Source organism: Bos grunniens, chromosome 24 (assembly GCF_055505025.1).
Source record: "Bos grunniens cultivar Pamir isolate PY7600 chromosome 24, Bosgru_T2T1.0, whole genome shotgun sequence".
NCBI lineage: Eukaryota > Metazoa > Chordata > Mammalia > Artiodactyla > Bovidae > Bos > Bos grunniens.
In genome coordinates this window covers 50840618-50951762 of record NC_141188.1, presented here as the reverse complement: position 1 = coordinate 50951762, position 111145 = coordinate 50840618, and the positions used below count along the sequence as shown (strand labels likewise).

At 44.2% G+C, this 111145-nt stretch overlaps 2 long non-coding RNA genes and 1 pseudogene across 6 annotated transcripts; 1 reads left to right on the top strand and 2 right to left on the bottom strand.

The window, feature by feature from the left end:
* Positions 1-13054: 13054 nt before the first annotated feature.
* LOC147346261 (ferritin light chain pseudogene) lies at positions 13055-80523 on the bottom strand (annotated as a pseudogene).
* Positions 80524-85679: 5156 nt separating this feature from the next.
* Positions 85680-89316, top strand: LOC147346260 (uncharacterized). The gene is made up of 3 exons (XR_015153506.1): positions 85680-85825; positions 86649-86772; positions 88347-89316. It is a non-coding gene; the product is annotated as an uncharacterized LOC147346260 (long non-coding RNA).
* Positions 89317-106819: 17503 nt separating this feature from the next.
* LOC147346259 (uncharacterized) lies at positions 106820-109948 on the bottom strand. Of its 5 annotated transcripts, none has more exons than XR_015153503.1 (4): positions 109563-109948; positions 108912-109068; positions 108397-108514; positions 106820-107507 (listed from the first exon to the last, which is right to left on the bottom strand). It is a non-coding gene; the product is annotated as an uncharacterized LOC147346259 (long non-coding RNA). The 5 variants fall into 5 exon arrangements; XR_015153502.1 differs by having other exon boundaries at positions 106821-107513; positions 108912-108987; positions 109563-109929; XR_015153500.1 differs by having other exon boundaries at positions 106822-107507; positions 108912-108987; positions 109563-109922.
* Positions 109949-111145: the final 1197 nt, after the last annotated feature.

Sequence of the window (111145 nt, the reverse complement as noted above, 5' to 3'; positions counted from 1 at the left end):
CTAGTAGTGTACATATGTCAATCCCAACCTCCCAGTTCATCCCACCCTCTTTTGTCCCCCTTGGTGTCCATACGTTTTTCTCTAGATGTGTGTCCCCTTTTCTGCTTTGTAAGTAGGTTCAGCTGAACTATTTTTCTAGATTCCACATGTATGCATTAACATATGATATTTGTTTTTCTCTTTCTGACTTCATTCTCTATGACAATCTGTAGGTCCATTTGTCTCTGCAAATGGCACAGTTTTGTTCCATTTAATGACTGGGTAATATTCCACTGTATATATGTGTCACATCTTCTTTATTCATTCCTCTGTTGATGGACAATTAGGTTGCTTCTGTGTCCTGGCTATTGTAAGTCATGCTGCAATAAACACTGGGATGCAAGCATCTTTTGAAATTATGGTTTTCTCTGTATATGCCCAGGAATGGATTGCTGGGTCATATGGTAGTTCTATTTGTAGTTTTCTAAGGAACTTCCATACTGTTCTCCCTAGTGGTTGTACCAGTTTGCATTCCCACCAGCCCCGTAAGAGGGTTCCCTTTTCCCCACACCCTCTCCAGCACTTATTGTTTGTAGATTTTTTGGTGATGGCCATTCTGATGGGTGCAAGGTGGTACCTCATGGTAGTTTTGATTTGCATTTCTCTAATAATCAGTGATGATGAGCATCTTTTCATGCCTCTTGGCCATCTTGGAGAAATGTCTATTTAGGTCTTCTACCCATCTTTTTTTACTGCATTGTTTGTTTTTTGATATTGAGCTGCGTGAGCTGTTTGTATGTTTAGGCGATGAATCCCTTATCAGTTGCTTCATTTACAAATATTTTTTCCCATTCTGAAGGTTCTCTTCATCTTGTTTATGGTTTCTTTTGCCATGTAAAACCTTTTAATTTTATCATCAGTTATTTTTAGATAACTATTCCCAGGTGGTGCTCACCAGTAGTAAAGAAGCTGCCTGCTAATGCAAGAGACGCAGAGGCATGGGTTAGGTACCTGGGTAGGAAAGATCTTCTGGAGAAGAAAATGGCAACCCACTCCAGAATTCTTGCCTGGAAAAGTCCATGGACAGTGGAGCCTGGTGGCTACAGTCCACGGACACGACCAAGCAACGGAGCTCACATGCACATTTGTTTCTTCCTTATAGTTTCCTGTATTTTTTATATTTTTATTAAGAAGCATGTGTGGGTTATATTAAAATATGACATGCTGCTGCTGCTAAATCACTTCAGTCGTGTCCAACTCTGTGTGACCCCATAGACGGCACCCCACCAGGCTTCCCTGTCCCTGGGATTCTCCAAGCAAGAACACTGGAGTGGATTGCCATTTCCTTCTCCAATGCATGAAAGTGAAAAGTGAAAGTGAAGTCGCTCAGTCGTGTCCGACTCCTAGCGACCCCATGGACTGCAGCCTACCAGGCTCCTCCATCCATGGGATTTTCCAGGCAAGAGTACTGGAGTGGGGTGCCATTGCCTTACCTAAAGAAAATAAAGGGTTGAACAAAGAGATACCAGAGACATTCAAAAAGAAAGCAGATAGACACAGATACTAACATCAGACAAAGTAGAATTTAAATCAAATCAAAAGTATTCGAGTTATGAGAAACGTTATATGTGGTAAAAGGTACAGTGTGAAGACAAAAAACCAACTATAAGTTGATGTTCCTAACAGTACAGTTGCAAGATACATAAAACAAAAACTACCAGAATATGAGGACTTAATTTAAATCACATACGCACACTATGTGTGCACATTGAAATCCTTGAATACACTTCTTCTGAATTTGACAGATCTAGTAAAACAAAAAAATTACATAATCTGAATATTACAATCAACAAGTCGAACCTGGTATATACATGGACTTCAGTGTCCTACTAATAAACAATAAGTATTATTTTATTTGGCTCTTGGAATCTTTTTAAAAGTTGATCATGCATTTGACTCCAAAGAAAACCTATCAATGAAATATAAAAAGTGGAAATTTACAAGACAAATTTCCTTCCAAAGTCTTCCAAAGTCTTAAGTACTTAGAATTAAGAAGCACTCTTCCTGAATAGGGCTTCCCTTGTTGCTCAGCTGGTAAAGAATCCACCTGCAAAGCAGGAGACCCCGGTTCTATTTCTGGTGGGAAAGATCCCCTGGAGAAGGGATAGGCTACCCACTCTAGTATCCTTGCCTGGGAAATCCCATGGACAGAGGAGCCTGGTGGGCTACGGTCTACGGGGTTGCAAAGAGTCGGACACGACTGAGTGACTAAGCACACACACACACTTCCTGAATGGAAGAATTCAAACTTTAAATTGTCTAGAAAGCAATGGAAAGAAGAAATACTTGGATGAATGAATAAGTACTTGAAAGAACTAGGAAGAAAGGAAGGAGAAAGAGAGAAAAGAAGAGGGGAAGAGAAGAACTCACAGAACTAAATATGTTTGGTTATTTAAAAGAGCCATCAGTTTAATGCCAGTGAATAAAATCACACAGGAGACAGTAGGTCTAGATTCTAGTATCATCCTGGAAAGTCCCTTCTTTCTCTGAACCTCAGGCTTCTAAATCAAGACTCATGGATTCAACACGATGATCTCTAGGGTTTCTCCTGCTCTGTTTCATTTGGCTCGTAAATATGTTTACATACTGGGACTTTGACATGAAAATCCAATTTCTGCCTTTAAAAAAAAAAAAAAGCAGAACCAGAGGACTCGCTGACACTCTGGCTCTGGCTTGAAGCCAACCCTTTAGAAGGGGGCCACTTGGTCCACCAGGTCCCCAGGATCAGCCTTCCCCTCTCGCTTCAGGATTTCCACCCCAGTGCAGAAGGAAGAGCTGCAGATTATCAGTTGTCACCCTCTCCAGAGAAATCCCAAGATGCACATGCTTTTTCCTCTTTCATCTCTCCCTTAGAGTGAATATTGGGCCCGGGGGAAAGCAAAATCTAAAAGTGATTTTCAAAAGTAAATTCACATCTTCAGTCTTTGTAAGAATTTCCATCCAGACATGGTTTACATAAAGCCTGTTTCCAAGAAAACAGGATGAAAAGCTGGAGAAACTCTCCCCGCCCCCAGATGCATAAGTTCTGGTTACAGGCACCCACTTTCTCCTTGCTGGTCTGAGTCACCAGCGGGAAACACCATCTGGAAGGGGGACTTCGTGGTTTGACTGAGCTGCATGTGTAAAACTTTCTGAAGGAAAAAAAAAAAAACAGGGGAGAGGAGTGGGAGGTATAGACAAATGCTCCAAAAAACGATACTGAAAATTCACATAAGCAACTATATGTGGTCTTGTCAGGGCAGTCTCATTCAGAAAGCCTCTTCCAGATTCAAAGCGGGTTGTTCCTCAGTATTTAAATGCCTTACTTTTCCTTTCTTCTCTAGGTAGGCCAAAATTTTCTTGGCATTCCCAACTCCCAAGGCCTCCTTTCCACGTGGCTATGCCCCAGGCATCCAGTTCAGCCAGGGGCCTGGTAGGGGAGCCAAGGACCTGGGGCTATGGCCATAAAGGTATGTGAAGATGGGTTGGGAGCGAGCTGGTCTCTCAGACTTGATAAGTGAGAAAATCCCACCATCCAGAAAACTACCGTGACCATCTTCCTAAAACTTTCTGTCAGCCCATATACTGTAGAGGTAGAACTGTACGCTTTCTGCAATCATCCATCTCCAGGAGGCAGTCTGAGATAAAGGATCTTGCTGCCTTCCACTCAGCAATATCTGGTGACTATGTCTCAATAAAAAGAATATGTAGATAAAGATCTGCCTAAACGGTGGCCCAGAACACGGGCACAATTTAAATAATTGGCTTCCTGTTAAGGTGTATCCGATTAAAATCCCAGGCCTTGCCCGGTGGCTCAGTGGTAAAGTACCTGCCTGCCAATGCAGGAGATGCAGGAGACATGGGTTCAAGCCCAGGGTTGGGAAGATCCCTACAAAAGGAAATGGCAACCCACTCCAGTATTCTTGCCTGGAAAATGCCATCGACAGAGGGGCCCGGCAGGCCACAGTCCCAGGGATCGCAGAGTCGAGCACACACACACAGAATCCTAACAACAGGGTATAAAGTTGCCCAACTTTTCTAAACCTTGACCACACTAGGCTTTATTGTTCTGTTTAATCTTTGCCAACCTAAAACTGACAAAATAAACTGTAAAATTGAAGTTGAAATTAGATTTGCCTTTCTCTGATTAATAGTAACAATTAACTATCATTATCTTTTCATAGTACTAGTCAATTACATCTCTTCTTCCATGATTTACATGACTTAATCCTCTATCAGTTTTCCTAATGGGGTGTTGTGACATTGATTCATAATAAGAAATATAGGTCTTTTCCTGGTGGTCCACTGGTTAAGAATTCGCCTTCCAATACAGGGACTACAGGTTTGATTTCTAATCTGGTAACTAAGATCCCACGTCACCTGGGCAACTAAACCCATGTACTGCAACTAGAGAAAGGCGCTTGCTCCTTGGAAGAAAAGCTTTGACAAATCTAGACACTATATTAAAAAGAAGAGACATTACTTTACAAACAAAGGTCCGTCTAGTCAAAGCTATGGTTTTTCCAGTAGTCATGTATGGATGTGAGAGTTGGACTATAAAGAAAGCTGAGCACTGAAGAATTGATGCTTTTGAACTGTGGTGTTGGAGAAGACTCTTGAGAGTCCCTTGACCTGCAAGGAGATCCAACCAGTCCATCCCAAAGGAAATCAGTCCTGAATATTCATTGGAAGGACTGATACTGAAGCTGAAGCTCCAATACTTTGGCCACCTGATGCAAAGAACTGACATTTGAAAAGCCCCTGATGCTAGGAAAGATTGAAGGCAGGAGGAGAAAGGGACAACAGAGGATAAGATGGTTGGATGGCATCACCAAGTCCATGGACATGAGTTTCAGCAAGCTCTGGGAGTTGGTGATGGACAGGGAAGCCTGGCATGCTGCAGTCCATGGGGTCACAAAGAGTTGGACATGACTAAGGGACTGAACTGAACTGAATTAGTGAGTAAATGCTCTTCCGAATTCTGTAAACTGCTCTAGCAAATTAGTTGAGCCCAAGGAGGGAGTCATTGGAGCTTCCAATCTGTATCAACTTGGTCAGAAGGACAAGGGACAACCTAGACTTATGACTTGCCTCTGAAGTGTGTTGGAGGTGGGGTGGAGAGCCTCTTGTAGAACTGAGCCTTTAACCTGTGGGGTCTGCCACCATCTCCAGGCAGATAGTGTCAGAATCAAGTTAACTTGTAGGATACACGGCTGCAGTTGAAGAACTGCTTGTGGGGACCACATCTATATTCACACATGTCGACACTGGTGACCAGACCTTCAGTTGGTGTCAGAGAAGTAGAATCTGCTAGAATCGCCTTGACTCATGGACATATGTGGTTTGGAAAGTGAAAGGGCAAGGGATGAAGAACTTTTGACTCCTGCGTGGCCACATGGTCACCAGTGGTACGGAGTAGCAGCTGTGCTGCAGTTACTCTAAATTCCTAAATGATACTGAAAGCGCTGAGTCAGACCCTCATGCCAGACCAAGCTCAGATTTCAGTCAGTCTGAGTTTTGGCCACTAACTTTGTCCTCTGAGGTAAAAACTCGGTAGGGACAACAGAAAGGACCTCGAAGACCTCCGGTCTCTAAGAAGGTAGTCAGTGGTGGGGAAGCAGGGGTAAAACCCAAAAAACTGTTGAAACCTGGGGGTGTAGGGCTGTTGATGGAAAAAAAAATTAATCACCTTATTTATCTAAAAAGAAATGGAAATTTTTATTCAGGCCAAACAGAAGTTTATAACCTGGGAGCATCTTCTCAGAAAGCTCCAAGAACTGTTCTGCCTGTTAGAGGTCAAAGCACAGTTACATAAGTTTTTGAGAGAGAGGTTTGAACATTAAATGACTATATATCACCGACAATTTACACAATCTAGATCTAAATGTACAAAGTGAGGAGTGGGTCATGAGTCATCGCAGTCCCTTACAAGATTAAGAAGGAAGATTACCTCCTGGGGAGTTGTGAGGAAGTTTATCTCCTAAGGATGTCTGGTTTAATACAGATGCACAGCACATACTAAAAGGGGAGAGAGAAGGCCCAAATGAGCAAGGAAAATTTTATGTTTAAATATTTCTTGTCTTGCCATAAAACAGGAATTTTATTTCATCAGTGTGAAAGAGTTGAACCATTGATGATCAGTATCATTAGCTTCCTAAAGAATTGTTACTGAAATGATTGTGGGAGTAACTCCTTTGGGGTCTGTGTCTTTGGTTCTAATGCTGCGGAGGGGAGGAGCATGTTTGGGTTGATTCAGGACCCACAGGGCGCTAGAGCAAACCCAGAGAGTGATATGTGATCCAGACAAACAGGAGGTTATCTTCAAGGAAACAGCCAGCCTGGCGGGCTGGATGAAAACCACTGTGAGGTCTGTTTATCCTGAAAAGGTAAGCTATCTGTCTCCCCCTGTGAATACCAAGGTAGGACACATGAGGCAGCTGATATGCAAGCCTCCTCGAACTGGCTTTGTAATGATCGGGATGTTCATTCACTGAACATGCCCTTTACCCAGCTGGAGTTGTGTCAGTTGCTCAGTCGTGTCTGACTCCTTGCAACCCTGTGGACTGTAGCCTGCCAGGCTCCTCTGTCCATGGGATTCTCCAGGCAAGAATACTGGAGTAGGTTGCCATTTCCTCCTCCAGAGGATATTCCTGATCCAGGGATCAAACCAGCATCTCCTGTGTCTCCTGCATTGCAGGTGGATTCTTTACCTTCTGAGCCGAAGAATACGCTCTCTACCCAGCTCATAGTGAAACCATGTAACTCAGATTAGGACTTGAGCCCATGGTCTTTTAAAATCACACACTTGATTTCAAGACTTAATGAAGCTCAGTGTTTTTTTAAAAAATATTTTAATTATTTTTTTTGACATTTTAAAAAAATTTACTTATTTTTTAATTGAAGAATAATTGCATTACAAAATTGTGTTGGTTTCTGCCTAACATCAACATGAGTCAGCCATAGATATAAAAAATTATTTGTTATTTATTCTTTATCTTTTTAAAAAATGTATTTGTTTTAATTGAAGGATAATTGCTTTACAGAATTGTGTTGGTTTCTGCCAAACATCAACATGAATCATCCATAGGTATAAAAATTTTATTTTTAATTGGAGGATATTTGCTTTACAATGTTGTGTTGGTTTCTGCCATACATCAGCATGAAATCAGGCATAGATATACACACATCCCCTCCCTCCCTCCCATCCCTCTAGGTTGTCATAGAGCACCAAGTTGAGGTTGATGTCTCATTGCAGAAAGAATTCAGTGATAGACAAAGTGATAGATAAGAAGTGGATTTATTTAGAGAGAAACACACTCCACAGACAGAGTGTGGGCCATCTGGGAAGACGAGACTGGCCCCGGGGATGGGGTTATCACTTCAGATAGGGGTGGGTAATTTGATAGGCTAATGAGTGGGAGGAGTATTCCAGCTATTTTCGGAAAGGATGTGGAGGTCGACTCATCTGCCATCTTGGACCTATTTGGTTCTAACCAGTTTTTGTCATGTCTTATGCTTATGTCATTCTTTTAAAAGTTGTCCCCTGCCTGCTTCCCTCCTGTTTCAACAGTAAACACTGTTGTGGTTAAGGAGACCCTTCACATGGGCACCCCATTGTAACCTTAGAGTTGCAGAACAGTAACAGTCCAGGAAGCCTTATCAAATTTACTGCCTCAACTTCCTCTCATGGGTCATACAAATGTTATTGAGAACAGCTTAATTAACAAGAGAATGAAGGGGACAGTCAGGAGAATCTTCCCCACAAGGTGGAAACTTTTAAACAGTTATTAAGAAATAAAGAGAATTAAACAACTTCTGATAGGAATGAAACAAAAACAGAGTGTCGTGGGACTCATTCCAGCAGCATGGGAGACTTTGAGTTCGGTTCAGTCGCTCAGTTGTGTCCGACTCTTTGTGACCCCACGAACCGCAGCACACCAGGCCTCCCTGTCCATCACCATCTCCCGGAGTCCACCCAAACCCATGTCTATTGAGTTGGTGAGGCCATCCAACCATCTCATCCTCTGCTGTCCCCTTCTCCTCCTGCCCTCAATCTTTCCCAGCATCAGGGTCTTTTCCAATGAGTCAGCTCTTCGCATCAGGTGGCCAAAGTATTGGAGTTTCAGCTTCAACATCAGTCGCTCCAATGAACACCCAGGACTGGTCTCCTTTAGGATGGACTGGTTGGATCTCCTTGCAGTCCAGGGGACTCTCAAGAGTCTTCTCCAACACCACAGTTCAAAAGCATCAATTCTTCAGCGCTCAGCTTTCTTTATAGTCCAACTCTCACATACATACATGACTACTGGAAAAACCATAGCCTTGACTAGACAGACCTTTGTTGACAAAGTAACGTCTCTGCTTTTTAATATGCTGTCTAGGTTGGTCATAACTTTACTTCCAAGGAGCAAGCGTCTTTTAATTTCATGGCTGCAATCACCATCTACCATGATTTTGGAGCCCCCAAAAATAAAGTCAGCCACTGTTTCCACTGTTTCCCCATCTATTTGCCATGCAGTGATGGGACCGGATGCCATGATCTGTTTTCTGAATGTTGACCTTTAAGCCAACTTTTTCACTCTCCTCTTTCACTTTCATCAAGAGGCTCTTTAGTTCTTCTTCACTTTCTGCATAAGGATGGTGTCATCTGCGTATCTGAGGTTATTACTATTTTCCTGGCAATCTTGATTCCAGCTTGTGCTTCTTTCAGCCCAGTGTTTCTCATGATGTACTTCTGCATATAAGTTAAATAAGCAGGGGGACAATATACAGCCTTGACATACTCCTTTTCCTATTTGGGACCAGTCTGTTGTTCCATGCCCAGTTCTAACTGTTGCTTCCTTGCGGGGGAGCGAGCTCCGCCCCTGGCAAAGGTCATGAGGAAGGAGGCTTGGCATACTAAAGGTGGGATCAAGCCTCAGGAGTCTCCCTGGAAATTCTCGAGCAATCTACCCCCAAAACCAGAGTCTGCCTACTTTCTGCTTTGTGCTTTCACCTACACCTCTGACTTTACGGGGGGCTGTCCCCCACTACCTCTCTCTGAAAAAAGAGTTAGCTTACAGCTCCAGTTAATAATTCCTGGGTGTGACAGTGTTTCAACCTACAAACTCCTTTGGAAGTCCTCTAGCCTGCCTGAATAGGTTTTTTCCAGCAACATATGATTGTTCAGAGTCTCCCAACTGTGAGAGGCAGGAGATGTTCTAAACTGTCTAAACATAGATTCCTTTGAGTAGTTAAAAGATTGATTAGAAATTGTATTGGTGAAGGGTTTTTCACTTTTTGGGCCAATGTTTGCTGCTAAGTCTCCATATCCCTTACCTACTGTGTCCTTGGCGGTGTATTGATTGATATAATGGGTGTATAGAAATGTAAGCAGTTGCCTCAATGTTTGTAATCTTGGACCCTTGAGTTAATTCTTTTCTTGATTGAGCCCACCTCACCTTTGCCCTATAGGAATGCAACTTTCTCCAATGCTTTTTGGAGGCTGGCGCCTGACTTTAGAATAATCACCTTTAGAGAAAAATAAGTTTCTTAAAATGTTAACAGGCTTCCTGGCCAGAAGATGATGTAAATCACCTAAACTTTTGCATATGATAAGTTTGAAAGCCTGGCTTCGATAAGGATCAGGAACTGCTGTCTTTGCATGACTCTACCCCTTCCCCCATTATCCTCTATGCACAACTTAAGGTATAAAACTACTCTGGAAAATAAAGTATGTCCTTTTGTTCACCGAAATTTGGTCTCCCCATGTCGTTCTTTCTTTCACCTTCTAGCTGAACTTTTCCTCTGAGGCAGGGAAGCTCGCCAAGCCTACTAATTTTGCCTGGGCTTCTAAGATCTGACCGGGGAGGCCTTAGTGTCTCCTCTCCTTCGGGAGAACGGGAGGACGCCTGCGGCCATCGTAGGTGACGTAAATTCCCTGCTTTGGAATTTTATTCAGCCTCTTTTCTTCACTGAATTTCTTCGCTGAGCTATCCTTATTTCACCACTCTTTATATCCTTAATAAACGTTTAATTAAGCAGTTGTTTCCTGATCCTCACCAACGTCGTCCCTGCTTCAAATTCCCTGGATCAGCCGGGGTTGGTCCCCGGCACTTCCTGACCTGCATACAGGTTTCTCAAGAGGCAGGTCAGGTGGTCTGGTATTCCCATCTCTTTCAGAATTTTCCACAGTTTATTGTGATCCACACAGTCAAAGGCTTTGGCATAGTCAATAAAGCAGAAATAGATGTTTTTCTGGAGCTCTCTTGCTTTTTCAATGATCTAGCGGATGTTGGCAATTTGGTCTCTTGTTCCTCTGCCTTTTCTAAAACCAATGAGAACATCTGGAAGTTCACAGTTCACATATTGCTGAAGCCTGGCTTGGAGAATTTTGAGCATTACTTTACTAGCGTGTGAGATGAGTGCAATTGTGTGGTAGTTTGAGCATTCTTTGGCATTACCTTTCTTTGGGATGGGAGACTTTATAGGGTTATAAAGAAATGGGAAGAATGAAACAGGCATTAACGGGATTAAAGCAAAGCTTTAATACAGCACTACCAAAGAGATGCCCTTCAGGTCCCCCAATTTTAAAGGGCCCCAAACAATAAATAGTAAATAGTCTGCTCTGTTTACAATGAAATTTGAAAATCCAGAAGGCACAGATTACAGGGAAAAACCTAGCTAGCAATTGCCTGGGGCAGCAGTTAATCCAAGTAATCAAGATACAGATTGATGAGAGGGCCTGGGTCCCTTAACTCAATCCCTCACAGGGGATCCAAAGCCTTTCACACAAAAGTAGGTAAAATGGTCAGTGGATAAAAAAGAGACATTTTCAAGGACTTCTTGATACAGAAACCCCAGACACTATAGTAGCAAAACCCATTGGGGAAGCCCAGGCTCAGCCTACAATTATATTGAAAAAACATAAAAATGTAAGGATAGAAACATAAGAGTTGATGGAATTAAAGTAAAGGGTTGGGAGCTTTGGGAGTGCAGAGTCTTAACCACAGGACCACCAGGGGAGACTGCCACTGGGCATTATTAACTGAAACCACTCCTATGACTGAAGGACAGAAAATGATCTTGACATCTGAGATACCCACAGTGCCTAGGGTGATGCTGGAGAAATGCCCAGATGGGGCTGGCAATGCCCAGAAGAGTTTTGTAATAGTATGTAAATGGTTAATACAAGATCATGCTGTCTAGGGAAGGCAGAGAGGAGATACAATCAAGGAGACTCTTCCTCTAGGACTGACTTTGGAGCCACCTGAGGAGCTGCTGGAACCGACTGCCATGTGGACAGAGCCCTGTGAGTTGCTATGGAGCAAGAGCCAGTGGTTTATGGATAGTTCCAGGGTAATTGGACAACATCCAATTAGATGGCCACGACTCTGGAGAATTCAGCTCAATGGGATGAATGGCAGGCTGTCTTCCCAGCAGTGGTAAGAACCAAACACTGTTAACAACCCCAGTGTTTGGGTTTTTACTGACTCATGGGCAGTGGCCAGTGGCCTGGCCATATGGTCAGGCAGAAGGGCAGTGGAAACCTGGCCTGTTAAAGGGATGTCCATATGCTGCATAGCTCTGTGGCAATCACTAAAGAAATTTGAGGGGTACATTAAAGAAGAGCATGTTGGCCCCCAGATCTGGAAGGGAACTGGAGCCGATGAGAAGAATCTCCCCATGTGCTCACTTAAGGTGGCCACCTGCACCCATGCAAGCAGGTGGTGGGTGCTTCAGCAATGCAGGGATGGGCTGAATCTGGACGCCATCCTCCCTTACCATCTGAGGCACACAATGTCAGTGAGAACCGTTCTGTCTGCCAACAAGAGAGCGCAAGTGAAAGAAGAGAGAATGTTTTGCTCACCATCCAAGTCTACAGAGATTAAGTCACTGACCCGCAGTGCACTCTGTGCTCTAGAGAGAAGAGATTAATGTGATAATGGGATGAAGAGCTCTGTGCTTCAGACAGAGGAAATTAAGGGCAGGATGCTCTGTGCTTTGGACAAACAGGCCCCTTGGAGAGTCATATGTATCTCAGGAAGAATTTTAATGAACCCAGCTTCTTGTAGTTTCCCACACATGCAAAAGCACTGTAGTCATTGTCTTGACTATCTGTTCTTTGTGACTAGCCGTCATCTCTTACCAAGATGTATGCTTGACTGCATGTGCTTTGTAGCCCATCTCCCCCCACTTTTTAAAAAATTGTATATAAGCAACCCCCACAACCTGCCCCAACTTCTTGGGAGCAGTTTCTCAGAGCTACTGAGAGGCCAACCCCAGGCTATGATCCTCAGAAAGACCCGTAATAAAGCTTGACTTTGGCCACCTGATGTGAAGAACTGACTCTCTGGAAAAGACCCTGATGCTGGGCAAGACTGAAGGCAGGAGGAGAAGGGGACGACAGAGGATGAGGTGGTGGGATGGCATCACCGACTCGATGGACATGAGTTTGAGCAAGTTTTGGGAGTCGGCGATGGACAAGGAAGCCTGGTGTGCTGCAGTCCATGGGGTCACAAAGAGTCAGACATGACTGAGTGACTGAACTGAAAGCTTAACTTATGCCTCTCAAATTGTGTTTCCTTTCAGTTGACAAGAGACAGACTGCAAACGGCTACATGGCAGATATCTTTGGTGGGAAGGCTCTGAACGCAGCTGACAAGTGAGACTGATGCTGGCGGCCTGGGTGAGGTGGGATGGGGTAGGGAGTTGAGGGTAGGGGTTGAAATGGGTTCATACAGTAATAGACACCAACTCGAGACTGAGCTTTTCTTACCCAGTGGAGATGCAAACACTCAGGAACCTATAAAAGAAACCAGAACAGGAAATACTGAGTCAAGGTGGACAGCTGAACATCATTTTTTCAGACCAAGGGACACATGTACATTATATTCATATACTTCCATTATATCCATAATATCCAAACATTATATTCCATATTATCCAACAATGAACAGAGAGCCTCCTCTGAGTACTAGTTAGCTAGAAAATTGGAACAGGCAGTTAAACCATTGGTTATCTAAAGTGGGAAGGTTAAAGCACGAAGGGCTGGTTTATACACCTTCACGAGCATGTGCTCACACTCAGTGTGACACGAGTGGGGCTAAAGGAGTGTCTGTTTTCAGGCAGAGTAAGGAGGGATGTGGGTATTCTTTCTCCCCGCTCCCCGCCACCTCAACTTTTTCTTTCCTTTTTTCCTTCTGTGGTGACAGGAACAGGGCTACACCTACAAGGGCCTCAGCAAGAATAAACTGTAAGTATGTTTTCATTTTGTTTTTTCTGCAAAACGCTTTATTGCTTCCATTCGGTCCAAGGCTTGGGAGAGGGCTCCAGGGTGGTTAGAAAGCTGCCTAGTGGCTGCAGAGAGGGGCTTCAGGCAGAAGCTTGGGCATTACGGGAGCTCCTGAAAGGCTCAGCTCCAGAGGCTCCGAGCCATGCTTGAGGGTGAGCCTTTCAAAGAAATATTCTCCCAACCCAGCCCGGGGCCAGCCAGCCTGCAGACGTTGTTGGTCAGGCGGTCTCCCGTCTTCTAGGACGTGGCTGTCTGTGAGTCACAGAGGTGGGGGTCTGTGTGGGCAGAACTCAGAACATCCAGGCCCAAAAGGGCTGGTTCCAGTTCTTCTCCATGAGAAGGGCGGCTTCCAGAGCTTCCTGGATTTTCCCGACTTCTCTTGAGACACTTCCGCCCGTCCTGAAAGAGGGCGTGGCCTCTGCAATGGCTTCGTGTTTACCAGAGGTGCTCCTGCACCCTCGCGCTTCTCCTCGGCCAATTTGCGGCAAAAGTGGCCCACATCCTGCAGAGCCACATGTTTGTGGTAGAAATAGAAGCCCAGAGAGAGGTAATGGTAGGAGGCCAACAGATGTGTGCTGACCAGGCAGTTGACTGCGGCCTCCACCTGGGCGGAATAATTCTGATGAATCTGGGAGCTCACGGTTGATCTGCAATAAGAAGCTAAGCTCAGAAAGTGATGTTGGCTGGTCGTGGGAGCTGAGTATAGCTGAGTGGCTGATTCCAGGGTTGCAACTGGAAAAAATGTTGGAGGGTGGTCGGAGGCTCATGCAAGGGGCATCCCAGGGTCTGTTCCACAGGAACAGAAGCAAGAGACAAATCCGCAGGACCACTGAGCGCACTGCAGTGTGTTCTTAACCTTTATGTCAGACAGAAATCCTGAAGGCCTGATGGGGTGTGAGGTGCAAAATTGGGTTGAACAGTGAAGGCAATTATATTGCCAGATGGTAAAGGGAGCTCCCTGGTTCTGATCCCGTGTAACGGGGTGGGCGGGGGTGAAGGAGAGCGGGAAGGGGCCACTTGCTAAACTAGTATTACTGCCCGCAGTGTAGCTGACAAGGTAGAAATAGAAGCCTGCAAACCTGAGTGGCCTTGCCCTGGGAGACACTTTCGTATGATATGATGACAAACTGCATAGTTATTAACGACTGAAAGAAGTTCTAGTGATGTGCCAATGTCTTTTGACCTGTGTGATTGCTTTGCTATAAGGGAAGAAGGTGTGAAGAGCAGGGAATGGACTGGGATATTGTGATTTATAATAAGAAATATGTATTTGGTCTTCATTCCCATTTCTAGCACAGAACTTCTAAAACCCTTGGAATTGCCTAAGTGGTGAGACAGATCAAGATGTCTTTTATTAATGAATTATATTTTGATTGTCCCCAGGTCACCTAAGGATGGGGCTGGTTGCCAGGGGAACCAACACTGTGATTGGAGGGTTCAAAGTTTCAGTCCCCGCTTAGACCTCATGGGAGGAGAGAAGGGATAGAGGTTGAATCTGTAGCCCATGGCCAGTGATTTGATCACTGCCTATGAACAAACCTCCACAAACCCCCAGAGTGATGGGATTTGGAGATCTGCTGGGTTGGTTAACACATGGAGTTGCTGGGAGAGTCGTGTCCTTGGAGAGGGCAAGGAAGCTCCACATCCCTTCCACATAACTTGTCCTGTGCATTTCTTACTTCTAGCTGTTTCTGAGTTGTATCCTTTTATAATAAACTGGTGATCTAGTAAGTAAAATGTTTCTCTGATTTCTGTGAGTTGCTCTGGAAAAGCAATTGAACCCAAGGAGAAAGTCACTGAAATCCCCAACCTATAGCCTGTTGGTCAGAAGAACAGACGGCAGCCTGGAGTTGCCACTAGCCTCTGCAGTGGGGTGGGGATGAGAGGACAGGGACATTCTTGTAGGACTGAGCCCTTCACCTGTGGGGTCTGATGCTTCTTCTGAGCAGATAGTATCAAAATTAAGTTAAATTGTAGGCTGGAATCCATTAAAAAGAATGAAATAATACCATTTGCAACAACATGGATGGACCTATGCTAAGTCACTTCAGTTGTGTCCGACTCTGTGCAATCCCATAAATGGAAGCCAACCAGGCTCCCCCATCCCTGGGATTCTCCAGGCAAGAACACTGGAGTGGGTTGCCATTTCCTTCACCAATGCATGAAATGAAAAGTGAAAGTGAAGTCACTCAGCCGTGTCTGACTCTTAGCGACCCCATGGACTGCAGCCTACCAGATTCCGCCAGCCATGGGATTTTCCAGGCTAGAGTACTGCAGTGGGGTGCCATTGCCTTCTCCGATGGATGGACCTAGAGGTTGTCAAAATGAGAGAAGTAAGTCAGATAGAGAAAAGGATTTCCTATAACAACCCTTATATGTGGAATCTAAAGAGAAATGATACAAATGAACTGAACAAAACAGAAACTCACAGACTTAGAGAATGAACGTATGGTTGCCTGTACACACTGCTGTATTTAAATGGGTCACCAACAAGGACCTCTGCAGGCCCCTGTGCTATGTATAGCACATAGAACCTTGCTCAGTACTACCTGGCAGCCTGGATGGGATGGGAGTTTGGGAGAGAACGCATACATGTACATGTATGGCTGAGTCCCTTCGCTGTTCACCCCAAAATGTCACAACATTGTTCATCGGCTATACCTCAATACGAAATAAAAAGTTTTTTAAAAAAGGAAAAGAAAATTGTAGGCCGGTTTCAGAGAACTGCTTATTGGCGTGGCACAAAAGACAAAAACTACAAATAGCTTCAGGTAAACAAGCTCTCTTTTTACCATGAAAAAATGTTTTGAAATATCACTGGGCAAAAAGGCCCAAAAAAATCTAATTTGCTATCCTCAATCATCTATTCTTCTAGAAATTTCAGAGGAAGGCATATATTTTGAATGTCAAATGAAAACAGGGAAGGATGACAAATAACCGGAATACCAGGAAACAAGCTTCTCTACTGTGAAGGCCAAAATTGTCTCTAAGTACAATGACTGTGCTCCCAGTGAGGACAGCCAATTTATCTCCAGGTCAATGGAATCTGGAATGAATGCTCCATACAAGGTATTTCTAGAGACTCGAAGACGAATAAAAGGTCATGAAACTCAGCAGAACAGTATGTTTGGAGCTGTTTCATTTTTTGAGTGTTTTTTATGTGGAAGACCTTGTTAGGTTAGGATACATTTACTGGAGGGAAAAGTACCCAAGAAAAGTAGATGGGCCACATGGGAAAACCTTAACTTCATTAGCCCCAGACACCAAGTACCAGAGCCACCTTACAATTTGGAGCCTGTTCTTGGGAGCTGGCCCTTTCCCAGATGTTTTCTTTTGTGGTATAATAATTACCACAAACAGCATTTAAAATGACACTGAGATTTATTATATTACAGTTTCTGTGGGTCATAAATTAGTAGAAGCATATATCAGAGCTATTTGGGATTTGATTCCAGATTACCGCAATAATGCAAGTATCTTGATAAATTGAGTCCCATAAATTTCTTGGTTTCCCAGATCATATAAAAGTTATTTACACTATGCTATAGTCTATTAAGTATGCGATGGTGAAACAGAGTAGGTTCCTATGGTCATTCCCCTCACATCCTCTGCCTGCCTTCTGTCTGTGAAAAACTCAAGTCAAAGACTAAGTTTAATCAGAGACATGAGAACATACGAAAAAAAAAAAAAAGGAAAACCGTCAAGGGAGACCAAATAATAATAATGTAGTCATTAGGCATAGTCAAGGTCCTTAAGTTCCTTTTCAAGAACTATAGATAATATTCTGAGCCAAATCCTGTGAGCTGTCTTATAGACACTGAAACTCCAGGTGGGAGCCGTTAACCACGTGATGACCAGGCTGTACCCACGACATAAGCTGCCACAATTTCAAGAATTGTCCTCAAGGAAATGGGAACAAGTGGACCCTGGAACTGAAGATAACTGCACCTCAGACAACCGAGATGATGCTGGTCAGACCACTGATGACCAGTTTGATGTTGACGGTCACAGCTGATTGTACTGTTTCTGCATGTAACCCCCTCCCTCAGCCTACAAAAGCTCTTGCCCCACGGGTTGCCAGTGGGGGGTGTTTGGGGGGAGTTGGCCTTTGGACTGATGTCTGCCCTCCATCCCCACCTGCTACTTCCCCTTCCACCCCACCGCCCACCCTCATCACCATCATCTGAAATTAAAGCAAACTTTCTTCTCCACCAACCTGGCCTGTTTATTTGGCTGTTGAGTGATGAGCAGCCAGACCCCACACTCCTTTCGGTAACAATAGCATTATATCTAAAAACAAATGTAGGGCTTCCCTGGTGGCTCAGTGGTAAAGAATCTGCCTGACGATGCAGGAGACACAGGTTCCATCCCTGGGCGGGGAAGATCCCAAATGCCATGGGGCAACTAAGCCCATGTGCCTCAACTATTGAGCCTGTGCTCTAGAGCCTGGGAACCGCAACCCCTGAGCACATGCACCGAAGCCCCGAAGCACAGGCACCCTAGAGCCTGTGCCCTGCAACGAGAGGAGCCCCCACAAAGAGAAGACAGCACTCTGCAACTAGAGAGTAGCCCCCGCTCTCTGCAACTAGAGAAAAACCCTCACAGCAACAAAGACCCAGGACAGCCAAAAATAAATAAATACAATTATTTTAAAAAATGAATAAAAACAAATGTACAAGGACTTCCATGATGGTCCAGTGGCTAAGCCTACACGCTCCCAATGCAAGGGTCTGAGGTTCAATCCCTGGTCAGGGAACTAGATCCCACATTCCCCAATTAAGAGTTTGCATGTCGCAACTGAAATATCCCACATGACGCAACTAAGACCTGGTGAAGCCAAATAAATATTTTTTAAAAAGCAAACATTAAAAATAAATTTAAAACAAATATATATATATATAGTTTAATTTAAAAATACTTCAATGCACCAAAATACTAACCATCATCTGATAAAGCAAGGTTGCCATAAATCTTCAATTTGTAAAAAATACAGTATCTGAAAAGCACAGTAAACTGAGGTACAGTCTAGCTCTTCTGCTCAGGATCTCACAAGGCTATAGTAACATTGCCTGAGGCCAGGGGTTCTCTGCCAAGTCCACACGGTTGTTTGCAGACTTCAGTTCCTTGTGGTTGTAGGACTGAGCCCCTTAGCTATCAGAGGCCACTAGAGGTCTTACCTTGTGATCCTCTCCATAGGCAGTTTATTGCATGACAGCTTACTTAAGATCAGCGACAGAATCTACCTATCATCTATCTATTATCTGTCATCTATTTATCTAATTAAAACATAATCTTTGAAGTGATATCCCATCACCTTTGCCATATTCTATTGCTTAGAAGCAAGTCAGAGGTCCTGCCTACACTCAAAGTGAGGAAATTTAGCAGGACATGAACACGGGAGCTATCCTGGGGTCTGTCTGTCATACCAAGTTTGTGATCCCCTAGCTCAGAGTTTCCTAAAGGGTATACCTAAAACACTAGTTCCACAAAAATTGTTTTTTGAAAAAATCATACCTCAGTTTTACAAGTTTAGAATTGCTATATATTTTCTCCCCTTCTTAGAGATTCAAAATACACACAAGCATATTAAATATACTGAGAAGTCTTGGTTATCAGTTATGATGACATTCACCTGCAAAAGCAGAAAACTCAACTTCTTTTTTAAAATAAGGCTTAAAAAAAAAAAAAGACAAGAAGCCTGGAGAAGACTTGATTCAGTGAACTAGTTGTGCCAGAGCAGATGTCACTGCAATTTTCTTCGTCTTCCCTCACAATGATGTGATGGCTGCTGTAGTTCCAGCCATCACATTTGCATTTACAGTGGGTAGGAGGAGGAAGGAAAAATCCCAGGTTGGCCCTCTGTTTTGTTTATTATGAAAATATAAACTTTCTCAGAATCCTCTAACTTCTTCTAACCTCTTGTGTGCTACAGACTATATTCTGCAAGACTTCTCTGTCCATGGGATTCTCCAGGCAAGAATACTGTAGTGGGTTGGTATGCCGTCCTCCAGAGGATCTTCCCAACCTAGGGGTGGAACCCACATCTCTTATGTTTCTTGTGTTGGCAGGCTAGTTCTTTACCACTAGCACTGTTAGGCTTCCCTTTGTATCCCATGAGTTAGAACAGGGTCATATGCTCACCCTATCTGCAAGGAAGACTGTGAAAGTGAAAATGTAAAAAATTTTAGCCTTGATAGTGAGAAATGACAAGGCAGAAGGGGATTCGGAGAGACTCTGGGGGTAGCGAGCTCACAGAGTCTGCCACACGTTGCCTAAAAGAAATGTGCTCAGCTTTTCCACTGGAATTCTAACACCTAACCACAGAAAATGTCTCCAAAAGTACTGCTGAAGCCAAAATCTCTTGGGGTAATGGAACCAGGAAAATTAAACTCCTAAAATTTTTGGCATAGACATCTGACACTGAAATCTTCTCTATTTCTCCCCATTCTGGAGAACAGCTTCTGGTCTCAACCACAGGGTGAAGAGCAGGCTTTCTGAAACTTAGCATGTGTTAGCTGCCACCGCCGTACTCTAAAATCTTCTTTCCAGGGAAGCCAACCTTCTTTTTCCACCAACTGGAAAGTCTTGAAGAAGGTCAGGTGGAAATAGAGGTTCATAACTTCTGCCCCCTTAACATTAAAGCATACGGACCCCAAACCCATAGCCCAGCAGCTCGTTCTCCTCTACTTCAGCTACGCAAGACTTTCCAGCCAAGAGCCATACCCTGTTGCTGGGAATGACGCAAAGCTACAAGCAGGAAATGGCCCCGATCCACTTCTAATAATAACCTCTTTTCAAACTCCTTTCCTTCACTTCATTTCCTAGTTTCTCTCTCACTTCTTCTAACCCAAAATAGGTGCCAACAAGTCTCACCAGTCTCTTTCTTGGTTTTACATTTCCAATGAAATCAGCTCCCCTTTATCTATCCCGCCCCCCAAGTTATGGCCCCAGATTTCAGTTGGCAACTGCAGTCATCTCTCTGGTGTACACTCAGCATATTAAATGTCTACAGCCCTCCAAGCATCATTCGTGGGATGGGACAGTGTGGTCTTGTAGAAAGAGAACTGGACGGGTATCCAACTCTACCCTAACTAGCATGGGATGCTGGGCAAGTTGGCACAAAGAGCCTTTGCATTAAGAAGGAACTGGAGTGGGGGTCCCTGATCCTCCAGGCTGACCAAGGTTCTAATGGGAATCATTAGACCGAAAGAACATTTTAAGAGCTCTTGCAGCAGACTTCACTTGGGGAAACTTGTCCCTCTAAGGAGGTTCGGTGTTCTTAGAATCCACATTTTTGAGCCTGAACACAGGTGTTCATTGTTCTCATATTTCAAGTGAGAAAGAAGAGACTTTCAAAGCCCATAGTTAGAATAATCAGAACTCAGTGGGGTTTTTTAATTTCCAGTCTCCATCCACGGGAAGAGCTCATCCATTCATTTCTGTACTCACTGACTCATTTGACATAAATTTATTGAATATCTTCTGTAAGCCAGGTCATGTGCTAGGTATATTAACGCATATATATGGAATTTAGAAAAATGGTACCAATGAACCAATTTGTAGGGTAGGGATAGAGACAAAGCTGTAGAGAATAGATTTGTGGCTACAGAGAGGGAAGAAGAGGGTGGGATGAACTTAAGGAGTACAATCGAAATATATACAGTGTGTAAAATAGATACCTAGTGGGAAGTTGTTAAACAGCACAGGGAGCTCAGCCTGGTGCTCTGTGATAACCCAGAGGGGTGGGTTGGAAGGTAGGAGAGAGGCTCAAGAGGGAGAGGATATGTGTATATTTACGGCTGGTTCACATTGTACGGCAGTACCAGTACAACATTGCAAGGCAACTGTTGTTCAGTCACTCAGTCATGCCTGACTCTTTGCAACTTCATGGACAGTGGCACGCTAGGCTTCCCTGTCCTTCACTATCCCCCATGAGTTTGCTGAAACTCATGTCCATCAAGTCAGTGATGCCATCCAACCATCTCGTCCTCTGATGCCCCCTTCTCCTCCTGCCCTCAGTCTTTCCCAGCATCAGGGTCTTTTCCAGTGAGTCAGCTCTTCACATCAGGTAGCTAAGGTATTGGAGCTTGAATTTTAGCATCAGTCCTTACAATGAATATTCAGGGTTGATTTCCTTTAGGATTGACTGGTTTGATCTCCTTGCAGTCCAAGGGACTCTCTAGAGTCTTCTCCAGCACCAGAGTTCAAAATCATCAGTTCTTCGGAGCTCAGTCTTTTTTACGGTCCAACTCTCACATGCGTACATGACTACTAGAAAAATCTATACGTACCTTTGTTGGCAAAGTGATGTCTCTGCTTTTTAATATGCTGTCTAGATTTGTAAAACAACTATCTTCCAACTAAAAATTAAAAAAAGGAAATCCACAGCTCCTGTTCTGAAGACTGTCTAACCCAGAGAGAAGACATCTCTGCCACCAATAACAACACGATCCAAGGACAACCGTGCTGTTGAGGGAGCTGGAGGCTTGTGGGTGGTTTTAGCAGTTGGACAGGGGTGGTCCAGCTGGACTAGATTCTTCCAGAAGGGCCTTGATGGCATTTCAGGGCACAGGTGATGTCATTCTAAACAGAACTCCCAGTGGGTAACAGGGCTGACTGCTGTGGACCTGGGCCCTCACTGGCAGCAGAGAAAAGAAAGACCTGTCCGACTGAACGTCACTGGCCTGGGCCCTGCAGAGCTTCCTGTTTCTGTTTCACACTTTGCTGTCTTGAGGTCTCTCACCCTCTTCCCCTCCCTCCACAGAGTGTGTATAAAGGATGTGACAGATGCAGGGAGAAAACAAGGGTCTCCCAGGAACAGGTGGGAAGGTTCTAGGTGAGATGCAGGGGATGGGGAGGCCCTGTGTGGGTGAATAAGAAGCAGGTCTTCCTGGAAGAGGAAGATGTGGAGGGATGAGGATCTGTGTATCCTGGGAACAAGAAGTAGCTCAGTGTTTCTCGAGCTACCTGTGTGTTCCGTACAGGCAGAGGAGAGGAGTGGGTACAGGAATGGCAGGAAGAAAGGCTAGACAGGTCATCCAGGGTCTTAGAGTCTCATAAAGTCTGCCCTGATGCTGGGAAAGACCAAAAGCAAAAGGAGAAGGGAGCGGCGGAAGATGAGATGGTTAGACGGCATCACTGACTCAATGGACATGAATCTGAGCAAACTCTGGGAGACAGTGGAGGACAGAGGAGCCTGGTGTGCTGCAGTCCATGGGGTCCCAAAGAGTTGGACACAACTGAGTGGTCTGAACAACAACAGCAAAGTCTGCCCAGATTGGTCCTATCTCAGTTTTCTAAGACCTCACAAAAATAAATGCAATGCTTCCTTATTCTCCATATATCCCCACGTATATAAACATAAACAGCAAAGTATACATTTGAAAACACTCATCTCTTCTCCAACCTGAGAACCCCAGAGTAGCCCATATGAGCAGAAGGCCCTTAGCTCATCCCCTGAAGAACTTGATCTAAACTTCTGTCCAGAAGGCATCACACATTGCAAAGAATTAGTCTTGGGGGAGGGGTGCCAATGACCCACAACCACCTGAAAGCAGGCCAACTGAGGTTGGGGCAAAGTCGTCCTCACCCAAGAGGCCCTTGCTTCCAAGCCACTCTCACTTTATAACTCAGTGTCCCAGCCTCATCTCCCCACACTGAACTCCTTCTTCCTAGGCACTTTCTGCATCTTACTTAGGATTTGAGCATCCCAAGAGCGCTAGTGGTAAAGAACCTGCCTGCCAGTGCAGGAGACAGAAGAGATGCAGGTTCGATCCCTGGGTTGGGAAGATCCCCTGGAGAAGGAAATGGCCACCCACTCCAGTATCCTTGCCTGGAGAATCCCATGGAGAGAGGAGCCTAGCGGGGCTACAGTCCATGGGGTTGCAAAGAGCCAGACATGACTGAAGTGACTTAATACTCAAGTGTTAAGTGTGTTGTGGTTCATTTAAAAATATGTTCTGAGTCTATAAATTCCTTGAAAGCAGGAACTGTGTCCTAATGATGATCCTTGTTTCTCTCCCAGAGCATAAAACAGGGCCTGGGATACAGCAGAAGTCCAGCAAATGTTTGTCAAATGAAGCTGAGCTTTGAGAGCATCACAAGAGGTAATGGCAGGAGGTGCATCCGTATCAGTGATCCAAAGGACCACAACAGGGGAATGATGGTGGAAAATAACCACAAGGAGATGGCAGGTTTGCCACTCTAGTGTATCCTGCAAATGACAGAAAATCTGATTCAAATTTGTTATGTAGGAAAGGGATATTCCAGGTCTTCCATGACTGAAATGCCCTGGGAGGACTTCAGGTGAGGCTTGACCCAGGAGCTCAAACAGTGTTACCAGGATTCAATCTCTGTCTCCTTTGTTCCCTGAGCTGTCTTCATTCCCAGTCTCTACTTGAGGAAAGGGATCCGTGTCAGATCTAGACCCACACTGCCCAGGGTTCTTTGTAGCTAGACAGGACACATACTGGCTGACAAAGTTCACACACTGAACCAGGCTCTGGCTGGGAAATGAGATACCCTGATTTTACAGCTGTCAGATAAAGTGAACAGCCAGTCTTCAGGTACCCGTTCTCATAGCACATCATGTAAGTAGCTTGCTGGTACAAATTGACCCTGTGCATGTTTAAGTAGGGTATTATGGTTGACAAGTAATGGATTAGGCTACCTAGCTCTGCCAGTAATGAGTATGTGACCAAGAAAGTCACTTCACATAACTTCCCAGGCTTAAAATGTCCTTATCTGTAAAATTAAGTTGTGCTTGATCTCCACCAGAGATCCCTCCATGCTCACTCTTCAGTGATTTCTCCTGGGTAAAATTACCTGCCAAGTTCCAACCTTATGGCAACAGCATCCTGGGACCCTGTCCACCTTGATCCTACCCCAGGTGCAAAGCTGGTGGATTCTGCAGCTGTCCCCACCTCTAGGCACGTGTGTCTGACCACGAGTTACCTTACAAACCTGATACCTGGAGTGCTAGGTTTGGGGTTTGCCCTTCTGTTTCCAGGAGCTGCTACCCCCAACCCAAAGTTTCATGTGGAGAACTTTCAGACTTAGGACGCTTACTGATGTTTGTATCAGCACCTAAGCTGAGCCACTGGGAAAATGTCTGTTTTCTGATTCATGTGGAGGCTGAGTGAGTATGATAAATTCAAGGACTTTAGGGTTGATACCCTGAATATTCAGGGCTTCCCCTCCCGTGGCTCAGCCATAAAGAATCCACCTGCAATGCAGGAGTTGCAGGAGATGCAGGTTTGATCCCTGAGTCAGGAAGATTCCCTGGAGGAGGGCATGGCAACCCAATCCAGTGTTCTTGCCTGGAGAATCCCATGGACAGAGGAGCCTGGGGGGCTACAGTCCAGAGGGTCTCAAGAGACGTGACTGAAGCCACCCAGTGCACACGCACCCCTGAATATACATTGGAAGGACTGATGCCGAAGCTGAAGCTTCAATAATTTGCCCACCTGATGGGAAGAGTTCACTCATTGGAAAAGACCCTCATGCTGGGGAAGATTGAAGGAGAGAGGAGAAGGGGATGACAGAGGATGAATGGTTGGATGGCATCACCAACTCAACGGACATGAGTTTGAGCAAGCTCTGGGAGATGGTGAAGGACAGGAAAGCCTGTTGTGCTGAAGTCCATGGGGTCCCAAAGAGTAGGACATGACTTAGCGACTGAACAGCAACAACAACAAGCATTGATGAAGGAAGAGACAGAACCATGGGGGGCAGTCACACACAAGCTTTATTGGGTGATACTAGGGCAGTAAGTGGCGAAGACCTCCCAGCAAGAGACCTTCCAGATAATCTGGCAAAGGCCACCCCTTGAAGGGGGTTGGGCAAGAGAACTCCAGGATGGGGCAGAGGTGGGGAGCAGAGAGCGTGCTTACATATCTAGGCAGTGTTGCTTAAAGCAAGGTCAGGGTGGGGGAGCTCCTAAAAGCACAGTGATGTGGGATCTTTCATAACTACAGGGTCTGTCTTATCTCTGGTTGGCAGATGTTCAGTGTGGTTTCATGGGGGTATGCACACGCAGGTAGGCTCTAAAGAGCTAAAAATGTTTCTTTGGATGATATTTAAGGTAGCTAGATGTGTAACAATTAGAGTGGCATTGGCAGGCTTTGGGCTGACTGGCCCTAGCCGGCTGTGAATCAATAAACATGGCAACATTTTAGGCCAATACTCTAAAGCCACATTTGGCGGCTTTTCAGAACAGTGAGATCCAGCCGCAATCTCTCCAGGGTGAGCGTTTGGCAGGCTGCGCCAGGTGTGAAAGTCCCACTGGAGGGTGTTGAAACTCCTCTCAGTAAACTCAGCCCTCACGGAGTGGAGAATGTTCTCACTGTGATTTTCTTTCAAGGAATTAAGCAAACAATAATCCGTTAAGTATGAGTGGAACTTTATCCTTCAAAGCTCTTTCCTATTTGATTCTTACAACACCCTCAGAAGAATCAGAATAGGCGTTGCTAGTGGCTTTCATCCCCCGCCACCAGCACTGAATGTGGGGGGACATGGACATGGGAGCAGAGCTCGGTAATAGCCAGGACAGAGATCCGGTCTCCTCGAGTCCTGCCCGTTCTATCTGCCGGTCGGGCAGCTGGAGGTCAAGACCATTCTTTCCTGCCTGGAGTTCTGCCTTGAGCAGATGCTGCTGCTGCTGCTGCTAAGCCGCTTCAGTCGTGTCCAACTCTGTGCGACCCCAGAGACGGCAGCCCACCAGGTTCCCCTGTCCCTGGGATTCTCCAGGCAAGAACACTGGAGTGGGTTGCCATTTCCTTCTCCAATGCATGAAAGTGAAAAGTGAAAATGAAGTCGCTCAGTCGTGTCCGACTCCTAGAAACACCATAGACTGCAGCCCACCAGGCTCCTCCGTCCATGGGATTTTCCAGGCAAGAGTACTGGAGTGGGTTGCCATTGCACAGACTGATAAAGTTTCACCGTATGTCCTTGGACCATTTTTGCTCTTTTTTTTTTTTTTTATAGTATAGGTCAGTTATTGCAGAGGATGGAAAGAGTAGCAAGCTTAATTTCTAGTTTATCTTTTCAAATTTCTCGGCTGGATGGGTTCTTAGGTGCCAGGCGTTTCACAGATGGGGGAACTGAGGACCGCGGGAGGAAGCATCCTGCCCGCAGCCGCACAGCGCAGGGCCCACGGTGCCTTTTCCTCAGCGGGCCGCACTTCAGCCTTTGAGCCCTAGGGGGCGCCAGCTAGCTTCACCTTTCCCAGAATCCAGCGATGAGAACAAAGCCTCCGGGGGATGTTACCCACCCAAAGTCCAGGGGCTGTAAGGAGTCAGGTAGCCTCCCTCTTTCCAAGGCGTGGCTCCCTCAACTCTCTATAACTCCACCGTCCGGGCCCCTCAACAGCAGGGGCTGAGTTTTCTGCCCTGTGGGAGTTTAGGGTCACAGCTTCTTTCCCCAGTGAAAGTGAAAGTTGTTAGTCGCTCAGTTGTGTCCGACTCTTTGCGACCCCATGGACTGTAGCCTGCCAGGCTCCTCTGTCCGTGGAATCCTGCAGGCAAGAATACTGGAGTGGGTAGCCATTCCCTTCTCCAGGGGATCTTCCCAACCCAGGGATCGAACCGAGGTCTCCTGCGTTGCAGGTGGATTCTTCACCATCTGAGCCACCAGGGACGTCTTCATTGCTCCAGATTCTGTCCTCTTCACTGGGCAATGACTCTGCAAAGCTGGCTTCAGGCTCTGGGACTGGAAATGCCCTCAGTTCTCTTCTGGGAACAATTTCTTGCCCTGTTGAGGCCCAAGTTCCCCCCTGATAGTCACTGCCTTCAGCCACGGGTGGATCCAGGCTTTGATGGACCTTGAAGCTTATCAGTGTGGGGACTTCTTTAAGAAAAACAATGCAAAGGCACACATACAAAATGCCCCCAAGCTCCCAGGAGAGACCCTGGCAATGAGAAGCCTATGCCCCAGGTCCAAGCAGACTGGGGTTCGCCCTGCAGCTGCCTCTCTCTGGGGAGTGGCTGGTGGGGTTCCTGGCGGAGGGAGCAGAGCAGCTGAGGGCATCCCAGAGTCTCAGCAGACAGTGGGGCGACCCTTGTGTCCTCCAATAGTTGCTGTGATCACTCTTAGTTAAGTCACCTGATTTCAAGCCTCATGCAACAGAGTAAGGTGGCTGCTTTCCTCCTGGCCAGAGAGGGAAGACTTCTGCCAATTAGCTGGGCAAATCCCCAGCCACCTCACTGTTGGCACCCACGTGAGTGCCACCCAGGGTCCCCTCCCTCCAAATGCCCAGAGATCCCCTAGGATATTCACTCTGACCTAGACTTGCTGCCATCCAGGACTGTCCTGGTTTTAGGACTGAAAATTCCACATCCCAGGAAAACCCCTCAGTCCTCAACAAATCAAGATATTGGTAACCAGATAGCCACCCCCTCACTCACAGTGGTCAGTCCGCTCTGGGCCAGATCTCAGCCCAGTTCTCAGAACCCAACCTTGGGTTTGGATGACTACTCCAAACAACACCTCAGGTGACGGAGTTCCCTGTTGGTCTAGTGGTTTGGGTTTCGGCTTTTACCGCCACGGCCTGGGATTTGATCCCTGATGGGGGAACTGAAATCCCACAAGCCTGGTAGTACAGCCAAGATTGAAAGACAAGCAAACAACAACAACAAAAACCAAGAAAGGGATGGGAGGGAAGTTCACGAGGGAGGAGATATATGCATGCTTGTGGCTGATTCACATTGTTGTATTGCAGAAGCCAACACGACTTTTAAAGCAATCATCCTCCAATTAATAAATTTAAGAAAAAACAACAACAGAGCAGGTGACAGGAAGGATCTACAAGGGCCTGCCCTGTTGCCAACCGTATCTCTGTTCAATCAAGGACACAAGGCTTACTTCTTATCTCAGCAGACAAGAAGGAACTAGTAACAGAGGACAGTACCACTGCCAGGTAAATAGTAATAGTTATAGTTGCATGACTTAGTCCTAACAAGTGAAAGGGTGAACGCGGGGGTGTCATGTTCATGATTGCATTTACTCTTCACTCCAAACAGGTGGGGATTTTCCATGCTGATTCTGCAGAGGGGGACTTGGTGTGCAGAGATGCTGATCAGCCCAAGGTGACTTGTCAGCCCAAGCTCTTCCAACCATCCCACCCTGGCCCAGGGGACAGGATACCTGATTCGCATCCTAGATCATTTGTTAACTCATTGTGTGAACTCAAGCAAGTGCATTAGACCTGGGAACCTCAGCCTTGTTGAAAAGTAAACTCTATTCAGACAGGTGCTTTCAAGGCCTTTCAGGGGTCTGGGCTCAGTCAAGGCTGAACATGGTCAACTCTGCCACTTATAACATATGTGGCCTTGGACAAGTTGCTGGACCCACTTCCACCTGTAAAACTGTGGCATTATCTGGGGCAATTTGTGGGAAAGGTTTAATGGAACAGTTCATGGAAGTTCAGCACCAAGACTGGGGTGTATTGACTTGAAAACAAGACAGTGATTACTATTCCTGCTGTGGTTTCTCTAAATCCTTTTCACTCAGACTGTAGAACTTCAGTATTGTCCCAGATACATTGTATGCAAAGATATTAGCACCAATTTACGCTGGTTAGCAACGACTTCTTTCTCAAATATGTTTCCAGAAAATGGGGAAAAGTTGTGTCCATGGTAACCAGACAGAGGTGGCCAGCAGAGCTGGAGGAGAGAGGAGTTGGCTCAGTCAGACCTGGCCCTGAAAACGGGAGCCTGTGGTGACAGCAGCCAGCCCCTTCTAGACAGTGGTCATGGGCAAACCCAAGAATTGCACCTTCTAGGATTTCGGAGAACCACAGGTCTTCACACAGGTCTGCTCTCATTGGGCTGCTTTGGGGACCCACCTGCCAGGCACAAGTCTTAACACACAAACCAGGAAGGCGTTGCTACTATGGAAAATAAAATTTTTCTTTTAGGATGGAATTAAGAAGCCATCACACTTTCACTCACATCAGGATTGATACCCCCAGGACTGAACAGTCAGTTCATTTAAATGAGGTGGGGGTGTAGTGGCCAGAGTTTCAGGGCCAGATGCTCACACCCAGATTTTGCTGGCCTTTGTGTGACCGTCTTTATCATTTTTCCAACATCTCCCAAACTCCGCAGACTGTTTTGGGAAGCTGCGCATCCTACCAGGAGAAGCTGGGAGGCCACGGAGGTGGCAGAGTGCTCCAAGCCTTGCCCGAGCCAAGGCGCGGCTGGCGGCCCGGGACTTTTCCCTTCCAATAGCAGAAAGACCAGTTTTCCTCCAGCATCAGGAGATCTTCTCAGCCAATGCGAGACCAGACCCCGGTGACTCACCCTGCAGCATGTGGTTTCTCAAGCAGATGTTCCCAGACCACATGAAAGGCTGGCAGAGTATTACTGTAGGGCTTACTATTCCTTCTTTGTTAAAATTCCTAATATAAGGAAGTGGGCTTGGGGATTGAAGGAAGCATTGGTTTACAGCCCCACCCCCTCTCCCTGGCAGCTTGGCAGGAGACAGAAGGGCATCTCAGGAGCCCGTCTAGGGGCGCCCCCCTTCTCCTTATTTCTCCATCCATGGTGTTAATTTTACTGGAACTCCTTTCTGTACAGACAGTGAGGAGGAGGGGAATAAGTCCAGGACAGCTGGTTTGTACCCTTCTGGGACCCCTGGGAGGCCTCCTGGGGGCACCCAGTGCTCTGTCAAGACGTGGGGACCCAGACCCGTCTCTGGTACCCCTGGAAGGAGACTGAGCCAGGAAAGGTGGACTAAGTCAGGAGGTAGAATGAACCTTCTTGCCTCTACTTCAAGACACACTTTTAACGGTTTTCAAATTATTTTTTTTTTCTTGTTAAAATGCCAAACATTTAAAAAGTAGACTAATACAGTGAATCTCCATCAATGCAGCAATAATAATTATCCACACAGAACATATCTCAAATTGGGATACATTTATTGTCGGTGGCTATATTTAATATATTTAACCAGTCCATTCTGAAGGAGATCAACCCTGGGATTTCTTTGGAAGGAATGATGCAAAAGCTGAAACTCCAGTACTTTGGCCACCTCATGCGAAGAGTTGACTCATTGGAAAAGACTCTGATGCTGGGAGGGATTGGGGGCAGGAGGAGAAGGGGACGACAGAGGATGAGGTGGCTGGATGGCATCACTGACTCAGTGGACGTGAGTTTGAGTGAACTCCGGGAGTTGGTGATGGACAGGGAAGCCTGGCGTGCTACGATTCATGGGGTCGCAAAGAGTCAGACACGACTGAGCTGATCTGATCTGATCTGATATCTAATACAGTGTTTCTTCCCCTGGCAAAACTATCATTAAATGAACAAGGTGTCTAACAACTGGTTAAGGAGGAGCAGATTGAAACAGATGAACAAGGAAGAAAATCAAGCAGGAAACAACTTTGCCCTCGAGCAATTTTCTTTACATTTTTATCACCTAAGATCCTTTCTGCTACTTTCTGCCAACTGGCCTTAGGTTTTGAAGGTTTTTATCTACCAAATTCCATTTATTATTAGCTTCTACCCTTTTAAAAATAAAAAATAATAGAAATTTGTGCACCAAAGGTAATTAGCAGCATTATACACATAGCCAAAAGGTAGAAGCAGCTAAGTGTCCACTGAGGGATGAATGGATAAACTGAATGTGGTTTAGCTTATAGTCCATGCAGTGGAATATTACTCAGTCTTAAAAAGCAAGGATGTTCTGACACAGGCTACAGCATGGATGAACCTTGAAGACACTGTGCTAAATGAAATAAGCCAGACACAAATACCATATGATTTCACTTAGATGAGGTTCCTAGAAAAATAGTCAACTTCGTAGAGATAGAAGGTTATATACAGGTTACCAGGGGCTGGAGGCAAGAAAGGATGGGAAGTCATCGGATGCAGAGTTTCTGTTTGGGGTGATGGAAAAGTTCTGGAAATGGATAGTGGCAATAATTATACAACATTATGAATGTACTTAAAGCAGAAATAGATGTTTTTCTGGAACTCTCTTGCTTTTTCGATGATCCAGTGGATGCTGGCAATTTGATCTCTGGTTCCTCTGCCTTTTCTAAAACCAGCTTGAACATCTGGAAGTTCACGGTTCATGTATTGCTGAAGCCTGGCTTGGAGAATTTTGAGCATACCCCACTCCAGTACTCTTGCCTGGAAAATCCCATGGACGGAGGAGCCTGGTGGGCTGCAGTCCATGGGGTCGCTGAGGGTCGGACACAACTGAGTGACTTCACTTTCACTTTCACTTTATTAGCATGTGAGATGAATGCATTTGTGCAGTAGTTTGAGCATTCTTTGGCATTGCCTTTCTTTGGGATTGGAATGAAAACTGACCTTTTCCAGTCCTGTGGCTACTGCTGAGTTTTCCAAATTTGCTCTCATACTGAATGCAGCACTTTCACAGCATCATCTTTCAGGATTTGAAATAGCTCAGCTGGAATTCCATCACCTCCACTAGCTTTGTTCGTAGTGATGCTTCCTAAGGCCCACTTGACTTCACATTCCAGGATGTCTGGCTCTAGGTGAGTGATCACACCATCATGATTATCTTGGTCGTGAAGATCTTTTTGTACAGTTCTTCTGTGTATTCTTGCCACCTCTTCTTAATATCTTCTGCTTCTGTTAGGTCCATACCATTTCTGTCCTTTATCGAACCCATCTTTGCATGAAATGTTCCCTTGGTATCTCTAATTTTCTTGAAGAGATCTCTAGTCTTTCCCATTCTGTTGTTTTCCTCTATTTCTTTGCATTGATTGCTGAGGAAGGCTTTCTTATCTCTCCTTGCTATTCTGTGGAACTCTGCATTCAGATGCTTATCTTTCCTTTTCGCCTTTGCTTCTCTTCTTCTCACAGCTATTTATTAGGCCTTCTCAGACAGCCATCTTGCTTTTTTGCATTTCTTTTCCATGGGAAAAAAGTTTCCTCTTGAGAAACCTATATGCAGGTCAGGAAGAAACAGTTAGAACCGGACATGGAACAACAGACTGGTTCTAAATAGAAAAAGGAGTATGCCAAGGCTGTATATTGTCACCCTGCTTATTTAACTTATATGCAGAGTACATCATGAGAAGTGCTGGGCTGGAAGAAGCACAAGCTGGAATCAAGATTGCCAGGAGAAATATCAATAACCTCAGATATGAAGATGATACCACCCTTATGGCAGAAAGTGAAGAGGAATTAAAAAGCCTCTTGATGAAAGTGAAAGAGGAGAGTGAAAAAGTTGGCTTAAAGCTCAACATTCAGAAAACTAAGGTCATGGCATTTGGCCCCATCACTTCATGGGAAATAGATGGGAAAACAGTGGACACAGTGGTTGACTTTATTTTTCTGGGCTCCAAAATCACTGCAGATGGTGATTGCAGCCATGAAATTAAAAGACGCTTACTCCTTGGAAGGAAAGTTATGACCAACTCAGATAGCATATTAAAAAACAGAGACATTACTTTGCCAACAAAGGTCCATCTAGTCAAGGCTATGGTTTTTCCAGTGGTCATGTATGGATGTGAGAGTTGGACTGTGAAGAAAGCTGAGCGCCAAAGAATTGATGCTTTTGAAATGTGGTGTTGGAGAAGACTCTTGAGAGTTCCTTGGACTGCAAGGAGATCCAACCAGTCCACTATAAAGGAGATCAGTCCTGGGTGTTCATCAGAAGGATTGATGCTAAAGCTGAAACTCCAATACTTTGGCCATCTGATGAGAAGAGTTGACTCATTTGAAAAGACCCTGATGCTGGGAAGGATTGGGGGCAGGAGGAGAAAGAGATGACAGAGGATGAGATGGCTGGATGGCATCACCGACTCGATGGACATGAGTTTGAGTGAACTCTGGAAGTTGGTGATGGACAGGGAGGCCTGGCATGCTGTGATTCATGGGGTCTCAAAGAGTCGGATATGACTGAGCGACTGAACTGAACTGAACTGAACTGATGAATGTACTTAGTGCTACTGAACTCCAAATTCTATGTTATGAATATTTTCCACCATAAATTTTTTAAAGGTAAAATTATTGAGGATTTCAAGATGGTGACAGAGTCTTAAACCAAGCGTGGGCCTGTCTCCTGCTGTACATCTTGTTTGTCCTCCAGTGAGAGTGGTGCCTTTTACCTGTCTTATCTTGCTTCCCTTTAATGCAGGAGTCAAATGAGAAAATGCCACATCCTGGTTCCTAGAGGAGCATCAGGGCGATACAAATGGGAGCCGCTGAGATAAGGAGACAAATGGAACAGGGAGGTGGCCCTTGTGCTGCTGCCCTTTCCAGGTGCTAACTGCTCTGGACTGAGTGTCGCAGGTGGGTGAGTCAGAGCGGAAATACTGATAAGGAGCAACGATCGCAGATCAACCACCGCCTCACTCCTGGAAAGGGTCCAGGGTTTCTCCTCTGTGAATCACTCTAAGAGAGGAAGGGCCTCTCAACTTTCGGACTTTTTTTCGGTCTCTACTTTCCGACTGCCATGTTACCTTCGTCAGGTCTCATGCTGCTCTCCTGCCAGCGTCCCTCCATCTGTGTGGGAGGGACGTTCTACCAGTGTCCCTCAGAGCACCAACCTGGACCACACACGAGGCAGCAGAAACAGCCATGGCCGTGAGGAAGGTCAGAGTCCATTTGCGCATGCCCAGCTTGCAGGCAGTGAAACCTCTTTGCTTTGATTTATTTTCCTCCTTTGACTTTCCCCAGATTTTTTGTGTGTTCAGTTTTTCCTTGAAACCATCAGAAAAATTCACCATGTAAATAAAAATAAAAAAGCCAACAAAAGTCAAGAGCAAGACAACGATAGCTCTTGTCTTAAGTGAGTAAATGCAGAAATACACAAATTCTCAACAGAACGTAGGCATTGTTCAAGAGTCAGAACAATCTAAAGCGATTGATCTAGGAGTTACCGGTCAAGTAACTTTAATCTGGTCATGTGGCCTTTGGAGCCTAGTTTTTTTTTCTTATTAAAAACAAAGATGGCTTCCCTGGTAGCTCAGATGGTAAAGTGTCTGCCTGCAATGCGGGAGACCTGGGTTTGATCCCCAGGTCAGGAAAATCCCCTGGAGAAGGAAATGGCAACCCACTCCAGTACTCTTGCCTGGAAAATTCCATGGGTGGAGGAGCCTGGTAGGCTACAGTTCATGGATCACAAAGAGTTCGACACGACTGAGCAACTTCACTGGTTCACTGGATGTTTACTGCTGCCCAGAGGTGCTGTGGAGATCAATTGGAATTGCCTTTAGAAAGTCCGTAAGCCCCACACAGATGGAGCTCACAAGGATCTGCCCCTCGCATGATGCTGGGCACAGAGAGATCCCTGGCCTTTGCTTATCTCACCCCACACAAGGCCACCGGTTGGTAGTATGCAGCAAGCTGGGAGGGCTTTCAGCAAAGCTACATTCTACTTTGGAGTTATGCGTACATCTGTCATCCTTCCAGACCTTTCAGCAAATCTTTATCCTGTGGGTTTGTGTACTTGGCCCTCTGGTTTGAGAAACACTACCTTAAAAGTGACAGCAGGATTGAAGTCACTGTCATATGCATTGGAATGTATTTATGATATGCTGATATGGACAGTAGAATGCATTTATGTGAAAATCAACATATACTTCTTTCCTGAGAGTAGGTAATATATTCACGTGCTTAAAGAAAAAAAACCAAAGCTTCCCTGGTGGCTCAGATGGTAAAGAGTCTGCTTACAATGCACGAGACCCGGGTGCGATCTCTGAGTCAGGAGGATTCCCTGTAGAAAGAAATGGCCGCCAACTCCAGTATTCTTGCCTGGAGAATCCCATGGACAGAAAAGCCTGGTGAGCCAGTCATGGGGTCGCAAAGAGTCAACACGACTGAGGGACTATCAGACTTCATATGGTTAAAAAAAATCAAAGTAAGGACTTGCCTGATGGTTCAGTGGTTAAGACTCTGGGCTTCCAACACAGAGGGTGCGGGTTTGATCTCTGGTTGGGGAACTAAGATCCCACATGCTGCAGGGCACATCCCCACTCCCAAAATTTAAAGTATAAAATGTATCTTGCTTCCATTTCTACTCTCATCAGCCCGATTTCCAATCTCCTTTCCCACCCTTACCTATCCCCAGAGCAAATTTAGTCTTTTCTTGTACACTCTTCCAGAGATTCTTTCTGCAGTTTTTAATATAAGCAAATATGAGTTCTCCTTCCCCTCCACCTCCAGGTACACAAAATGAAGCAAGTTCTTGCCTCCACAGCTGCACCTTGCTCACGTCACTGAATCCTACATCCTGGAGGTCTCTCCTCGCCAGTTCCCAGAGAGCTTCTAAATGTCTTCATTTCAGCAGCAGAGGGTTTCATTGCAGGAGGGTCCCGTGTTTTATTTAAGGAATCCCATGCTGGTAGACATTTTGGCTGCTTCCGGTTGTCAGCTGACTTTAATGCACATCCTAGGAGTGGCCGGTTAGCATTTGAAGCATTTGAAGCAGTCCACATTCCAGGGCTTCCCTTGTCGTTCAGTTGGTAAAGAATCTGCATGCAATGCAGGAGATATGGGTTCAATTCCTGGGTTAGGAATATCCCCTGGAGAAGGAAATGGCAACCCACTCCAGTAATCTTGCCTGGAGAATCCCACGGACAGAGGAGCCTGTTAGTTTCCCAGTCCATGTGTCGCCAGAGTCAGACATGACTTAATGACTAAACCACCACCACCACATTCCAGAGGTGGTGAAAGCAAGGTTCAAGAATCTCAGCAGTCTAAATGGTTCAGTAATTAACATATGAGATATTAGAAATAATTTTTTATTGGGAAAATGAATGTGACTAGCTAGAAAAATGTTACAATACCCACCACCCTTGTAAGACCAGACCTAACCCTTCTGGAGTGCACCTTAGTCTTTGAGCAACATTTGCAAGATAACAGCAGCTCAGCAGCTTTGGTTAAAGATTTTTTTCTTTTTCTAAATTTACTTGAATTTAAAGAACCAAGTTTCTTTCTCTCCCTCTCTCTTTTTGCATTTGAAACTTGGATTTAACTGCTATTATTGTTTTCATCTTTTGTCTGACTTCTTTTTAAATTAATTAATTAATTTGGCTGTGCCAGATCTTAGCTGTGGCATGTGAATTCTTAGTTGAGGCATGTGGGATCTAGTTCCCTGACCAGGGATCAAAATCGGGCCCCCAGCACTGGGAGCATGGAGTCTTAGCCACTGGACCACGAGGCAAGTGCCTTATCTAACTTCTTTGTATATCTTTCCTATATTTATAGTTTTCAAGAATGATTAAAATAATGCAATCGTACTGCAGAAAGTTGGAAAACAGAGAAAAGAGATAAGGTCGTTGACTCAGAATCCCATCATTGTAACACAGCTGTTCGGGTGCATTCCCTCCGGGTTCTCTGCCTCTGCTTAGCTAACATCAGAGTGGAGGTAAAATCCTATGTGCTCCACTGTGGTTTATTCCCCCCTCACACTGTGCCATCAACAGAGGTTCTTTGGAAGTCTATGGTCTTTCTAGTGTTGATAGAATATTAAAGGATGGAATTTCTTTAACACTGTTTCTTACTTTTACTTTCAGGAGAGCTGTTCTTTAAAAGGGGCTTCCCAGGTGGTGCTAGGGGTAAAGAACCTGTTTGCCAATGAAGGAGATGTCAGAGATGCGGGTTCGGTCCCTGGGTCCGGAAGATCCCCTGGAGGAGGAAATGGCAACCCACTCCAGTATTCTTGCCTGGAAAATCCCATGGACATAGAAGCCTGGCGGGCTACAGTCTATAGGGTCACAAAGAGTTGTACATGACTGAAGCAACACCTTCTTTAAAAAAAAAAACAAATAAGTGTTGGTTTTCTCTCCCTGTGCCCAGCTCTGAAGGTCCCATCTAGCTGTCTTCATCCTGGCTTTTGCTATCTATGTCCCTAGGTCTTCAGGGCTCCTCCTTGTAGCTACACAGGGAATGCGTAGACATTGTTCCTAAGCACATTTAACTTACTGGAATTTAAACCTAACCTCTAGACATCACTCCTCATGCATAACTCATGGCTGATAGCAGTGGATGCCATCGGGTCTGAAACAGTGCTGGCAAGGCCTGGGCAATGAACATGTGTGTCATTTAAAGTGGTTCCTGACCAGTGGCCAAGACAGCGGAACCCACCTGCAAGGGGCCAAGCAGATAGGTTGATGGTTTTGCCAAGGTTCTTGAAAAATAATAAATTAAAGATCCTAGAGATGCCTTGACTGTCACTGTTATGGCAGGAACTAACAGGTTATACACACAAAACCATGGATGATGTCATTGTGGGGAAATTTAAGGGATTTTCAAAGATAATTTTTTTTTTCTTCTTTTCACTCTGATGTTAGGATAGCTATGACTCCATAATTCGCTGGAATGACCTAAGCTAATTTGGTTGGTCTTCCAGCATAATCTCTCAGTAAGCTTTAAGAATGAGAAGTAGATAGGGGCCATTGGTCCCGTCCCCTAATTTCTCCCTGTAGTGGCATGTTACAAGTGAGTCTTAAACCAAATTCTGCCAAGAGCAAGCCTGCATAAAAGCCATCTACACAACCTGTTCTTGTAAAGTCAGGATGTCTCCACTTACAGGCACGTGTCTAGCACCTTGCATGAGATGTTCACTTGGAGGTGGGAAAGCTGACATTCTGATGGTAGGATGAGCTGACTGTAGTGAGTCAGGCAACAGGCTGAAGGTTCATGCTATCTAAACAGGCTGAGCAGGGGGCAGGAGCCGGCAGGCATCCCATAAGTGGCTGATTCCCGGGCTTGCCTTCCCCTCTGTGATCTGAGCAGAGAGGGAACCTACATATCAGCCTCCCAGCAGCCCCTTGCTTGTCTCCAGCCCTTTTCTGGCCCTGGCACCAGGGAGCCCCTGTTTCCCCAGAGTCAGGAAACCCCCAGGAAGTGCAGAGACTGGTTCTGGTCCAGAAAAGCTTGGCAAGATGCTGTTCTGGGGTCAGATTTCTGGGAAAGCGCCTGAAACTATAGCTGTGGTTTTTCTCAATAGAAAACCCTCTTCCCCATTCTGACTATGGCAAGCGAAAGGAGCTGACTGTGCAAGCAGCATCCTGTGAGGACTGGACGCAGAGATACCATGAATCCCAGCAGCCGTCTTGCTGGTGGCCTCTTCCCAAGTCTCCTGTCCCCAGGAAAACCAAGATTAAAAAAAAAAAAATGTGGAACCTGGTCCAGCCTGGTTCCTACCCAATCTGAGATCCCGGCATGAACTCTTCACAGATTTCTGAAGATCTGTTATGCGCCTGACACTTTGCAAGGTTCTAGGCTGGTGGGAGGAAGGGATTGTCTCCACGGGAACTGACTTGGATGTTCTAAGTGCCCTCTAGGTGCTTGCCTGAGTCTGGAGGAGGGACTTCCGAACTCCTGGACTCTCTCAGGAGCTGAGAGAGGCTTTACAAAGGAGATGATGCCTGAGCCAGATCTTTTATTTTTTTCCTGCACTGGGTCTTCGTGGCTGTGTGCAGGCTTTCTCTAGTTGCGGCTAGCAGGGGCTATTCCCCAGTTGCGGTGTGCAGGCTTCTCATTGCGGTGGTTCTCTTGTAGAGGAGCACCGGCTCTTGGGCTCACAGGCCTCATAGTTGTTTGTTGCGGCTCGTGGGCTCCAGAACGCGAGCTGAGCCAGGTCTTGAAGGCCAGATTTGCCAGGTAGAAAAGATGACAGTCCCCTCAGGAGGAAAAGTGGGCTCTTCAAGCTTCTTGAATGGAATTGCAATTGTATCAAGATTTTGAGTAAATGACTTGGAGGTCACTTTCCCCAACTGGAAATCTCCCAGTGCAGTAACATGCTCTTTTTGGGAACTTAAAGGGGATTTTATTTATTTTTAAACTAATAAACACTGTGTCACCCCAGGAAGCTGAATTTCAAAAACAGTGAGACAAAAAAGCGTGCTGGTGGGAGTTTTCCAGTTCAACTTTCTGTTGGAACAAAATTAGTCAAGAATGTGTTTTTATCAAGAGAGAGTCATTTTACTGAAATGCCTTGAGCTTTTGATCTCAAAGACAGCAAACATCAGCCAAGAAATCTTAGTTCTGCTTCAGACTTTGGCTGCATCTTACATAGGGCGGCTCCTCACTGGATCAGAAACCTGGTAACAGAGCTGACTGGAGATGGGGTGAGTGGGCACGGAAAAAAAGCTATTGAATTCACTCTGCTAATGGAAAGCTCAGTAAAGTGAAGACAGCCAGACTGCTCACACCCCTGTTACAATGTCTCTTTAAACTCTATGGGTTAATTAACAGCCATTTAGGGGCATTTCTAGAAATGGGCCCAGAGCCAAGCAAGTCTGGACCCATCCTAAAACTGTGTCCTCCCCACTACTTGGAAACAAGCAGGCCCCTCACCTGCAAACTGCCCTTAACCTGGGCAGAGGCTGTGGGGAAGGGGTTGTAACGTCCTTGTTTAACATGTTAATTGATGGGACTTTCCTTCTCTCTCATGGCTCCTCTACCTTTTCACATGCTGGAAGCGCAAACCAAAACCATAATGAGGTAGCACTTCTCATCTATTAGGATGGCTGTTATCCAAAAAAGTAAAGAGAAAATAAGAAGTGTTGGCTAGGAACTGGAGGGATTGAAACCCTTGTGCATGGTTGGTGGGTAAAATGCTGCAGCTTCTGTGAAAAAAAGTATGGTGTTTCCTTGAAAAATAAACATAGATTATCATATGATTCAGCAGTTCCCTTTCTGGATACGTTGCAGGAAGGGGAACCCCTTCCAAGCCCGAAACTGGGCTCTTGTCTAACACTCGGAAATGAATTGTCTGAGGAGACACATGTGCTAACAAAGCAAGAGATGTTATTGGGAAAGGGCGCCCGGGTGGAGAGCAGTAGGGTAAGGGAACCCAGGACAACTGCTCTGCCACGTGGCTTGTAGTCTCGGGTTTTATGGTGATGGGGTTAGTTTCCAGGTTGTCTTTAGCCAATTATTCTGACTCAGAGTCCTTCCTGGTGCTGCACGCCTTGTTCAGCCAAGATGGATGCCAGAAAGAAGGATTCTGGGAGGTGGTCAGACATCTGGTGTCTCCTTTTGACCTTTCCCGAATTCTTCCAGTTGGTGGTGGCTTATTAGTTCCGTGTTCCTTAGCAGGACCTCCTGTCGTAAAACAACTCATGCAAATGGTTACTATGGTGCCTGGCCAGGGTGGGTGGTTTCAATCAGTATGCTTTCCCTAACAGGTATATCCCCACAAGAATTGAAAGCAAGGTCTTGAAGAGCTATTTGTACACCAATGTTCATAATAGCATTATCCACAATAGCCAAAAGGTAGCAACAACCCAAATGCCCATGGGTGGATGAATAGGAAACAAAATATGTTATTTATACAATAGAATATTATAGAATATTATTCCATCTGAAAAGGAAATGAAATTCTGGCATATGGCACAACATGGGTGAACCTTGAAAATATTATGCCAAGTGAAATAAACCAGACACAAAAGAACAGAGGATTGTATAATTCTGTGTATATGAGGTACCAGGAGCAGTCAGACTCAAAGAGACAGGAAATGGAATGGTGGTTATGATAGCTTATGGTGAACAATGTTGGATTCATGATCTACGAAGAAGATTTAGCTTTGGGACCAGGGACCAGGCTTGATCACTCAAGAGCTTTTGTGTAGCAGAGTTTTATTAAAGTATAAAAAGGGACAGAGAAAGCCTCTGACATAGACATCAGAAGGGAGACAGAGTGCCCCCCTCACTAGTCTTAGCAAGAGAGTTATATAATTTTTCAATTGGTTATTACAGTAAATCAAAAGAATGTCTCAAGGTTGTAGGTCTTACCAGACCCACTCCCATAAGATACATTTCAAGATGACAGGATTAGTCAAAAGGATCTCAAGAAGGAGAAACATGTCCTCAAGCAGGATACATTGTTGTTATCAGCCCTGGGGTTTCTTTGGAAGGAATGATGCTAAAGCTGAAACTCCAGTACTTTGGCCACCTCATGCAAAGAGTTGACTCATTGGAAAAGACTCTGGTGCTGGGAGGGATTGGGGGCAGGAGGAGAAGGGGACGACAGAGGATGAGATAGCTGGATGGCATCACTGACTCGATGGATGTGAGTCTGAGTGAACTCCGAGAGTTGGTGATGGACAGGGAGGCCTGGCGTGCTGCGATTCATGGGGTTGCAAAGAGTTGGACATGACTGAGTGACTGAACTGAACTGAACTGAACAGAGTTTTAAGGAAAAACATATCCTTGAGCAAGATGAGTTGTTTTGTTGTACAAAAACCAGCTCTGGGCTCAAGGGGGGAAAAAAAAAAAACGTTTCTCTTTCTCTCCTCCTTGATAACTCCTTGGAAGTGGTCAAATAGGAGATGGCAAGAGTGAACGTCAACATTCTAGGAATCAGCAAACTAAAATGGACTGGAATGGGTGAATTTAACTCAGATGATGATTATATCTACTACTGTGGGCAAGAATCCCTTAAAAGAAATGGAGTAGCCATCATAGTCAACAAAAGAGTCTGAAACGCAGTACTTGGATGCAATCTCAAAAATGACAGAATGATCTCTGTTTGTTTCCAAGGCAAACCATTCAATATCACAGTAATCCAAGTCTATGCCCCAACCTGTAATGCTGAAGAAGCTGAAGTTGAATGGCTCTATGAAGACCTACAAGATCTTCTAGAACTAATACCCCAAAAAGATTTCATTTTCATTATAGGGGACTGGATTGCAAAAGTAGGAAGTCAGGAAATACCTGGAGTAACAGGCAAATTTGGCCTTGGAGTACAGAATGAAGCAGGGCAAAGGCTAATAGAGTTTTGCCAAGAGAATCCATTAGTCATAGCAAACACCCTCTTCCAACAACACAAGAGAAGACTCTACACATGAACATCACCAGATGGTTAATACCAAAATCAGATTGATTATATTCCTTGCAGCCAAAGAAGGAGAAGCTCTATACAGTCAGTAAAAACAAGACTGGGAGCTGACTGTGGCTCAGATCATGAACTCCTTATTGCCAAATTCAGACTTAAATTGAAGAAAGTGGGGGAAACCACTAGACCATTCAGGTATGACCTAAATCAAATCCCTCATGACTATACAGTGGAACTGACAAATAGATTCAAGGGATTAGATCTGATAGAATGCCTGAAGAACTATGGACAGAGATTCGTGACATTGTACAGGAGGCAGTGATCAAGACCATCCCCAAGAAAAAAGAAAAGCAAAAAAGGCAACATGATTGTCTGAGGAGGCCTTATGAACAGCTATGAAAAGAAGAGAAGCAAAAAGCAAAGGAGAAAAGGAAAGATATATCCATTTGAATGCAGAGTTCCAAAGAATAGCAAGGAGAGATAAGAAAATCTTCCTCAGTGATCAATGTAAAGACATAGAGGAAAACAATGGAATGGGGAAAACTAGAGATCTCTTCCAGAAAATTAGGGATACCAAGAGAACTTTTCATGCAAAGATGGGCACAATAAAGGGCAGAAATTGTATGGACCTAACAGAAGCAGAAGATATTAAGAAGTGGTGGCAAAAATACACAGAACTATACAAAAAAGGTCTTGATTACCCAGATAAACATGATGGTGTGATCATTCACCTAGAGCCAGACATCCTGGAATTTGAAGTGGGCCTTAGGAAGCATCACTATGAACAAAGCTAGTGGAGGTGATGGAATTCTAGTTGAGCTGTTTCAAATCCTAAAAGATGATGCTGTGGAAGTGCTGCACTCAATATGCCAGCAAGTTTGGAAAACTCAACAATGGCCACAGGACTGAAAAGGTCAGTTTTCATTCCAATCTCAAAGGTAATGCCAAAGAATGCTCAAACTACCGCTCAATTACACTCATCTCACACTCTGGTAAAGTAATGCTCAAAATTCTCCAAGCCAGGCTTCAGCAATACGTGAACCATGAACTTCCAGATGTTCAAGCTGGATTTAGAAAAGGCAGAGGAACCAGAGATCAAATTGCCAACATCAAAAAAGCAAGAGAGTTCCAGAAAAACATCTATTTCTGCTTTCTTGACTATGCCAAAGCCTTTGACTGTGTGGATCACAATAAACTGTGGAAAATTGTCAAATACCAGACCTTCAGTGGAGTAACTGAACTGAAGTGACTGAGATGGAAATACCAGACCACCTGACCTACCTCTTGAGAAATCTGTATACAGGTCAGGAAGCAACAGTTAGAACAGAACTTGGAACAACAGACTGGTTCCAAATCGGGAAAGGAGTACATCAAGGCTGTATATTGTCACTCTGCTTATTTAATTTATATGCAGAGTACATCATGAGAAATGCTGGGCTGGAGGAAGCACAAGCTGGAATCAAGATTGCTGGAAGAAATTTCAATAACCTCAGATATGCAGATGACACCACCCTTATGGCAGAAAGTGAAGAAGAACTAAAGAGCCCCTTGATGAAAGTGAAAGAGGAGAGTGAAAATGTTGGCTTAAAGCTCAACATTCAGAAAACTAAGATCATGGCATCTGGTCCCATCACTTCATGGCAAATAGATGGGAAAACAGTGGAAACAGTGACAGACTTTATTTTATTGGGCTCCAAAATCATGGCAGATGGTGACTACAGCCATGAAATTAAGTGATGCTTGCTCCTTGGAAGAAAAGTATTGACCAACCTTGACACCTTTTTAAAAAGCAGAAACAGGGGAGAGGAGCCAAGATGGCGGAGGAGTAGGACAGGGAGAACACTTTCTCCCCCACAAATTCATCAAAAGAGCATTTAAACGTCGAGTAAATTCCACAAAACAACTTCTGAATGCCGGCAGAGGACGTCAGGCACCCAGAAAAGCAATCCAACTCTTCAAAAGGAGGTAGGAAAAAATATAAAAGACAAAAAAAGAGACAAAAGAGGGAGGGACAGAGTTCCGTCCCCGGAAGGGAGTCTTAAAAAGAGAGAAGTTTCCAAACACCAGGAAACCTTCTCACTGCCGAATCTGTGCCGAGCTTTGGAAGCACAGGGGGCAACATAACAGGAAGAAAAAATAAATAAACAATTAAAACTCGAAGATTGCAAGTCCTACGGTAACTCCCCCAGCGGAGAAGCAGCGTAGACGCCTGCACGCGCCATTAACAAGCGGGGGCTGGGCAGGGAGGCGCAGCGCGGGCTGCATCGCTGAGAGTAAGAATCTGGCCTGAATACCCTGAGCACTATCTGAGCGAAATAATTTGGGCTAGCAAACCAGACTGTGGGATATCTACCACGCGAAAAGCCAGCCCCAACTTAAGACACCGCCTGGCCCGCGCACGGAACAAAGAATTGAACAGAGATAGCCGGCTGCAGACCTTCCCCCTCCGGTGACAGACAGCCAGAGCCGGAAGGGGGCAATCGCAGCCCCAGAGAGACATTATCTATAAAACTGTAAGCAGGCTTCTTTGCTAACTAAAACTTCTTGGGGGTCTGGACGGTTAACATCTGCCTGAGAAGGTGCGCCGGTTTTACGCCCAGATAACCGAGTGGCGGGGAGGCGATAAGTCGCAGCATTGGCGCTCGCCAAACACCTCATCACTTGAGCTGCTCGGACCTGGGAAGAGCACAAAACTCAGGCCCAACTGAGTCTGCGCCTCTGAGGACTACCCGAGTGCCTGAACCTGAGCGGCTTGGACCTGGGAGGTACATGCAACCCAGGGCCAGCCTCGGATTGTTCCCGGCGGAACAACCTAGAGCCCGAGCAGTGTGGGCAGGGAAGCTACACGCGCCGTGAGCGGGGGCAGACCCAGTGTGGCTGAGGCACTGCGAGCGCACGCCAGTGTTATTTGTTTGCAGCATCCCTCCCTCCCTCCCCACAGCGCGACTGAACAAAGAGAAGAAATACAGCTCCACCCATCAGAACACCGACACAAGCTTCCCTAACCAGGAAACCTTGACAAGCCGCCTGTACAAACCCACACACAGCGAGGAAAAGCCACAATAAAGAGAACTACACCCCAAACTCAGCAATTTAAACAAGATGAAGAGACAGAGGAATAGCCAGCAGATAAAGGAACAAGATAAATGCCCATCAAACCAAACAAAAGAGGAAGAGATAGGGAATCTACCTGATAAAGAATTCCGAATAATGATAGTGAAATTGATCCAAAATCTTGAAATTAAAGTGGAATCACAGATAAATAGCTTGGAGACAAGGATTGAGAAGATGCAAGAAAGGTTTAACAAGGACCTAGAAGAAATAAAAAAGAGTCAATATATAATGAATAATGCAATAAATGAAATTAAAAACACTCTGGAGGCAACAAATAGTAGAATAACAGAGGCAGAAGATAGGATTAGTGAATTAGAAGATAGAATGGTAGAAATAAGTGAATCAGAGAGAATAAAAGAAAAACGAATTAAAAGAAATGAGGACAATCTCAGAGACTTCCAGGACAATATTAAACGCTACAACATTCGAATCATAGGGGTTCCAGAAGAAGAAGACAAAAAGAAAGACCATGAGAAAATACTTGAGGAGATAATAGTTGAAAACTTCCCTAAACTGGGGAAGGAAATAATCACCCAAGTCCAAGAAACCCAGAGAATCCCAAACAGGATAAACCCAAGGCGAAACACCCCAAGACACATATTAATCAAATTAACAAAGATCAAACACAAAGAACAAATATTAAAAGCAGCAAGGGAAAAACGACAAATAACACACAAGGGAAATCCCATAAGGATAACAGCTGATCTTTCAATAGAAACTCTTCAAGCCAGGAGGGAATGGCAAGACATACTTAAAATGATGAAAGAAAATAACTTACAGCCCAGATTATTGTACCCAGCAAGGATCTCATTCAAGTATGAAGGAGAAATCAAAAGCTTCTCAGACAAGCAAAAGCTGAGAGAATTCTGCACCACCAAACCAGCTCTATAACAAATACTAAAGGATATTCTCTAGACAGGAAACACAAAAATGGTGTATAAATTCGAACCCCAAACAATAAAGTAAATGGCAACGGGATCATACTTATCAGTAATTACCTTAAACGTAAAACGCATATATATGGAATTTAGAAAGATGGTAATGATAACCCTGTATACGAGACAGCAAAAGAGACACTGATGTATAGAACAGTCTTATGGACTCTGTGGGAGAGGGAGAGGGTGGGAAGATTTGGGAGAATGGCATTGAAACATGTGAAATGTCATGTATGAAACGAGATGCCAGTCCAGGTTCAGTGCACGATGCTGGATGCTTGGGGCTGGTGCGCTGGGACGGCCCAGGGGGGTGGTATGGGGAGGGGGGAGGGAGGAGGGTTCAGGATGGGGAGCACGTGTATACCTGAAATTTTTTTAATTTTAAAAATAAAAAAAAAATAAATAAATGTTGATAAAAAAAAAAAAAAAGAAAGGACACATGATACTCTGGGAAGTTTAGTTCCAATATGTTAATTATTCTCCAGAGGAACCTGAAGAATCTCCAAAAAAATAAATAAATAAATAAAAAGCAGAAACATTACTTTGCCAACAAAGGTCAAAGTTTTGGTTTTTCCAGTAATCATGTACGGATGTGAGAGTTGGACGATAAAGAAAGTTGAGCACCGAAGAATTGATGCTTTTGAACTGTGGTGGTGGAGAAGACTCTTGAGAGTCCCTTGGACTGCAAGGAGATCCAGCCAGTCCATCCTAAAGGAAATCAGTCCTGAATATTCATTGGAAGGACTGATGCTGAAGCTGCAACTCCAATACTTTGGCCACCTGATGCAAAGAGCTGACTCATTTGAAAATCCCCTGATGCTGGGAAAGATTGAAGGCAGGAGAAGGGGAAGACAGAGGATGAGATGATTGGATGGCGTCACTGACTCAATGGACATGAGTTTGAGCAAGCTCCAGGAGTTGGTGATGGACAGGGAGTCCTGGTGTGCTGTAGTCCATGGGGTCACAAAGAGTCAGACAGGACTGAGTGACTGAACTGAAGTAACTGAGAACTCCCGACCCCTATCTCCTCCTTGGGGACCCCAGACTTCTTGTCAACCTGCCTAGGAATTGACTCAGTTACCAGGGCTAGGATATGTAATTGTTTAATTTTTGTACAGAATTTCTATTTGGGATGATGAAAAAGTTTGGGAGGTGGTTGGTGATGATGGTAGTATAACAATGTGATCATACTTAATGCTAATGAGCTGTACACATACAAATAGTTATAGGAGTAAATTTTATGTTATGTATACTTATCATAATTTAAAAGTTGAAAAATACATGATAAAAGAAAATTTCACAGAAGTCTTCAAAAGACTTAATTATAAAATATTTAAACAATATACATAAAGTCCTCCTTGATTATGCCATGACCTCATCAGATACTATCCTTGTTTTCAATTTGAGGAATTTCCCTGTAGACAGTTTATGTATATTTCTGGTGGGATATGTTTACATATAGAATTAGTGTATTTCTGGTTTTATATTTTTTCAATTTTTATATAATTATTGTCACACTCAACTTTTCTTACTATACTTATTTCTGCCTTTATCTTTGGACTTTCTTACCATTACTTCCTCTTCTTTGTGTTTTCTAAGGCTTAACCATTTCCTCCTTGCCTGATGATTCTAGGCCAATGGGTTCCCCCTTTTTTAATTCCAAACATTTTAGAGGTATAAAGACACTTAGAACATATTTGGTGTGGCCTTGAATTCGCACGTGACTGCCCTGCCCCTTACCCATCCTTCCTTACACCAGATCTTGTTTCTAATCAGATCATCACCTCACTCAACCATGAGGTTCCTGTCCAGCGCCCAGCAGAGCAGTAGGCTCTAACAGGTACCGAGAAAGAATTCAAAATCAAAAATGAAAGCAATCAAACCAAAATCTTATTGTGTACTTTCCTAGTGAACCTCTGAGTCCTGCCAGGAACCTGGAGGCAGTTAGCAGAAAAGGAAGTAATGTCTGCTTTCCTTCTCCGTTTTCCACCTGGCAGCACAAGAGTGTTTTTCCATTTCATTCCATTGTTTGGAAAATTCTTGAGCCAGCACCCAGCTCTGTCTGCTGACTGCATGGTGACCCCTTTTCTGGAGAAGCGGCTCCAGGGGACAGGTCCTCTAATATCATCTTCAGCGAGTCCCAGGTGGGAACAAGTCCTTCCGAGAAGACAATTTAAACATTAATCAGAAAAAAAAAATTGATGAGGATGAAGGTGGGAGTTGGATATTTTTTGAAAGGCTCATTAATGGGAGCAAGACCAGGCCTGCTGGTGATGACACACCAGACTAGACCATGGGACTCTCACTTGCAGTCACTTGCAAATGGAAAAGTGTGGGTTCTGATGCTATTTGCCAGCAGAAGGGCAGCAAGGTTTTCTCTGGGAGCCTCCTGCATACTTTGCAGGCTCCTGCCCGCTGGGTCATTGAGCGCCAGCAGACAGGGGTCAGGCCCAACATTACCACACGACTGCTGGGAACAAGGCCCCAGCACCAGCTTTGGTGAGAACTTGATGAGGTTTTTGTGCTTTTTAAGTTAGCACTCCAAGATAGAACAATCTCCTGGCCTTTTTTATAATTTATTTTTTACAACTTTATTGATGTATAATTAACATGCAATAAATTTAAAGCCTGATATGTTTTGGTATGTGTATATACACTTATAAACTGTCACCTTAATCATGATATGAAATATTTCTAACACCCTTAAAGTTTCCAAGTGCTCCTCGGAATCATCCTCTTCCTTTCCTGGCAACCACCAATCTGCTTTTAGTCACTACGGGTCAGTTTGCGTTTCCTAGAGTTTCATACAAATGGAGTCGTATGGCAGACACTTTTGTTGGTTTGGCCTCCTTCAACTCAGCATCATGATTTCAGATCCATTCATGTCATTGCATATATCAATTGTTCATTCACTCTTTTTGTTGCCTAGCAGTATTCCATTGTACAAATACATAATTTGTTTATTTGTTCACCAGTTGATGGACATCATGGTTGCTTCCAGTTTGAGGTTATTACCAAAAAAGGCTGTGATGAACATTTGTATACAACTTTTTGCTCATTTTTCTTTGGTTAATACTCAGAATGGCTGGGTCATATTGATGGGTTTTTAAACAGAGCCCAAAGGAGCCATGGGGTTTCTGCTTAGGCTAAGAAAGAAGTATGAGGAAAAAGATCCCATTTTCCATTTCAAACACAGCAGAAGCTCCAAGGGTATCCTCACTTGGTTGGCTTCTTCTGCCAGCATTTCACTGAAGAAAGGTTTTCTTCCTCATGGCCAAGAAGAAAAAAGTTTGAGAATCCAACTCTCCTTCTAACTACTCCACCCCATTATTTTACAGATAAAGAAAACAGCTTGCAACAAGCCCATGGCCAAGGTTGGTAGACTAGATGTCTCTATAACTTCCTAGGCCTAGGACTCTAGGTCAGGGACTTTGGCTTCTTCTCATGCATGACTTCCACCTCCCTGAGGAGTTTTGAAGCTGCCACTAGTATCAGGTTGGCATCAGATAGAATCATATCCCAAATATGTGGACATTTCCTTTAGAAGCCCATGAAGCCGGATATAGCAGACAATTTAGGCCAAGGGGTCAGGAAGGACTGTGGGGACTTTCCATAGCTGCAAAGCACTCTTCCAGGGAGTTATTCTTAGAGGTCCTTGAGTCAGTATGAGCCAGACAGTATCAGAAGGGAAGGGGTTATTGTTCCTATGTGTCTAACCCCTTCCAAGAGGAGAGAAAAGAGGCATCTCTAAGGGCTCATCTTTTTTTTTTTTTAATTTTTAATTTAATTTTTATTTTATATTGGGGTATAGTTGATTTACAATGCTGCATTAGTTTCAGACGTATAGCAAAGTGATTCAGGTATGCATATGTATGTTAGTTGCTCAGCTGTGTCTGACTCTTTGCAACTATGGACTGTATGTAGCCCACCAAGCTCCATTGTCCGTGGGATCCTCCAGGCAAGAACACTGGAGTGGGTCGCCATTCCCTTCTCTAGGCTTCCCAACCCAGGGATCGAACCCAGGTCTCCTGCCTTGCAGGCAGATTCTTTATCATCTGAGCCATCAGGGAAATGCATACACAGATATATCCATTCTTTTTTTGATTTTTTTCCTTTATAGGTTATTATAGAACACTGAGTAGAGTTCCCTGTGTATACAGTAGTCTTGTTGATTTCTTTACTTCATTCCTCCTGCAAGGAAAATGAAAGGCCTTTCCTCCAGGCCACTCCAGTGGTCCAGTCTGGCAGCCCCAAAATCCCCAAGTGCAGGGGATGAGGGCTGAGCCGTTTCACCTCTGCTTGCCCAGCTATTTGAGCTGATTCACACACAGTGTGTCTTCCTCTGGTCCCTACTCTTGAGCAGTTTACAGACAAGGCAGGAAAGAAGTCAGATCATGCAGAATCTTAAAGACAGGTTCAGACTTTCCAATGCCAAGGGAGGCCACAGAGGGCTTTCACAAGATAGGCCTGGTCATCTTTCAACATTGCTGGGCTCACCTGGGATGTAGAGAGAAGAGTGATAAGCCAGCTCTCCAGGAGCGGCCTCTGGTGAGCAAGACCGAAGGAGGTCAAGTACAGAGCAGAGGTACAAGCCATTTGAAGTGAAAGCCTCTACGTTAGCTCATTGCTCACCCCAACTGGAGGATTCAGAGCAGGCTTCCTGGAGGAGGTGACACATAAGCAGGGCCTTGAAGGGTGTGGTAGTTTGATGGGTAGAGGGGAGGGAAGGGAGGCTTAGAGGTCTGGAAGTGGAAAGCCTGCCTTAGAAACAGATGGCCCATCAGGGTAGATGGCCTACTGGCTAAGGGAGGCAGAGAGGCAGGTTAGGACACACCAGCACAGTGTATTAAATAGGACGCTGAGGAGCTGTGGCTTTTTGTGTAGGGAGAGGTGGTCTTGAGAGCAGGGACCTGGGGCCAGGCCAGCTGCTCAGGAAACACAGGGCATCACTCATCTGCGGGGTGTTCTGGAAAACGGAGCCTCACTTATGTCTCCCACCTAGGTTGTAACTTGGGGCCATCTCTGAGGGGAGCAGAGAACTAAGGGCCACTCAGCCGCGTGTCTCCCCACCCCCATGCCTACACTCCTATCTTCCCAGGTGACTCAGTGGTAAAGAATCTGCCTGCAATGCAGGAGATGTGGGTTTAATCCCTGGGTCTGGAAGATCCCCTGGAGAAGGAAATGGCAACCCACTCCAGTATTCTTGCCTGGAGAATCCCATGGAGGAGGAGCCTGACAGGCTACAGTCCATGTGGTCACAAAGAGTCAGATACGACTGAGCTACTAAATACATATACACACAATCTCTGTATTCAAGGAGATCAGCTCACAGGGTATGGGGCTTGGAAATAATGAATGTCTCAGTTTGGTTCAGTCACTCCGTCGTGTCATGCTTTTAAAATGGTCTATATAAAATTTTTTTTAAAAAATAAAAAATAAACTTATTTAAAAATTTCCCCAAATTCTGTTTTGACTATTCTACCAAATATTTTAGGCTTCCCTTGGAGGTCTGGCTTCGATCCCTGGGTTGGGAGGATCCCCTGGAGGAGGGCATGGCAACCCACTCCAGTATTCTTGCCTGGAGAATCCCATGGACAAGAAGGCTGGCGGGCTACAGTCCATGGGGTTGCAAAGAGTCAGATGTGACTGAGCGAGTAAGCACACACACACACCCAACATTTCAGTGGCCAAGCCTCCTCATTTCCCTCCATCACCTGAGGAATTACATCCTTTCTGTGAGCACCGACCCTTTCATGCAAGGGCCAGACAGAAAGCCGTCTCTTAGGGCACTTTGGCAGATGAGGGTCAACAAAGGAGAGAGCAGCCAGGAATAAGGGGAAGTGTGTTCCATGGTGTGAATTCTGTGAAACTGCCAGTAGATAGGCACTATTTTTAATCTTGAAATAAATGTGCTTTCCGCCCCGAGTGACAGTCTTTGCTAACAACCACAGCGCACTGTGGACAGACCCTCGGTGCAGGTTAACTTGCTTGTTTCTGGGGACGCCCAGGGTCCCAGACAAGAAGCAGAGGATTTGGAAGCGAAGGTGTGAGTTAGGGTGGAGAATAGCAGACTTGTCTAAAGCGTTTCTGACAGCACCGAGCTGTGTAATAATCTCCAAAAGAAATTCGCTTCCAGACGGTGCAAGCTTTTTCTAAATTTAGACCTGCAGTCTTTGATTGACACAGGTGAGTGATTCCAGCCCTATGGTAACCATTGGAGACAAATACTTAGTCTCTTCGATTTTTACAAAGCAGACACATGAGACATACTCAGCAGACCTTGGCCCTAGATCAGACCATTGTGAAAGCCAATCGCAAAGCTAGATATTAAATGGGATACCCAGAAGTTCTTAGCCATCACGTTCCTCCTCAAGGAACATATAATCTAGCTAAGAAAAGAGATATGTGTGTATAAAAGGATAACATGGCATCAGTGTTTATATAACTGAGATTAGTTCAGCTGCAACTAAATATCTCACAAGGAAATAGAAAGTCCACAGATGGGTGTTCTCGGGCTGGTGGGACTCAAGGCCTTTCCTCTGAGCCTTCCGCCATCTCTAGGGTGCGACTCTCCGCCTCTTGGTCCAAAGCACAGATGCATTTCAGGCAGCAAAAGGGAGGAAGAAACCAGGAAGGGCCATCACCAGAGAGACAAGAAATAACAAGTGCTGGCGAGGCTGTGGAACAGCGTGTACACTCCCTCGCACACTATGGGGGTGCCTCTCACTGCAGTGACTGTGCAAACAGTATGGAGGCTATTCGACAAGTGAAACTGGAGGTGCCACGTGCTCTAGAAGTTCTACTCCTGGGCATTTATCCAGAGGAAACAAATCACTAACTCAAGAAGGTATCTGTACCCCAATTTACAGGGCCCTTTATTTACAGTGACCAAGAAATGGAAATAATCTGTGTCCATTGATGGAAAATGGATGTAGGAAACTTGGACACAGATACACAGAAATCCTGCTGTTTGTGACACATGAATGAACCTTGAGGGCATTATGTTTAGTGAAATTAAGTCAAACCGAGAAAGACAAATATTGTATGGTTACACTTACATGTAGAATCTTTAAATACCAAACATAGAAACAGAGACCTGATGGTTGCCAGAGGTGGAGGCTGAGAGTCATCCGATGGTGCAAACTCCCAGTTACAGGTCCCAGGGATGCAGTGTACAGCATGCTGACTACACTCGATAGCATGGTCCTGTGGCTCTAACAGTTGCTAAGAGAGTAAATCTTTAAAGTCCTCATCACAAGGAAAAAAAACGTGTAACTATGTGTGGTGATGGATGTTAACTGGACTTTTTGCGGTGATCATTTAGTAATATATATGTTGTTTTGCACTTGAAACTAATACCTTGTATGTCAATTACATCTCAATTAAAAATGATGTACAGTATTTAATTGCATTGAAACATGCTGGTAGTACTCTTGAAAAAAGAAATATAAGACCCCAAAAAAGAGTCTGAAATAATTTTCGCTGAATATTTTGAAATTAGTCTACAATTATTGCTATAGTTTACTTTCCTGGACCTTAATCAAGATGGATATACTATAAGCTATTTGTAACTAATGATAAAGAACTACTTATGTTGGACATTTTCTTTTACAAAACTAGAGAGGATTCATGTTATTCCTCTATGGATGTCACTGGTTAATTTTATTCAACATCCTTTTTTCGATACTGGTGAATGTGTAAGTCATATCACCTGTGCAGTAGACAGCATGCCTTATGGGCTTCCCAACTTCCTCTCAGTATTATAATGATACTTACAAGTCCGTTTGTGCTTTCTTTTCTGTCATTGCTATGACTGTAGGTTGGATTTTCCAACAGTATGAAGCTGTATATTCAAGAAATATTTCCTGAGCTTCTACTATGTAGGGTGATGATGGTCTAATGATGAATAAAAATGGCGTAGACCTGGCTTCATAAAATTTAACTTATTGCAAGAGTGATGGACATTTAAGAAAGGTTAATATCTATGAGACACTGACTGCATGTGCTTCTGTAGTAGTCATCACAGAAGCCAGACCCTTCTGTGGGCTAACGCTCTGAGAGCGACAGAAGAATAACATGTAACTTAAAATACGCCACAGCAGAAACCAGCTGCCACACATCTGATGGACAAGTAGCTGCTGCTTGTGTGTTCTTCACTTTGGACACAAAGCAGAATTTCAGAAGTGGAGAGAAATTCAGACCAGAGGATTCTTCCTCTTGGGTGTAACTTTAAAATTTTTAGAACGGCCCTGACTAATACCATGACTCTCCTGATTTTGGTGAATTTCCTGACTCAGTTCAAGCTACTGATTCAGCAGATATTTGGCGCCATGTCAGACCATCGTGGAAACCAACATGTGAGGTCGGGTGCCAAGCAATTTCCTACATTCAGTAAGGATTTGTACAAGAGATGAATGCATGAATAGTCACACTAAACAATTCTCTTTCCGTCTTTACCTCTTTTCCCCCCTTGCTTTACTTTCTTCCTTTCTCTCTTCTTCTTGCTTCTTTCCTTCCTCTTTCTTTCCTTCTGTTTTCCCTCTCAGACTCTTTCAATTCCTTCCCCACTCATGCTCCAGTACTTCTCTCAGGCACGTGGGATTTTTATGGTCCCTTGGGTTGGAAGATTACTGACCCATCAAAGTCCAATGACGTGGAATCAGAAGATCTATTTCTTTCCCCTACCTTTTAAAGAAGTGTGTTGTAATTTCTGCAGCAGGAGTAAAGGATTAGCAGCTACTCAAATGGTTGCAGGGCACAGGATTTTTTGAAGGTCTGAGAGTAAACCTTAGCCTTAGTTCTGACCACTCAGTGGATGGAAATGAAAGCTGTGTTCAAGGAAACGTTGTCATTGATTAGAGGTCTCTCATCAAGCAGGGTGCCAGGAAAAAAAATGTTCCTAACTTGTCTACAGACATATCTCATTTTATTGTGTTTCACCTTTTATGTGTTTTGCAGATTGAACGTTTGTAGCAACCTTGTGTCAAGAAGGTCTATCGGTGCCATTTTTCCAATAGCTTTTGTTCACTTTAGGTCTGTCTGTCAGTTCAGCTCAATTCAGTCTCTCAGTCGTGTCCAACTCTTTGCGACCCCATGGACTGCAGCACGCCAGGCCTCCCTGTCCATCACCAACTCCTGGAGCTTACTCAAACTCATGTCCATTGAGTCAGTGATGCCATCCAGCCATCTCATCTTCTGTCATCCCCTTCTCCTCCTGCCCCCAATCCCTCCCAGCATCAGGGTCTTTTCAAATGAGTCAGTTCTTCACATCAGGTGGCCAAAGTATTGGAGTTTCAGCTTCAGCATCAGTTCTTCCAATGAGTTTTCAGAACTTATTTCCTTTAGGGTGGACTGGTTGCCTCTCCTTGCCACATTCCAGGATGTCTGGCTCTAGGTGAGTGATCACACCATCATGATTATCTGGGTCGTGAAGATCTTTTTTGTACAGTTCTGTGTATTCTTGCCACCTCTTCTTATTATCTTCTGCTTCTGTTAGGTCCATACCATTTCTGTCCTTTATCGAGCCCATCTTTGCATGAAATATTCCCTTGGTATCTCTCATTTTCTTGAAGAGATCTCTAGTCTTTTCCATTCTGTTGTGTTCCTCTATTTCTTTGCACAGATCACTGAGGAAAGCTTTCTTATCTCTCCTTGCTCTCTGGAACTCTGCATTCAAATGGGTATATCTTTCCTTTTCTCCTTTACTTTTCACATTTCTCTGTCACATTTTGGTAATTCTCATAGTATTTCCAACTTTTTCGTGATTGTTATATTTGTGATGGTGATTGTGATCTGTGATCTTTGACATTACTATTGTAACTGTTTGGGGGAACCACAAACCACACTCATATAAGATGGTCAACTTAATCAAACGTTGTGTATGTTCTGCCTATTCCTCTGTCTCACTCCCTCCCCTTGGGCTTCCCTATCCCTTGAGACACAACAGTATTGAAATTAAGGACCCTACAGTGGCCTCTAAGTGTTCAAGTGAAAGGAAGCCACACACCCCTCAAAAGCCAGAAATCACCAGGCTTAGTGAGGAAGGCATGTCAAGAGCAAAGACAGGCTGAAAGCTAGACCTCTTGTGCTAAACAATGAGCCAAGCTGTGAATGCAGAGGGAAAGTTCTTGAAGGAAATAAAAAAGTCCTGGAAGTCCTGGAGTAGCAGTGGTTGAGAATCTGCCTGCAGGGGACATGGATTTGATCCCTGGCCCAGGAAGATGCCCAGTGCTGTGGGACAGCAAAGCCCATGTGCCACAATTACCAAGCCCGCGCTCTAGAGCCTGAGATCCGCAGCTACTGAAGTTTGCGGCTCTAGAGCCGGTGCTCTACAGCAAGAGAAGCTACCACAGTGAGAAGCCCGCAGACTCCAGCTAGAGAGTAACCCCTGCTCGCCACAGCTAGAGAAAGCCCAGGTGCAGCAACGAAGACCCAGTGCAGCCAGAATTTTTTTTTTTTTTAAGTAAAAAACAAGGTGCTGCTCCAGTGAACACACAATGATAAGAAAGCCCAACAGCTTATTGCTGACATCAAGAAAGTTTTCATGGTCTATCTGGATAGGAGATCAAACCTGCTCCAAAGTTTCCTTAAGCCAAAGCTTAACGCAGAGAAAGGCCCTAACTCTTTTCAATTCTGTGAAGGCTGGGAGAGGTGAGAAAGCTGCAGAAGAAAAGTTTGGAGATAGCATAGGTTGGCTCCTGGGGATTAAGGGAAGAAGTCATCTCCATAACATCCAAGTGAAAGGTGAAGCAGTAAATGCTGATATGAAAGCTGCAGCAAGTCATCCAGAAAACCTAGCTAAGATAACTGAGACAGGAGGCTACCCTGAACAACAGATTTTCAATGAGGACAAAACAGCCTTCTACTGGAAGAAGATACCATCCAGGACTTTCATAGCTGAAGAGGAGAAGACAATGTCTGGCTTCAAAGCTTCAGAGACAGGCTGAATCCCTTGTTGGAGACTAATGAAGCTGGTGACTCTAAGTTGAAGCCAGTGCTCATTTACCATTCTGAAAATCCTAGAGCCCTTAAGACTTATGCCAAATCTACTCTGCCTATGCTCTATAAACAGAAAAATGAGCCTGGATGACAACTTACAACATGATACACTGAATATCGCAAGCCCATTGTTGAGACCTCCTGCTCAGAAAAAAATATTTCTTTCAAAATATGATTACTCATTGACAATACACCCGGCCACCCAAGAGCTCTTATGGAGATAAATGACAGGATTTATGTTGCTTTCATGCTGCTAACACAACCTCCATTCTGTACCCCTGGATCGAGGAGTAATTTTGACTTTCAAGTCTTATAATTTAAAAATACACTTCTTTCTTTAGAAAAATCACTGTAGTATCTAAGGACCTTTATAAGAGGAAAAAATGAAAAATGCTTATGTTTTACTATCACTGGCATCAAACTCTAATTTTCTACATTTCCTAATTCTCTGATTATGGCACCAATGTCTCCAAAAAATGAATTGTGGCTCTTTGGCTCATGCAGCAAATTACTTTGAGACACTGACTGCAGAGCAATAGTCTATAAGGAAAAACTACAAGGTACTGCTTTGGGTCTGATCTGCTTGCTGGGCACCGTGGGTCTAACTGCAGCTGTGACGGCCCACGGAGAACTCACGCTTGGCAGTTCGTCTGTCAGTTTCAGCAGCAACTATGTACCTAACACACGTTACTCTAGGTAAACAGCTAGGTCCCATGTTAGAAAAAACACGAGTTGTTTAATCTGTAAATATTTGATTCTCTGTAATCTTTAAAATGTTCCTAATGTTTTAAAACAGATCAAAACTCCACCATGATGTATGTCAAACATGAAAATCCTTCCCACAAGAATACTTATTTCAGAGAATTGATAAACTTAGTAACTGCTAAAGGCACATTGGAAAGTATCAACTATATTTTAAGTATTAAAAAAATAAAGATATCTAGTGCAGAAGTCAAACCTTTATGTTAAACTAGGTTATTTAAATTAAAAGTCATTATTGATTTCATGAAGCTGGAAAACAAATTGAACTGACTTTTTAAAAAATGCAAAGAGTAAAAATGCTAACAAAAGATTGATTATTAAAGATGCTTCTAGTCTACAAATGTTAAGTAAAATAGGGCAGACCTGAACATTAAGTAACTACTGTATTGCTTTATTCCTAGTGTCTATAAAAGTGAAGTGAAAGTCACTCAGTCATGTCCAACTCTTTTGCAGTCCCGTGGACCATACAGTCTATGGAATTCTCCAGGCCAGAATACTGGAGTGGGTAGCCTACCCCTTCTCCAGCAGATCTTCCCAACCCAGGAATCAAACTGGGGTCTCCTACATTGCAGGCAGATTCTTTACCAGCTGAGCTACCAGGGAAGTCAATGTTTTTCTCAAGTTTATATAGGTTAAGTACAATTCCAGTGAAATACCTGTATCTTTGGAAGAGGAGAACTAAACTTGCCACTTCTTAGGCTAAGTAGAGGACAGTTCATTAGGTCCCCCCTTCCCCACTGATTCTCCTTGCCAAGCCACTGCCAGTCGGGGGAGGCCTTATCACCTCTCAGCGGTATGTGGCTCCTCCACTCTTAGACTCACTTCCACTCGCATCTCTGACCTCTCTTCCTCTGGGTGAAATCCCTCCCTTCGTTGCTCAGTCTCAAAGGTACTCTCTGTTTCTCTTTTCCTTTTGCAGCCATTTCTATGGCCCATTAAACTCTAAATCAGGATAATGGAATGGAAAAAAAATAATTTCCTTCCCTTGAGCACAAGGAGCTATTAATCTTCCAATTTTTCATGGATGTGAAAGTTAATTATACTCCAGTTTTCCAGTGTTGCAGAGAAAAATAAACCAAAGTAGTGAACTTTCCACCCACCTGTGGATTTGTCTATCTCTCCCATTCTACCAGTTCTATCATATGTTTTGAAATTCTGTTGTTTATATACACATTTAGGATGGATCCTCCTGGGCAGACCTCTAGTTCCCCCTCTTTTGTCAATAATACCCCTTTCTCATGAATTCTCTCTGTTGTTTGGGTGAGTCTAATCCCTCCCCCTGACTACCAGGTTGGTCCATGACACAGGCATCACCGAGGAGAGTACCACTGCCCCACCACTCCCATCCCCGTGGCAATGGTTGACTTAGGAGTATATTCATCACACCGAGTGGGCTACTCAGAGCCAGTAAGCACATCCCAGGGAGTTTCACTGGGCCCCTAACCAAGTCTGAATATCTTTGGGCATGAGACATCTCACCTGCCTTAGGTGATTCATATGATGTTAAGATTTAAATGCAAATCATTACATGATTAGTAGTAGAACCAATAGCTTCCAAACAGTAGAGTAATAAAAAGAGGGGCCGAGGGCGGAGACCTATACAGTTCTATCCAACTCAACATATAGCACTGACAAAGGGAAAGGAAAGAAAAAAAGGGAAAATTCATGGCAAATAGAAAGCAAAAATAAGATGGTTTTCAATAAATATAGTGGATATGAGTCACTTATTTAAAGATGGATTTATCACACTGAATGAAAAAAAGAAAAGAAAATCCAGCTACATGCTATAACCAAGACACTGTGCTGAAGCAAATTCATTCAGACAAATTGAAAAGAATGAAATGGGAAAAATATACCATGCAAATGCTGATCAAAAAATGGTATAGCAATATTAATGTAGAATTAATATTGGAAAATCAAGTGGAATTACAGAAAAATAGTCTGTTTTGTAGCAAATAAGATCCTCTTTTCTATAGTTATTTCTATATTTTTAAAAGTAATTAATTTTTTCTTTCCTTTTTTTTAATTGAAGGATAATTGCTTTACAGAATTTTGTTGTTTTCTGTCAAATATCACCATGAATCAGCCATAGGCATACATATGTCCCCTCCCTCTTGAATCTAAATTAAGTTATTTTTAGTTGAAGGATAATTGCTTTAAATAATGTGTTGATTTCTTCCATATATCAACATGAATCAGCCACAGGTATACATGTGTACCTATGGGAGGTCTCCCCTCTTAAACCTCCCCCTCATCTCCCACCCCATCCCATCCCTCTGGGTGGTCACAGAGCACGTGATTTGAGCTCCCTGCGTCACACAGCAAAGTTTCCACTGGCTATATATTTACACACGGTACTATGTACGTTTCCATGCTTCTCTCTCAATGGTCCCAACTTCTCTTTCCCCCACTGTGTTGACAACTTTGTTCCTATGTCTGTGTCTCCACTGATGCCCTGAAAATAGATTCATCGGTACCATCTTTCTAGATTTCATCTATATACATTAATATACAATATATTTTTTTCTCTTTCCAACTTACTTTACTCTATATAACAGGCTCTAGGCTCATCTACCTCATTAGGACTGACTCAAAAGTGTTCTTTTTTATGGTCGAGTAATATTCCATTGTATATATGTACCACAACTTCTTTATCCATTCACCTGTTGATGGACATCTAGGTTGCTTCCATGTCCTAGCTATTGTAAATAGTGCTGTGATAAAAATTTGGGTACACGCATCTCTTTCAATTATGGTTTTCTCACGGCATATGCCCAATAATGGGATTGTTGGGTCATATGGTAGTTCTATTCCTAGTTTTTTAAGGAATCTCTATATTGTTCTCCATAGTGGCTATATCAATAATATATATATTGATATAGTGCAACAGTGCAAGAGGGTATTCTTTTTTCCACACCCTCTCCAGTAATTATTGTTTGTAGATTTTTTGATGATGGCTATTGTGACAGTGTGAGGTGATAACTCATTGTACTTTTGATTTGCATCTCTCTAATAATGAGCGATGTTGGGCATCTTTTCATGTCTTTATTAACCATCTTATGTCTTCTTTGGAGAAATGTCTGTTTAGGTCTTCTGTCCATTTTTTGATTGCTTTCCTGATTATTGATATTTTTAGCAGGACATGTGGGCATCCAGAACAAACACTCTTTTCCAGTCTCTTGGGCATGATCTACGTTTGGACCAGTAGGATGTGAGCAAAAGTATTGTGTAGTTGCTTCTTGTGTCGTGTGTGTTCTTGGGGAGGGACAGTTCTGGAGGTCACTGCTATTAATATCAACCTAGCCACATAATGCATCTCTCACTTCCTCAGGCTGTGAAGTGCTGAAACTGAGCTCATTTGCAATCTAAATACGTGTGTATGGTGGTACTCAGAACACTGAATTAATTTGTGTATGAACGAAAGGTATGTTATTTTATTCATCTTCAGATTGCTTATAAACTGTGCACCCTTACATAAGGCCTCCTATGGCTATGGTGTCGCTGCCCTTGACCCTACAGATTAAGGCTTTGCCCCCACAGTAGAGTAGGGACTGGGGAGAAACATCTGGGCAGGGGTGGGAGGACAATGTCCCTCCTGTGGTGGCAGATGCTCACTTCCCCTGGGCCTGGATCACAAGAGGTGCTTCCTCAAGGACTCTCCCTAACCTTGTGGTCTGGAGAGAAAAAAAATCCCCCCTTGGGCGTCACACTTCCTGTCTTTACTGGTCTCTTAAGCATTCCCACTGAAATCTTGCCGCAGTCTAGCGATGTCGGCCAGTGCTCACTCCTTGTCTCTCCCTGTGGGCACTTGTTTCTTCTTGGATTTTATTCTAGTTGTTTGTACTCAGTTCTCCCACGGGTTCAATAAAAGTTGTCAACTTGTCATTTTTCCAGCTTAAAAAAAAAAATCTTAGCCGTGGTGGGAGTAATATGCTTTCCCAGTTGCCACATCTAAGACAGGAACTGGAAGACAGAATTAAGTTACTTTTTTAAAGGAAAAGAAAATATATCATTTTGCTCACTCAGTTTGTGGACTGAATAGTAATCATTTTTTCATATAGTAAATTGCTGTTTGGTTCTTTAGTTAAAGTTTTTCTCCATTAAAAAAAAAATTGAAGTATGGCTTATTCATAACGTTTCAGGTGTGTAGCAAAGTGATTCGGTTATACATACATACATATGTGTGTGTTTTCTTTTCCAGATTCTTTTCCATTATAGGTTATTACAAGATCTTGAATATAGCTCCCTGTGCTATACAGTAGGTCCTTGTTGTTCATCTATTTTATATATACTGCTGCTGCTGCTGCTAAGTAGCTTCAGTCGTGTCTGACTCTTTGCGACCCCATAGACGTCAGCCCACCAGGCTCCACCATCCTTGGGATTCTCCAGGCAAGAACACTGGAGTGGGTTGCCATTTCCTCCTCCAATGCATGAAAGTGAAAAGTGAAAGTGAAGTCGCTCAGTCGTGTCCGACTCTTTGAGACCCCATGGACTGCAGCCAACCAGGCCCCTCCGTCCATGGGATTTTCCAGGCAAGAGTACTGGAGTGGGGTGCCATCACCTTCTCTGTTTATATATACTAGTGTGCATCTATTAATCCCAAACTGCTATTTTATTCCTCCTTCCCCCTTTCCCCTTTCATTACATAAGTTTGTTTTCTATGTCTAATGAATCTGTTTCTGTTTAGTGAATAAGTTCATTTGTATCATTTTTTTTAGATTCCACATATAAGTGATATCATAAGATATTCATCTTTCCTGTCTGACTTTCCTTCACTTAGTATGATCATCTCTAGATATATCCATGTTGCTGCAAATGGCGTTATTTCATGCTTTTTATGGCTTAGTAATAGTTCATTGTGTATATTTACTACATCTTCTTTATGCATTCAACTGTCAATGGACATTTAGGTTGCTTCCATATCCTGCCTCTTGTAAACAGTGCTGCTGAGAACACTGGGGTGTATCTTTTTGAATTAGAGTTTTCTCTGAATATATGTCCAAAAGTGGGATTGCAGGATCATTTAGTAGTTCTAGTCTTTTAAAGAATCTCCATACTGTTTCCAGAGTGGCTCCACCAGTTTACATTCCCACCAACAGTGTAGAAGAGTTAGTTCCCTTTCCTCACATTTATTATTTGGTATTTATTATTTGGCCATTTGATTCTTATAATTCCATAAGGTAAGCGATTGCTACTCCCATTTACAGATGAGGTTTGGAGAGGACGCGGGAAGGAGTGGGGATTTCCTTTGATCCTGCCTGATTGCCTGGGCACCTCGGCTCTGTGCTGCCTTCTGAGATCACGGGGTGTGAGTGTGAGATTAGGGAGGGAGCTGGGGAGGAGGCAGGCCACCTGTGGCCTTAGCCAGTGCTCGGAGGAGCTTTAAGGCCTGAGCTGGGGAATGACAAAGGTGTTCAGGGTGAGGAGAGAGGATGGCATGGTTTGTAGTGTGCTTCGTATGTGGACTCCGGAGCTTCTGTTTTTCTGCATCCTGTCCAGGGAGGCCCAGCTCACTCTTAAAGCCCTCTTGCCTCCAAGCTGTCCGGGTGCCCTCTTCAGTGTCCACCCTGGACGCCCACTCTGGACAGTGCCTGGGCTCGTCTGACCTCCTTAATGCCTTCTCCCACTGAAACTGATCTATTAGGAGAAGAGGTAATGCAGCCACTTCATAAGTCTTAAAGTATCGCTCACCCACCATACATCCACTCACCACTGATCCAGCGGAACAAAGCCAGAAGGTGGAATTTCAGGGCCTCTGATGAACCTTGTAGCTTTTGACCTGGAGTGCCTGGGCCCAAGGCTGGTGGACCTGACTTGTCTTAAGAGATGGACTTGGGGATGCACCTGCCTGCAGGAGCAAATCAGAGGTGCTCCTCAGGTTGGAGCCCATTTAATGGTCCAGTCACTGGCATTTTTTTCCCAGTGGAGTTCCTGGTCAGTTTCCTAGAGGTCCTCACCCCAGATAAGACACTGACACCCTCTGTTTGTATGACCATAGAGCCACTGGCAAAGGGGTATGTAATTCTGACCATGCTAAAAGGCTCGTGCGCTCCCTAACCTCTGTATCCCTCAAAGAGACCCTTGGCCAGCTTGGAGCAGGCCTCTCTTCCCTCTCCTCCAACCCTTCATCATCAACCCTGCCAGACCTCCTTCGCACAGAACCTCTGCAGAAGGCAGAAGGAACCCTGCCAGGCTTCTGTGAGCTGGTGCAGACACCCCTAGATTTCATTCAAGGTCCTTTTGGTCTTCTGTCCCCACTATTCCTCCCATTCACCAGTTTTTCCCTCACTTAATCCCCAACTCTAGCTGCTGCTGCTGCTGCTGCTGCTGCTAAGTCGCTTCAGTCGTGTCCGACTCTGTGCGACCCCATAGACTGCAGCCCATAAGGCTCCCCTGTCCCTGGGATCCTCCAGGCAAGAACACTGGAGTGGGTTGCCATTTCCTCCTCCAATGCATGAAAGTGAAAAGTGAAAGTGAAGTCTCTCAGTCGTGTCCAATTCTTAGCGACCCCATGGACTGTAGCCCACCAGGCTCCTGGGATTTTCCAGGCAAGAGTACTGGAGTGGGGTGCCATTGCCTTCTCTGCCCACTCTAGCTACAGCCAGCTAATTATGACAAAGCTGCTTCCTGTGTGATATATAGAGCAGATTTACGGGGGGTGGGGGTCGGGAGGAGTAATTATTTACTAGAATATCAGGAAGCAGGGGGCAGTTACACAAGAGGTTTTGGGAAACCAAGCTGATTCATATGACTCAGATAGGATTCATTTCTTCTCATTCCAATGCCTTTAGCTTTCTAAGGCACCGGGGCCTTGGAATGCAGAAGCAATTTCTCTATATTGATCTCTGAAGAACTTGCATTGACAGGAGATGCGGGTTTGATCCCTGAGTCGGAAAGATCACTCCAGTATTCTTGCCTGGGAAATCCCAAGGACAGAGGAGCCTGATGGGCTACAGTCCATGGGGCCGCAAAGAGTCCATGAGGCTGCAAAGAGCTGGACACGACTGAAGCGACAGAGCGCACACACCAAAGAAGTTAAACCAATAGGCACTTTTATTTTTGCTTCCAGACTTTTAATTTTGCTTTCCTTTAGAGTTTTTTCCTTGCTGGAGAGTGAAAATGTTTAATACATAATTGCATTTTGACTATGTCTTCTAGGATTGAGTACATAGAGGGTGCAACCTGGACAAACAATACAAAAATGAATTGTGTGCAGTGACTCAGCAAAGAGGAGTTTGGGAAGCCATGGGGGATTTGTGTTTATTTGACTTTGGATCTTTGACACAGGAAATACACAGATGGTCTTTAAAAAAAAAAATTAAGCAATTTTAGATTATGAAAAAAATGTAAAAATAATATAGATGTCCATATAGTGGTCTCCCAACTTCCCCTGATGTTAAATTTTACATAACACAAACATTCAAATTATCAAAAGCAGTAAATTAACACTAATGCAACCCTATTAACTAAACTACAGATCTTAGTGGAATTCCAAAGTTCTCCCACCAATGTCCTTTTCCCCGTCCAGGATCCATTCCAGAATTCCACCCCATATTTAGTCATCATGTCTGCTTAGTCTCTTCTGGTTTGTGAAAGTTTATCCGTTTGAAGGTTTATCTGATGTTGTCTTGTGAATAGACTGAGATGATGCATTTTGGCAAGAATGCCACAGAAATGGTGTCACGCCTTTCTCTGTGCGTCACATCAGGGGTGCGTGATGTCTGTGTGTGTTATCACTGGTAACGTTAATCCTGGCCGCTTGGTTCAGATGGTAAGTTGCTCCGTTATAAACTTACCATTTTTTCCTCTGTAATTAAGGGACACTTTATGGGGAGATAGTTTGAGACTCTGCAAACAGGGTGTTTGCCCTCGCACTTTTGCTCACTGATTTTAGCAGCCATCAGCGGTTCTTTTCTTGCTTCTAACAACTCTTAGTGTGATTTTGCCCAAAGCCAGGCTTCTGTTTGCTTCATTCTCTCTACGTTTATTGACTGGAATTCTGTAGGACAGAACTGTCCCTTCTCCAGTATTTTATTTAGTTATTTATTTATAACAGTATGAACTAAAGGATATTCATTTTATTCCAGGGTTATACTATATTACTATCATTATTTACGTGGTCACTAAACTTCTTCCGCCTTTGGCATTAGGAGCACCTTCAGGCTGGCACTTATGTCCTTTGTTCCTAAATTTGGTTTTTAGTACTTCTTTCCTTCCTGGCACCATAAGATGCTTCAGTCTAATTTTATATATTTTTTTCAGCCTCATCCCTGGAATCAACCATTTCTGCAATGAGTTCTGGTTTCTTTTATTTGAGAATGGTGTTTAGAAACTAAGACCTGGACACCTGGTGTTCTCACTGCTAATGAGCTATCCTTTCTCCTAGGGCCTCTCAGCAGATAGACCCAGGAAACCACACACACACATTCCTGAATCCTTCAGTGTGGGTGTGTATTTCATTCTAACCTTCCACCTTTCCTTATTTATTACTCTTCTTGAGCAGTAAAAAAACAAAAACACAAAAAAGTGTCTTTCATTATCCACAATATTTTCACTTTGTTCAATCTTAGTATAGCCATAAAGATAGCATATTAAAAATCAGAGACATTACTTTGCCAACAAAGGTCCATCTGTGGTTTTTCCAATAGTCATGTATGGATGTGAGAGTTGGACTGTGAAGACAGTTGAGCGCCAAAGAATTGATGCTTTTGAACTGTGGTGTTGGAGAAGACTCTTGAGAGTCCCTTGGATTGCAAGGAGAGCCAACCAGTCCATTCTAAAGGAGATCAGTCCTGGGTGTTCTTTGGAAGGACTGATGCTAAAGCTGAAACTCCAGTACTTTGGCCACCTCATGCAAAGAGTTGACTCATTGGAAAAGACTCTGATGCTGGGAGGGATTGGGGGCAGGAGGAGAAGGGGACGACAGAGGATGAGATGGCTGGATGGCATCACCAACTCGATGGATGTGAGTTTGAGTGAACTCCGGAAGTTGGTGATGGACAGGGAGGCCTGGCGTGCTGAGATTCATGGGGTCGAAAAGAGTTGGACACGACTGAGCAACTGAACTGAACTGAAAGTAGTTTCAGGATTGCTATCTTATACCCCATGGAAAACAAATTTGCTAGCTAGAGTACAGCATTTGCATATATATATATATATATATATATATATATATATATATTTGCAACTTTTCCCTAATTTTTTAAAGATTTTTGGTTCTTTGTTCCTTAGGAGTTCTTCGAGTATTAGGAGGGATTCCCAGATGGTGCTAGTGGTAGAAAACCCGCCTACCAACACTAGAGACGTAAGAGACTTGGGTTTGATCCCTGAGTTGGGAAGATTCCCTGGAGGAGGGCATGGCAACCCCCTCCAGATTTCTTGCCTATAGAATCCAATGGACAGAGGAGCCTGGAAGGCTGCAGTCCAGGGTCACAAAGAGTCAGACACGACTGAAGTGGCTTAGCATGCAAGCACACACAGGGATTAGGAACATTGACGTGTTGTCTATGGTATATGGTGCAACTATTTTCTCCCCCTATTAGTTACTTTTACAGCTGTTTATAATTTTTTGCCTTGTGCTTCACTGGGTTTTTTGTTCACTTGATTTGTTTCAATTTAGTCAGATTGATCCATGTTTTCTTTTGTTCTGACTGGGCTTTGAGGCAGAGTTAACTGAGTTAACCTCTTAACTGAGATTAAGAGGAATTCAGCCATGTTTCTTTTCCAGTACTTTTATGGTTTAGATTGCTAATCCATTTGGAATTTACTCTCGCATATGGGGTGAGGTATAGATCTAATTTTATCTTTTTCCAGTTGTTTCAGCACCATTTATTAGAAAATATCATCTTGTAATTTGAGACGCTGCCTCTCTCATATACTAAATTTCCATGAGTATTTGGGTCTGTTCTATTCTCTTTCACTAGTCTTTTTGTCTGTTCCAGCACCAACACCATGATGTTTTCATTATGGTCATTTTGTGATATGTTTTAATGCCCAGTAGAGCTACTTCCCTCAGGAGTTTTTAATGTCTCCCTGTTTGCTCTTGTATGTTTCTTTTTCTATATGAATTTTACTTATCAACTTGTCTAATTCCATAAAGAGCTTGTTGGTGTTTTTGTTGGGGTTTCATTAAATTTTAAAAAGTAACAAAAAAGGGAGAACTGACATAACATTTATAACATTATCCTATTCAACAACAACAAATGTTATTTCCATTTGTTAAAGTCTATATTTGTGTTTTTCAAGAGTATTTTTATATTTTCCTCATTTAGATTTTGCATGTTTTTCACTAGAATAAACTTAGTAAAGTTTGTCCCAAAGTATGTCATTCTCCCCAAGCTATTATAAGTGAAGTTTCTAGCATTGCTGCCTGCATACACTCTGCATACTTGACTCTATCCTGCCTTGCATCATTCTCTCTATAAAAATGGAACACCTCAGTAAGATCTTAGTTGTCTCATGAGCAGGGACCTAAATGTATATGTTCCTCCTCTGTGTCCCCTCCTTATTTGGTTGAAATTTTTGCTATGAATAATTGGTGAAATGACATGAAGCCTCTGTGTCTGACCCTGAATCTTACTCCACAGACATGTCTTAGAAACAAAAGGGTATTTCCTGTTTATCTTTCCAAATTCATGCCCCTGTTGCTTTAACTGCAGGCAGTCAGTCTAGGTGTGGAGACAGCTCTTTCTGCCTAACGTGATCAAGCCTTCCGTGACCAAGTCTTCCTAGAAGTGGCTTGGTTATATCCTGATTATATTTTGCTCTCTGCCCATACATCTCTTCCTGGAGTTGAGCCAATGTCCAGAATCTAAATATTCTGAACCTCTCATTTCACAATTTTATCCAGGGTCAGCCTGGTAACTATTGAAGTTTACAAGAACCAGAGTCCATGGCCTGTGGGTAAATGACCATCTGATAAGGCCTCTGGGACATGTGGGAACAGCCAATCTTGAACTTACCCATGGCGGCTGCCACCATCATGGCTACAGCAGTGCTGGGTATACTCAGTGGGTGCTTAACAAATATCTTATGGATGTCAGATGGATGGATGGATATATTGACAGTGGACTGACTAATGGATGGACAGGTGGATATATGGATGATTTTTAAATTTCATCAATAGTCCCTTAGGTTAGTAGTGAGTGTTTAGAGTATACATATCCACAAGCAATCTTTCTCCTCAAACAACCAATATCCGAAAAAGCTACATAGCACAGCCAGTTCAGTTCAGTCACTCAGTCCTGTCCGACTCTTTGCAATCCCATGAATCACAGCACACCAGGCCTCCCTGTCCATCACCAACTCCTGGAGTTCACTCAAACTCATGTCCATCAAGTTGGTGATGCCATCCAGCCATCTCATCCTCTGTCGTCCCCTTCTCCTCCTGCCCCCAATCCTTCCCAGCATCAGGGTCTTTTCCAATGAGTCAACTATTCACATGAGGTGGCCAAAGTATTGGAGTTTCAGCTTCAGCATCAGTCCTTCCAATGAACACCCAGGACTGATCTCCTTTAGGATAGACTGGTTGGATCTCCTTGCATTCCAAGGGTCTCTCAAGAAAAAGGGAAAAAAAGCCTTTCGGGAATTCCTTGGCAATCCAGTGGTGAGGACTTGGTACTTTCATTGCCAGTTGCATAACATGGCCAAAACAAAAAAATAAATATTTTTTCTAAAAAACTTGTTTAAGAAAAATTAATTAGGAAGTTGTTAATTAAGGCACTGTCATATTCACCATTACCATCATCAGTATCACCTTAAAATTATAATAGAATAGATATTATGTAATGAAACAAGAATCTCAAGGAGAAAAACATTTGGGAATTAATTCAAAATGTGTGATAACATCAATCAACATGCTATCACACTTTCTAAAACTACCATGCATGCACTAAATACACAGTCATTTAGTAGGAGAAAAGGAGTTTGATGTTTCCTCAAAATGGATAAGAGTATATCTTGGAAATCAAATTAATGTACACAGCAAAATAGCAAAATAAATTTGATCAACTCTAAATTGTTGGATCCAAAGGAGAAAGGAGAGCATGACCATTTTCAAGTCATAAGTTACCCCCAAGCTTTATTTCAGGCCAGAAGCTTACTAACCTTTTACAAGAGCACAATTCTGTCCTTGGTCAAAATTTCATACCCCAACCCTTTCCTCTGTCTCCCCTCTCCCTTACTAGCTCTCCTTACCTCCTCTCTCTTCTCCCCAGCTGTTAATCTCTTATTCCAAAAAGGAGCTGACAAACTCATTAACTTGAAATGTATGTGACTCATACTAGTGTCTGGGATTATGGCTTCCAAGGGGATTCAAGCTTTAATGGGAGCCAAGAACCACATTGCTTTTAACATAGTACAGTGCTTTTCAAAAATTAAAGTATGATTGATTTACAATGGTATATTAATTTCATGTGTGTATCACAGAGATTCAATATTTTGATAGATTACCATCTATTTGAAGTTATTACAAAATAATGGCTCTACATAAAAAAGAATGACATAATGCTGTTTGCACCAACATGGACGCTGCTGGACATTATCATACTAAGTGAAGGAAGTCAGAAAGAGGAAGACAAACGTCATATGATGTCACTTACATGTGGAATCTAACATATGACACAAATGACCTATCCATGAAACAGAAACGAACCATGGACACAGAAAACAGACCGGCGGTTGCCAAGGGAGGGGACTGGGGAGAAGGAGTGGTCAGCTGGGGTTAGCAGGTATAAGCTTCTACACATAGGATGGATAAACAAGGTCCTTCCACACAGCATGGAGAACTGTGTTCAATACCCTATCGTAGACCATAATGGAAAAGAATATGTATACGGCTGAGTCACTCTGCTGTACAGCAGAAATTTATAAAATTATAAATTAACTATACTTGAATTTTTTTTAATTGACAAAAATAATGACTCTATTACCTCATGCTGTACCATATATCCTTGTCTCTAAGAACCATGTTTGTAAGTGAGAATTTTCAAAGTATATCAAGTCAGGAAGGAGACCCACACTGGGGGTACATATTACCCTGCATCCTTGAAATCATTCCTCCCAACTCACAGTCTTCTCTGGGGTTCCCAGCCTCCCAGGGGGAGCAGCACTAGCCAGGACCTGAGACCAAGCTGCCCCAGTGTCCTGCCCTGGAGACTGGCAGGCAGTGATTTCTGATCTTTAACCTACTTCCTCCAGTGCCTAGGGATCTAGGTTCCAATCAGACCATCCTCCTCCACGCTGTAAAGCTTTCAGGAAAGACAACAAACCTTTGACTTGAGAAGTGGCTCTTGGCGAGAGCTATCAGGCCTTATCTCTGCCCAGAGCTAATCATCAAGAAGTGGGCAGAACATCAAAATGAACGCAAGAGCCATCCACCCACCTGGGTTACTGGTACTTACTCTTTTCCAAGCATTTCTCCATCATTTCCTCACTTGCTCCGAACAGCTGCAAGACAAGTATCATAAGCCCCAGTGCAGAGAAGAACACTGGCCCAGAGAGGTTATATAACTAGCTTTACATAGCACGTTGTAGACTCTGGCAGAGATTCTGGGTAAGACTCGGACTATCTGCCTGGCAGCCTTCCTGCTCTGTTGGATGGTTCCAAATGAGAAAGGCACCTACATCTGGAAAATTCTAATCAGGTCAATAGCCCAGGAATTTGCACATCTGGTTTATAAAGGTTGCCCCAGCCTGGGACATGGTGAATATCTATACACACAGGCACATCTCAGAAGTGGATGGTTGACAACATGAATCCAGGCACAAACCAGCACACAGCACTGTCTTACCTGGGGGTTTTGAATTTCAAGTGGTTATTGTTCTTTGAGCCCATAGAAATCGACATTGTTACTTTTTAGATAAGGTTTGAGCATGATTCTGGGACAACTCAGCTAAAGGTTAACTCGGTAGGGCTTGCCCAGACTGGCTCTTCTTTTTTCCCATCTGAAGGCTCCTGCTAAAAATGATTTTACCTCATCAAAGTTTAAGCAAACAAGCAGGTGGGTAGAGATCGTGGGACCCAGTGTAGGTAAGCCACATGGAACCTACCCTTGAGAAGATCTGAATTCTAACCCTAGTCCTGCCTTGAAACCACTTTGGGAAAGTCTTTCCTTTCCCCAGGCTTCAATCTTCCCAAGAATGAAATGATAAAACTGGAATTGATCAGCCCTGAATTTCCTTCTGGCTCAGACATTTCGTGGTTCTGAGATCTGATAAGGAGGTATGCTGTAACCCGGCACACTGGAAACACATCCTGAACGCTAGGTGAGAGACATGGTGAGTTCATTCACTGACTTGTAGTTGCTTTAGGCATGTTCCCTTCTCCCTGGTAATGTCATCATCTGACCCAAATACAAATGCCATCATAGGGAAAACCTCATCTCAGACTCCTGGGATTCCCCCCAGAGATCTGAGAAGCAGGAAATAAATGGGCCTTCTCCAGACTAAGTAAATATCAGAGCTGAGGAAATTCCCTGCTAAGTTTCCCTGTGAAGAAAGCATCTGAGGGGTTAACACATCCCCGTGAATCTGCAGATCAGTCAGGAGCTGTATTCAGGGCTGGAGAAAACAGACCAAACTAGAAGATTCGAGATGATATGGAGGCCACAGCTTGATTAGAAAGAGGAAAATGACCTCCACTCACTTTCCGGGGAGACTTCATCAGTAAAACTGCAGCAGCTATAGCTGTTGAGAAGCTGTTGCATATGGGGAATGACCTTCGGGCTAACTGGGTCTACCAGATAGCTGAGGGGGCGGCCCCACACTTCACATACTGTGGAGCTCACAGTGGGCCTTCAGTGATGTCTATGGAGTGAATGCATAAATAAACCCTTGAGGAAATATTATTTTAATACAGACTTTTCTATAGTGATACTTCTTTGCACATATATTTTTGTAATATTTCTTTCTTTATTTGGCTGTACCAGGTTTTAGTTCCGGCATGTGGGCTCTAGTTCCCAGACCAGGGATTGAACCCGGGCCCCTTGCATTGGGAACATAGGGTCTAAGCCATTGGACCGCTAGGGAAGTTCCAGATGGGGTTTTATATAAGATCTGACAATGAAAAACACAGTAGTTGTTAGTCTATGACCTTATGCAAGGTGCGTGACTTCCTCTGCAAAACAATGATGTAATAATCTATACCTTACAAGATTGTAATGAGAAGGAAATGAGGCAATTATGCAGAAGTTTTTGCCAACGGTAAAGTACCGTGTACAGGTTGCCATCTGATCCTCCTCTAATCTGGATCGACACAGAGCACTATCTCTTCCTGATCATTTAAGACCATTATTGTAAGCATCAGCCGTCACAGTGTTCTTTAGCCACAGCTGCTGGTGGACACATGGACACTGTCCTGTGCAGCAGGAATGCCCTAACCCCAGTCCCATTAACTCCACAGAGATTCCGTGGATCAGTGGGTTGGGGCACAACCCGAGCATCATCTTGCTAAAACACCCTGGGTGATTCTGATGTTTCCTGGAAGCTGTACTTAATGCACCAAAATCAAACATATTCTCTCCTTTCCCAGGTGAGGGACAGCAAGGGCAACTGTCCATCCCCTTTCTCTCCAAATCAGTGGAGTCATGATGTTCTTTGTTTAATGATCACCATGATCACCATCAACTTCACTTGGGACCATTGGCTGCTCGCCACCAGAGCTCCTGGCCCCTTGCTGGTTTGGTTTATGATCACAATTGCTCTCATCCCTCAGTGTCCCCACCTTTGCCCCAGTCTCTTTTTCTCTAGGTCCTGTGGCTTTTCCTTCACTCTATGACATTTGTAAGTGAGGACTGGCCTTTGGTAGATCTCACCAACCCACCTCAATGCCCTTCTGCTTCTGTCTGCTGAGCAGCCCCATCTCAGCCTGGGCCAGTCTGGTTCAATGGATCTCCTTCTGGTACCTGGAGGTGAGGGGTTGCTCTCTCATGTTATGGTCTGAATGTTTGTGTCCTGTGAAAATTCATATGTTGAAATCCTAACCATTGATGTGATCCTATCAGCCAATGGGGCTTTGGGAGGCAATTACATCATGAGGGTGGAGCCATCATGAATGGGATTAGTGCCCTTATGAAAGGGACCTCAGGCCTCTCTCTCAGCCCTTCTGCAGTCTGCCACCTGGAAGCAGCTTCTCACCAGAGCTCAACTGTGCTGGCTCGCTGACCTCAGATGCCCAGCCCCTGTCCTCGGTAAGCTGCCTCGTCGGTGATGTTCTGTGACAGCAGTGCGGATAGACCAAGGCTATTTTCTGGCTGGTTTTTTTCTAGAAGGCTTTGACACCAGCAGTGCCTGTTTCTGGATGCCTGAGAGACCCAGAGGAAAGAACAGTGATATCTGTAGGGGCTCATCGAGGGAGAGGTGGGATAGGGCTTCTATAGATGGCGCTTAAGCGGTCGGCCTAACAAATGCGGCCCCATTGCCTTCAGGAAAAACACAGGACTCCCAGTTGATGTTGTCAACTCTCCACTAATTCATGGTAAGATCAGACGAGTCAGGTTTATAGACCCAAAGTTTCTTTTTTTCATAACTTAGCTCTCTTCTTTCTTCCCAGTTTTTGCTGGAGAGATAAACAGCCCATAGCAGACAGAGGCTGTGGTTACAGGCGGCACGGTCCCAGAGAGCAAAGGTGTGAAGCACTCAGAGACAGGACAGAAGGAAGGCTCCCCCGGACACACTGCCCTGTCGCCCGCTCTGGGTTTCTCGGCAGGGCTCCTACTGAGGACGGGGCGCTGTGCCCTCTCGGCGCTGCCGCTGGGGGCTTCATTGCGGAGCTTTCTTGTATGCTCTTTGGATGCTTTGGTCTTGCAGGTTTAGGCCAGTTACTGGTTCATGTGGAAAAGAGCAGCTGCTTTGCTTTCTTGATGTACTGGTTTGCCAGAGCTGTCGTTTCAAAGCATCACAAACTGGGTGCTTTGGTCTTATGGTTCTGGAAGCTGCAAGTCTGAGATCAGGGTACCGGCAGGGTTGGTTCCTTCTGAGAGGAGGAGGGGAAATTCTGCTCCACGCCTCTGCTCTAGCTTCTGGTGGTTTGCTGGCATTCCTTGGCTACTTGTCTGCTTCAACTTGACTTGGCTCAGTGATGCTCAGAGAGCTGATAAAACATTATTTCTGGGTATTTCCAGATGAGATAAGTGTTTGAATCAGTGAGTAAAGCAAGTTGGCCCTCACCAACACAGGTGAGCATCACCAGTCTGTTGAGGGCTCAAATGGAACACAAAGGTGAAGGAGGGGTGCATTTGCATTTTGCCTGAGCTGTGACATCCATCTTCTCCTGTTCTTTGGCGTCAGTGCATCTGGTTCTTGAGTTTTGGGGATCAGACTGGGACTCACACCATCTGCCTCCCAGTTCTCAGGCCTTCAGACTCATACTGAATTACACCACCAGCTTTCCCCATTCTCCAGCTTGCTTGTAGACTGCAGACTGTGGGATTGCTCGCCTCCATAACCACATGAGCCAGTTTCTGTAATAGACCTCATCTTATGTCTCTCTCTCTCTGTATCCTATTGGCTGTGTTTCTCTGGAGAACCCTGACTCATAGAAGGGGGTACATAACATCCATAGCACCAGTGATATCAACCCTAACAACCTGATTAAAATGGTGTTTTCCAGGGACTTCCCTGGTGATCCAGTGGTTAAGAATATGCCTTGCAATGTAGGGAATGCTGATTTAATCCCTGATCAGGGAGCTAGGATCCCATATGTTGCAGAACACCTAAGCCCACATACTGCAACTAAGAAAAAATGTGGCTAAATTAATTAAGTAAAAAAAAAAAGATGGCATTTGCTAGATATCCCCACGGTGGGAGGCAACTAGTTCCTCTCTCTATATCTGTCCTCTGGAAGGAAGTCTCTAAGCCTGGCCCACACATGGGGTAGGAGCAGAAGTAGATTAAGTTCCCCGCTCCTGGAGGTGGGAATATTAACCTATATTGTTTAACCTTCTATAAGGAAGATTTGTCTCTTCTGCATTTATTCATTTATTTGATCATTTATTTATATCACTACGGACTCTTGTGTCAATGCCACCTTTAACATTCAGCGTTACTGCTTCTCCATAAAATTCTTGTGCAACTCTGGATATGCTGGCCTGAGTCCCAGCCTCCCTTTCCCACACAGGCCTGTTCATCCTCCTCCGCACTTTGGCTTTTGCAGCATTTGCTAAGTCCAGAGTGTCTCGCACATGCTTTTCCTCCACCCAAGTCCTAACTGTTTTCCAGTGACCAGCTCAAGACTCATCTCTCCCATGAAGCACCACTCAGGTCTATATTCCTCTTTCTCCCCCTCTCTCTTTCTTTTAATGACTTCTATAACAGCAACCTGGCTCCCCAGGGGGCTCAGTTGTAAAGAATCTGCCTGCCAATGCAAAAGCCTCAGGAGACGCATGTTCGAGCCTTGGGTCAGGAAGATCCTGTGGAGGAGGAAATGGCAACCCACCCCAGTATTCTTGCCTGGAGAATCCCATGGACAGAGGAGCCTGGTGGGCTACAGTCCATGGGGTCGCAAATAGTCAGACACGACTGAGTGAGCACGCATAACACGTTGCTGTTGTCCAGTCTCTGAGTCATGTCCGACTCTTTGTGACCGCATGCACTGTAGAATGCCAGGCTTCCCTGTTCTTCACCGTCTCCTGGAGTTTGCAAAACTCATGTATTGAATTGGTGATGCCATCCAACTAACTCATCCTCTGTGGTCCACTACTTCTTATAATTCTATCAGCTCCTTAAAGAAGGAGAGCAGATTGTCTTTTCTTTTTTTTTTCCTTTCCAAATAACAGCTATCCAACAATTCAATTGATGGAATTGAACAGAATCAAAAGCTCAAATTCAAACAGAACAGAACCCATCCAGGTAGATCTGGATCAATTCTTTAAACCATGCTATTTCCTAAGAGCAAATAAGCAATTTTATTTCATGTATATCATTTTCCTGTAATCAAGGCACTAACCTGAAGGCCTGTGTCCTTCTCTGGACCAGATGCTAACTCTGTTCTTTTTCATGACCGAAAATACCTGAACCCCTTCTTTTGTTCAGCAGATCTCAGGAGTCAATTTGTCTGATCAATGCTCATAATCAAGGAATTAGTGGACTAATTGTAAATTGTGTTAATATTTACAAAGCAAGCATGGGGCCTTTGGCCTGGCTGTGTTTAGTGGGCAGACACCTTTCTCGGGCCCTCCACGTGAAAAAGCAGCCTTCAGAGGGTAGCACTCCAAGATGGTGAACGCTGGTTTAAAGAGGATAACAATGGCAGGTGGGCATGAGGGGTATGCAGTACATCTTCTGATTTCCAGAGCATGTTGTAACCACCATCTCCTGGTCCCCGAGTCACCCTGTCATTCTTGAAATATAACCCTGCCCCATGAATGCCTGATCAAATGGGACTGTCCATCAATACAGGGGGCAGGTCTGCCCTCCACACCAGCCTTAAAGGAGGGCTTCCCAGTAGCCAGACCAAGCCTCTTGGGTAGGCTTTGATGGAAGTGTTGGTGGGAGAGAGGTTGATGGGTCTCTCACTGCCCGGTGAATTTCAGGCTGAAAGACCCAGCTTAGAGCCAACTCTGTGGTCACTGAAATGACCATTTGGTGAAACCATCAGCTTGATGCTGTTCTCCTAGCCATATGACTGGCTCTTGACGTGATCGGATGTTAACTACATCAGTATCTCTCACATGCAGCTTTTACCCTTCACAGGAAACTTTTTGATTGGCCAGGAACCTGCCCCCTATGAAACTGTCTATGTTGCTCCCCAGGGCCCTCAGGCAACACTGCAGAGTTATTCCAAGCTTGGTTTCAGGAGTTATAAGGTCATGAGAACCCCCCAGAGCAGTTCCACCCTCAGCCGTGTGAGTAGAATTGCTAAGACTGTTCCACTACGTCTGCCCCAAAGAAGGGCTCATTTTCCCAAGCCTGGGAGCTGAACACTGGGCAGTAAGAGTGCCAGGGCTTCTATTCATGAATCCACAACACTGACCACATTGTTCACAGTTGGAGTGGACATAAGCATAAAATTATTGTTCAGTGGTGGCCGTGTGTTATATTGGCAGAGAAATCAGTTCCAAATACCTCGTTAGCACTGTGCCTTCAAGCTCAAGAAAGAGATGGAAGCTTTATGGACAACTTACTGAGTAAACTCAGGTTTCTGTTACCATCCTAAATCAAGAGGAAAGAACATGAACTGGGACATTTAAAACACACATGAAGGAAATGTGCTCCTATCTCCTACCCAGTGAAAGGCTAAACACAAGGGCACCTGGAGGTCATCAGAGACTACTCTCATGTTCCCAAGCCTTTCACAGCCAAGAGAGTCCTTCCGCAGACCAGTAACCTCAGCCATGCACTTTCAGTTTGCAATGATTAATTTTTTGTGCCAACTTGGCTGGGGCACAATACCCTGATAGTCTGTCAAACTTTACTCTGGATGTCTCTGTGCAGGTGTGTTTTTAAAATGAGATTAACATTTGAATTGGTGGGACTTCCCTGGTAGTCCACTGATTAAGAATCCACCTGCCAAGGCAGGGGACATGGGTTTGATCCCTGGTCCAGAAAGATGCCACATCCCCCAGGGCAACTACTTAGCCTGTGCTCTAGAGCCTATGCTCTGCAACAAGAGAAGCCACCACAATGAGAAGCCCTCTCACTGCAACTAGAGAAAGCACATGTGCAGCAACGAAGACCCAGGATAGCCCATAAAAAGTAATTAAATAAAAGCATTTAAATTGGTGGAGTTTGAGCAAAGTAGATCACTCTCCATTATGTGAGTGGGTCTCACCTAATCAGTTGAAGGCCTTGCTTACTAGAACGAGGACTCATCTACTCGAGCAAGAAATTCTGCCAACAGATGGTCTTTGGGCTGCAGCTCTTCCCTGGTTATCTAGCCTGCTGGCCTGCCCTGCAGATTTTGGATTCACCAGATGCCACAATTTCATGAGCCAATTCCTTAAAATAAATCTTTCAATAAAAGTAAATAAGCTTCCTAGGTGGCACTAGTGGTAAAGAAGCCACAAGACATGAGAGACGCAGGTTTGATCCCTGGGTCTGGAAGATCCCCTGGAGGAGCATATGGCAACCCACTCCAGTATCCTTGCCTGCAGAACTCCATGGACAGGGAGCCTGGAAGACTAGAGTCCGTGGGGTCTCAAAGGGTCGGACAAACTGGAGCAGCTTAGCATGCATGCACCTAGCATCCATGCACTCTACAACAAAGGGAACTATAGTCAATATTCTATAACAGGAAAGAATCTGAAAAATAATATCTATATACACACACATATGTATGTATATGTACACATTATGTATACATAGGGCTTCCCTGGTGGTTCAGATGATAAAGAATTTGCCTGCAGTGCAGGAGACCTGGGTTCGATCCCTGGGTTGGGAAGATCCCCTGGGAAAGGGAATGGCTACACACTCCAGTATTCTTACCTGGAGAATCCCATGGGCAGAGGAGCCTGATGGGCTACAGTCCCTGGGATGGCAAAAAGTCAGCCATGATTGAAGCAACTTAGCATGATAGATAGATAGATATCTAGATAGAAACTGATACAGATACAGACATCCTACTGGTTCTTTTTCTCTGGAGAACCCTGACTAATTTAGTTAACACCTATTTTCATGGAAGGCTCCTGGATATTTTGTGGTGGTGGTTTTCCTAAAATGTTATTTGAGCTCCTAACCCCCCGAAGTCTCTGGTTCACCATTTAACTCAAAAACACTGCTCTGATCTGGTACAAAGCCTCGTTCGCCCTGAATTCTGACATCCAATGTACTTTTTCAGTCAGCCTTCCAGGTTCTGTGGGCTACAGAGGCAGTATCCCTTTTTTTCACACATCTTAGGTCATGTGTAGGCTAATCATGGACAAGAGGAGACACATACTCAACAAATCTCTTGGATCTTCAAGCCCTCAGGCTCCCAGCCACTCCATGTTCCCACCACCCTAGAAGGTAGATGGCTTCCTTCTGATTTTAGATTAGAAAGACATAGCTGATTCACGCCAGGATATGGTGTGAATCTCTTGAGTAGCACAAACATGAGAACATAAGCTCTGGTTTCTGATTACGGACATCACCAGCTTCCCTAAGCCTGACTTCAGAATACATTCATCTCATTACCACCCTCTCTCCTGCTTACCCAATTTCTTTACCTCTAGAATGGACACAACCACGTTAGCTATGTCTGCTCAGTATAGTCGCAAGTGCTACAGTCTTCAGTCCCAATGGAAATAATATAATCTTATCTATTGGGTATTTCCTATGTGGCAAACACTGTTTTAAAGACTTTGCACGCATCACTTCATTTAGTCCTCATAAGAATCCTATTATTAGTCCTGTGAGTCACCCAGTTCACAAACAGTAGGGCTGGCCTAGTCCTGGATGTGAACTTGCAGGGGCGGTGCTACGGCAGAAGAGTAGGGAGCAAGACTTGGTGTCCTGTGTCTGACACACAAAAGCCTGAAGTGTTGGCTAATGGACTGACCTTTCCCTGAGGACGTCATGGTCCAAAGTCCCACAGGGCAAAGTCATCTGGGAGCAGAAGGCAGAGGAGTAGGCAAACCAGAGGATAAACAGTCAGGAAGATCCCCTGGCAAAACTTGGAGGCTCACCTGGTGTGCCTCCGTCACTCTCACGGCAGTACCTTTCCTTCTGCTGGTACCCCTCATCCATCCCAGACTCCCAAGCCCTCCATCTTTCCACATCTTCTGCATTCAAATCAGCTTTCAGGAAACTCTCCTCAGCAAATGTACACAATTGCCCATTTTTTAAAATGAGATGTGTTCACAGTAAGGACCATGAACCATGGTAAGGACCATCCTGTTGAACTTGTGTTTGCATCCTGGTCTCTGACACAGGGCTGCCCATAGGGATGAGGCCATGAACAAGGTGGTGCTCTTCCCCTGGGCTGACTAGCCCAGCTCACTCTGCTTTTTTGGCTACTAGGTCTGCTTTCTTAGACTTGCTGCCACTGCCCCACTGCTGGGCTCTGCACCATCTTCTCTCCTTACCCGCAACTTACCTGCTCAGCATCACCTAACATCTGGTTTGCTGTAGGCTGGAGACTCTACTAACCAACTTCTAAGAGCCATGAAAACAGGTCCCAAGAAAGGTCGGGCTGGGGTGTGGGGGCATCCCTGTAGCTGTATACACTTTATATTTCACCTCTGGAAGACACATTTGCAATCTGGGTTCAAGCCTTCATTTATTCTCCTGTAAATGGTGATAATAACTACTACCTCATGGGTGGAAAATAAGGGAGATAATACATGCAAAAAACATATCATATGTAATTACATATTTATATATAGTACTTTACACATAAAAAGCATTTAGTAAATGGCAAGTTTAATATTCATATTTTTATTTATTTTAATTAATTAATTATTTTTTAAATTGAAGGATAATTGCTTTTGATGTCCCAGAATTATTGTGTTTTTTTTTCCTTTCATCTCTTCTGTAGTATTTTCAGTTCAGTTCAGTCACTCAGTTGTGTCCAACTCTTTGCGACCCCATGGACTGCAGCACGCCAGACTTCCCAGTCCATCACCAACTCCCAAAGCTTGCTCAAGCTCATGTCCATCGAGTCGGTGATGCCAGTATTTAGGTTGTTAAAATAAGTTAACACAATGTGCAATCTGATCCCCATGTTATTCTAGCTACACTTTTGGTACCCACCATGAAAATAATTGTCTTTTACACCTAGGGCCTCTTTTGTCCCTGACACCTTTCTGAGGGTGTTTAGTCCACATGCTGTGATTTCCCAGGGGTGGAGGAGAAGCCTGACAAGCGCCCTGACTCCCTTCCTTCTCTTTTGCATGTATTGCCTGGATCCAGAAAACTGGAACCTTTCCCTTCTCTCCACTCTTGATCCAGTCCAACTGAAGGTTCAGATTTCCTTGGTCAAGAGTCAAGCTCTTAATCGGGGACTCTGAGTAGTCAGCCTGATCACGTGACATGCAGAGGTCCTGAGTTGAGTCCTAGTGTGGCCACAGAACGCAGTAGGCTCTTCTCCCAGCCCAGCAGCAGCAGGGATACTGGCCCTCCACTCCTATACCATTTGTGGGAATGTACGGGTGCAGCCACTATGGAAAACAGTATGGAGGTTCCTCAAAAAACTAAAAATAGGGTTGCCATATGATTCTGCAATCCTCCTGCTGGAAATACACCCAGACAAAACTATAATTTGAAAGGATACATGTGCCCCTATGCTCACAGCAGAACTATTTATAATAGCTAAAACATAGAAGCAACCTATATGTCCATCAGCAGATGAATGGATAGAGGATGTGGTATATACATATACAATGGAATGTTGCTCAGCTGTTAAAGAGAATGAAATAATGCCATTTAAAGCAACACGGATGCAACTAAAGATGATCATACAAGCAAAGTATAAGTCAGAAAGAGAAAGACAAATAGCATATGCTATCTCTTTTTGTGGCATCTAAAATATTACACCAATAAACATATCCACAAAACAAAAACACAGACATAGAGAACAGACAGGAAGGGAAGGATTGGAAGCCTGGGATTAGTGAATGCAAACTATAATATATAGAATGGGTTAGCAGGAAGATCCTACTGTATAGCACAAGGAGCTATGTTCAACATCTTGTGATAAGCTGTAATAGCTTATGATTGAAGGAATATGCATAACTAAGTCACTTTGCTCTACAGCAGAAAATTAAATACCACATTGTAAATCAACTATATTTCAGTAAAATTAAAAATATATATATTTGCTATCTAGCAGAGTGATCTTGGGCAATAAGCTGCTGGCATCTCTGGCAAGGACCAGAACACCAGCAAGGAAGGGTCATGAACAAAGCCAGCTTAGGACTGAAACTACCCAAAAGGCAGAATCCAGACCCCTTCAACCTGTGTCTCCCCAGCCACACTCCTCCAACCTGCTCCCCTGCCCCAGTGCCATCTGCTCATAGCTGACAGTGCACGCAGGGGAAGAAGTCATCGAGCAGCTGGCTGTTTACAAAGTGCACTCAGACTTCCCAGGAAAATCCCTTCAAGTAATGAACATGGGAGAGAAGGGAGGGGCCGGAGGAAGAAGGGGGATTGAAGGCAGCAGAGTTATCAGAAAAGCTCTGAGAGAAAGAGCAGGGAATTCCCAGCAACAGAATTCCCAGCCACAGTGGTAGAGTGGCTTTATCGTCAGAGCTAGAAGGCACCCAGGACCAGTGGTTGAAGTTTTGTGGGTGTCACAAATGGCCTTGGGACCCTAACAATGGAGCTCTCCCCTGAGAAACATGCATCTGAGCTCTCTCACCTGTACACCTCACTTCCCCTAGAGAAGCTAAGTGTCCCACCCAAAGTCGTGTGGCTGATAGGGAGTGAAGCTAGGATTTGAACCCAGATAGTCTGGCTCTAGAGTCTGTCCAGGCTGTTGACCCTTTCAACACTCTGCCTGGATCCTAATAACAACCCATATTCCAACAGGCCAGCAAAAAGCAGCATCTTCCTGGGTAGACAATGCTGGAGGCATGCTAAGTCACTTCAGTCGTGTCCGACTCTTGCGAAGTTATAGACTGTATCCCACCAGGCTTCTCTGTCCATGGGATTCTCCAAGCAAGAATACTGGAGTGGGTTGCCATGCCCTTCTCCAGGTGGACAGTACTGGTCCTCTAAAATCCTTCTCTCTTTTCTCTATTGTTCAGACCCTGGCTTTGGCTTCTATTAGTTGAGACATCATAGATTTTCTTCTTAGGGTCTATTTTCCCCCTCTCTATGTAGATCTTATATTTCTGTAGTTATTTACAGTCTTCAAAATCTATTATCATCTACTATTTCATTTGGTCTTTGAAACAACTCTATAATTCAAGATGAGAAAAATGGAGAAAAAGGTCCCTGGGCAGGCAAGTGGTCAGAACCAGAACCGACAGCCTCAGAGTGCTGTGCATTTCAGTTCTGTCTGCTTCCTCTGACCATCATTTAGCTTTTGCTCAGACCTGGAGTGAGCTAGGAAGCCTATCCTGTGAGCAGAAGGGCCTCTGCAGCTTCTGTGATGACGGAATACTTATTTACAAGCCTATCATATGACATGTTTTATTAACCTTCAACAAAAGGATAAATCTAGGTTCATAATGCCAGACTTTAATCAAAATTTATTTATTTAACTTTCGCTAATAGGGTGAAGCGATCTAAAATTCCTGGGTATCATCTTAGCTCCTGAATTGCACCATCTGTATCTCTCTGGTCCTCGCTGCATTTGCTTCCTGAAGTCATGATATGTTTTTGTTGCTCTGATTTCTCAAAAACTGAGCTGGGCTGGGCTGCCTGCCAGCTCTATCAAGAAATTGCACCTCTTTCAAGAAATTGCACCCCTTTTCATACCCTCTGTGTCCTCAAATTCCATATTCCAGTCAACTGGTCCAATCTACAGTTTATATTTTGTCTTGGCAGAAATCTCAAGAAATGGTTACCAGTATCTGGATAAAACCTAGTCTTTTAAGCAATGTTCAAAACAAGATCCCAAAACAGAAAAAGAAGTTCCAATTTCACTTGCTTCTTGCCCACAGCACTCAGACCTTGCCTCTCAAGCTTGTGTAGTGAATAGAATTGCTTCTACTTAAAGTGAATGAACATGTAGCTTTCCTTAATTTAATTATGAATCTATTCATTGATGCACTCAATTATATATATTTAGCATCTATTATATGTTACTCTTTATGCCCCAAGGCTTTCTGGAAAGGAAGTAAGGTTGATGCAGGCTTTATCTGTAAAGATCACTAGTTCAGTTTAATTCAATAAGCTTGTCTTTATTGTCAGCTTACTACCCCATGTCAAGCCCAAGTCTCCTGCCTGTGAGACCTTTCAGATTTCTTTGGACAAGGAAGATATTCACACACGAAGTAGCCTGAAACTCATGAATATTCACCTCCCATCCACAAGAGGTTAACTTGTGTTGAAAAGGATTTTTTTTTCAGATACAAGAGACATAAAGTTTGCTGTAGCAGAAGGAAAGAAGGGGATGTGTTTTTCAGGAGACAGGAAAGTTATCTGTCTCGGGATGAAGGCCAGGTTCTCCAATGATGGGCTGGGAGCCTCCCTCCTCCTGTTGACTCAGCTTTCCAGCATCAACCCCTAGGTCAGTCTTAGTCTTTTTTTTACTGTGGAAGGCTTTCTCTAAGTGGCAGTAGGAGGCAGGACAAGGGCAGGACAAGACTGACAATAGCTCATGTCACCCCTGCTAAGCAACCACCAGCAGAAGGAAAGGGTTTTTATGCGTGCTTCAGTGTGTCAAAATGTCCAGGAAGAACAGTGATTGGCCAGACTTTAAGGGTTATGGATCCCACGGACCAATCACTGTATGAGTGGAGAGGAGCAACCGCTGTGATTGGCCAAGCCTGAGTCACATGTCCATCCCTGTGTCCTGGCAGTAGAATAAGGCAATGGCAGCCGCAGCAGTGTCACAAGTTGAGAGTTGAGGAGGTGGACTTCCTCAGAGGAAAAGGAGTGGGTGGAATTGTTATCAGAAGAAGGGGAAAAGGCCATGCAGCAGACCCAAAACAACAGATGTCCACTACAATTATGTTCCAAAAATTCATCTGAAAGTGGTTGCTTGGAACTCAAATTCTATTTCCCCATAAAAACCATATTATAACAAGTTCTTGTATTTACATGTTGTTTTATAAGGCATTTTCTTATCCATGATGTCACTTGACCCCTCAATAGCCCCGTGAGGTACAGAGAGGTCTCACATGACCCTCACTCTCAAGCCAGCCGTGAAACATCCTTTACTGGGACAGGCCTCTGTGCCAGCTCTCATGAACCCTCAGGTTCTGGGAAGAATTTCCATGCTGGGGCAGGGAGTCATACTAAGCTGTCTGCTCCTTCCAGGCCTGAGTATTTCCTCATCCTTCTCCCCCGACTTTGTCCTGGGCCCCTCAGAGGCCACCTAATGCGGATGGAGCTCCAAGGCTGTGGGCAGCATTGTGTGAAACTCTGCTTGGAACAGAAGGTAGAGGGATGAGGGAGAATGTTACCTGCTGGCACCAGACTTCCTCTCAGGAAAATAGCCTGAGATCCTATGGTGGAATGAGGAGGGGATGGGAGTGCTGAGCTGAGCAACGCTGCGGGTGGCTGGAACAATGCAGGTGCAGAGAGGGTGGGGGTGGGGGCCATAAAGACATGAATATTCTGTCTTAATTTATACACTGTATGATGCTGCAATAAAACTCCCCTTATATAAATCCCTGAATTGCCGCTTAAATTTTCTAGAGCAAGATAGTAAGCTTCCCTGAGCAGGGGAGAGTAGGTGGGGAGAGGTCAAAGGGAAGGAGCAGAAACAAAGGAAGATTCAGAGAGTTCAGAAGAAGCAGGAAATTGGAGCCAGAGGTGACTCAAGGATGCATAAGCCCTGGAATTAGCAGAAATCATGAGGAGGGCATCAGCCACTGCGAGTGTTGAGTGAACTTTTTTTTTTGATGTATTGTTGCCTTCAATATATTAGTTTCAGGTGTACAAGACAGTGACAATATTTTTATAGATTATACTCTATAAAGTTATTAAATATTATGCTGAAGCAGAAGCTTCAATATTTTGGCCACCTGAACCAAGTTTTTGGCCAACACAACGTGACTTGCAATAATGCCTCTGCCTGCAGTAGGAAGAACGGGTGGGGAGGAAGGGACAGCAAATGCTGAGGCAGTACACCCTGTGTGGTGGTCAGGCAGCCTCCAAAGGAGGTGGTGGCCTAGATCAGGGTAGTGCTTGAGGAAATGGGGAGAGATGCATGTTTTGAAATGTATTTACAGATCTTGGCTTCTAATGTCATTTTCCAGTAAAAGGAACCAGGGGTCTTTACAGAACATAAGGGCTGGAGCAAGAAATATACAAGATGAGCCTGGAGCATCTCGTAGCACCAGAAAATAGGGAAGTGCTCAACAAATATAAAAAACCCCACAGGTATGGATGGAGAAATGTTGAGAGTAAAGATACTTCTCTTCACCTGCCCTCTTCTGCTGATCTAGCTTGCTGTGGGCCAGCTGACAGAGGTCCCAGTGGTCAGAGCTGGGACAATTAGAGCAAGAAAATGAAGTAGGATTGCATTCCAATCCAAAGTATAAAATAAATATCCATTAGTCCATGAAGATGTAAAGGAACGATTAAGTTAATAAACAAGGGAGAAGAGACAAATCTGGGCAGAAGAATTTTAAATTAATTATGCAGATACTCTATCCTCAGCAAGGTGGAGCAGAACTCCCCACATCTCTACTGTGAGCCACACAGAGTGACTTAATTCCAACAAGTACACGATAGAAAAGTGGGAAAAACCCAGAAACTGCAGGGACATCCTGGTGGTCCAGTGGCTAAGACCCCCTGCTCCCAGAGCAGGGGGCCCCGGGTTAAATCCCTCATCAGGGAACTAGATCCCACATGCCACAACTAAAGATCCCTCAGGCTGCAGCTACAGATTTCTCATGAGGCAACTAAGACCCAACATAGTCAAATAAATAAATTAGAATATTTTAAAAAACAAAAAAAACAGCCTAGTAACTGCAGACGAGAAAGCTGATAAGCTCCTCTCAACTAGGTGATCAAGATCAGCAGCAGCAAGGCTAAAGCATTTTGAAGTATGTGCCCTTGATATGATGTGATGACGTGTATTGAAAGAGGCAGGGTTTTCTTTACCTCTCAATGAATTATTCCAATGAATAATTTAATGCATATAGACTATTCATTAATTTGAAAAATATTGACTACCTTCTATGCACCAAGCACTGGTCTAAAGGTTGAGATTTGTTCTACTGGAGAAAAACAATATACAAAGGAATAGAAAATCTTCAGGTATAATAAGCACAATGAAGGAAGGAAAAGCAAGATAAGAATGTTGTGAGGGGAGAGGTGTTCATTGATAAGGGGCAGTCTATGAAGACCTCTCTGCTAAAGAAAATAAGAACCAGGATCTCAAGGAAACATGAAGTTAGCCCTGTGAGAAACATGCTCAGCAGCCCACACTCAAAGAATGGACTTGGAGACAGGAGGTGAAGCGGGAAGAGGAGGCTTTAGTGAGGGTCTTGTGAGACCAGGCGTCTGGTGGGCAGGCACACCCAGAACCATTATAATGGGGTTTTTATTTTCTGCCCATGCAAGTCCTCTCCCCAGCTCCTCATTGGCTCAGTATTACGGGGTTAACAATCTTCCTGAAGTCTTTTTATCAGTGGATGGGGCCATGAGTAAAGCTTGTAGGCTTCTGAGTGGAGGATTTATATTAACTGTTTTCCCCACCTCTTTAGTTTCCTGCACATGTCCAGGGTAAAGCCTGAGAAATTGTTCTTATGAGGAAGGGGAACCAGGAAGGGAAGAGAACAAAGGACTGGCACCGAGCTGCCGTCTTTAGAAACCTTATTCACAAGCTGGGGACATGGGTGTATATATATGTATACATATGTATGTATATATACACATCTTTCTATTTAGTTATTTTTTTTAATGAATATGGATCATTTCTTGATTTCTTATATCTTTCTCTTTGGTAGAAAAGACCATATTTTTCTTAGAGCCCTGAGGTGACTGAAGGAAGAGCACCCAGGTAGAGGCTTCCTCAGAATGGGCTGCGATCCGGGCCTCTTGTCTTCACACCCTTGTGCAGCCCTGTGGATCCAACTGAACCATTTGAAGGGATGGCGGGTGAGTTCTGAGCCTAAGGCATGAAAGGCATTGCGACTCCCACCTTATTCTCTTGGTTTTTCTTCTGAAGGAATCCAGCCTCCATCTTCTCTAGGCATCCTGCTGCATACCCAGGAGAGGTCCACGTGAAGAACTGTGACCTTCTGCCAGCAGCCAGCACCAACTGGCCACCCTCTTGGATGTAGACTCCCCATCCCTGCCAAGCCCCAGATGACTTGGTCCCTACCAACATCTGACTGACTGTAATACTGAGGAGGGCCATGAACCGGCTTCTTAGGAGGTGCTAGTGGTAAAGACCCATCTGCCAATGCAGGAGACTTAAGAGACTCGAGTTCCATCCCTGGGTCAGGAAGATCCCCTGGAGGAGGGCATGGCAACCCACTACAGTATACTTGCCTGGAGAATCCCATGGACAGGGGAGCTGGGCAAGCTACATTCCATGGGGTTGCAAACAGCAAGACACTACTGAAGCGACTGAGTACTCACGCAGGAGCCAGAACCACCCTGCTAAGCTGCTTCTGGTTTCCTATCCTGTGGAAGCCGTAAGAGATAATAAGATGATTAGTATTGCTTTAAGCTACTAAGTTTTGGGGTGAGCTGTTTTGCAGCCTTAGAAAATTGAAATCAGTATCAATTTTGAAGACCCCAAGCTATAATACACTTATTGTATCCAAAGCTCAGCAGGTGGGGTAGGAAGAAGTCTGGCTGGAACGGAATGAATGTGGAGGGGAGTGTGGAGGGGAGTGTGGAGTAGCCTGGGGCCACAAGAGGGACACCATATTTCTTCTGTTGGCAAATTATAGAGAATTTTGAGCAAAAGACCCTGATCTCATTTATATTTTAACAGAATCCCTCTGTGCAGTATTTGGGAGTAGACAGCAGCAGGGGAGTGGTGGAAACATAACAATTAGGGGGCTACTACAGTGGGCAGTAGGGGCGGCGGAGCCTGGTGGGCTGCCGTCTATGGAGTCGCACAGAGTCAGACACGACTGAAGCGACTTAGCAGCAGCAGCAGCACAGTGGGCAGTAGATCCGGCAGCTTCAGGATCTATTTCTGAGGCAGAGCCAAGTTTTGCCCAGGTAAGTATGACAGTGTTAGGAATGACCCCAGAGTTTTGTAAGGATGGACTTGCCATTTACTGAAGGATAAGGTTAATTGGGGAAAAAATCAAAAGTTTGCTTTGTGACTTAGCCAGTTAGATAGGAGGTGGAAATGATGACAGAAAAAGAGACGTCAAGGACAAGATCTAGACTCCTGAAAGGGAAAGGGCTGGGCCGGAGCCTTGGTGGGTGTGGCCGTTCCTTCTGTACATGTTTTTGATCATTTGAAACATAAAACAACGTTTGGGATCCTCAGGCTCCTTATAACCACATGTCTTCTGTTGCTGGAGGTAGTTTCCTGACTTTCTGGTCTCTTCACTGGGGTGCCTCAGGCAACACAGGCTAGGATGGTCTTGGAAATATTAGCACTGGTGAGCCCATGCCTCATCTCAAGTGACGACCAGGGACATCACATCTTCCATTTAGTCAAGAGAAACCAGAAATGCAGGTTTTTATGTGGAATCTCCCTGTCTTTAAATGTCGTCATGCAATTCAATTATTTAGAAAGTTATGCAGACCACAAGACACATTGGTGGCCTGGATGTGGCTCAGGATCACACTAAACTCGTGGGTTTAGATCAGTCGCTTGAGAAATCTTTCTGACTCACTCTCTTTGCCTAGAAATGGGGCAGTACATGTCTCCTCTGCTTATCTCTCATGTCTGCTGGGAGGCAGAGGCGTGAAGTCATGCGAGGGAGAAGGTTTGTAAACTATGGGCCCTACTGCAGCAGAGCGCCGATGCTGCTGCGGGCACCACTGCTGCTGTCATAGGCATCAGGCTCGGGATGCAGCATCCCTTGACTCATCTTTGTTGACATCACTAACAGCACAAGCCACTACCCAGACTGCTATTCACTAATTCTCATGCCTCCGTTATTCATTGACTTAAAACTCACTTATTTACTTCCTACAGCACCTTGCAGTGCCTGCTCACAGGAAGTACTCAATAAGCATTCGCTCTAGGTGATGTTAATCATTCATTCACTCATTAATTCCACTACAATTTTTCCCTTTGGTGCTAATTACGTGTCTGTTGTTGCCGGGGCAGCCAGGCGAGCTTGGAAGGCATCCACGTGTGAAGAACACAGCCAGCACTGAGTGCTCAGTGGAAGAGCACCGTGTGCCAAAGGAGCTCCCCAAGGGGACTGGGTGCGGGGGGTGGGGGGAGGTAGAGGGGTGTCAGGAAGGCCTTCGGAAAAGAGGCAAGACTGGAAGCAAGCTCTCAACTATGATAGGATTTGGATTGGAGGAGAGAAAGGAGAGCAGCTGGGGTGACCAACCGTCTGGGTTTGCCTGGAATTGAGGAGTCTCTCAGGATGTGGGACTTAAAATACTAACTCTAGGACAGTCTGGAGCCAGCCAGTCACACTGAGAGCAAAGAAACTAATGATTCTGAGTATAGACTGTGAAACCAGACAACCTGCGGTCACATTTCTCCCACTGTCCTAGATGTGTGCTCTTAGACAAGTTACTTAACCCGTCTGAGCTCTGGTTTTCTAATTAATAAAACAAGGACCCATCTTGTGAAGTGGTTTTAAGGACTAAATGAGCAAATACAGTAGATACTCAATAAATAGTAGCCAGCAGCAGCATAATTCCAGGTAAAAAGAATAAATTGTGCTTCTCTTAAATTCCCAGGAGTCTGGACTCCAGACTCCAGCCCAAGCAGCTGCTATGATTCTAATAGCCATAGGGCCTACTCCTCTTGGGCTTCTCTGGTGGTCAGACAGTGAAGAACCTGCCAGCAATGCAGGAGACCCAGGTTCAGTCCCTGGGCCAGGAAGATCCCCTGGAGAAGGAAATGGCTACCCACTCCAGTATTCTGGCCTGGAGAATTCCATGGACAGAGGAACCTGGCGGGTTACAGTTCCTGGGGTCGCAAAGAGTCGGACACGACTGAGCAACTAACAAACTATTCCTCTTAGAAAAGACACTTTCGTCTGCCCTTTGAGGCTGGGTCTAACAAGAAGGTCTTAGAACATCATCAACGAAATTAAGAGCTAACCTGAGAAGTCAGACAGAGTATCAGATAGCTGCAAGGGTTTTAGCAAAATCCACACATATTTGAGATCTTCTCCCTTCATGGGCAGAGAAGGCAATGGCACCCCACTCCAGTACTCTTGCCTGGAAAATCCCATGGACAGAGGAGCCTGGTAGGCTGCAGTCCATGCTAAGGGTCGGACATGACTGAGCAGGCTTTCTGTAAAGGCTGCAGAGTCCTTCCTCCTGCCCTGAAAATTCCAATTAGGCTGTAGGCAGCAACTTCAAGACATCAGGCAACATTTTTGACTCTCCTTAAATTAAAAGCCAAGGAAGCAACAAGCCAGCAAGAACAGCCAGAATCCCACCACAAACTACAGTAGCTGTGTCTCCATCAATTTTCTTCACCCTCTCCTCCTGAGATATTTTGGTTCTCTGCTCTTCACAGCTTCTCTGGCACCACACCTGGTTTTGATCCTGTCCCTGTCATACGCCATCCCACTCTTAACAGCTATAACCTCTTCTAAGTGACTTTTTCTTTTTATAAATATAATATAGCTTTACAGAAAGTAAACTTGGAATATTAAATATGTGAAAATAAGAAAGTAAAAATTACCTTTAAAATTCTACCAACTAGGAATAACCACCAAATGAAGTTGATGTTGATCCTTCCAGATGTAGAAAGGTAGATGGCAGAGGACAGATGGAAAGATAGATAGACAGATAGATGCCTTCGTATGTGCATGCTGAGTCGCTTCAGTCATGTCCAACTATTCATGACCCTGTGGACCAGGCTCCTCCATCTACGGAATTCTTCAAGTAAGAATATTGGAGTGACTTGCCATGCCCTCCTCCAGGGGATCTTCCCAACCCAGGGATCGAACCCGCATCTCTTGAGTTTCCTCCACTGGCAGGTGGGTTCTTTCCCACTAGTACCACCTGGGAAGCCCCCAGATAGGTAGATAGATAGATAAAAATAGACGTTATGATGTCCATCCCTCCCTTCTTTCTTATTAAGAGAACCTTAGTTTTGAACCCAAATAAAATTCTGTTTTCCACTTTCCCTTTCAACTAGGGATGGCCACAAAATGTGGTCTGATCCAGGAGTTCTAAGCAGTTTGTTGGAGATTTCTCAGAAAGTTTCTTTCCTGACATAAATGCTTCCTCTTCCTCCTTAAAAAAAAAAAAATATATATATATATATATATATATAATAGTTATTTATTTGGTTTCTTGGGTCTTAGTTGTGGTGCATGGGCTTAGTTGCTCCTCGGTATGAGGGATCTTAGTTCCCCACCCAGGGACTGAACTCATGTGCCCTGCATTGCAAGGCAGATTCTTAACCACTGGACTACCAGGGAGTCCCTTATTCCTCATTCTTCCTGTTTTTTTCCCCCCCTTGCCTGGGGTATTTATACAGTTTATAATTTTAGGAAATGGCTATGCTATGACAACCATCCATGGTGATTTCAATAGGACAAATTCCTAGAAATGGACCTACCGGGAAAAGGCTTGCAAAGTGTTTACACTTTTGATAGCTACTTACTGAACTCCTTCAGGAATTGTTCTACCAATTTATATTCCTATCAACTATATTTGAGTCCTTCGCTCACTTTCATGTTTGCCCCTGTTAAATCTTTGCCAGTTTAACAGGGAAGAATTTTATCATCAATGTGAAAACGTACATTTCTGGTAGTGCAACAGATTCAAACGGAGAAGGCAATGGCACCCCACTCCAGTATTCTTGCCTGGAAAATCCCATGGACGGAGGAGCCTGGTGGGCTGCAGTCTATGGTGTTTCTAGGAGTCGGACACGACTGAGCGACTTCACTTTCACTTTTCACTTTCATGCATTGGAGAAGGAAATGGCAACCCACTCCAGTGTTCTTGTCTGGAGGATCCCTGGGACGGGGAAGCCTGGTGGGCTGCTGTCTATGGGGTTGCACAGAGTCGGACATGACTGAAGCGACTTAGCAGCAGCAGCAGTTTCTTCTGAGAATTTTATAATTTTAGCTCATACTTTTAGACCTTTGATCCATTTTGAGTTAATTTTTGTATATGGCGTGAGGTGGGGTCCAATTTCATTCTGTTACATGGGATGGTCAGTTATCCCAGCACCATTTGTTGAAAAGACTACCCTTTTCCCCATTGAATTGTCTTGGCTCTTGATAGTTACATTCAATGTACTTTCCAGAAGGATCCCCCTCCCCCCAAAAAGCCAAGAGAAACATAGAATTCAGTAATAGCATGCCCAGGGTACCAACACCTCTTCTCTGGGACTTGTATATCCATTGGTGCCTTATCATTCGGGTTATCTCTGTCGGTTCTCAAGACTTGGTTCTGAGTTGTACCTGGGTGTAAAAGACAGTTAAGACTTTGTATTCTCCAATGTTGTATAGAAATTTCAGGGTTTTTCAGCACCAGTGGTAGATATTATTTCTCTGAGTCACCAGCTACTTGTTCCCCATTAACAATTAAAATGCTAGGAAATTCCATCAGTTCAACATACAGCTGGCTTTTCCCCAAAAGCAGCTGCTCAGGCTCCAGGAGCCTGAAGTGACCTCAAGAGAACTTGGACCCAGGCCACATTGGAGGGAACACTTGGGGAGCCAAGTCTCCCACTTCTGGAGGACAGCCCACTGGCTCAGGAAAAGCAACGTAGGATGCAGGGTAACTGGATTTACTTGGATGCTCCGGGTTTCTGAGTCTTTTCTTTGGTTAAAGCCACAGAGATGCACACAGACAAGCCTCCCTGGATTGCTTAGATAACACCCTTCACCTGGATTTCCCAGCATTTTGTTTACATCTTTACTATGGTTTGATCAACATAGTCTTGATCTCCAGTGGCCTCAGCCTTCAGCAGCTTAAAGGGCTTCGGTACCGGCCAGAGATTGAGGTTGGAGGCGGGTCACAACAGTGAAGGCACTGAATCCTAAACATTAGACCAATCATCAGTGACAAGGCCCTGACTCTTGGGCTTTGCAGAAAAAGAATCCCCACAAATATGAAAAATACTGAAGTAAGTAGAGTGTTTATTGTTGTTGCTATTGTTGAGTTGCTCAGTCATATCAGACGCTTTGTGATCCCATGGACTGCGTCACGCCAGGCTACCTTGCCCTTCACCATCTCCTGGAGTTTGCTCAAACTCATGTCCATTGAGTTGGTGATGCCATCCAACCATCTCATTCTCTGTCGCCCCTTCTCCTCCTGCCCTCAATCTTTCCCAGAATCTGGGTCTTTTCCAATGAATCAGCTCTTCACATCAGATCGTCAAAGTATTGGAGCTTCAGCTTTAGCATCAGTTCTTCCAATGGATATTCAGGGTTGATTTCCTTTAGGATTGACTGGTTTGATCTCCTTGCTGTCCAAAGGACTCTCAAGAGTCTTCTCCAGCAATACCATTCAAAAGCATCAGTTCTTCATCACTCAGCCTTCTTTATGGTCCAACTCTCACATCCATACATGACTACAGGAAAAATCACAGCTTTGACTAGATGGATCTTTGTTGGCAAAGCAATGTCTCTGCTTTTTAATACACTGCCTAGGTTTGTCATAGCTTTTCTTTCAAGGAGCAAGCATCTTTTAATTTTGTGGCTGAAGTCACCATCCACAGTGATTTTGGAGTCCAGGAAAATAAAATTCGCCCTTGTTTCCACTTTTGTTCCATCTATTTGCCATGAAGTAATGGGACTAGGTGCCATGATCTCAGTTTTTTCAATGCTGAGTTTTTAACTAGCTTTTTCACTCTCCTCTTTCACCCTCATCAAGAGGCTCTTTAGTTCCTCTTTGCTTTCTGCCCTTAGAGTGGTATCATCTGTATATCTAAGGTTGTTGATATTTCTCCCAGCAATCTGGATTCTAGCTTGTGATTCATCCAGCCTTGCATTTCACATGATGTATTCTGCATAGAAGTTAAATAAGCAGGGTGACAATATACAGCCTTGACGGACTTCTTTCTCGATTTGGAACCAGTTTGTTGTTCCATGTCCAGTTCTAACTGTTGCTTCCTGACCTGCATTTCAGATTTCTCAAGAGGCAGGTCAGGTGGTCTAGTATTCCCATCTCTTGAAAAAGTTTCCACAGTTTGTTGTTATCCACACAGTCAAAGGCTTTATCGTAGTCAATGAAGCAAAAGTAGATGGTTTTCTGGAATTTCTTTGCTTTTTCTATGATCCAGTGGATGTTGGCAATTTAATCTCTAGTTCCTCTGCCTTTCTAAATCAATTTGCATATCTGGAAGTTCTTGGTTCACGTACTGTTGAAGCCTCGCTTGAAGGATTCTTCTAGCTTCGTTGGCAATGCTTTTTTTTGTGATTGGAATAAAAACTGACCTTTTCCAGTCCTGTGGCCATTGCCAAGTTTTCCAAATTTGCTGGCATACTGAGTGCAGCACTTTAACAGCATCATCTTTTAGGATTTGAAATAGCTCAGCTGGAATTCCATCACCTCCACTAGCTTTGTTCATAGTAATGCTTCCTAAGACCCACTTGACTTCACACTCCAGGTGTCTGGCTTTAGGTGAGTGATCACGCCATTGTGGTTATTTGGGTAATTAAGACCTTTTTTATATAGTTAGTTCTTCGTTCTTGTCACTTCTTCTTAATTTCTGCTGTTAGGTCTTTGCCATTTTAACATGGGCACAGCAAAGGACAGAAAGGCAAGAACCTAACAGAAGAAGAGTGTGTATTAGGAGAGGGAAAAAGTATAGTATATGTGGATAGACACACAGGCAGACTCAGACAGTCGCACCCTTGCGGCAGTTTAAGTCACTTATATGGGGCATCTCTTCTGGGCTTCCTTTGGCCATTCATTTTGATTTGCCTGGTTCAGCATCTATATTTGGTATATCTCAGAGTCTTTCCATGTGTGCACACACATTTCTTAGCCAAGATGGATTCCACTCAAGAGGCCTACGGGTAATGAGCATCAGTTCGCATCACTCCCCTTTTGACCTCCAAGGAGGCTTTTTGTGCCTGAGAAGTCAGAGGGGTCTCCTGACTTGGAGAATAAGAAATGCTTGGGGAGGGAGGAGCTAAGATGATGGAGGAGTAGGACAGGGAGAACACTTTCTCCCCCACAAATTCATCAAAAGAACATTTAAACGCCGAGTAAATTCCACAAAACAACTTCTGAAAGCCGGCAGAGGACATCAGGCACCCAGAAAAGCAACCCAAGTCTTCGAAAGGAGAGAGAAGAAATACAGCTCCACTCACCAGAACACCAACACAAGCTTCCCTAACCAAGAAACCTTGACAAGCCACCTGTACAAACCCACACAGAGCGAGGAAATGCCACAATAAAGAGAACTCCACAAACTGCCAGAATACAGAAAGGACACCCCAAGCTCAGCAATTTAAACAAGATGAAGAGACAGAGGAATACCCAGCAGACAAAGGAACAGGATAAAAGCCCACCAAACCAAACAAAAGAGGAAGAGATAGGGAATCTACCTGATAAAGAATTCCGAATAATGATAGTGAAATTGATCCAAAATCTTGAAATAAAAATGGAATCACAGATAAATAGCTTGGAGACAAAGATTGAGAAGATGGAAGAAAGGTTTAACAAGGACCTAGAAGAAATAAAAGAGAGTCAATATAAAATGAATAATGCAATAAATGAAATTAAAAACACTCTGGAGGCAACAAATAGTAGAGTAACAGAGGCAGAAGATAGGATTAGTGAATTAGAAGATAGAATGGTAGAAATAAATGAATCAGAGAGGATAAAAGAAAAACGAATTAAAATAAATGAGGACAATCTCAGAGACCTCCAGGACAATATTAAACGCTACAACATTCGAATCATAGGGGTCCCAGAAGAAGACAAAAAGAAAGACCATGAGAAAATACTTGAGGAGATAATAGTTGAAAACTTCCCTAAAATGGGGAAGGAAATAATCACCCAAGTCCAAGAAACCCAGAGAGTCCCAAACAGGATAAACCCAAGGCGAAACACCCCAAGACACATATTAATCAAATTAACAAAGATCAAACACAAAGAACAAATATTAAAAGCAGCAAGGGAAAAACAACAAATAACACATAAGGGAATTCCCATTAGGATAACAGCTGATCTTTCAATAGAAACTCTTCAAGCCAGGAGGGAATGGCAAGACATACTTAAAGTGATGAAAGAAAATAACCGACAGCCCAGATTATTGTACCCAGCAAGGATCTCATTCAAGTATGAAGGAAAAATCAAAAGCTTCTCAGACAAGCAAAAGCTGAGAGAATTCAGCACCACCAAACCAGCTCTCCAACAAATACTAAAGGATATTCTCTAGACAGGAAACACAAAAACAGTGTATAAACTCGAACCTAAAACAATAAAGTAAATGGCAACGGGATCATACTTATCAGTAATTACCTTAAATGTAAATGGGTTGAATGCCCCGACCAAAAGACAAAGACTGGCTGAATGGATACAAAAACAAGACCCCTACATATGTTGTCTACAAGAGACCCACCTCAAAACAGGGGACACATACAGACTGAAAGTGAAGGGCTGGAAAAAGATTTTCCATGCAAATAGGGACCAAAAGAAAGCAGGAGTAGCAATACTTATATCAGATAAAATAGACTTTGAAACAAAGGCTGTGAAAAGAGACAAAGATGGTCACTACCTAATGATCAAAGGATCAATCCAAGAAGAAGATATAACAATTATAAATATATATGCACCCAACACGGGAGCGCCGCAATATGTAAGACAAATGCTAACAAGTATGAAAGGAGAAATTAACAATAACACAATAATAGTGGGAGACTTTAATACCCCACTCACACCTATGGATAGATCAACTAAACAGAAAATTAACAAGGAAACACAAACGTTAAATGATACAACAGACCAGTTAGACCTAATTGATATCTATAGGACATTTCATCCCAAAACAATGAATTTCACCTTTTTCTCAAACGCACATGGAACCTTCTCCAGGATAGATCACATCCTGGGCCATAAAGCTAGCCTTGGTAAATTCAAAAAAAATAGAAATCATTCCAAGCATCTTTTCTGACCACAATGCAGTAAGATTAGATCTCAATTACAGGAGAAAAACTATTAAAAATTCCAACATATGGAGGCTGAACAACACGCTGCTGAATAACCAACAAATCACAGAAGAAATCAAAAAAGAAATCAAAATTTGCATAGAAACTAATGAAAATGAAAACACAACAACTCAAAACCTGTAGGACACTTTAAAAGCAGTCCTAAGGGGAAAGTTCATAGCAATACAGGCATACCTAAAGAAACAAGAAAAAAGTCAAATAAATAACCTAACCCTACACCTAAAGCAACTAGAAAAGGAAGAAATGAAAAACCCCAGGGTTAGTAGAAGGAAAGAAATCTTAAAAATTAGGGCAGAAATAAATGCAAAAGAAACAAAAGAGACCATAGCAAAAATCAACAAAGCCAAAAGCTGGTTCTTTGAAAGGATAAATAAAATTGACAAACCATTAGCCAGACTCATCAAGAAACAAAGGGAGAAAAATCAAATCAATAAAATTAGAAATGAAAATGGAGAGATCACAACAGACAACACAGAAATACAAAGGATCATAAGAGACTACTATCACCAATTATATGCCAATAAAATGGACAACGTGGAAGAAATGGACAAATTCTTAGAAAAGTACAACTTTCCAAAACTGGAACAGGTAGAAATAGAAAATCTTAACAGACCCATCACAAGCACGGAAATTGAAACTGTAATCAAAAATCTTCCAGCAAACAAAAGCCCAGGTCCAGACGGCTTCACAGCTGAATTCTACCAAAAATTTAGAGAAGAGCTAACACCTATCCTGCTCAAACTCTCCCAGAAAATTGCAGAGGAAGGTAAACTTCCAAACTCATTCTATGAGGCCACCATCACCCTAATACCAAAACCTGACAAAGATCCCACAAAAAAAGAAAAGTACAGGCCAATATCACTGATGAACATAGATGCAAAAATCCTTAACAAAATTCTAGCAATCAGAATCCAACAATACATTAAAAAGATCATACACCATGACCAAGTGGGCTTTATCCCAGGGATGCAAGGATTCTTCAATATCCGCAAATCAATCAATGTTATACACTACATTAACAAATTGAAAAACAAAAACCATATGATTATCTCAATAGATGCAGAGAAAGCCTTTGACAAAATTCAACACCCATTTATGATAAAAACTCTCCAGAAAGCAGGAATAGAAGGAACATACCTCAACATAATAAAAGCTATATATGACAAACCCACAGCAAACATTATCCTCAATGGTGAAAAATTGAAAGCATTTCCTCTAAAGTCAGGAACAAGACAAGGGTGCCCACTCTCACCATTACTATTCAACATAGTTTTGGAAGTTTTGGCCACAGCAATCAGAGCAGAAAAAGAAATAAAAGGAATCCAAATTGGAAAAGAAGAAGTAAAACTCTCACTGTTTGCAGATGACATGATGCTTTACATAGAAAACCCTAAAGACTCCACCAGAAAATTACTAGAACTAATCAATGCCTATAGTAAAGTTGCAGGATATAAAATCAACACACAGAAATCCCTTGCATTCCTATACACTAAAAATGAGAAAACTGAAAGAGAAATTAAGGAAACAATTCCATTCACCATTGCAACGGAAAGAACAAAATACTTAGGAATATATCTACCTAAAGAAACTAAAGACCTATATATAGAAAACTATAAAACACTGGTGAAAGAAATCAAAGAGGACACTAATAGATGGAGAAATATACCATGTTCATGGATTGGAAGAATCAATATAGTGAAAATGACTATACTACCCAAAGCAATTTACAGATTCAATGCAATCCCTATCAAGCTACCAACGGTATTCTTCACAGAGCTAGAACAAATAATTTCACAATTTGTATGGAAATACAAAAAACCTCGAATAGCCAAAGCTATCTTGAGAAAGAAGAATGGAACTGGAGGAATCAACCTACCTGACTTCAGGCTCTATTACAAAGCCACAGTTATCAAGACAGTATGGTACTGGCACAAAGACAGAAATATTGATCAATGGAAAAAAATAGAAAGCCCAGAGATAAATCCACACACATATGGACACCTTATCTTTGAGAAAGGAGGCAAGAATATACAATGGATTAAAGACAAACTCTTTAACAAGTGGTGCTGGGAAAACTGGTCAACCACTTGTAAAAGAATGAAACTAGACCACTTTCTAACACCATACACAAAAATAAACTCAAAATGGATTAAAGATCTCAATGTAAGACCAGAAACTATAAAACTCCTAGAGGAGAACATAGGCAAAACACTCTCCAACATACATCACAGCAGGATCCTCTATGACCCACCTCCCAGAATATTGGAAATAAAAGCAAAAATAAACAAATGGGACCTAATTAAACTTAAAAGCTTCTGCACAACAAAGGAAACTATTAGCAAGGTGAAAAGGCAGACTTCAGAATGGGAGAAAATAATAGCAAATGAAGCAACGGACAAACAACTAATCTCAAAAATATACAAGCAACTCCTACAGCTCAACTCCAGAAAAATAAATGACCCAATCAAAAAATGGGCCAAAGAACTAAATAGACATTTCTCCAAAGAAGACATACAGAGGGCTAACAAACACATGAAAAGATGCTCAACATCACTCATTATCAGAGAAATGCAAATCAAAACCACTATGAGGTACCATTTCACGCCAGTCAGAATGGCTGCAATCCAAAAGTCTACAAGCAATAAATGCTGAAGAGGGTGTGGAGAAAAGGGAACTCTCTTACACTGTTGGTGGGAATGCAAACTAGTACAGCCACTATGGAGAACAGTGTGGAGATTCCTTTAAAAACTGGAAATAGAACTGCCTTATGATCCAGCAATCCCACTGCTGGGCATACACACTGAGGAAACCAGAAGGGAAAGAGACACGTGTGCCCCAATGTTCATCGCAGCACTGTTTATAATAGCCAGGACATGGAAGCAACCTAGATGCCCATCAGCAGATGAATGGATAAGAAAGCTGTGGTACATATACACAATGGAGTTATTACTCAGCCATTAAAAAGAATACATTTGAATCAGTTCTAATGAGATGGATAAAACTGGAACCTATTATACAGAGTGAAGTAAGCCAGAAAGGAAAACACCAATACAGTATACTAACACATATATATGGAATTTAGAAAGATGGTAACAATAACCCTGTGTACGAGACAGCAAAAGAGACACCGATGTATAGATCAGTCTTATGGACTCTGTGGGAGAGGGAGAGGGTGGGGAGATTTGGGAGAATAGCATTGAAACATGCATAATATCATGTATGAAACGAGTCGCCAGTCCAGGTTCGATGCACAGTACTGGATGCTTGGGGCTGGTGCACTGGGACGACCCAGAGGGAGGGGAGGGGAGGGAGGAGGGAGGTGGGTTCAGGATGGGCAATGCGGGTATACCTGTGGCGGATTCATTTTGATATTTGGCAAAACTAAGACAATATTGTAAAGTTTAAAAATAAAATAAAATTTAAAAAAAGAAAAGAAAAGAAATGCTTGGTCTCTTATCTTCTATCTGGGCAAGGGCCAGCTTCCTTTCTTGATTGTCCTGCTATTGATATTTTGGAATTTCAGTCCACAGGATACAAATCGCCAGTAGTTTTACCCTGGGGGAGCTAACACATACAGAGAATTTGTTATGTGGCAGGCATTGTTCTAGGAACATTTAGGTCCATTTTATAGGTGAAGAAACTAAGTGTGTAAATAACTTTAGAAAGATCACACAACTTGTAAGGATTCAGATTCCTGGAGTCTGGCCCCAAATCCTTAATGGTTTAAGCACCCAGACTCAGAATCTGGACTTTTGGAGAACACGGTCTGCCTGGGCTGCTTTCTGCAGACCCACAGTACACGCACACCGAGGGCTGTGTAAGAACTGCAGGCATCGTCCAGAACTAGAGAATGTCATAGCTCATTGCAAACATAGAGGTCGTCTAGTCCAGCCCTCTCAGGTTACACAAAACAAAAGCAAAACACAGACAGGGGAAGTGGCAAAGCTGGGACCAGAGTTCCAGGTTCTGGACTCCTGGCAAAGCACTTTCCCCTTCACTCTCAATCCATTTAATGCAAGAGTGTCTACAATGTAAGGAACGTCTAGGTGAGCAGGGCCTGTGTCCTTGGAGGACACAGGACACAGGATGTGCTTCTTGCCCATTTTCAACCCAAGCCACATGGTCCCCCACCTCAGGAGTTCAGCAGGGCCCTGACCAGGCTCACTGCTGAGCTGTACCTCACAGGGAGGTGTACCAAATGCAACTCACGAGGTCCAACCCAAGTGTTCCCCTTCCTTCCTCCACCCCCAGGGGTGAGAAGCAGGCTGAGAAACATAAATATGGGATTCCTGGGATAGTTCAAAGGAGTGTGGGGACTATGGGACAGACAATAGTCAAAACACCTAAAGTAACCAAGCAGGACCCTATGAAGCCTTCCTGGGACAGGCCTTTCCCTATATCCTCTGCTTTAGCTCCTGTCTGAAGTACCTGTTGTTGTTGCTGAGTCACGAAGTGGTGTTTGACTCTTTATGACGCTATGAACTGAAGCCTGCCAGGCTCCTCTGTTCATGGAATTTTCCAGGCAAGTATACTAGAATTCAGATCAGTTCAGTCACTCAGTCGTGTCCGTCTCTTTGTGACGCCATGGACTGCAGCACGCCAGGCTTCCCTGTCCATCACCAACTCCTAGAGCCTACTTAAACTCATGTCCATCGCGTTGGTGATGCCATCCAACCATCTCATCCTTCATCGTCCCCTTCTCCTCCCGCCTTCAATCTTTCCCCGCATCAGGGTCTTTCCTAATGAGTCAATTCTTTGCATCAAGTGGCCAAAGTTTTGGAGTTTCAGCTTCAGCATCAGTCTTTCCAGTGAATAGTCAGGACTGATTTCCTTTAGGATGGACTGGTTGGATCTCCTTGCTGTCCAAAGGACTCTCAAGAGTCTTCCCCAACTCCACAGTTCAAAAGCATCAATTCTTCAGTGCTCAGCTTTCTTTATAGTCCAGCTCTCACATCCATATATGACTACTGGAAAAACCATAGCCTTGACCAGATGGACCTTTGTTGGCAAGTAATGTCTCTGCTTTTTAACACGTTGTCTAGGTTGGTCATAACTTTTCTTCCAAGAAGCAAGCATCTTTTAATTTCATGGCTACAGTCACCATCTGCAGTGGAGCCCAAAAAAATAAAGTCTGTCACTATTTCCACTGTTTCCACCCCTTTACCTGCTCTTTAAAAGTGCTTTGCCAAAACCCTTGTGGGAGCTTGAAGGTTTTCAGGGCATGAGCACTTGGTCTCCTTTTCTGGCCTTGCATTAAACCTTTCTCTGCTCCAAACTCCAACGTTTTAGTTTGTTTGGCCTCACTGTGCTTCAAGCACACTAGTTAACAACTTGGGTTAACAATAACACTGGTCTTACCACCATGCAAATTTCTCCAGAGAACTCCCAGCCCTGGTTGGCACTCTCTGATCCTTATCTTAGTGGCGCACCTGCACAGTTAGAAGAAGACTCCTGTATTTCGCTGTACTGGGGGTTTGCATGTCTAAGTCTGCAGAAGCACCGTGAGCCTGCCCCAGGCTGCAGACCAGCTCACTGTAGGACTGGCCTCCTCATGCCCTGCTCCACACACTGTGTGCTAGTCACTGTTGCTGTCTCCTCATTCTGAAATTGATCTTTAATCAAAATCAGGCCACTTGTTTGAAATCTGAGACGTTGACACATGGCATTAAATGTTTTAAGGAGATAAGGGTTTCTCAGCTGGGATAGTTTTGTTTCTCACGGGATATTTGGCAACACGGACAGACGTTTTTAATTATCACAGCTTGGGAGGCGCTGCTGGCATCCAGTGGGCAGTGGCCAGGGAGGCTCCTCAACACCTTACAAGGCACAGAGAGCGCCCTCAACAAAGAATCATCTGACCCACATCGGTAGTGTCGGGTCTCTAGATTCTAGAGTATGTTGGGGAAACGAGGGTAAGAGGAGATGCAGGGGGCCGTTATTTCAGATTAATCCAAGAAAAAGATAGTCCAAACTGCTGCCTTGGGTCCAGGCCAGGGGGACAATTAGAAGCCCTAGGTTTGACTTGCCTGTGTGTTTGTGTAAAGGGGAGATTGTCTATCTTCTCAAAGAGTCCTGTGTAATCGACTCTTTGCCTGTCATTCTTAGAGAGGCCTGCCAGCCCAGAGCAAGCACGTGAAGTGAACCCTGGCTGTGTGCTGCCCCAGTCTCGCCCCAGCCTCGCCCCAGCCTCACCCGGGCTAATGAGTCATCCGGATGAAAGTGCCTGCACACCTGGACTCCCAGGAAAGAAACCACGTACCCCGGGACCCTCCCTCCCTCCCTCCCTCCCCCTTAGGCAGCTCTCCCAGGACCAAGGGGCCACCTCTCAGGCTCCACTGGAGTCTGGCCCACATCTGTGGACCAGGAGTGGTCTTGGGTAGAAATTCTTGGTAGTGAAGCTCCCCTGTGGGAAATGCATCCTCCTCTCAGCCCCTACTTTTCAGCCAACACCTGATACTTTGTGTCGGACCTGATTCCCCTAACTTTGACCTACTTCCTCAGGCTGAAAGAGACAGGAAAATAGATGCGAGGTGTCACGTGGTAGGGAAAAAATTTTGTGGCACACCCAGTTTTTCGGGCAAGTTGATAGCAAGAAAAATGAATAGCAAATTCATATATCAGGACCAGATTTTGATCTTAGAGTGACTCTGTTCTTTATCTCATGTGAATAAAGGTTTTATGCTTTTTTTTTAAGGCATTGATTCCCATCAATATATAGGAAAATATTTGGTTGCCCTAGATCTGTTTGATTTTGACATCATTTGTATTTTAGGGCAAGTGCCCAGATCAGATATGAGTTCTTATTGGCTAATCATACTTCACTCCAGAATCTTGGAGGCATTGTTCTTCCTTGTTAAGGTTCTCACTAGAGGACCATTTTCTGCAATCAATCCACTCGACAAACACCGGTGGAGCTCAGGTGAGGGCGAGGCCATGCGGACAAAAGTGAGTAAGCCGCTAGTGCTCCCAAACCAGCACGCCGTGGACTTAAAGGAGTGATGGTAGCTCATTGCAGCACAGTCTCAGCACGCCCCGTCAGCCTGCCCTGTGAGGAAGTATCCCCCAAGTGACATTCTCACCTGATTCTGCCCTCTGTGGAGCCATTATCTGACCTGCCCCTGGAACAGCAAGTGGAGTTACTTCTGCATGTGCCTAATAAATATTTGTTGGATGAGACGAGGACTGTGTGAATGCAACTAAAGCCAACAGAAAGAATTAATGAGACACAAAAAGAAAATCACTGTATAAATTCACTTACGTGAGGTACCTGGAGTTGTCAAATTCATAGAGATAGACCGTCGAGTGGTGATTGCCAGGGGCTGGGGGGAGTAGGGAATGTGGAGTTACTGCTTAACAGGTGTAGAATTTCCCTTTGGGAAGATAAAATTGTTCTGGAGAGGGAACACTCTGATATAAATTGTAGCAATTTTTTTTGGCTCTGTCTCCCGAAGCAAAGGAAATAAAAGTGAAAATGAACACATGAGACCTAATTAAACTTAGCCTTTGCACGGCAGAGGAAACCATGAACAAAATGAAAAAATCTACTGAATGAGAGAAAATATTTGTAAACAATATGACTGATTAGGGGCTAATATCTAAAATGTATAAATAGCTCATACAACTCAACATCAAAAAAACCAAAAAACCAATTTAAAAATGGGCAGAACTGAATAGATGTTTTCCTGAAGAGGAAATGCAGATGGCCAACAGGATGCTAATTATTAGGGAAATATAAATCAAAACCACAATGAGATATCACTTCACACTTGCCAGAGTGGCTAGGATTAAAAAGAAAACAAATAACAAATGCCGGTAAAGACGTAGAGAAGAGGGAACCCTCCTACACTGTTGGTGGGAATTGGTACAGCCACAGTGGAAAACAGTATGGAGTTTCCTCCAAAAACTAAAAATAGAACTACCATATGACCCACCAATTCCACTCTGGGTATATATGAAAACATGTATTTGAAAAGATACATGTAACCCAACATTCATAGCTGCACTATTTATAATAGCCAGGGTATGGAAGCAAACCCACTATTTATCAATAGATGAATGAATGAGTAAAGAAGATATGGTGTATGTATACACACACACACACACACACACACACACACACACACTACTCAGCCATGAAAAAGAACAAAATTTTGCCGTTTGCAGCAACATGGAATGGACTTGGAGGGCACCATGCTAAGTGAAATAAGTCAGAGAAAGACAAATACTGTATGATACCACTTACATGTGGAATCTAAAAAATACTACTAGTGAATATAACAAAAAAGAAGAAAACTGACAGAGAAAACAAACTAGTGGTTACCAGAAGGGAGAGGGAAGTGGGGAGCGGCAATATGGGGGTAGGGGATTAAGAGGTACAGATTAGTATGTCTGAACTAAGCTGCAGGATGCATTGTACAACAAGGGACTATAAGCAATAATGACTATAAAAGAAGTATAACCTTTACAATTGTGAGTCACTATATTGTACAGTTGTAACATATAATATTATACTCAACTCTACATCAATTTTTTTATTTTAATTAATTAATTAATTTAATTTTGGCTGCCCTGGGTCTCCATTGCCACATGGGCTTTCTCTAGTTGCGGCGAGCGGGGGCGACTCTTCTTGCAGTGCTCAGGCTTCTTGCTGCAGTGGTTCCCTTGTTGCGGAGCACGAGCTCTAGGCACGGGCTTCAGTAGTTGTTGCTTGTGAACTCTAGGGCAAGGGCTCAGAAGTTGTGGTGCATGGGCTTAGTTGCTCCACAGCATGTGTAATCTTCCCAGACCAGGGATCAAACCCGGGGCTCCTGTATTGGCAGGCAGATCCTTATCCACGGTACCACCAGGAAAGTCCTATACCTCAATTTTTAAAAATGTTTTTGATCAATATCTTGTAATAACCTATTATTGAAAAGAAATTGATAAAGGATGTGTGTGTGTGTGTGTATATATATATATATATATATATATATATATCTGAATCACTTTGCTGTACTAACCAGAAACTAGTACAACACTGTAAATCAACCATATTTCACTTTTTAAAAACCTTCTGGAGATGGATAGTAGTGAGGGAGGTGCAGCAATGGAAATATTGTTAATGCCACAAAACTATAAATTTCGTATTTTAAATCCGAATTTTTAAATTTTTACTGTGATTTTATTTTATCACAGTAAAAATCAGTTAAAATTGAAAAAAAAAAAAAGAAGCAAGACAGCACTGGGGAAAGAGATAGCTGAGATAAAGGTGCTTTAAAAACACTCTAGCTGTTTCCCAAGAATTGATGCTTTCAAAATGTGGTGTTGGAGAAGACTCTTGAGAGTCCCTTGGACAGCAAGGAGATCAAACCTGAAGGAAATCAACCCTTAATATTCATTGGAAGGACTGATGCTGAAGCTGAAGCTCCAATACTTTGGCCACCTAATGCCAAGAGCCAACTCATTGGAAAAGACTCTGGTTCTGGGAAAGATTGAGGGCAGGAGAAGTGGGTGACAGAGGATGAGATGGTTGGATGGCATCACTGACTCAATGGACATGAGTTTGAGCAAGCTCCAAGAGACAGTGAAGGATAGGGCAGCCTGGCGGGCATGCTGCAGTTCGTGGGATCACAAACTCAGACACGACTTAGTGACTGAACAACAACAACTTTATCTGTGCAGATAAAATTTATAGTGAAGAATGTGGCCTAGTTCTTAGGCTTTAGACTCACTTCAAACCTCTGGGTTCCCTGGCTTCACACACCTGGGGTTTATCACATCGTGATCTGATCCTTCACGAAGGTCTGGGCTGACACTCCTGTGACCCCCAAGGCTCCAAAGAACCTTTGCCTTCAAGAAGCTTGTCTGCTCAAGATGAGATACTAGGATGAAGGTGAAAGTGCTTTAAGAATCATGAGTGTCATAGAAGTTATTTTAGAATGTAGATAGGCTCCAGGGCAGAGACTTCCATTCCTCCCTCTCTGTCTAAGGTCTGGGGACATGAGGCTCCTTGCAGGCAAACTGCCCCCACCCCCCCAGCCCCCCAACACACACACACCCACCCCCAACTGCTCTTTCGTTATGTTATCTGTAGAACTGGGCTTGGGCCTCAGTGCCACATTCTGACTTGAGTGCCCCATTCCCAACATATTTCAGTGACACTTGTCCTCTCCGGATGACCTCAGGTGAGTCCAGTGAGGACCCTCCCTGAGACCCCCCCAGACTCCTCCTTCCTTCCTTCCAATTGAAAAATCAGCACACACGACTCTACTCACACACCTGCTTCCTCTGTTCCACAGTAGTTGCTGGTGTCGACGCGGTATGGTCACCTGCCCTTGATCAAAGCTCCTACCGGCTGTTTTGAACGCAGGCAGGGAGAGGTCAGAGGCTGTCTCATTCAGTGTGTGTTTCTGCGCAGCCAGACAGACTCCAGGAACTAATTAAATCACCAGATCAGACTGCCCACTTCTCTTTCCTCCTCTTCTCCCGCTTTGGGCTCCCCTCCCCATTCAAAGGGCTTCCCAGGTGGTGCTAGTGGCAAAGAACCCCCCAGCCAATGCAGGAGACCTAAGAGACATGGGTCCTATCCCTGGGTCTAGAAAGATCCTCTGAAGGAGGAGGCATGGCAACCCACTGCAGTACTCCTGTCCGGAGAATCCCTTGGACAGCGGTGCCTGGCGGGCTACAATCCATAACGTTGCAAAGAGTCAGACACAACTGAAGAGACTTAGCATGCACACTCGCCCCATTCAGAAGGCCCCAGGCCTTCAGGCCTCATCAGCTTAGCTTTGGCCCCAGAGGCCTGTCTGAGGGGCTAAGCTGGCCACAGAAGAAGCCCCAGGCACCCAGGCCTCCCCAAGAATGCTGGGCCAGCAGGACGAGGAGAGGGCAGAGAGAGAGGAAGTAGGCTGTCTGACCCTCCAGGGATACCTGAGTTCAACTCCCCAGGAGAAAGGGGGACTCGAGGCCTGGGGTTGAGGGGTCCTCGAGATATTTCTGGATCCCGTCTTCTTCCCCTTCAGCTCCATTCACCCTCCATCCCTGTGAGCTCTCCCTCAAGCCCAGGGTGGGTGTGTTTCCTCTCTTCTTAGCTCCCACTGTTGACAACTTCCAGCAAGCCTGTCTGCCCCCAGAGAAGAGAGAGAGGCTGGTAGCATGAAAAGAGCTCAAAGCCCTGGGCATGTTCCTTGGCATCTGGCTGCTGTCTCCTCACGTCCCAACCCCGCCACGCCTCGCTCCTCTTGCCACTCCCGCCCTGAGACAACGGGACAACGTGCTCTGCTGCAGAACACAGACGGGCCCGATCGCGCTGGCAGTCCTGACGCCGTCATGAAAGAAACCAAGAGGGAACAAGAGGCACAGTGCGTGCCCAGCCCCACCTCGGCTCTGGAACGTGAGCCGGAGGGCTGCGCATGCAATCACACAGGAGAGCGCGCCGGAACACGACACAGCCCTGCCGCTCTGCAACTCTGCAAATGACCAGAGCCGGCGGCCACACACGACAGACCCCTCCCCGCTCCCTGGCAGACGGCAGCGTTGGCCAGGCTCGCCAAGCTTGAGCTCTATCAAAAAGTTCTATCAAAAAGACCCAGGAGGGAGCTTGTTGACCCTCGGACTGTGCTCTGGACCCAAGAAGAGAGCCCAAACTGGCAATCGTTCTCACTCTCTCATATCCGGCCAAGGAGCCCTGGAGCAGAGACATTGGAGGATCTAAGGGGAGCCATGCCTAGGGCAGCCCCGGGTGTGCCTATTAGGAGGAGTGGGCCTTGAGGACTTAATAAGTTGTCTGAATCTCCTTTCCCGTATCTGTAAATTGAGCCTAATGACACACCACGGCTGACTGTATTAAAGGAGAAAATAAGCCAGTACTCCCTGATCTGAGTTACAATTATGGCAATGATTATCCAGTTGCTTGGTTAATCAACATAAATTTATTGATCACCTACTATATGCCAAGGACATTCTCCACATTGCTGCATCTTATCTTCACAACAACCCTAGGAGGAAGGCATTATTATTCCCTTTTTACAGACAAGGAAATGGAGGCTGGGCAGCCAGGTTAATCATTTGCTCCAAGTTACATTGCCAGTAAGTGAAAATTCTTGCAGGTGCGGGGCCTCCAAAGCCCATGCTTTTTGCACCATAGGCCTCTGCCCAGATCTCTAGGGCAGAAAACATGTGCAAGAGACTGGACACACGTGGGTGGAATCAATTAAGATAAGGTTAGTATGAGCAGAAGGTGTGGGCTCAGGCTGGAGGAGTTCAAACTCCGGGGAAATTCAGGTGTGCAGATGACAGAAATCAGGTCCACTGTCCAGTGAGCCTGGAGACACCTGGGGCCAAGGTGAGGGCTGGGTAATAGCCTTTGGTAAAGGGCTCCTGTTGGGAAGGGGAGTGAAGGGGGCTGGGTCAGTGCAACAGTTTACAGAGGCCCAGGGGGCAAGTATCTGTGAATGTTCTCCTGCTAGAAGCTGTGACAGCCCCACTCCCCACCCTGACCCAGGGCACAATTA